General features: G+C 37.2%; 3 long non-coding RNA genes across 9 annotated transcripts; 1 reads left to right on the top strand and 2 right to left on the bottom strand.

Moving 5' to 3' along the window:
- Positions 1-14,547: 14,547 nt before the first annotated feature.
- LOC135296799 (uncharacterized) lies at positions 14,548-71,490 on the bottom strand. Of its 7 annotated transcripts, XR_010358791.1 has the most exons (4): positions 71,354-71,490; positions 60,027-60,170; positions 28,593-28,696; positions 24,819-25,398 (listed from the first exon to the last, which is right to left on the bottom strand). It is a non-coding gene; the product is annotated as an uncharacterized LOC135296799 (long non-coding RNA). The 7 variants fall into 7 exon arrangements; XR_010358793.1 differs by lacking the exons at positions 24,819-25,398; positions 28,593-28,696 and adding an exon at positions 14,548-15,927; XR_010358790.1 differs by lacking the exons at positions 24,819-25,398; positions 28,593-28,696 and adding an exon at positions 15,939-16,693.
- LOC135296800 (uncharacterized) lies at positions 29,831-32,578 on the top strand. Its single transcript, XR_010358797.1, has 3 exons — positions 29,831-30,144; positions 30,325-30,536; positions 31,950-32,578. It is a non-coding gene; the product is annotated as an uncharacterized LOC135296800 (long non-coding RNA).
- A 30,647-nt stretch (positions 71,491-102,137) lies between the features above and the next one.
- LOC135296798 (uncharacterized) lies at positions 102,138-120,757 on the bottom strand. Its single transcript, XR_010358789.1, has 3 exons — positions 120,564-120,757; positions 105,331-105,376; positions 102,138-105,134 (listed from the first exon to the last, which is right to left on the bottom strand). It is a non-coding gene; the product is annotated as an uncharacterized LOC135296798 (long non-coding RNA).
- Between the last annotated feature and the right edge of the window lie 1,139 nt (positions 120,758-121,896).

Raw genomic sequence — 121,896 nt, 5'->3', positions numbered from 1 at the left:
TCAGAGATGATGTGTTAGAGATTTCAGCCGCGCCTGTTGTTTTTGTTAGGCTCTGGAATTTGTCCAAACCTCTATTAAAACGTAGCTGAATTAAACACAGTACTGCAGTTTAGCCCTTAGAGTTGAAAAAGGTAGAATAACATCTTGATCAATCTCTTACATGATAATCATGTGTGCTTCTTACCAATGGCATTGATACTGTTGACCAAGCCTGGAGTTTCAGATCCTTTTCAACACAGCTGCCAGCTAAACATTGCCTGACTTGTATGTATTATGCTTGTTGCTCTGCATCTACATCTTGCACATGTCCTTACTGAATTGCAATCTCCTTTTTCAGATTTATTTCCTGTTTGTCAAGATCCCTTTGAATTATAGCCCTCCTGCCCGAAATGCTTGCAGTTCCTCACAGGCTGGTGTAACTGCCAGTTTAAAAAGCTTCCTCTTTACTTTACAACCCACTTCAAGAACTAATGCATCAAACAGTATCAGCCCCAGGGCAGTCTCCTGCAGATTTCATATTGCTAGTGAAATAATGACACTCCTAAAGCTACTTCTAAATAGGTTTTCTACCAGTTTTGTACCTCCAGTGTGCATATTTCCTTCAGAGTATGTAACATCTGCATGAGCAAACTAGGGATATGTCAAAAAGTGGCAAAACCTCTACAATAGATGGATATATGGCATCTGCTGCCTCTTCCTTATGCACAAAGTGTTACCCTCTCAAAGCATGTTTCTCATTTCACAGAAAGAAGCTATGATCTGACCCAATTTATTTTCAACACAACTGTGATGAGTGCTACTTCAGTCATGCAGTGGTTTGATTATTCATTCCATGATTTGTTTTTCTTTTTTAATAGGAGTTGCTGCTAAACCGGTGGTTAGGTAATTTCCAAAGAACAATTTTAATCTTTCCTCTATGCTTCTATATTTGTCCTTGCTCAGCCCTGAAGTTACTTGAGATGGTTCAAAGGAGGATCACAAAAGCAGAACAGCAGAAGAGTTACAAGGTAGGACTAAATCTCTTTTTTAGAAGGAAAGTTGTGCTGAGGTACTTGTGCTGAGGTACTTTCGAGGCTGAGATGCTTACTAGGCTCATACTTGCAGAACTGGGAAAGAGTTTTGTCTCTGGGTAGACAAGAAATTTTGCTTCCTTCAGCAGTTACTCGTATGGTTGCCTGCTGGTATCATCCATCTTGGCTTAGTTAGCATCTGTCACTACGGAGAGCCAAACCCTTGTCTATGCTTGGGATATACAGCTTAGTTATCTCAGAATGGAAACATTTTTATGAACAGATTTATGTACAAGTACCTGGGTAAAATCTAATGTAGGATCAAATTTGATGATTTAATGCTATTCTAATATCTTCCACCTATTAAATATTATTAAGTTAAAGACTAATATATCTAAGAAAATTTCTCAGATTTTCTGTTTAGTTTCATTTCCTGGCACTACCAAGTATGCCCCTTTTGGTTATTTACTCCAAGTTTATATTAATGCGCCGTTCTGAGTTTTGTGGGAGACATCCATATTTCACAGAATGAAAACAAACATTTCTGTGCAACCCCTGATATGAAGCCACATACTAGCAAATTATAGTTGTGGGTTGCTGATTTGGAAATTCTTTTCATGCACTTCAGCAACACAAGATCCATGTTAGAGGCAAATAATAATTTGGGTCAAATTCTGCTGGTTCAAGTAAACAGAGAGACTTTCTTGCTTGCTTTACAGAATTAGTATTTTACATGTTAACTTCTTAAAAAGCATGGATTTTTACATAAAGCTGAATCACAGAGTCTTAAGTTAATTGTAATATTAAATGCTAATATTTCTTTTATGCAAAAAAAGTCTGAATGCTGATATATTTTCAAGGTGGCTGAATACTATTCCAATTTTTACTAATTCACAGACAGTCTAAAAAATGCTGGGAAAAGAACTCCAAAGGCATACACTGCCTTCTTGTAACCACTGCACTGCAGTTCCACAAAGCCCTTTTTGTGGAGTAAGAGAGTTGGCCTCATCTCTTAGAGGCACCTTGAAAAGGAAAATTTTCAAGATTGGGTACATAAATTTGGAAAAATGTATTAAATTTTGCATGTTTTAGTGAATTGGTGGCTGACTCAGAATGGCTAACAATAAGATATTCCAATTTCACCATCCACTTTGCTCTTAAAAAAAAAAAGCCAACAAAAAAGCTATACTCAAAATATAACCATGTTTCTTAGATAGAGGAGTACTAAATTGTCCCCTAGTGCACACCATTGTTCCTGTGACCCACACATGCTTGTGGAACTTCATAGTCTTTTAAGTAGTTTGCAGCTGATAGCATTTGCTTGCTTCAGTCCTAAGTTTCTCTCTGTTGATAACTGATAAAAATAGTATTTTCAGATAAAAACAGACTTTTCAATAAATGCACTGTTTATTTTCTTTTTAGTAACACAGAGATATAAAATTATATTAGAAATATGGGGAGGGGGGGTATTGTTCACTGGAAAAACCTTGCTCTTTTAAACATTGCTTTCCTTGTGTCTTTACATATTTATATCTTTTCAGTTTAAAGACTTTAAAGAATTTCTGGTTTTCTGGTTTTCTGCCCTATTTTGCTCAACTGTGATGTAGGGCAACTTGAATGACAGAAATATGGATGTCTTGAGCCCTTGTGTCAGATTGGTTTTATCAGTAATACATTTAGTCAAACATTTCATCAGCTTTGTGCTCAATCATACAAACCTCATGCTGGTCCAAGACCAGAGAAGGATAAGAGTTTAACCTGCTGTTATCTGCACTGCTGACTGTCACAATGTTCTAATGAATTGCTGGGTTTCAGCCTAAACTGTGGTGCCTGCTCCAAAGTCTTCCCAAGCTGCTTGGAAGAGCGTTCTTAGCCCCAGGCCAGGCTTATCCTGGTCATATCTGTGGTGTTTACAGTGTATCAGGAGACAGGCCATGCTTACTCCTTACCTCTTTGAGACCTGGATTGGTCTCAAAGCCAGAAAGGGATAAGTAAAAGAGCCTATCTGCCTGAGGGAGTTGGGTTTTTTTCTTAACTTCTCACTGATATAATGATTTTCTTCATCTTTTTCATCCTGGTATAGAAGATGAAATGTTCTACATGGTAGCTTAGAGAAAGTAGAGGTGAGAGAGAGAAGAGTAGAATGAACTTGGGGGCAAGTTTGGTTTGGGTCCATATACTTGACAAGTACAGAATTACAAACTCTTGTTACAAAAACTAAAATTTTGTTTCTTGCTGAGGACATATTTGGAATAAGACTAGCTGTGATTAAGATACAGCTAATAAAGGTGTGCCTTACCTCCATAATTTTCTCATTCATGATCACATGTTAGAGCCAATAGAAATATTATGCAATTATACAACAGCTCAAGTAGCTTAAATAGCTCAAGTGTGTACAACTTAGAAAAATTACGTTGTGAAATGAGCTTGTCTGTGCAAATTCTAAAAAATGATCTGTCATACTCAGTTTACACAGAAAAGCCAGTATAACTATGTGTTTCTTTGTTGATAACTGAAGTATTAAACCTCTCTAGAACAATCCAGCAACAGGCTGCTCTTTAGGGAACAAACTATATTTCATTTGCAGAGAAGTTGAAATTTTTCTCTATTAAAATAACTACCAAGATTAAAGATTACAGGAAAGATACAAGGCTGTATTTACACTCAGATGGGTTTTCTTACTATTTCTTCCATTAGTAGCACTTAAGAAAGCTATGCCTGTGAGTGCAGCTCTTTCAAGAACTGGGTCACAATTTCTATCATGGCAAAAATATTCCACTGCTTTCAGGTCTTGGTTCTGCCAACTAACTAGAGAAGAGACATTCTAAACAGAGCATCCAAAGAGCACTATATGTATTTTTGTAATTTTTCTTTATGTTTTTCTCCAAATGTAGTAAGTATTCTTCATAATATAATCTTTGTAATGTATTGAAATAAATTTATTCTTACTTTTCTCACACAACTTTTCTGGTCCCTGTTTTGATTGCATTGTGAGAAATAGTAGATTTCCCAAGGGTGAAGTCCATCAGCAAGTCCTGACTCCTCTTGGAGCATCATGCCATTATATAGGTTGAGAAGTCATAAAGAGTCCGGTGGAAACAATCTCAAGTGAACTGAAATGCCTTTGTTACTACTGGCAGCTTGGGTGCCAGATTTGGAGAAAGAAGTTTTTTAATGAGTATGGGTAAATGTCTATCTCTGGGGAGACAATCTCTGGGATTGTCTTAGATTGTCCTGTTCATACCCTGCATAAGACTTACAAGTTAATGAGCAGACCTACATCTTCCAGAGAAAAGAAGCTGAGAAAAAGTGGATAATTTCTTCTACTGTCCGTAAATACTCAGACATGTTCTCTCACTTTTCCTTATGAAGGATGATATTGTGGAGACTGTAAAACATAAGCTTTCTTCAGGAAACAGAAAAGGAGTGATTTTTTTCTGAAAAGAGAAAGGTTTCTCTGAGGCTAGGAAAGGTCTAGAAGTGAGCCAGGTGGGTGTTTTAACGATGTGAAAATTGTTTATGAGAACCTCAGGACCTCCCTGAGGAGAGTAAAGATCCAGGAATGGACTAACTGGAGGAAGAGTTATTTACAGTTCATCGTGCTTTTGATGTTCACATGGCACTGGGGAGATGAAGGGAGGTCTAACCTGAACCCTCACAACATCTCCTTATTAAAAATATCCTTCAGAGCAGTGAGAGGACATTCTGGTGGTTCTAGTTCACTCTTCTCATATGAGGATCACACAAAGGCTTTTAACTCTGTCCCTTTCAGCAGTTTTGTAGTAGCCTTGCCTTTCACATTTGGCACACAATATACACATGGGGATGTAAACAGAATTCACAAAAATCCATAAAGAACCAAGTTTGCTCTGGAGCAAGGAGAATGCTAAGCCAGCATTTCTTGGGTTTCTGTTCAAAACTGCTAGAGTTTTTAACAGAAACGGAATACAATAATCTTAAATTTACTGGTTTTAGAGTGTTGTTGTCATCTTGGATTCTCTTTACATTCCTTCTCTCAAGGGAATGAAACCGGATTTTTTTTTTTAACTTTATGACAATTTTGTTCAGCTCTATCCAGTACTAAAATGGATTGTGGAAAAAAAACAACCAACTGACCAACCAACCAAAAAAAAAACCCAGCAAACAAAAAAAACCTGCACATTGCCCAAACATACCAAAAAACCAAGAAAAAACTCACTCTCCTCCCCAAAAAACAAATCCAAAAGTGAGCTAATAATTCTTTTGAAACAAATAAATTTTATCTGACTGTTACATTTTGAATGGAAGCAAAAAATCATAAAAGTAATGATCTTTTTCAAGAGAATTAGAAAATGGTCTAAGTTAAGAAAACAATATTGTTGCTCTTGTGTACCTAGAGGCTTGTATGAGCAATAATTTAAAAAGACAATGTATTTTCGTTTAAAAAAGCAATTTATTTCCAACTTTTATGTGTGGCAATCAAGCAAAAAGAATTGTCACCTTTTTACAAATTTTAAATATTGTTTCATGTGCATCCAGCTTTTGTTTAAATGCCAACCCTTCTCCTCAAGTGCTGCATTATTATTTTCTGAACAAAAGTGTGTTGATCAAGTTCCTGAATAAATTTTTGTCCTGTTTCCTTGTGATTATCATATTCATTTCCACTTACTACTTTCAAAATGCTCTAAATGAAAAAGTTGAATAAAATTTTAAGTGACACTTTGTTCTTTTATATTGTCTTATGACAGACATCTATACTGTAGTGTAGATAGAAATTAGCAGGTATTCTATAAGGTGATGAAAGCTGTCTGAATTTCCTGGTTTTTTTCTCTGGGTTTAAGTTTGTTTTTGAGTCATTCTTTTCTGGGGCAAACAAAGGAATACTAGCACCTTGGAGAAAACGTCGCAGATTTAATTCAGAGATGAAATATTTTCAGCTTAAAAATAGTCATAATAACTTTTTTCTGCAGATATTTAGTATGAAGTGGGACTAGGTCTTCACTGATACTGAAGACTGATGAGCAGTGGTGAATCAATCCAATACTAACCTGCTTGCTGCAGTTATTTGTTAAATTTTTCATAGCAGTTTTGTCACCTTAAACTTTTCAAAAAAATGGGTTCCAGGTGTAAATTAATCCATTATTTGATTTTGCAAAAGCTTTGTAAAACAGGTTTATGAAGCTTTCTTATTATCTCCTTCCTAAAGTGCAGTAGTGGTGTATTTCCTCTCATGGTCTTCATATTTAGACAACTTTGCAGCCCTACTGGGTGAAATAGAAAGACCAACTCCCAAGTGTTTTATTAAAAGGAAATGGGACAACTGCTATAGAGGCTTAAACCTTGCACAGTGAAGCAAAGCAAACTCCTACAGCTCTTCTGCCTTCCATCCTAAGCAGAGCACTCATTTTAGCTATCTACAGCCTGGTGACCACTAGCTATCAAATAATCTACCAGGAATGTTTCATTTCTGCTGCTTGCATCAGCACCAGGCTCCTTGCAATTCCCAGTATAAACACAGGTCTTCCATCCTTACAGTCATTAATTCAAAACCTGACACAATCAGACCTGAATCTTGGCCTCAGCTGCAGGCCCACAACCCATACACTGTGCCAGATGAGCTGTGAGCCAAAGCCCATTTGCCAGCTCCAGCCTCCTGCCCAGGCTCTAGCAGAAAGCCTGTCTTTTCAGTCCTCTGCTTCACTGGGAACAATGCCTCCAGCTACATCCTAAATTTGACTTTCAGAGAAAATTTCAAGTCCTGTTTGGGGTTCTTTGTCCTCGAGGAACTGTATACTGATTTTGGTGAGAAAAGTTAGACTAATTCTCCACATTTCCATAATGCAATAGAACTCTTATTTTAAATAGTGCCAGTAAAGCAGAATTATTTCCTACCACCATAGGTTAGCTGGAGTATATTTGTACTAACTGAACCCCAGTGTTGCCCATTTAAAGTAAACAGAAGCAGCAGAGGATACATGTTGCTAATATTTACCCCATATTTTATTGTCTTAAGTTAAGAAGTTGCTTCTCTGCAAAATTTCATTCTCAAATTTGACGAGCAGGTGATAAATTTTACCTATGTACATGTAGAACTAGATTTTACATCTTGAAGCTACACAGCTCATGGAAAGAATAACTGCTACAGAAGAAAAATTGAAGGCCATCCTTTATGCCCACTGGTACTTGCAAATAATTTCAGAACCGCAAGGTTAGTTATGCCTTTCAAGCTGTAATGATTATACAATTGCACGTAGGAACTGAAAAATAAGCAGGTACAGTAGTACTTGAATTGTGATTTTTAAGTATTATTACTTCTTACTTTCAATGATTTTGGGTAGGAAATTGAAAGTATCAAGTATTTTGCTTCATATTTTTCTTGTGCAGATAAGCTGTTTTGCTCCATTCTCAGGATCTCAGATAGGAAAAGTAACTTTATTTAGTAAGGGGTTTTTTTTGTTTTGTTTTGTTTTTGTTTTTTTTTTTTGAGGGGTTTTTTAGGGCATTCTAAGTAGCACTATGTGCAGTTACAGTTTCACTAGGTGAAAGGAAAAGCTGGTCATTAGTATTTTGCAATGTGCTTTAATAACCACATACAGTAGCAATATCAAATGACACTTTATAGTACTTGTTAATATTCTGACTTACTGAGAAACTTTACAGCCCACAAACTAAGAAAACATGGCAGGTTTTACTGAAGTCTCATGGTGCTGTGTTATTCAATTAATGTTGCTCTTAACATAACTTTATCAGCACAACTATGTCAATACACACATAAGTTGCTTCTTGACAAAATCATCCTAAAAGGCTCATGGTGTGATGCATTACAAGACTTCAATTTTCAAGTTCTACAGTGAATTCTTTTAGGTGTATACAAATTACAAAGGGGGCTGTGTACCATCTGACAGCTCCAGGCAGGAAGGAGGATCAGCCAGAGCCAGTCCAGATCACCGAGCAGAGCCCGAGCTGAGATGGGGCCCCTGAGCCAATGGACAGGGCTTGTGTGAGAAGTCCCCAGGTGAGGCCAATCCCAGCTGTTAGGCTGTCTCAGAGCACTTAGGGTGCTGGCAAAGGCATCATCTCCTTCTCCTGCACCAAAGCTGTGTGTTAGCATAAGTGTTTACAACAGTTCAGTTCTGTGCAGCATTGCCCCAAGAATCTCCTTAAACTCAACAAGCAGCTCAGCTTCCATAGATAAATATCTTTTACATACTCAGAGTTTGAGAAACCTCAAAGATTTTCACTTTATATGATGGTGACATTGAGGGTGTAAAATGGGCCTTCACAAAGCTTCTTCTTTCCTGCATTCTGCTGTGCAATGAACCCATAACAGGAGCGATTCCAAGCACTGCATCCCAGTGCACTTCTGAGCTCAGTACGTGCAAACAGTGTCCAGGCCTCTTGGGCTCACTCCCTGCGACTATGGAAATATTTGTTTGTTGTTGAAAGCAATAGCTGAAGTTTACTTTAGCCCTTTGTGTTCTGAAATATGTGTTCTTGTCCCTACTTACATCAAATAGTTGTATTTGCTTTTGAAATGGCTTTTGTGCTAACTAGTGCAAGCGGGCAAACCTAACTTCAGTTCCATGAAAAATGTCAAGATTTGGAAATATTTCCCACCCCACATTGGGACAAAAATGTGTAGATGGTACTCATTTGTGAAGAACTAAAACCCCACTAAATCCCCAAATATTTTGCTTTGGAGAAAGTGTGTCAGAATAGTATATTCAAAACTGCTGGATGTTTAAATTAAAGTTTTTAAATTTTTAGTGGCAAAACATAGATAGCAGGTCCTTCCTTACTGCTTCTATTGTCTGGGACAACCCCCCTGTTTTAAGAAAGTAGGTTTTTTTCTTTGTAAATTGAAGTTCCAGTTTATTCTGAATTCTGAAGAGGATGCTGTGGCAATGATTTTATCTGTCATGGTCAATTCATGACTCCAGATGTGCCTCCTGATGGTATGCAAAGAATATCAGTTCAGTCTCATTACACAGATTTTTAGTTCCATGTAAACTAGACAAGGCAATACCTACCTGTGAAGTCAGAGGGTTGAAAGTGTGGTAATGGTGAATCATTGCTCCTCATTTTTCTGGATCTTGTCTTGTTATTTATGAATTCTACTATATACAATGAACCACATTGTCTCTGATGTATGTACAAATTCTATCAATAGCAATGAGAACTGCACATTCCCCAAACACTGTTTCTCTTTCACTGTGTTTTCATAACCTTTCACATGGCATAGTTTAGTTAATTTTAGGCCTTTCTTTATTATTAAATGCTCAGTTTATTATTCCACTTCATTTTAAATGAGGCTCTTCTTGTATTTAAAGTATTTTTTTCCTCCTTATCATACGTGAGAGTGTATTTGGCATTCTGGATTAGAAATATTTTTCTTATACTATTTTCTCCATCTCATAGTAGTTTGTTACAATCTAAGAGTTTTGACATTTATTTTATTTTATGAGCAGAGCTTTGAAATGTTGAGTTTTATTTTGTTTTGACCCTTTTGCCTGGAGAATTACGTGAGCACTGTAAAAAGATACAAGAAAAATATTTGTTCACATTTTTACCCTATCACTTCTGACGATATCTGTCTTATTCTAAACAGGGTGTCAGTATTTTAAGCCAAAGTCTACCCATCATTGTGCAGACAACCTTTTCATTGCTATGGGAGAAGTATATGCATATTGAAATTACATAACATAACCTTATATATATAACTTTTCTTCTATAACATAGTTTCTTTTTTGGATGGCTGAGATAATTTTTAAGTCCAGAGAAAGGAAAAGTAACATTTTAAGAAACTTACTGTCTTTAAGAAACTTTTCTTTTGAGTAATATGATAATTATTAAAGATTAGCAATGTCTGGATCCTTGCACTCTCCACCAAAGGCATCTTAGGAATTCAAGAGTGACACACTTGGGGTGCTAACATAGGCGCTTTCAAACCAACTGCTGATGGAAAGTAGAAAATATGAATCTGTCATAAACATTAAGTGATGACTTCTACAGAAATCCTATAGGTTTTTGGATGTTGCAAGTGCAGTTGCAGCCATGAGCTAAGTGAGACCTGCTCAGAGAGTGTTCAAGAAGTTTCATGGTCTCATTAGCAGACGTTCTTGGTGTGGGACCTCGGTGTGGTGCAGAACATTTCTTCACCAAAAGGGCTATCCAGCATTGGAGCAGGCTGCCCAGGGAAGTGGTTGGTTGATTCTCCATCCCCAGAGGTATTTAAGAGACCTGTAGGTAAGGAGCTCAGGGACAGGGTTAGTGGTGGAGTTGGCAGTGTTGGGTTAACGGCTGGACCCAACAATTTTAGAGGTCCTTTCCAAACCATGGATTCTATGATTCTATGCCTGTGGTGGGTTTACAGTTACTGTGGATGTGATGTGGGTGTGTGGAGATGGCCTCCACAACTGATCAATGCTCTAGGGTTGGTTTACCAGGCTTGCTTTGCAAGAAGGGACCCAACCAATGAGGTTGTGAACAGTTTCATCCTGGAGAGACTGTTGCCTGGGCTTGGCTTCCAGCTGCTGTGAGGCCAGTGCAGAGGGGGGGATTGAGTTCATGAGCACACTGCTGTCAGGATGTCTAGCCTCATGAGGAGGTACCCCACACTGGAGCCAGGCTAATTCTGTAACAGCAAGGTTCTTTCAGGAACAGTAACAAGGAGCTGCAAAGAGGAATTGGGCATTCAGAGTGGCAATTCATAGGATTGGGAACATGCTGTGGAGCTGGGGTACTTCTTGGCCTCTTCCAGTGCTTGCAGCTTGGTGAGCTGCTTTGGACTTCACTTCTGGATCTTCTGAGGTGTTTTTTTTCTGTTGTCCTCAGTTCCAGACTCTAGTGCTGGGAAATATTGATCCTGCTTAAGGATTCAAGTGTCTATTCAGCTCATGTGCCGTCCCACAGCTCATGTCCCAGGGCACAGCTCTCAGAAGCAGCAGTTTGCTCAAAAAGGCACATGGAAGAGGTCCAGAAATCTGCAGAAGGCCATGTGGGACTCAGCAGCAGTAATGTTGCACCACAGGGCACAGGTCCCACCACCAAATAGAGTACTACCCCTGGTGATGCCTCAGAGTTTAGCTTTTATATTTTGCAGATTCTGAACTGCTTTAGTGTATAGTTCTGAGCTTCATATTAGGGGATTGTAAGCTCTCTTCACAGACTAGGGAGACAAAACAATTCCTTCTCTGGCTGGGGACCAAGGACAGCCAATCCAAATCTCAGGCCCAAGAGCATAAACAACGTGGACTGAAGAGAGAAAAATAAGAAGGATGGGATTTCATAAGCTAAAGCTATAACTGGACAAGTAACTCCGATATGCTAATGGATCAGAACTTATAAAACAACAAAAGTGAGAGACTTCAAGACATTTTGTGACCATTTTAGTTCATCTTGGGTGCAGCCCTGGCTGGGTTCTTGTACTGCCCAAGGTGTATCCATTGAGGCCTTTTAATAACTCCCTACTTTATTTTTAACTCTGTCTAGCCTCTGTTCTAGGTCAGCCTTCACAAGGCATCACTGGCACAGCAGAAGCCTCTATTTGTGTCACAGCTCCAGTGGGAGAAAAAGCTTTTCAGATGTCAGACTGCAGAGCACAGCTGGTGTGTCTCCCCAAGGCTGGAACAGGAGAAAATGCCTTTGCCTGCCCAAGGTGTGTACTAAATGGGGAAATATTTTGCCAAGACAGGGAGCTGTGGGAGCAAGGGGACAAACTGCACAGCAGCAGGGAGAATAAATGGCATCTTCATAGACATCCAGCAGATGCAAAATCCTGAACCTGTAACTTCACAGAGAGATGGTAGCCAGAAACAACGGTTGGTTGTGGGAGTCAAGTGGAAAGCCCTAGCCTGGGAAAGACAAGAGTCAGCTGGCTCCTGGTGAGGGGAGGATGCCAGACTGGTTCAGTGTGCTGGTGGCAGGCAAGGTTAGAGACAGCCATCCCTGGGGAAGAAACACATCCTACTGGTGAGGCATGCATTAGTGCCAAGGGGAAGCCACAACTGACAGTAGCATAGGATTCACCTCTAGGGGTGCAGAAGGCTCAGTATGTTTATCCAACTTGCTGTCTAAGAAGTCCAGTGCCTGCTGGAAACTCAGATCCAGCATGCTGCGAAGAAACTGCCAAGGCTTATCTGACCCTTGTGCTATTTCTCTTGCTGCTTAAGTACACTGGCAGCACTAATACCTCTGGAGCAGGAACCTTGAACATATCAGGAGTGATCAGACAGCTGTGGGAATGAGGGCCAAAGTTACGGAGACCTAGGTGATGTTATGTGAGCCCTGCCAGTGCAGAGGAAAGGCTTGGAGGGGCGAGTGGATTCCATGGGTCACTGTCTGGTTGCACAGCTGATGTCATTGACAAGAATTTGGATTTTATGAGCATAAGACCTACTTTGGACAGTAGGAACTACTAGTCAGAGATGGTCAAAGCAAAAAAGGCCATGAGAATGTGGTCAGACAGCAAGCTGCACATGAGCCAGCAGCATGCCCTGGCAGTAAGGAAAACAACTTCCTTTGCTCTGCTAACAGGATCAAGAGAACTAACCTTCTTTGCTCAGTACTCGAGATCTCTAGTCATGAAATGAAATCTGGAAGGCTATGCCCAGTTTCAGACCCCTCCATTTTAGGAAAGGCATTAATAAACTTGAGAAAATTCAGCAGAAGGCAATCCAGGTGGTCAGGACGATAAAGCACTTGTTTGCAGAGAGGCTGAAGGAGCTGGGCTTGTTCATTCTGCAAAAGAGAAAGAATTGGGGAGAAAAAAACAGCCTTGCCCTTGCCATGATCAAATTATTATGGAAAAACAGACAGATCCTTTTACAGTGCTGCATGGTGAAGGACCAAGGACAGAAGGTATAAGCTGAAGCAAGAGAGGTTCAGAATGGATATAAGAAAAAAACTTTTTGCCCAGTGGGGCTGTGTTTTCTCCATGGCCTGGATAGATAAAGCCCCGAGAAACTTTGTGTGACCTTACAGCTGATCCTGCTTTGAGCAGAAGACTGGGGTAGAAATCTCCTGAGGTCCATTCCAGCCTGGGTTATCTTGTCATTATATGAATATGCTATGAGCCAATGGAAATTAAAAATAATGAACCACTAAACTCACTGATGAACACCAGAGTGTTTACACACTGTACCTTAGCTTTCCCATAGCATCTTGTTGCAGAGTTCACAGAAAAAGAAGACAGTGGCTGCTCAGATTAAGCCTGGAGGCTTGGCTTTAACAGCAGGGAAGGGGAATTCACTCTGACTTGATGGATTATGCACAGTAATAGTTGAAAAGTGCACGTGTCTTCCAATTTACCAAGTCTGCTAGGCTTCCATCAGGGATGAGAGAGGGATGGGTAAAAGGGCCAGCATTTTAAATAGCCTGTTGTAGCTACATCAGTATTTCTCTGCTAGAAACCTTTCCTTCTGTGTACAGGAAACTAGTTTAAATGATTATTAAATTGAGAAATACAGATGGCTTGAAAAATAGTGGTGGAGAGCAGCATACTTTGCATCATTCATGAATTTTATGAGGTGCCAGAGAGACAACTGTGATAACTTACATGAATGTATTCATTAAATTACGAATTTGGGCAAAAACACGTATGTGTTTATACAGAAATATTAATATGCTTTATTAATATTATCATGCCAAATGATGCATTCAAATAAACATAAGCAAATAATGGCACTTGTACAGTTTCCAAAGCTTGATCATTTGATTTGAAAGCATTTTGCTAAGAATTAAAAATATTACTCTTTGTTTAATTTGTAGGGAAATTGCAGCACATTGAACTGATTTGTTGAAGGTGTCTTGGCACAAGATTTTCTGAGCCTCAAACCTGTGTTCTGTTAAACTGTAAGGAGAAAGCAGATTGAATCTTTGGCATGAAGTGGTCACCAAGCCAGTAGTTAGATATTGTAATACATTAAGTTGTGTTTTTATTCAGTGATACTGGCACCAGTTAAATATGGAAGTTGAGCAATAACTGCGTTACAGCATTTGACACTGCCTTAAAATGAGTTATCCATTCATCTGATGAGTGTCATACTGACCTGTTTACATATTTCTTACAAAACTATTCTCTCTGATTTGCAACAGCTTAAAACCATGAAATTTTGGACAAAATATCCCAAAGGATGCCAAGTCTTTGACAGGCTGTTTAGCAAAATGGTATTTTCCTTCATATTCTCACTCTCTCATCTACAGTTATACTGTCCCTGTACATATGGGTAGATATTTCCAGTGGGAGAATTTTTTGCTTGATATGGCATGTCCACAAGCCCTCCCCCCCCTTTCAGCTCTTTGGAATGAAGCAGGGGATACTCAATCTTTTTTACTGTCCTCCACTGTTTTTTAATCTGAACTCTTAAATCTGTGACATTCATTGTTTTGGGTGAACATTTTGTTAGTTCCTTTTGAAGCTATGAAATTCTCTTTGTAGTGTTATTCTCAGGAGTCTCTTCTGAACAATTTCAAATATTTATTTTTATGGACACTCCATGTACTGAAATGGATTTTCACCTACCATCAGAGCAGCTTTCGCTGGTGACAAGTAGTGGCTTTCTTGGGCCAAGAATGGCTTTCCCCTGCATTGCTGTAGCTGTTTCTGTCACGGCATAGTGAAGCTCCACAGTAGCTTCTCTATCACATTATGTAACTGTACTAACTCTGCCTCACCCATTCTTACCATGTCAGTTACATAAAATAAGGAGTGTGAAAAACTAAGTTATAAGACTCAAACAACATTATGTGCACTGCAATTTACACTTGTTTATTTCAATAGCAGTTACTTGTCTATTAAAAAAAGGCAGAAGATATACACCTTTTCCATACAATAATTATTTCCCAATGCTGAAATGTCTGAAGAAATAAAATGTAAGTATTACAGCCAAATTTTAATTTTCTTATGTTCTCAGCTAGAGAGGATTTTTGGACTAAAGGACTGACTTAGCTTCTTATTTTCCAACTTTGCTACATCAAAGTAAGTGACTAATAGCCAGAATTGACAATAAGCAGATAGTCAAACCTCTGAACTAAACAGAATTAGTTTAAGCTGTCAGCACAGCACCAAAAAGGACACATCCTCCTGTGTATCTTATTCAACTAGTATAGACTTAAACAAATTGGAAAAAATTATTGTAAAGCTATAAAGACACTAAAGGCTTGTGCTTTTGACATACTTTTTCAGTTGTCATTACAGGCAGGGCATGTTGATTTTCTATTTAATTGTGGGTTCAGTTAGAACCTTTGGTTTCGAATTTCCCTCTTGGTCACTTAGTTCAGTTCCTATGAAGACCAGCAGAAGGGTGTTCACATAGTAAATATTTTTGCAAAACCTCCTTTCCAAATTTCTCTGACTCTCTCAGTGGCATACTTTGAGGCCCTTCTGCTATTTTTAAGGAGGCCTGAAAGGATGGAATTTGGGAACCACAAAAGTTCTCTGGGATGGATGAATCAAAAGAGACTTGAAAACATGGGGAAGGCAAAACTCCTGACTTAGTGGTGAAGAACAGAAGGGCCCCCAAAGGAAGCAGCCCCCATGTGGATGAGGTGACAGTGCTCTTTGGTGCACAAATCCACTAGAGACCACTGCTCATCCCTTTTTTGTTCTTCTTCCCATCCTCCCTGTACTGGAGTTGGTCATCCAGGGAGTTCTGCTATCTTCAGCATTGTCTTCATACACCAAACCATGGCCAAATTACTCCTTATTGTTCCTCATTGTTCTTCTCTCTTATGCTGGAGCCAGCAGAACCAGAATTCCTTAAAGCCCAAAGTCTGTGGTACAGCCCTGAAACCACAGACCTATTCCAGCTAAATAGCTAGCTCATTCCTACTCACCAGATCCTCAGTGTGCCTCTTCCAGCTGGTGTGGCAGATTTCACCAGCTCTGTTAACACTTCCCAATGCTTCTGGAAGCTCCCAGTTCCAGAACAGAGGAGTGCTGATAAAGAGGATGATGAGGAGATATTTAGAAAAGCTGTAGAATGATGTCAAAACTCCTTTGTTTCTCTCAACTATGTTTTAACAGGGATGACTAATAGAGACTCAGTGAAAACTGTCTCTAGTATTTGCTGTTGTATTATACTTCTGAAAGAGTAAATCATAACAAGTCTGTACAGAACCTGCTGTTTGCTTCAAAATGCAGGTCAAACTCAGCAAACCAAGCTGCCATGTGATAAATTTCTCTTTGACACCATATGTTCCAGCTCCTCTTGAAAGATATATCTACCAAAAGTGATGACTGTAGGTTAATACCTTGTCAGTCAGGTTGCAGTATGATGCTTTGTGGCAACACGCAGGAGAGGGGGGAGAAAGGAGAAGTTCCTCAGGATGAGAATGGGCCTTGTTTGCTTGGACAGACAGGGAAGTCAGCTTTTTCACTTCATAGGGGCAATCCTGCACATCCCTCCAGGAAATTATGCTCACTACTAAATGAGTTATTCCTGCATTGTAAGAATATTTTGGGAAGTGTAGAGCTCCTTTAGCATCTCTTGTAATATTCACTTCCATTTTCTGTGCAGGCAGCAGCATTTCTTCTGTACTGATGAACCATACGCTTCTGAAAAATTGCTCTAGACCATACAGACTAGGAAGGTTTTTCCCTGGACTCATTGATTAAAAAATGGATTCTTGTTCTTTGCAAGTTTTTTTGCTTTGAGTGTCTTCGTGGATTCACTTGGTAGTCTCTAGAACAGCAGCTCCTCAATCTAAAATATGGTATATTATCAGTACAAACTAGGGGATAATCCTTCTGCTTCACTTAAGAATTCAAGATTTCAGAATCTGACTTCATCTCACATTGGGCAAAATTCAAGTATTTAGAAATTTTCAGAAAGAAAAAGAGAAGTAAAACATATTGGTCAAAAGATTTTAACCGTAGTATTTGTACTGGAAGTCATTTTAATACCTTAAATTTGATTAAATTTGTAATTTTTAAACAGAAAACCCATGTTTTATATAAGGAACATGCTTGTGGAATATTTTGAGGCTCTTGGAGCTGCTGTTTCTTATAGGAAGTTTTGCATAGAGCAAACATGGATTTGAAAATATTTTAATTTTTCTTATGAAATATGTCTGTTAAGTTGTATTATCTTTGTTTGTTTACTAGACCTTCTATGAACTATGAGAAAAATAGAAAGAATTGTAAGGCTTTTTTCTGGGTGCTTGAACATAAAATATGAACATAAAATGTCAGAACCTCAGCTGAAGTAAAAGCTTTACTTCAGCTGAAGTCTGCCCTCAGAATTCCAGTAGTCCCCGATTAGTGTTTTAAACTTTGTGCATCTGGAATAGCAGGAAGGCATCGTTCCTGCAGCATTAGATAGGCATTTTAATTAGGCAGTTCTGTGTGTGTGAATATATGCTAATCATGGGCAAAAAGCTTAAAGTGTAACTTTGACTTCTGTGTGGGCAGCCTATGTGGTGCAAGAAAAGAATCTAAGTTATACTGTGGTCAATATTGAAAATGGTCAGAAATTTAAGCTTAAATATTCAGAATTTACTTTTTAAAATTTCCAATGAGCCAATTAAAACCACAGCTAAAATATTATTTTACATCTCAAAATAAAAAAAATTCGCTGCACAACACCATAAGTATGCAGTGGCTCAAGGTGCCTCTACTAAAAACTTAGAGGAAATGAACCCATATGAGGTATTTTGATTCCTAGAAATACAGACCATTAAAAAACTATATGTACAAATTTTGGTAGCCCTAAAAATATGCAGTATGCACTTTCTTAAAGCTACATTTTCCTATTATCTGAATTTAAAGTTGCTTTGCAACAAACCTAGAGTTCACCTCTCCTGGCTGCCTTCAGTTACTTCTTAGTAGGGTTGTGTGTGGTGTGTGTGCTTAAGAAAACAACATTAGGCTGTGCTATCTGATCTTAACATGCTGTACTGTTGTGGTGAATTTCTTAATGCACCAGGGTGTCCATCAGGCCCCAGATACAACCACAAAGCCAAGCCAGTGACGCAAATCAGCAGCTGATATAAACAAGTTGACACAAACCAGAAACTAAGCTAGCAGTAAACCTCCGGAGATGCTTCTTTCTTCCCTTCTCTTATTTTTTTTTTTTTTTCCCTGCTGTTTTTTCTGAGGGTTTTTTTTAGTGAAGCGAAACATTTCTCAGCAATTGAAATCCTTTTGCATTTGTCTACAGCCTCACAAGTAACCTAAATTTGGCTCTGTAATGTTCAAGTTTATGAGAAAGAATGTGATGCAGCCTGCTTATAATTAGTTGATAGACAGAATGTGTGTCCTAGACTTAGTGTGTTTGGTGATTTTTAAAAGCACCCCAATGACATCTTTTCCAATTTGTATGCCACTTAGTAATTCAAAAGAATATTCACAGAAGAGACCATAGTGCTTTATTTAAGTCCTATAAACTTTTCTTCATCTCCTTACCATAAGTTATTAAGAGTGTAAAATCCCATTCTTTATAGTTAGAAATACCTCTCTCAGTTTCTTACTTTCCAAACTATATCCTTCTTTTAAGGTTATATGTTTAGTATTTTATTATTACTATTTACTTCTCACTCCTAAGCACAAGCATCATCTCATCTGGATTTACACCAGGCATGCTTTGCCACTGTATTACTGCAGCTCTGTGTCAGTAGCATTACGTGTGAATACAGCTTTGAGTAGCAGAAGTGCTTTTGTTCCTTGAGATACCTTGTCCTGCTTTCCTCCTCCATCCAGGCAAGGATGGTCTTCCAGCCCATGTTTGTCTGTGTAACTGCATCTGCAGCCAGGCTCTGCAGCTGCAGTGTGGCAAACCCCTCACCTGGCAAACACAGCCAAGTACAGGGGAACATGGTCAGAACTATCCACCTTCTCTCTTTTCCTGGAATAATTACTGCTTATTTGGCTGTGTGTTTTTATATAGTCATTCAGCCATCTGATTCTGTATCAATAAATCATTATTAGATATGATTATAACACTATTTTCCACCATTTGTGACTTGTACTAAGTAAATTCCTTCCTGGAAAGCTGCAGTTTTATTCTACACATGTTTTTCTGAACGTGCAATACTCTGAATTTATTTTATTGGTCTTCAAGTTTTAGTTTCTCTTAAAGGGTATGAGACAAACAAAACAGGAGATGCAACCTGAACATAAAGGCTGACAGTATTTAAAGTCATGGCAGCATGAGATGTATCAGAATTGCCCAATTTATTTCTGACTGACACTCTTGTTTTACATGACATCAATTTAATTGACTAGCCTTTGTTGAAAAATTAGAATAATTGTATTTACAAAGCTTAAAGACTGTACACATATTAAATAGGTAGCATTCGTTACCAAAAATTCTTTTCACAAATTATGTCTGTTGACCTATAAGTTGCAGTGGAAAATAATGGTTGTCTCCTGCTAGGGAAATGCATGTATGACCTTGCTAATGTGTCTCATCATGCTACAGATCTGTTCCTATTAAAGAGATAATAAATAGGATGTAAAAGGTCTGGTTCTCAGAGCTTCTGTATCATGTATCCAGGAGTGCTGGAAAATACAAGAAAAGTTGTCAGTCAGGCCTCCTGGAAGTAAATGTCTCCTTTTTCATAGTCCAGATAATACTGTAACAGGAAATTGCTTCCATGTGTGGCACACACATGTTAGAAAAAACGGAACATTTTTTGTATCTATTAATAGAGAGATGTCATCTACTGGATATTACAATTTATTGAAGAGTTCCCAAGGTTAGTTAGGAAATGCTGGCTGTTGTTGCAATTATGATCTTTTGCAAAATTGCTTTTAATGCTTTTCCATAAAATTTTAGGCTTCTGAGAGAAAGTGGGTTGATATACAAAAGATAAGGAAACAGCAGTTCATATGTCATTTTTCTTATGACTTGTATTCATTAAATAAATTACAGATAATAGTGCCTGCATTTTTTTTTCCTCTTCTGTCATTATTGTCCCTTGATCACAATGTAATACAGAAGATGATGATAAATAGGTATCTTTAGAGGCAAAAGTGAAGACTGATATTTTTTTTCTTTCCCATCCAACTTTTATGGGCTTATTATCAATTTTAAAAAGATCCCCAACAAAAAAAGAAAAAAAAAAGACAAAAACTAAAACTTGCAATCACTGTCATTAGCTCTGATCAGCTTTGGGAAAAGGTTGCAGGGGCTAAAATTCGGGTATTTTCAATATACAGTGTAGTACCATCTATTTATTATTAATAAAATAATATTATCCTCATTGTGCTGTTGCTTTTAGCTCTGGATTTTACATTTTATCTGTTCTAAGAAGTGCTCTTGCGATTTCGGGGGAGCTGCTTCTTGTGAATCAAGAATGTTTTGATGTGTGTGGACTCAGCTGGACGCTGTCAGGCTCCTTTGCCGGACAGAGACAGTGCAGGCTCATCGAGCTTCAGTCCCTCAGATGCAGATGGGAGGACACTGAAACTGTGGCTGGCTATAAGCAAGGTCAGACTAGAGCTGGTGTCACACTAAGAGGAGTGGCCAAATCATGTCCTTAAAGAAGGGACTGAGAGGAAGTGTCATCTTGAGCTGCAGCTGTTGCAGTTCAACTCTGTAGCCGTGTTGCTTCAGTGGGGGCAATGACAGCAGCAGGGCAGTTCTCTAGACAAGGCTCTCACCAAGCAGCCCCAGCACAACCTGCATTAATGGGTGCTGGTAGCCCTGCAATGTGGGTGCTCAGCCCCATTCTGCGTGGTCCTCATCGCCACCTCTCGCAGCTAAAGGAGAGGTCGTGGTGCAGAGGACTAACAGAGCAGTGACGGGATGGGGTATGGAGCTAAGGGCAGTCACCCTGCCTCCTCTATGTTCAGTTGTGCCTACAGTGATGAAAAAGCTTGGATTGTCCCGACTTACAACAATGAGGTAGCTACATCAGTCATGAAGTCAGTCTTCTCCAGAAACTCTGCTGGGGACAGTGGTTTCAATGTGGAAATCCCCCAGAAAGGAAGACAAAGAAACGATAGTCAGTCTAATGCAGAGTCTTGAAAAGTGAACTGCTGGCAGGCTCCAGTGGATGGGTGGAGGGGCAGCTAAAAACTTTTGTGTGGGCCGTCTTTTGGCACCTGCCCTCAGCACAGCATGTTTGGTCATTAAGGACAGCACACCTCCAAATGCAATACTCGAGTCAGCAGAGGTACAGCAGGATGCCAGCTATTCCCTGTATGAGCTGGCTCAGCCAAGAGGCCACTGCAAGCAGCTGTGCGAGTGGGTGGATGGGCTGCAGAGGGGGCTGTGCTCAGGGCCACTATTGCAGAAACCTGTCACACCCTGTGTTGACCCATCCAGGGAAGCTCTCAGGCAGGAAGCTTAGGCAGAAAAACAGAGATAATATTTTTATTATAATAGGGACTCTGTGGAGTCAGCCAGGAAAGAGGAAAGCATGCTGCATGAAAGACAGATCCCATGATACGGAGGAGAAACTCTTGGCAATATTAGGGATGGGTTTGGACTGGATTTCTTGTATCCCAAGAGTCCTATGATGTCACCTGAAAAAATGCCCAAAATCAATCTAAAAACCATCTAGAACAAGGAAGCACATGCACATAATGGCTTGGCCTCCCGTGTTCTTGCAGGATGAATCCTAACAGCAGAGTCCCCAGCGGCTGATGAAGGACATACATACTGTCAGCTATTGCCTGGAAGTCTGGCCGGGGAGACATGCAGAAAATCTAAGTACAAGAAATATTCTACAGCAGGCAGGGGGAAGCCAGACTGCAGTTCCACAGCCTGCAGGATCAGGGGAATATTGACAGTTTGCTGGCCTAATGTGACTGTGTCTAATACAGTCTGAACAGTCTGCAGCTGAAAGGACCTTATCAGCACTGCCTGACAGGATTTGTTACAGGCTGGGATGCTGTCTTGCACCAGGGACATTATTCTCATGACAAATGATGCTGTTAAAATGACAATCTGTAACACTATTATAAAAAGGTCTTTAGACTCGTATTTTTGTGCAGGACTTGTATGAAGCGACAGAAAAAAAGTTACATTGTAAAATTCTTTGTGCTTGTGGAGTAGAAACAATGTCAAATGTGAACATGAACAGGAGAAAAATTAAGGAAATTATCCAGCAGGAGAGAACAGAATAGAGAAAGGTGCTGCATAGAAGCTTAGAGAAAGTGGGACATTTCCAAAGTCTAACTTGGGAGCAATCATCCAGATTCTGTGTTTTTCTAAATCTGGTCAAAAATATCTGAAGCAGTGGACCTTTAAAACTCTGAGGCAGAAGTATTCAGAAGCTTTTTTGTAATCTCTGCTGACTCGTACTCATTAGTATTTCTGGGGAATGGGAATTGCCATAGAACATATTGTATTAATATGTCTTGTTCTAAAAACCTAGCTAAAAACTAAATGCAGTGAAATCAAAATCATTAAATAAGGATTGTTTGAAATTTAGCATATAAACTAATTGGATTTAAGACATTTTAGATAAAAGTGGTGAGATAGTTATATATTTGTATATCTTCTCTCAGAATTTAAACTCCAGGGTATACTAATGGCATTTTAAGGCAGTACATTTAAAATAAATTTAAAAATAATAGCAGATTCGAAATTTACTATGTAGAATGGATTTCCACAAGGCAGAATAGTCTAGAATTAACAAGGATTCATGATAGCATAAACTAAGAATACAAAAAACTTTCAAAATGAGATTTAGAAAGTTAAAAAGATAATCAAGTTTTGCACTTTTCTACAATCTTTTATTCTGAATCTGCAGCAGATCAGCTGAGTGCTACTGAAAATAGAACAGTAATCACAGCTCCTACTCTGATCACCTCTTCTGATTTGGTAAGTAGGTTCCTATGTTCTGTGTTTTTCCTCCAAAAGCTCTTTAGGACTGAAAATCTTTGTATCAAAGTATTTGAACATCTGTCACGATTACAAAGCTCTCAAGAATTTTCGGAGCTTCCTTTAAAAATGTATTGATCTGGTAGTGCTGTCCATCTCGAGTGGTTCTTTCAGTGGGATGAGGATGGAAGTTTTGCCTGTACTTGCTGCTTCACTGAAGCTCTCCACAGACTGTGTTATTTTCTTTTGTCAGTGACTAAGCCCAGCTTAGTCTTTTTTTCAAAGATACATAATTCTCTGAAGACCTAGTCTAGCTGCTTTTGTGAGAATTTTCATCTTCATGTCTTACAGTCACAGAAAATGGTTTTACTGAGCTATCCATACCAAATCCAGTCTCTAGTATGGGTGCCATCAAGAGGCCATGGGAAGATGCAGCTCTGTAGGAGATTAGCAAAGTTATCTATAGGATTACATAGGTAGGAAACCTGTAGGGTTGTTAGGTTTTTGGGGTTTTTTTTTGTTTGTTTGGTTGGTTTTTTAATGCCAGTCTATAATTGTATTTAAAAGAAATTATTTTTTAAAATTATGGGTAAGAGAAATCAGCTTACCAGAGCCACCTTGGAGTTTTAAAAAGCTGAGGTATTAAAACAGTGAACTAAGAACTGTGTGTAGCATGCCACTTGTAGCAGTCACCATATCTGAGGAGGTTAAGGAGGAAACCTGTATGACAGCACACTTTAAAAGTCCTTGAGTGCTCTGGCAAATTACAGACTCTGTCTTCATTACCAGCATTACCAGCCAAATCTTTATAAATCATAATAATGAATAAAACTAATACCCAACACCAAAACCCTTTTGTAGAGGGAAGCCACTCCTGCTCAGGTATTGAGTTTCTTAGAAAGAGTCAATAGCAGGTAAATGGTGGTGGTCTAATGAGTCAAGCATACTCATATTTAAAAATAAGTGTTCACAAAGTCCTACACAATGGTTTGTGAAAAGGAAAAACTTCTGCAAAATAGATCCTTTCAAGCATAGTGGTCAAAATATGAGTAAGTTTTCATGATGTTGAGAGATTTCCATTGGAGACTCACAAGAGTATGTGCTGGAAAACTGTTCAGCTAGTCATAAGGGGACCCAAAAAGCAGAGGAACAAGGATATGAAGAAATTTTCCAATAATCAAAAATCGTTCAGGATGGCCAGAACTAGGACTAGTTGCCAGAGGACTTTATGATCCTTAGCAGTGGGTAAAAAGATTACTCGTGAGTCTTAATATCTGTAATGTACGAGGGTGGGAGGAAACCTCAATTATGTTTGCAAAGCAATCAATTGTAAGTGAGCATACTTTGAAGGAAAGACATCTTGAACTCCTTGGGCAGGCCTCTGAAAACATCAGCTCACATATTAGTAGCCAAAGCCAAGAAAAGGATGAGGAAAGCAGTGGAGAATAAAATAAACAGAGTCATTACACCACTAAATAAATCCAGGACATGCTCACATCTTGAACATTACTTGCAGTCACAGTTACCGCATTTCAGAGAGTAGATATTAGGATATAAAGTACAAAAGTAAGGGGTATGAAGCATGGTAAGGAGTATGGAACACAGGGAGTTAATAGGCTAGGAGAGATCCTTCTGGTGTGGAAAAAGACCAGAGGTGAGTTGGGAGGAAAAAGCATAATAAAATCACGGGGAAGGCGCGTAAGGAATCGTTATGCACTTTGTAACACAGGAACTCTGAAAGCAAAACAAAGGAAGCACTCTTTCACACAATGCATAGTTAAGTTGTTGGATTCACCGCCACAAGATTCTGAGGCCAAAAATATGATTGTTTTCAAAATGAAATTTAAGATTTATATTGCCAGTAAACATAATGACCCAAATACGCCTTCTGTCTCAGAAGGTCCCTTACTAGATTGCCAAAATCCTTTCTAGAGAAAGGATCACTCTGTTTGTCTTTTTTATACTCTAAGCAACTGCTGTGGCTTTTGCCAGCATTACTTTTGGCACCAGTGTAGCCACTCTGCTCATGAATTCTCTTGTTAATTGAAGTTGAATACCTTTTGAGTTTTGAAACTTTTCATCAAGGATTTGAATACTGGAGTTCGCAGAGGCCAGGGTTTTGTATACTTAAGGGTAAAATTTTAAGGATTCCGCTTATCAGAAAAGGTACGAAAAGACACCTCTGAATTCAATCTAGTCCCTTAAGCTATTGGAAAGTAAAGACATAAACCCCTCTTTTAAAATGTTTATTTTTATTTATTTGTTAAAGCATATTTGCAGTATCTGTATATAGACCTGAATTTCCATTCAGTGTTAATAGTTAAGGCTTGTTGTAGCCATGTCAGAAAAATAGTATTGTTTCACTACATATTTATGAATGTCTTCAAGTTATAAAGCTACGGAATTCTGCTAAGATTTTTTGTGTCCCACAATTTCAAAAAGTTTTCAGGCTCAGCTGGGTTTGTGCAATAATCCCCATTTGAGCTGGGGATCTGCAGAGAACAGGAACTCTCATGAGACTGCTGGTATTTCCTGTTTCTCATCAGAGCAGAAATACAGTAGCAGAGGAAGAGCTCTTCTCTTAGCACTGTATTTGAGCTTCTGCCTGGATGTAGGAAGTGCCATAGTGCATAAAACTGAAAGAAAACAAACAAGCAAATTTAGTGTAACCTTTTCAAACCCCAGAAAACATTCCTATTTGGCTTTTGTTTGGACAGCAGTGGTTCAGCTCTCCCTACTGTTTTGTTCAGAATTAAGAACTAATGTTGCTGAAGTTTATGTTTCTGAAGTTAACTATGTGCTTTTTGTACATATGTTGGCTATAAAGGCTTCTAATAAAGAAGTATTTTATGTTGTAAAGACAGAGGTATTGTACAGTGGCACTCAACAAACTAAGCATAGTGTATAACTACCTTGTATGACTAAAAATATTTGTCTAAAGATATCACCAAAAAAGTTATGCATTAAATTAAAATAGGGTGCAATTGATTTTCATGATAGCTGTTTGTTGATAGCTGATAGCATGATGTTTTTGTAAGATATGCAGTTATGGATACAAATTGATATATATATATTTTAAACCCAGAAGGTCAAACATCAATTTCAGGCAGTTGGAGAGTAGACAAGTTTGAACAAGCACAGAAGGATTCTGTTGACATAAAAGATTACAGTATCACAGAATGACTAAATAACATTTGAGTTCTTCCAAAATATACACATTTTACATTGCAATGATTTTTAAAATTCCCATTAAAATAGTTGTAAAATTCTGCAGCTTTTTATAGTTGTTTCAATTGTATGTTTACGTGTATAGATTATATATTAATAATAAAATGCAATAAAATATAAGTTTTTATAGAAAAAATAATGCTGAGGAGTAGGTTACTTTGTCTTTTTATATTTCAAATGTATTCCAGCTGCATCAGGCTTCAGTTGTTATTTTCACCTTGTCGACCACGTGGTTTTGCTGTGGTGAATATGTGCGTAAGTGAGGTTTGTCTTGTGGGTTTCCTGCAGATACTGGGGAGCTACAGATTGTGCAAAGGTAGCAAGACAGTTTATTATTCCGGATGTAAAGAGATGTAGAAGGTTTCTGAATTTTTAAAAAAAAATATCCTTCTTTTGGTATATTAGAGGAAAACCTACTGTGAGACCCCAAAATACAGCACCTAATTATCCTATCTGTGGTGTGTTGCTATGCTTTAAAGCCATTTCCTGTGAATAAATCAGTAACAGAAGCAAATTTCTACTGCTACTGCTAAGCTGAGACATTTTAGAAACTCTACTCAAGATCTTTTCTTTAAAAAAACATAAATAATATATACATTGTCAGATTCTTAATTTTCTTTTTCATTTGTTTTACAAGATTGGAAAAAAAATTCTTCTTACAGTTAATACTGGGAAGACTTTTAAATTCGGGTGAAACATATTGTTCTTTATCAAAATTCAGATAGCAAAATTTGCTATTCTGTGCAGTCACTTTTGTTCACCTCAATGATAAAACTTTGCCTTGAAGAATGTGATTCAGTTCAGTAATTACAGGAAATGGCTAGTGAATCTAGAGAAGATGAAGGTTCTTTACTCTCTGGAGGTGGGCCCTCCCATGCTTTAAGCTGCTTCTCAGTTGAATTCAGAATCTGCCCTGGCCAAAGTTAGAGCCATCTGTTACTTTATCATTTTTCAGTCCATTTCTCTTGGTGAATTCAGAACACTGAAATGGCATCATGTCTCCCTCTGCAGTGTTTCTGGCAATGTAGTGCACCAAATCAAAATTCAAAACCTGCATCAGTTTAGGAATGCGATTGCCTAAAATCAAGAGGCAGGTGCCTGAAACTAGCAAAATGGTTGGAGTGCTGGAAAAAGAACTGCTGAGAGTAGACAGCTTTTTGAATGTTTCCCCTTTCTGTTTCCCCAGACATAATCTGCTTGGGACTTTCAGAAGGATCTCCTGCTCCTCTGCAGGTCCCCTCTCTGAGCAGAATGCAACTTTGCTACCACATTTGTAGAGACCCCAGTGCTCCAGGAGAGTTTCATGAATGCTTTGAGAATACCAGCCAGACTGGTCACCTCACATATTTTTGCAGAAATAGATGCCTTCTGGATCCCAAAATTGATCTAGACATCAAATTATCCAGTTCATTGTGACTCAGAAAATTCTCATCATCCTTAGAAGACTGCAGAGGATTCTAAGGGAAAGTATGAAGAGTGGAGCGTGCCTGGGTTTGAGAATCAGATTTAAATACATAATCACCATCTAAATCCTAGGTCCATGCTAGGGATCTAAGTTGTCTGTTGCATCTGAGCCACAAAGCCATTTTTACTCTCTGCTTTGCTTTCTTTTTTCTTCAGTCTGTTCTGCTATATGTCTGCTTCTTCCATTTATGATGGATTACTGCAAGGACTTAAAAAATCCTCAGATCTGCATGCATGTGCACACGTGTTAAATCATTTTATGCTCCTGCAGAACTTCTTTACACTGGATTGTATGAATTTTACTTCATCAGCTCAAATTTATTAGCTGGAATACATGTGCTGTAGCTTAAACTGCTTTATCATATCATGAGTGTATTGCTGGACAGTATTTTCACTCTTAGTGATTTTAAGATGGCTTCACTTGTTGCAGTACTACAGGGATGTGAGGCTTTTAGAGGGGTAATTCCCAGCAGGTTGGAGCCATATGAAATCATAACCAGATATTTAACCAAACTAATGTTTAAAACTCAGTAAGTTTTCTCATGTGACTCCAGGTGCTCAAAACCAGATAATACGTTGCTGCTCACCTGGCAATCCTTTGTAGGCTTTTAGCTCTAAACTCAGTAGAGTGCTGCCTTTGGTGTCTTCTTTAAAGGACACAATATAACCTCTTTTAGCAAAGTGTCTCAATTTTGGTGCAGAAGGAAGATGCAACAGGTAGGCCATATGCAAGGACAATCTGTATTAATCACTATGTGATTCATGATTTCTTTTTACTAAATTCTTAGATGGCCATTCCTTCATTCAAAGTTTGTCAATAAAAATGTTAGTTGCAAATATCTGCCTTCACAGAAAATTCTCTTTGCCCTCACTTAATCTTGATTCTTATTGTTCTCAATTACTCTCACGACATCACTACATGAAATTTTCAGCAGGAATAAAGATTTCATTTATGAATTACTAAAATTTTTATCACCCCCCACCCCCATCCCCTCAACAACTAAAATTCCCCCCCAGTATTTTTAAACCAATTCTAAGGGTTATACAGACATGAGCCTTGGAAGAGGCTGTTAGCCAGTGCAGAGTATGGCAGAAGGTCTGGTTGTTTGTTTTGCTGTGTCAGCAGAACATTGCTTACTCAGTAGAGTCCAAAAAAGGGTCTGGTCTGTAAATGGAAGTACAGCTCCCTGCGCTCTGTGTTCTTACCAGTCCCATGGTAAGCATTTGTAAATCAGTGATTTCCTGAAGTGAGAGAGAAATGAGATTCTTTTGTGGAAAAGTATGCCATAACCTATGGGAAAATTAAAACTCCTAGTTTATTTTATTCTCTCTGATCATATTTTCTGTTCCTAGATAGAACTATGAGTGTAAATAGGTGAAAAAACCCAAACAGAACAAAAGATTCCAGGAGTAAAATACTGGATTGTTGAAGGCAGAAGGAAGGAGAGCTGAAATGAGATGAGATGAGATGAGATGAGATATGAGATGAGATAATGCTCCAAGTGGAAGCGGTAGTGTTTGCTCATTTATGTGTTTATGTAGAGAGGGGATAAGGGAAAAAGACCAAAGCAGAGAGGGAAAAAAGAATACCAAGAAGGTAAAAAGCACAAAGTGATATTTTTAGTATTGGTAGGGTTTTCTCACAGATTATCAGTTTGCAGCAAAATCTTGGTAATATCAACAAGCTGTACCCACACCCAGTGCATCCACCTCTGGAGACTAGGATTGAATAGAAGGATTTCCTGGAATGAAATGTGGAGAAATGTTGACCAAAACATTAATAAATGAGTGCCATGTAGTTATCAAACATACATCAGTTGTCAAAGTCATCATGCACCCTGTAAACTAATTAAAATGGTTAGTGTACATTTTCATTCTTTTTATGGTAAGAGAAGAGACAGTAATACAATGAAAGGAAGATGTGCCAGAGTAAGGTCTAGAGTTCAAGCAAAATACTTGAGTGTAGTCTGTTAGCCTCAGCTTATCGGCAGAAGTCCTAAAGATATTTCTAAGTCAACAAGTCTGCCCTCAATGAGATGAAAAAAAACAAGAGAGAAAAACAGGGGGGACGTCTAGCATAGAGCAGAGAAATGGGAGATCTGATTTTTGTTCCTCTCTCTTCTGTTAGTTTTTGGTGGAGACCTCCATCAATAATGATGGAGAAGTAAAGAGGTTTTCCCATATTCCCACTTATGGGAGTATTATTCCCACTTATATTCTCATCACATCTCCTTGGCATTTTCTCTACCTTTCAGCTGATCTAAACCACATCCACACTGCTGTTGCAGTGGCCAGCAGGTGTGTGCTGCACTGACCCTGCTCAGCTGTGGGATGGCTGCAGCCCCACAAGCAGCCTTGCTCCAGGCTGACCAGGGGCTCTGTGTGCCTCCCACAACAGCAGCCTCATAGGAGAGACCCTGCAACAGCCTGGTGTCCCTGTGAAATCCAGAGAGGCAGCAGGGCACAGCATGGCACAGCCCCATCCACACCTAGAACTGGAGGCCAAGGTGCTCATGAAGGGATAGCATAAACCTGATTTCTCTGTTTGGATGTGATCCCTGAAATAACATCAAGTTTTCTCAGCTGTTCATGCTAAAAAAATGTGCAAGACAGGCCTGTAAATGATCATGGACCCAGAGCTTTACTTGTGGAGCAGTGTAGATGTAGCCATATGGCCTAGCAGAACAAGGGTAAGTACATAGTATGACTTTCTACCTGCTAAATATTAATATGCTACATAATAATATTTCCCTCTGCACACACATTTCTAATATTTTCTTTAAGGGGATAATGAAATGAATTCTGTTTCCTACATTGTAATATTGCTCTTTAGATATTTATTAAAAATTTTTAAACTTTTAACTTTCCAGGAAAGAGTTACTTCATTATTACGGAGTTACTAGCTGTTGCTGCACATCTTGGCCTGTTTCCACAAAAATAGGATAATAACTTTACCAGATGCTGACAAGTCTTTTGCACAGTGGGAGCAAGTGTATCTGAAATAGTGGAACAACATGAAGAATGATGCCATCAAAACTGTTTCCTTAGGAAAACACTGAGACTCTTCCTTAGGGTTCAAAATGTAAATGCATATTTTTCCACTTCAGTGCTATGAAAGGAATGCTCTGTTCAAACAAGGTGATGGTAGTGTTTAAAGGTACAGCTACCAAGTAGTTAAATATTAACTAAATAATTTTTGCTTGTGCTGACTATGACTGGAAGGTTACACCTTCCTTCTCTGCTTTCTTCCCTTTACATTCTCAATTTTTCAGAGCAAAATTATCTTCCTGTAACTTCTTTCTGGAAGAGGTCAAATGGCAACAACAGTACCACTTTTGGTACTGAAAGATTTTCAAAATGTGTACAAAGGAATATGACATTCAGAAGATTAAATCTTCGATTGTCAATCAGTGGTATTTTATAACCCCATTTAAATAAATGGATAATAATAGTTATGGAATATGGAATATAACAAAATTTGGCACACTGTGTACAATTACTATTTTATTCTGGCTATGTAATTTCTGATAATAAATTTAAATGAAAAGTGGTACATTGGGCCTTTTAAATATTGTCTCTACAAAGAAGATTTTTGTTTTTAATCTCCTCCTACCATCATTTTGAAACAGCTTTTGTTCACACATTTCCTTGCTGTCATACCAAAACTCAGTCTGGGTTTTAATGCTTATGTAAAAAAATCTTTCATGTTAGTCTCTAAAATGATGTTTGAATTATCAAAAACTGATCCACAGAATACCACAGAATTTTGTGACAGTCTGAATGGAACCATATAAGGGAATGTCAAAATTGTATTTTGTAAGATTGAAGGACTGCTAACAGAAGTAGTAATAATGAGCAAAATTGTAGGTTTCCTACAGTGGGATAACTGGGAAAAAAGAGGAACAGAAAGACAGTCATGCTGGATTTACATTGCATGGATTCGTGACTTCTCTAGGTTACCTGAAGTGGTATCTGAACATCTCTTCCAAAGCTGCCAGTCTCTAGGCAGAGTGACATTACTATTCCAAGACTGTCCTAAGCACATGTGTGAGTGGTATGCCAGTATGTCGAGCCTGGCTTCTTGAGATAATTGGAGTCAGCTTGGAAAAAAAACTGTCAGTGGAAAAGGAAGTTATTCTAAAACACATATTAAGTGCCACTAGTATTTAATACACACATAATTAGAAATACTATAAATAGACACGTTAGCCTTCTGGTTGCTTCAGCTGTAGCAGAAACATTTACAGTGAATAATTGTGTAAGTCCCTTCTTGCCCAGCCATACGATGAAGGAGAAGGGTGGACATGACCTATTCATTAGCATGCTGACATTTGTATCACGAGGTTAGAGTAATGTGAGATAGATGAAAACTTATGTAATGAGCTCCTGAAAACCTTTTTAGAAAGGTTGGCTTATTTATTATGGAGAGTCCAAGGCTGGGCTCATTGGGGAATTTAAGCAGGGATCCTGAACGTGTTCCCCAATCCTCTTGCAGAAAAGAATTCAGGAAGAGTGTTGGAAGATGAGAGCAGGATATCTTTGGAAGATTAATTACTGAATGTGGAAAAAGAGTCTTGAAGAGTATCAGTGCTTCCCTCCTCTGAAAAGTATTTCTCATGACCATCAAGATTAATCATAAGCTACAGTTCCTCTGTGTGCTGTCAGCTGAAGTCTTGGAGCTTTAATTGTAGGCTACAGTATTAGAAAATAGATTACTTTGATAATTTGACAGATTCATAGTAAAAACAGAATAAAAAGTATAATCAACAAAATTTTGGAGATAGCATGAAACAGAACCCCCTTCTGTTTCACTGTAAAAGTTTTATGGGATTTTTCTTTTTTATGTCCTTTTCAATGTATTAACCCATTTTCCTTTCAATTTTTTAATCCATGGTTTATATTGTGCATAACAGAATGTATTTCTAATTACTTTAACTGTCTCAGTGTAGTCATATACAGAGTCATAAGTGCATTAACGTCTTCAAACCTGTTTGATAAAAACTATTTGTTAATTCAAATTGTTAACAATGTAGTCATTAAAATACACTACATTGTTTCTTTTCTTCTAATGATCAATAGTTAAATATAGCACAGTTACAACATCAAACATCTGAATAATAAACTGAGATCTAAATTGGTAAAATAAATTATACAAAAACATGAAAACATCTGTCTCCCATTGTATAAAGCATACTTGCTTTGAAAAAAGAGATATCAAATCCTAAAGTTGTAGTTTGGGATACAGTGTATTATTTTTTTCACAGTATGGATCAGTTAATAAAAACAATATGCATATTTTTCTTAGTCAGAATCTTTTTTGCTTTCAATTAAATCTGATTTTTAAAGTAAATTTAAATCTGAAAATACTGTCCTGTAATTATACTTAGGGCTTTTTACCTTTGAATTACAGGATTTCCTGCAAGGAAGAAAAGAGTATTCTTGAAAAACATTTTTGGTTTTGAGCAACAAGTCCAAACTTTTCCAGCACCTATAGGTCTCAGGTTAAATAATACCACACCTGGAAAATGGTACAAAATTATTCAAGAGATGTATTAGTAGGGAAAGAAGGTAAAGAAAATTAACAGTGAACATGTACGAGATCCATTCCCCCCCATCTAATTCCCTAACTGATTAAAAAGTTGGATCTTGAACTGTTCCCACATGTTTTAAAATTCTTTAAAATCCTACTGTTCTTGTCCTTGAAAATCATCCTTTTCTCCAGTTTTTCTGAAAATTTCACAAACTTCTGAGTATTGAATAGTCAAATTGATGTCTTAAGTCAAGATTAAACTCAGGTTTACAATAGGATTTCTCTTATTCTCTTTATAACAGGATTTAAACTTTAATGAACATGGAGTAGAAATGGGTGTAGGGCAAAGTAATGTCTCTGCAATAAGTCACACAAATTCTAGGACAACGACAAGTCCTGATCTTACAGTTCCGAAACATAGGTTTCTAACCACCCAGGTAAATGTCACATCTTGGTAAAATGCTGGTTTCAAAAGGACTGTCATGTATTTGGAAGGCTGAAGACAACCACGTGAAAAAAATCCACCAGTTGTGTGCCACTAAAGTTACTTCCAAAAAGAAAACCACTTTGAATTAACAGAATCAGAATTTGAACTTCAAGGTGGAGGAGTCCTGAGCAGAAAAGCTCTGTTTAATTGTTACATATTTGCTTTACACATAATGAGCAAGTAATTGTTCAAGAAATGAAGCTTTGTGGAAAGTTTGAAAGGTTAATAACTCAGTTTCAGCATTTCAAAAGAAGTCAAGGAAAGAGAAAAGAGCAGAATCTTAATCTCTGAAACAATAAACCTTTGTGTTACCCAGGAAGTCTCAGTGCCTTCTTGCTAATAGCTTTAACATCTATACCCATGCTAATGTAAAAGCAAGCTGAACACAATCTCTTTTCTCAAAGTACTTGAACTTATACATTATAAAATAACTTTTTATGTGGAAAGAATTAAGAAGCACAGGGGGTTTTAGATGTGGTGTTTCTCCTAAACACTCATCAGAGTAACATTTAAGCAGCAAACCAGTATTTTAGTAGTCTCTCCAGAAATTTATAAATAAGTTTGGCCTTGCTTTTTTAGCTTGTAATTTTCCTTAAGTAGTTTTACAAATAAATGTTTTGATTGTATTTAGTAAGCTCAGCTTTTGGTAATTAATTGTCTTTGTTAGGAATAACACCATGTCAGAGCTTAGCATGTTGATTTGTTAATACAGACCGAGTTTTAACCCAGAATTTCATTTTTAGGATCTCTAACAAAAGAGATCACATCTGTGATACATCATCCTATATAGAGACAATTGGCTTTGTACATCAGGAGTGAAAAAAGAAAATGTCTTTTTATTTAAATATTTACGTTAGCTGGAGTAAATCCGGCTAAATCTCAACATTATGAGAGTGTGAAGGAAGGAAGATGGTATATGTATTAACTATAGAAGCCATATCTCACATAATATCTTCCCAATATTATATCAATTTCCATATTTATGATAAAAGTCAGTGTCACATGAGCACCATGTCAGTTGGTGCTCAGAGATGAAATGGACTTTATTATCTACACCCGCAGTGTGGTTTGCACCTAAGTAATCTTGGACTTTCTCTGCTTTTCATGAAACCCAGCTGCACGTAGTAATCAATAATTTAATTCATTGATTTAGTTGTTTTTTATTTTCTTCATAGGGAAGAAGTTGCCATCCATTATTTTAGGCATAGGCTTTTCCCCATCTTGCCATGATCCTCCCTTTTATTGGAACAGGATTTATATTTCATCTGAAGATGAAGCAGAAATTTTATTGATATATGATGTATGATGTGCGATGGTTGGCTTGCAGAAAATGTATTTTGTTTTATTAGTGGCAGCTGCATACAAGGACAGCATATGACTTCATCCTCTCCATAGTATAAAAGAATTTACCATAATTTAAGGATAGGTTCACTTAACAATTTTGCTTTCAGTTTGAAGGCAAAGTTTTCTCCCCCCTGTTAGCATTAACTTCTAGCATTTTTGATACACCAATATTTCAAATACTTCTGCCAAAAAAGTTTAAACAGCACAGCTTCTCTTAACTTCAGAGAACATCTTTTCCCTAGCAGAAGTTAGTAATTATGATAAATGGATGTACTTACATGTACTCTCATTTAACAGAAGGGCTTTCTAAATTCACTGCCTTCACATGAGCAATTTACTTATCACTGTCATCTTCAGGTTTATCTAACTGGGATTTAATCTATTCAATTGTAGGAATAGCTGCAAAACTTATTTCTGAATTTGTAGTGTGGGATTCAGAGATTCTTTTGATAATAAAGAGCATTTTGCCTTGCAAATTAAGGGCAAATAATCTTGGGGACATAGGCCTTAAATAGATCATTCTAAAGAGGAATGTGACTGACTTTTGTTAGCAGTTGAATTTCATCCACACTGAACATTAAGACTAGCAGTAAGACAATTTAATTCTGAGGGCTTTCAGATTTAGGAGTGTACCTCTACAGCACAGTGGAGCATAGCACAGAGATACTTCTACTTTCTTAAAAATGCCCAGATTCTGGAATACAGTTTACCACTACCAGATTGTTTCAAGACCTTAGCTCTGCCTGACTCTAGGTTATGTGGATGATTTAGATCAGGTTTACACTGGCACTGAAAGGGCTCTATCACATGGTGGAGATACACTTTTAATCCTTTTGCAATTGCTGTGTCACTGAGCAAACCTTATGTAACACACGGATTCTACTGTCTTGTCCCTTTTAACCTGGAAGGCATCTGACATGTCTCTGGAGATTGCCTGGGATATTGGCCAAAACTCCCTTGCACTGAACAATTGTATTTAAATGCTGAACTACACTGCTGTGGTTACTGGCTGATAGGATGATAGCAAACACTATTTTAACTAATAGTTTAAATTTAAAAGTTTGTGGTAAGAGTGCCTGGTCTTACATGAGAAACTTTGAGCATTAACAGTGATTATCCATCCTCATAATTAGATATCTGATACACTACAGCAATAGTTTTTAGGTTACACAATATTTCCTTGAAAAATATGGATTCCATTTATATTCTATGTGGTTGTCACTTCTACAGTTTATGCTACTGATAATTTTTATACTTTCAATAGGGAAATACGCATCATCTGAAGGTCAGCAAAATAATTAATCTGGTAGTATCAGTAATGCTTCCTTTGTTTTATATCACAATGTATTAACCACCAAATGCCCTCCCTGCTGGAGGAAAAATTGCTGAGTATTGTGTGATATCATGCCTGTGAGGCAGCAGGAAGAAAGGCAGGGTTAACAGAGCCATGCACGTGGCCAGCGGATCGTTACAAGCCCCAACAGGTGCTGGGCTGTTACCAGTGGAATAATCTGGCCAGCAGCTGATGTCCTCCTATTTTAAGTTCACTCAGTGCTATGGGCTTTTCAGCCAAGTCCTCTTAGTATGGTGTTTCTCAGGGAAGTTGATTGAAAAGTTTTATAGGCTAACAAGGGCCTGAAGGGGATTATTATTTATAGGTGACTAAGGGCAACATGATTGATCAGACCACATCTCAGTGTCTCAATTAGTTAGAGATCTCTTCAACAACTGTTCATATTTTTTGTCTGTGAATGCTTTCTTTCTTATATTCTAGAAAAACAAAGATATGTATTTGCATGAGACATAATTATGCTGATGTGGAGTTTGTTTTTCCTTGTATGCTAGGATCTGCTTGTTTTTCTTAGAACTGGAAAGAAAATATAGAAGCTTAAAACACAGTGAAGCATCTTGCCTTACCCATTGCCTCTCTGTGTCAGCTTGCTCTTCTGATCTGCAGATAAGGTTAAGTTGTGGAAATACTTTAATTTACAGGATAATTAAAGTGATTTTTAATATCGTATATGATTGCAGAAGAAATAAAAATATTGGTAGGTTCTTAGTGTACAATAACTGGTTTTCACAATCATCCAGAGGTAAAAGTACTGTTTTGATGTATGTTTTATTTCTAGATCTGTTTTTCCAACAAAACAATAGCTACTAGACCAGACTGGATAATTTTTTAGCATGCTTTTTGTGATATTTATTTGATAGTTCAGTTTGTAGCCAAAAAAGAGAAAATCCATAACATCATTCATTGAAACAAAGTGACTAAAATATTTTCCTCCTTAGCCTACAAATTCTTTAATCTTAAATAACATATCCTTAGGGCATCTTATATTCAGAATAATTTTTTCTTGTAAATCTCTGGTATACACTTTGCCACACAGTCTAGAAAACTCTCTAGGGATTGATAATAACTGTTATTCTTTTTCAAGTAGTATATCAGAGTCTCTGTAGGGGCACTCTCAGTATTGTATTAAATAGCTGCCACTATTGAGACAGGAGGCCAACATCACATCCTCCTTTCTTCCATGGGCAACTAACACAGGCGTACCAATTCTACGTCATACCTCTGAAAAGTAACAGCAGACTCTTGAAGAGGATACTCACTGCTCGTTATGCAAAAACTGCTACAGCTTCTGCTGTGTTTGAGCTTTCTTCTGGGATAATGCAGGAGACCTTTTATTACTTTTTGGACTTGATGATCTTGGAGGTCTTGTGCAACCTTAATGATTGTAATACTGTCTTTGTAAGGTGACACATTTATAGCTTTATACTGTGAACTAAATTATTACAGCAAGCAAAATAAGAATAAAAACATGTAACTGTGTGACTTGTTTTTAAAATTTTTTACATTTTCACATTTTTTGTAATGTGAATTTTTTTAGGCTCTCTGTTCTGATACTTGACAGTAATAGGAGATGTGTAATGTTAGGTTCTTGTGTCATGTTCTTTTCAGCATCTCCCTTAGCCTTTCTCACTTTTCTAACTAACTTATTAATCGTACTGGACATTTCAAACTTAAGCAGGTCAGTAGGAGAGGGTGCAGTGAAAACTGTCCATTCACTCTACTGCAATTTATTAGGAGTGCTGAATGCCTTTAATGTATTGACCTAGTAATTTTTGTTAAAACTTTTCCTAAAGTTGAATGCAATGAATTACTAGTTTGAGATGACTTTGTGGTTCTAATATCTGTCATTCCTACAACTTCCATTTCATAAGCACTGACTTCAAAAAGGCTACGTCTGTCAGTTAAGCAAGAGTCTGAAAAAAAAACAGTTGTTTATCTTCTTTAGCTTGCTGTCTTGCGTAACCTTGATTTTGTGAGATGTGTTTATCTATATTATGTCCATATCTTAGTTGTAAGGACCACAAAGTCCGGGGGAAAGAGTGGCAAAGCCATGTTTTTATCACTGTCATGGGATACTTAATCCATGTTTTCTCCACCTTTAGAGGCCAATCCCCTCCTTTTGAAATTGCAGAAAGCTCTCTGACTCTTTAAATTTTTAACTCATCCTTCTAAAGCAGCTGTTTCAATCAAAACATAGTTCTCAAACTTGTGTTTGTGTTTTGAGGGGCTCATAGGGAATACTTGACCTTGAAGGGTGTGTGAAGGAGTGAAGGGCCAAGATTTCTAAATAACTTCTCTATATCACAGTCTTCAAAATGGAAAATTTCCATGTCTTAGGAGTCCCCTAGTCTTTCACGATTCCCTACAGTTCACAGCCCCATAGATGTGATAGTTCTTTAAACTGTAAGTCTCCCTGTATTTAGTCTTCCATTAAACCTACTTCTTTGCATGCTTGCTGCTGATATTCCCTTTTCCCCTTTTTCTTAGGGCATTTTTTACAGCATCTCATGATTGTTTCCCTGGAGCATGCTTTATCATCTAGAAGCCAAAGCATGTAAATTAATTTAAACAATACTGCTTGATGCTACTCTTCTCTATAGAGAGATTCCAACACAGAGTATTGCCTGTTTCCAAATCGATTTCAGACATATTTCTGGGCATTTCTCTTTGAGAGACTAAACAAATCTGCTTATTTCATCTCTATCACCATCTGAAGGCATGTGTGCCAGCACTGTGAAGCAGTGTGTTGTAGCACATTAGTGAGTGCCAGGAAGAGCTAGAGGTAGCACAAGCAACATGAAAGACTAACCCGCCCCTCTGGAGAAGAAGACTCTGATGCTCTTCGCAAGGCCAGCTGGACACCATCTGATCATTTATAGGAGATGCATCCCATAACTGCATGGCCCTCTGAGACTCAGAGAATGGCTGGAGATTTTGGAGGGTTTTAGCAGTGGGCTCAGTTTCACTGAATTATGATTGTTCTCATCAGGCATCACAGTCTTGGCCAACATCACATATCCACTCCCAACATGCTGCTGATTGCCAGTCAGAGCTCAGTGGCTTAGTAGTTCAGAATTGTCAAGTTGATCTGAATGGCCATCTCTCCTCTCCTTTGTTTCATGGTTATCCTTATTTAATATCCCAGCCATGTGCATCACATTCCAGGGTCATGTCACACCATGCTTCCTCACCTGGGTAGCTACAATACAATTGTGATGGACAATCTGATTACATCAGATATTACTATAGGATACTGTCAGTGCCATCAAAATATGTGAAAAAAGGCAAGCTCCTCTTCTTGGGAGCTAGCTCAAATTCAGTACTTCTCACTAGAAGTTATAAAGCTTAATGATAGGTGTTTGGCTTGACACAACCAATGTTTGGGCAGTCATTAGCTTGCCTGCCAAAAGAGGCTCTGACCTTTGCCTGTCTTCCTTCCTCTGAGCTATTATCACTGCCAGTAGAATAAGGTGTACTTATAAGGCAGAATGTATACACAACAGCAATTTTTCAGAACCATTTGAAAATACTCTGACTAGCTGATGTTTCATAATAAACACTATTTAGTTATGATTGCTTCTCTTTGCAGGAATGAATCAATTCTGACTCGATTTTGATTAAGAAGAATTGAGTCAAAGCCAGATGAAATTACCTCATGCCTGAATAACTAATTTATTTGTGTTCAATATTGACTTGCTCTGTGGCAAGATAGCAAAGAGAAAATGGTCTGTCTTGTCTTGGATTCTGTCAGCTGAAATTAGATAATGTTTGTGGTTATTGAAATATTTAATTGTTTTTGCTGTAATGTGGACTGTAGCAGTATTTTATACTTTGGCTAGTGTCCACAAGTGCGGACAGTGCTCTGAAGTGAAATTGTAATCGAATCCTAGATTGGTTGAGAACCCTATCCCTAGTTTTCTGACAGGTTTTTAAATACAATTGTAGGAAGTTTTCACTCTCCTTGTAACTAGATATATGTCTGCATATATATAACAGTTGTTCATCTACTTGGACATCTCAGTTATAATTTGGGGGCATTTTATCACTCCTTGTATTCTGACTACAGGTTTCTACATCAGAGATAATCTTGTTTGCAATGCTTTGGGTGTTCAGTCTTTTTGCTTCTGGCTTCTTTATCTCATCTTTGTGATTCCAGCATTCTTGTGAGACCTGTGCAATACCTTTACTATTTTCTGATGACCTCAACAGGGACTATGCAGATGTCAATTCACCTCAGTATATAATTGCTTTGCAGGTCTTCCCAGTTCTTTTTTTAATTTAGGTTTCTACATAACTTGACTGATGCTTCAAAATGAGTTGAGAATCCTGTTAATCTGCCATGTTTTCATGCTTAAAGACTGGCTTTGCCAAAAAAAGCTGACTTTGCAACTGTGCATACTAGTGATTTGCTTAGACTGTATTTGTGTAGTTTTGGTATTAAGATCAGAGCGCCTCCGAGTTTGTGTGGCTCTCAGTAATCTCAGTGGTCATGAATCACTAATGATCTCTTTTTCCTTGAGCATAATGCTTAAACATTTAACATATGCAAACACCATTCCATATTAGTTTTTATAACTGAAAGGCTCTGGGATGTTAAAAATTCTGATAGTACCTTCATTAATTAGTACCTGTAGGCTTGTACATATACTGAAATGCCTTTGTCTTTTGCTTGCTTCTTTCTCTGAGGGGGTTGCAAGTTTCAAAACACAGATTACTTTGTTTTTGAAAGTTGAGATTCATTTCCTTGCCTCTTAATGGCACAAATAAGAACTTTGTGCTCATATACCAGAAACTGAAAGGCATAGATGAAAATGCCTTTAGAATGTGTCTGTCAGAAACAACTAGCCACACTATTTGACTGTAACATCACTAAATTAGCAGTCACAGATAACAACAGCAATAATGCTCTTGTTCCACTGCAGATTTTTAGAATCCTCTTCTATCTCCTGAAATGAGATGAGGAATGATTTTCTCATCCACTTCTATTTTCCATGATTTTGGAAAATATTATGTTCAACATATCTGTAATATTTGTCACTTGTATGCATGTAATAGGCATATCTCTTTAGTGCTTTTGCTTACACTATTTGGGCTTTGCCTTGTTTCACAGGATGACAAGTAATCTAAATTTTTGCTCTAGACAGGAAGCTTTATTTTCATGTGCTTATCTACTAAAATTATATTCATTTACTCTTTTTGCATTCATTGTATTCATTAACTGCTACTCCTATTACATATATATTCCAGAATTCATTAACTGAGAAAATAGTATTGGAGGCAGATAATGTTCTGGGTCAATCAATTTGTTCAGTTTGAGATACAGGATATCTGAAGACTGAGTTCTTCAGAAACATCTTGACAAATTTTAGGTATTTTGCTGCAACTATGTCAGGCTGAATTGCTCTCCTGGATAATTTTTGGTTTGTTTGAGTATCTATTACAGTAATAATTTGTCTCAGATTTAATTTTAAATTTATATGTTTCCTTTCTTTTTTTATATTGACTATTGTAGATTTTGCACAATTTTCCTATTCTTCATACTTGTGATTAATGTTGCTCCTATGATCTTTTAAATTTGCTTTGCCATTACTATGCATAGATATGCCATCATGTTAGAATGTCCTCTTGGGGAGATATCTGCCACAATACTGTAACTGGGATACAGATCATATGAGGTTTATTATGGCTTCAGGAAATTGAGGAGAAGGTGCTTTTTAGAACCTTATCCAGGTTGATTTTGTTTGCTTTTAAATATTGTTGATGAAATCAGCATAAATATATACATATTTAAGTATTAAATGCTTTATGTAAAACTGATAATCTGCATTTCTATGTCATGTCATACCACAGCAATTCAAAAACATTATTGATAGAGGTAAGTATTTTTTGCTCCCAAAATATAGATAAGTGCTATCAGAGTATTCCAGATGTGTGGCTGCTGGGTTACCAAAAAGTTAGTGCAGCTTCTGATTCTAGCTAGTCTTTTAGCTGGTAGTTTAAACGAACTTGTGTATCCATGATGCACAGGGGTATATAATGGATTAAGCTTGTTTCAAGTGATTGAAATAGAATAACCAAGGGACAATGTTCAAAAACATTTTGGTATCTAAAATCACAAAATATATATTCAATAGTATTTTTGGTATTTCCTTATTGGCCATAGTGTATTGCGAGAGAAAAAGTTACTGTGAATAGAAGAACACTCCTCTAGATACTGAGAATTTCTATATGGCAGCATTTAATACCAGTTATAGGGATTTTTTCTGTTTGGAATATCTAACTGTGGAGTTCATATGCATATATAGACTTTCTGTAGGAACAAACAATACTTATTTTAGGTCTGAATTTATCAAACCTTACCCTGGATAACACCTACAGATACGCTGTCTTGAAGAGGAAAACATTTAACAGGTGGTTTAGTGGTTTATTTATTTGAGAATAGTTCTGGGGAAAATCAGTCTTCAAAAGCCTTGCATGTTCTCACGGACAAGAAGTGGTTAAACTGGTTAGAGAAAACAAACAAAAAAAAGAACTACAGAATTCTTTCCCAGGCGCAAAAGTCTTTTAACTTTTGTAAAGACAGCAAGGGGTGTATTTTTACCTGTTTCAAATGCAAGAATGAAAGGGTTTACAACTATGTAGCTGGGCAACTCTATTAACAACATTACTATGCAAAAGGCATTTGTTTACTTTGCTGATGTTTAGCTCCATTCTTTTGTATTTTTTTTCTTTTCTTTCCTAGGGTGATGGGGTTGAAGCAACAGGATAAGAGATCTCAAGCATATTGCTAAATATTTTAGTCTGACAAAACTATATGTCTTCCTTTATCAAGACAGCTGTGTTTTTACATAAATAATCTTAATTTGGCCTTCTTAAGGATTATGCCTTGTACCCAAGGGCACAACCTTGAAAGGTCACCTTGACTTCCCCAAGGAGATTACTTTAAGGCATTCAGGATGCCAGTCCAGAAAACCTCACAGACTGAGGTATGTTCTTATTTCCTACTTAAAAGAATGGTACTGGAATTAAAAGGACACCTTTCAAAATAGCAAAAAAAGTTATTCACCTCTCAGAATCACTTTGAAACAAAGACTGCTGAATGTGCTGCTTCATTTTGACAGGCATACCTGGTATGGATCACAGGGAATACTTAAATGTTCTTGAATTCTTAAATTAGGCTCCCATTAAATAGATTTTTATCTCTGTTAACTGGCTTCCCATTGATGTCATTAGTATTGTTCACAGAAGCAAGATAAGGCTGGGACAATGAGTAATTCACAGTAGTTATATATGCAACACCACAATTTGCAGCAATTAAATAAATTGGTATTTTATTTTAATAACCATTTATTGTAGATAATTTGGCCAATGCTCAGAAAAACTCCTTCTTGGGAATGTCAAAGATGAGCTCAAAGATACTGCCCTGTTTATTAAAAATCAATGGCATGAATATCATTATTTTATACTTTCATACCAAGCTGTATATTCATCACATAATACAAAAAGGGAATATTTATGAGAGAAATGTATCTATGGCTATTAATGGAAATATGTGATTTTCTTTGTGCATCTGGGCCAGGCAATACCTATAGATGACCCTTCATGTCATGAAAATTTTGAAGATATTCTCTTAAGTCTAAATGCTGAAAAATTAATAAAATATTGTCCTGTGTCCTATAACTACAGACTTCCATATCCTGTGAGTTGGCTAGGTAAGATGCTCACAAATGCTTTAGTGGTAGAATTCATAGCTGATCATGAGATCAGTAGTATTGAGGTTTTTATCTGATTTGGAACCTGTCTGAGGCTGAGGCTTTAACTTCACAGTGAAGGGTGCCAAAACACGTGAAAGTTTGACATGTTTTTAATTAAGGAACCTTATGCAGGATAGAGAGGCTCACAGTAACCCATTCTAGCTTTCTCATTTTCAAGCTGAGATTGAATATGGGTTCAATGAATTAAACAAAGACAAGCCATGTCCCACTTTTGTTATTTCCAGTTGTTTGGCTTGGTTTTTGTATACTGCCCAAAATAGTATTTGGACACTAAAGCAGTAGTTTTGAAACCTTCTAGTCTGTTCTTTTCTTTTCTGTGTGCATACCAACTATAAAAGACAACCCAAGTTTTTACATTCATATGCATACTTATTATTTGGAACAAATTACTAGTACACTTGATGAAAGTCTTATTTTTCAGTGTTATTGTTTCATGTTTCCTTAAATATGATGTTTGTGTGGCAAGAAGCAGAAGGCAAGATGTTTTGCGACATAACTTGTAAAGTTTTCTGTATCTTATCCTTTTTTTGTGCACAACCAAGCACAGAAAAAAAATGCTCAGAAAGAACTTCATGAAGTCATGGTTGATATACCAGACACAAAATGCTGAAATTAAGATGTCCACAGCAACTGGTATACTATTATGCAATATTTCCAAAATTTTATGCAAAGTCAGATATAACAGTTTAGACATAGGGGGTTGTAGGAAGCTCTTGAGCACTGATTTGTTTAGTGCACCATACCTTATGCCACCTCTGCAAACCCCCCTCCTTGGGGAAGGTTTTGTTTGCCTGAATCATGCAGGGCTTTGTCTGTGACTGTTGTTCAGAGTTTTATGGTCTGCACTCAGGAACCCTGGAAGGAAGCTTTGCTGATCTTTGCTGACAAATATTGTGTAGAATCAGATACATGATCACAAAACAGAAGATTATGCAATATAAACCTATGCCTAAAAGCAGCTGTAATGTAGCATATCCACTATTATATGCTTCATTATTTTTTCTTTCAAAGACACAGAGTAGGGGTTTCTTTCTGTAACACTTGAAGACTGCCTCAAATTAAAGACAGGAGCTGAAATTCAATTATCCTGGTGGATCCCCTCCAACTCAGAATATTCTATGATTTGCAGAGACCCAGAGAAGGACTCTCCAATGAGATGTAATAAGTGTTGATTTCTAAGCAAGAGGGAGTAATTTGTGTCTCAACTAAAGCTTGTCAATAAACCTAAATAATTTAGTAAATATTATTAGTACACATACTGGAATGTGCATAGTGAGCAATCTAACCTTTTCTTCTTCAAAATGGTGTCCCAAATTTGTTAGGAGTATAGTTATTGCTGCAATATCTGTCATGAAAATTTTCAATTTTCAAAAATTTGCAGCTAGATGAAATGGAAAAAGTGTTCTCTTGAGTATTCAAAGGTACATCTCCATGCAAAATATAACTTTTCAATCTGCTACCACAGGGATTTTATTATTAAAATCAAAAGGATTGCTTTATATGTAACTAGATGCTTGTCTACAAGAAAAGAAAAAGATGAACCATTTGTTCTCAAACTTACAAGTATTTCTATTTGTCCTACAAGGAGAAATCACGTTTGCATAATCTCAACTAAAGAAATGAAATTTTAAGAGTGATCTTCAGAGAATGATTGACAGAATGAATTTTAAATGAAAACATTTATCTGCCTTAGTTATATCTGTCAGTAGTACTTTAGCTAGAGCTGGGTTCCGTGGTTCAGCTCCATGTATTTCTTCAGCACTCTCTACCACAACACTGTCCACTACCTTCATTATGCCCTAAGTATTGTGTAAATTTCTGTAATATGTTGAATGGTCACCTTTAAATTAGCACAAACTTCATCAGTGTAGAGTAACAACATAACATTTTGTTCCAAAAATATTGACTCTGTTATTCTTTCTTCATGATGCCTTCTTGCTGATGAATAAACAATCAGGAGAGACAGTAACTACATCAAGGAAAAGTAAGGATTATTTTTATGCACATATAGAGGCTAAATTAATTTTGAAGTGTAAATTGAGTTGATTTGTAGACAATTTAAAAATTATTTCACCAGGAAAGCTACTGAACTGAGAATGAGGAGCCAATAGCCAATCCTATCACTCAAGAGGCTTTATATATATATATATATATACTTGATTTTATGGTGTTTCTATAACAGACAAACAAGATGCAATTCCAGAATGCTTAATTTTGCTCTGAGTTGTTGGTAACTTAAAATAAGTAATTAAAATTGGAAACTTTTTAGACACAGTGTCACTTAAATCACAAAATCATATTATTAAATGTCATCACCAGAGAGAAGAAATAGAGATCCACTGTAACTGTTCAGCAGTTTGAAATAACTCATGGAAAATTAAATCTTCATTATAGTGAATACTGAAACACAGTTAAGTGACCTGAAGTCTATTTTTCAATCTCCTAATGTTGCATGTTCTTCCATTAGAATATAATTAAATACAAATTTTTCATAATCAACCACTGGACTGTCTTGCCAATGGAAACATAAGGGATTCTCACATAAACAAGAAAATTACAATTCCTATCTTCTCTATAGAGAAAATATAACCATAGCCCAACAATTTTTCTCTATATTTTATGTCTTCATTAGGAAGACTGGGCTATGAAGCCATAGGCTATTTAAAGTCTTGTGTGTCCCTTCCTTACCAGTATTAGTCCCTGAAAGACTTAACATTGATCTTCCTCAGCTCATCAATGACCAAATTATCTGGAAAACTTTCATTTTTTATTAAGTATAGGTATGCTGTAAATTTGGGCACCGGTCTTCACATTTGAGACAGAACTAACCTAGAGCAGTTTTCTGAAGCATCTTCACTGAAAAACTGAAGAGCTTCTTAATGTTCTGTTTCTGTAAAGCACATCTGCCTCACACATTTAAATGTTGACAGTGGATGGTGAAGTTTCAGTCTAGGTTTCATGGGAAAACCTTTTCTTCTTCAGATGTGACTGAATCTTGCAGTTCTAGAAATTAAGAATTTAGCTCAATGTAGAATTTCTAAGAGTTAGCTAGTATACCTTTTAATTTAGGTACTTGCATCAGAGATATTTGAAGGGCTCTTAGTGTTCTACTATTGTATTAGATAAAGGTAAAAATATCCTAGATACAGTCCTTATTATTTGATAAGGAATTTGATGGAATATACTTGAATGTTTTTTCTATGATTACATCAAGAAAATTCTTTCATCACGACTTGCCAGAATCTGATCCAGTCAGTATCACAGATTTTACACATGCAAACTCTTAACTCTACCTGCTGGTTTCCATCATTACCTCTCTATGATTTCTTCTAAGCAGTACTGCAGGAGACCTAATAATGGTATGCAATCAGAGCTAACGCTTTTCTTCAAGTGAATTATTGCTAGGTGTGAGACCACATTACATAAAAGCATCATAGTTAAAGCAAGAAAAACACGGCAAAACCAAAATCCTAGGACCTCTGAATTGTTATATTGCTGGGCAGTATAACAATTTTTTACCCATTCTTTGCAAATAGTCACAGAGTTAGTGTCACACACTGTTAAAACATTTCTTTGGCAACCAGCTGTATTTATGTTGTGAACAGAGAAACTGGAATATGAATAGGTAATGAATGTGTCATTATTCACTTTTCTGGTATTGGACAGCCTGAAATATTTCAGATATGTATCTTAGATTTTTAAGGAGATAATTCACATAAAACCAATAGCTACTGCTTGTCAGCACCTCAGGGCATATAATTGTTAATATGTTAACCTTGTTAATATGTTACTTTAGAACATGTGTAAACCACAGTTGCTGAGTGCTTCAATGATAGACCTGAAAGTCAGGTATAACTACTTGATTCCTTAGCAGTCATGTGCTTTAATTTTTACCAGTTGCCAAGGAATTAATTGACACTAATCACTGATCTGTTTTTGTTAAGGGCTTGGTTATCTGTTTTTGTCAATTCTGTTGGGAAGATTTCAGCAACATGAACAGGCAAAAATAACTCTGATATAGCTAAATAGAGGCTAAATTTATTTCCTGGTACTTTCATTTAAACTCTTACATGGTCAGTAAGTTGAGGGGGGGAAATGCTCTAAAGCTTTTTTTAAATTAAGGGGGGAAAGTGCTTTAAAGCTCATTTTTGTATTCTGTTATGGTTTACATTATATTGATGAGTCTCTGATGTTTAGTCTTCAGCAATTAAAAGGTGCATGCAAAGAGATAGGATCGTGGTACAGCATAGCTGATTTTAATGTTCTCAGAGCACCTTTCAGACCAAAAAATTTATCATAAAATCAATGCTGTCACTCAGCTGCATAATATAGAAGTATAAATTGGTGGTCTGGAAATAGAGCAGAAATCATGCAGAGGCACAAAGTAATCACAGTCTTCCTAAAAGACACATGGTGAGATCCAGTTAGCTTAAATCACATACAGGCTTTGGCTAACAGAATTGCTTCCAGCGATGCTGAAAAACATCTTCTTTCCTGAATGTAGAGAAAGTGAAATGCTTCATTTACAAAGACTGCTTCGATATACACCCAAAATATACCTATTCACACTGCGGGAGAATAGACAGACACTCATTTCTTAGTCTACTCAAGGCTAAGAGACCAGCTACGTAAGAGGCAAACCAGATCATGTATGACCTCACTAATAGTGATGAAGGCTGAAACTAAGGCAGAATCCATAACAAAGAAATGTAAACGAGACAATACTAATGTAAAGAAATGTTTACAGAACCAGAAGTAGAAAAATCAGTCAAGTTTTAAAACAGAATTCCATTAGGATCTGTATATAGTGCTCAGACTTCCGACCACCCTGACAGAGAACTGGACAAGGTGGATGCTCATGCAGGAGCATTTTCTCTCATTTGTAATATGCAGTGCAGAGCCTGGGAGTTTAAAAAAATCCCCAAACTAAGAACATATAATAGCAAATAAATGCATTAATAAATAGATTATATACCTAAACCAGGTGGGCTTGTGTCCATTAATATAGTGCAGAGAGGAAATTTAGAGTGCAAAATGTTTACCAATTCCCAGTTAATTCAATACACAACTATTTTTGTCTTCTGTGCTATCAAGATTAGATGTCCTTTTCAACAACATAAAATTAAGCCTGAATAAAGGAATCCCCAGATGAGGCTTATTTAGCCTGTGATTTCTAGGATCTCATGAACTCATCTAATAATTTCTTCTGTCCTAAATCTAAAAGTGTCACATCTTTAGGTATAATATATCCTGTTTTGTTTGAATCATGGTTTGTTTCTTCATGCATTTGAATCTTAACATTTAATGTATTTTTATTAGCATTATGTTTATTTATTATTGTTATTTCAGTGGTATCCAGTGAATGCACAAATGGCAGTGGGCACAAATTGAAGTGCAAGAAATTCCATTTACTCATAAGAAAAGACCTTTTTACAGTGTGTGTGGTCAAACAAAGAAGTTACCCAGAGAGACTGTTCAAACCCCGTCTGCACATGCCTCTGAGCAACCTGAGGCATGTTGTTAGGAGTATAATTATTGCTGCAACCCTGGTCTAGTTGTCCTTGCCTTGAGTAGTGGTCTTGTACTTTGTGATCTCTAGAGATGTTTTTGATGTTTAGTTGATACTATAATGGGAGATTTGTATTTGTATTTATAGATCTATGTATAATTAATGGCAAGGAAGGTGGAAAATAATGAAAATGCAATTTTGTGTTAGACCCCAGAAATACCCTTTATTGCAGTATTCACAATAGGTCATTCTGGATTTGAATGCTTTGTGGAATTATTCATTTATGAGTCCCAGTTTGGTGAGGGGGGGGGCAGATTGGGGTTTGTACCCAGGTGAGAAACATCTCCCCTGTATTGATGTAGCAAGAAAGCAAAATCAAATTTCAAATGTAACTAGGGAGGGCTACACAATGAAAATGTGGTATGGACTTGCATCAAAAAAAGCAGTAGAACAAAAGGGACAGGAAGGACGTAGTCTAGAGCAAGTATGATCTTGGCACTGTGGGTATCTGGATATTATGAGCAATTGATTTTTCTCAAGACAGATTCCCAGACTAATTAGTCCCATTTCCACCATTTGTACCTGAGGTCGACATTTCTGATCGTCAAGAATGCTGAGTTTTGGGAAGGATGGCAGAGTGTACACGCACTCCTGATGGGCCGCCAGTCGGAAGTGACTGCAGCGTCTGAGCGCCTGTCAGTTCCTGTCGTGCTCCTCCACCACAGCTCTTGGCTGTCTGTTCATGGCTGTCAAAGAGTCAAACATTTCCTGCTTGGCAGCCGTGTGGAAAGGAAGTCCCATCTGCTTCCTGGTGCTGGAGGTGGCATGGAGAGCCAATAAAAGCAAATGTACAAAGTGAGACAGGATTTGGTGACCTCTCAGAGTGAAGCTTTGTGTCTTCCTACTGGAAGGCAATCGTTGTTCCTGTCTATAATTAATTGCATGACTAAAACCATATCCACGGTCCCAAAACAAAGAGGATTAGAGGGTTTAAATATTTAGATATTCCTGATTCTTGCTTCCGTTTTCTTTCGTAAATGTATCTTATGATGCATTACTGGACTTGGATCAGTCAGGGTTTTAGCACTCACATATCACCTCAGGGAAAAAAAAGGATTTTACTGATTGTTTAAGGTAATTTAATGCTTATGAAAAGTGCCAGACAAGTTGATTACCTTAAAGCCTTCCTCATCTGGAATGATTATCCTCTGAATTATGCGCAGTGCCTTCAGACACTGCTTGAAACCAGTTTCCTGCATCTTAAATCTGTCTCTTTTGCTTTATTTTTTGACTGGTCTTGGACTGTATATTGGTTGGTGTAAGTCATCCTAACAATGCATCTTGACTTACTTACTTTTAAAGAGCAGTAGAAGTAGTTTGATTTTTGGCAGTCTTAAGGTAGATAATTTTTTTGCTCTGCATTTCCTGTTAGCTTCAGCTCATTCTTTTTAAAAACTAGGGATTTGAGCTTGGGATTTTTTGCTTGGTTTGGGGGTTTTTGTTTGTTTTGGTTTGGGATTTTTTGTTTGGTTGGTTTGTTTTGTTTGGGTTTTTTGTTTTTCTCTTTTTTCAGTAGACTTGTGGTTTGTATTTGAAGATAATTTTTACCAATATCTTTGACTTCATCAGTTATTCTCCTCATCAGTACAGTCAACAAAGCATACAGGAAATGCTACCAGTGTTGTTACCTTATGCTTACATTAGGGAGCTCTTTTTAGCTTTTTCTAGGGAAAAAAGGAAACAGATAAGTTGGTACTATGAATAGTTTTTAAATTAGAGATTTTAGTGTTTAACTTTTTTGCTCTTTTACATAAAAAACAGGTCACAGACAAAACCATGATAGTTTGCCTTTTAAAATCTAGATCACACAAACACTTTCATACCCATTCTGTTACAAGCGCTTTATCTGTGTGTAGTGTCTCTTTTATTTGGTTGCATTTTATCTGACACAGATGTTTTGCTCTGCAGTATTTAGCAATATAAGACTTAAGCAGTGGGGAAGAAATATGGATTCTAGTTGCAGCATTCTGTATTTCTGCAAATACGGGCAACAGGCTGAGGAGAAAAGAAAACCTAGAAGCATCTACCAGTAAGGCATAGGTGATCATGAGCAGTATTCTAAAGGCATAAGACACCAGAAAATTGCTACACCTTAGGGAGGTCTTGAAATGGAAAACATAGTGCAATACTACTTAACTCTTCAGTTCGCATCATATGATCTTCAAGAAAATATTCTCCATGAGATATTTGGCGATCAAAGATGCTAATAAAAGAAGAACAGCATCTATGTTTTCTGGAATTTCAGCAGCCACTTTATTAACAACAATTAATAATATCAAAATAATCAGTGGTATCATGTTTTTTTGGAAACAGTCTTATGAAAGGTTGAAATGACACTGCCCATCATTTGATGAAGCACACACCAAACATGCCCAACAGCAGTTTCTGAATCTATGTGTGGAGAGGTATGATCATAGCCAAATTGCTGTCAGATCTCCCTCAGATTTCAAAAACTGATCTTCCTGAGATCAAGATCAGAAGAGAGCACCTATTTAGAAAGATAGTATTTAAAGATATCTCCGGGAGAAGAAGTGGTGATTGACACTGGGTTGACTTATAGGTAACTTTATCCTCATGCTGGTGCCAGTTAGAACACTTGAACCAGTTTTGGCATAGACTTCTATGTGGTGAATAAACGAGGGCCAAACAGAAATGGAGATTTTAAATCAGGGCCATGCAGTTTCCCTTTTTTGAGCTACGGGGTATCTCTTGGTCAAGTCACTGTCTGAACTTGAATCCACTCAAACTGTGCTGTCCTGAATTTCTTGTTCTGAAATTGCTTGCAAACATTGAAGTGTTTCTGTTCTTTAAACCTGAAGTACGTTGGTTTAAAAGTTATTTATATAATTCACAGTACTTGCCCATTTTTAATGATTGAAATAACTAATTTACAATGACTCAGAGTGTTTGAACATTTGTTTGTAAAATAACATTTCTTGTCATTGCTGAGAGACAGAAGTTTCTCTTAGATATTACCTGAAAGCTATTCATGTTTTCTTATCTAAACTTGCTTCAGCAGATACATAAATTGAGGCTTAGGTTGAAGGGGAGTGAAACAGATCTATATGAAATATTGTCTCATCTCTACAAGCAATTACATACAACAAAGATATATTAAAAATTAAAACTATGACATGAAGTTATGAAATGTTAAAATTTAAGATGGTATTATTATCTTAAATTTCTTAACCCTCTTGTCCAAGACTGTCTTTAATGCATCAGTTAAACTATACTGACAATCCTTATCCTTGCCCTCTGAACCCTGTTTTCATAGCCTATCTCATCTCTTATTTCCACTCTACTCAGTAGTGCCCCATGAATTACTTCTATCACAATTTACTCCCCTCTCTTCACTAACTCTTTTTTCCCTCTATTTTTAACTCCCTAAATCAAAAGGTATTACTGGGAGACCTAAAGAAGCGTTTGCTGACCTCAGCTGAAGTGGTCAGACTTTGTACTTGGAGCACAAGTCATGATAACATCATGTGCAGTCCCTTACGGATGGCACCTCTGAGGAATTAAACTGTTAAAATCTTAATCTGTTGAACAGGTGTGAACTTCCTTCTCCACACACACACACATACAAACACACACCCCACCCCCCAACAGTATGAAATTTAATCAACTAGGGTCAGATTTCAGAGGGATGCCAAAAGGCACATCCTTGATATGAAGTGTGCTTACTCCTCCCTCTGTCCCAGGTTTTAATCTGAAATGTGAAACACTCAGTTTAAGGTCACTGGAATCAGTTCACATGGACAAAACTTCTTTTTCCATAACCTTGTCCTTGAAAGCAGTCAAGGTATTTTTGCTGTAATATACCCAAAATAAACAAACAAAAAATTTAAAACTCATCCAGTGAAGATGGCTAAGATGGAAAATTTTATCTGAAATGATTGAAACTTGGTAATTATACAAGTACCTGGAAAGAAGAGACATTAAATGGGAGGTGTCAGGGAATCTAAGTAGGTTTGACTATTATCTTTGGCTTTGAAGTATGTATTAAAACCACTACTTTACAGTTCCCAAGGTGTTAATCAAATGCATTCATTGTCCTTCACAACTGACTGCAGACACAGTAACTTAAGCAGCAGCTCTATCACAGGTAATGGTGACTACATGTAGGTGCTAAAACAATGCCTGTGCTTTGGTCTTCTGGTTCTCTGTAAGAAGCCCAACACTATTTCTATGATGACCCCTGGGACACATAAGTCTTGAAAGTATGTGGTGAACTGAATTTTTACTGCTCAAATGTTTAGTTAGCACGTGAAGGGGGCCAGATGACGGAGAAGTAGAGGGCATAGGCAGAGCAATCAAAATTATCTGCTGCTGTTGTCACTGAAGGTCACTAATAAGAAGAGATCCTACACACTACTGATATTTATCTTGAAAAGATTCATGTCTATGGAGGTGGGGTTTTCAGACATCCTTTGGCCTAAGGTACGGCATGAAGGGTTGAATGCCAGTAAGATCAATGGAACTGCCCAGTGCTGTTTAAACCACTAAGTTTTAACTATTGCCCATACTAAAAGTCACAGTTGTGCAGCTACTGCTGCCTAAGTTCAGATTTCTCAGGCTTTGAGCTCCTTTTGAATGGTTCTTTCTAAAAACTCTGAAAGAATAATTTTAATTCTAAATTTTTTTAAAAAAATAATGTTATCCCACCTCCACCCCTATTATCTACAAGAAAAAGAAAATCAGTTCTAGTCTAAGTTACTTTTAAAATTTGCTTTATTTGAGAAACTCATGGATATGGAAAATTATAATTTGCCCAGAGCATGTGCTAATACAATTAAATCAGAGCATCCAAATGTAAATACATTGCTCCTTCAGAGTTCACAGGATATTCACATTAGCTCCATTTCCTTAAGACAAGGCCTATACAGGTTTTGTTTTGCCTTAACACAGTTGATATCTCAAAAGTACTGAACAAGATTAATTTTTGTTTCTTTTTGGGTTTTTTTTTCCTTGTGGCATGGTCATCTGTAGATATGGTGGTTACATTACTTTTTGGAGAAACAAAACAAAGATACTGAATTTTAAATACCAGTCTGTTTCCTTTTTTTAACAAAACAAACAGCCCAAGAAAAAGATTTTCTAAACTCTATAGGAACACTTTCTGTCTCCGTGAAAAATGGCTGAAAAACCAGCTGCTGTAACTCAGTATTGACATTTCCTGTGTCACCTCCCTCCATGAACTGCTGGGCAGAAACAATCCCTGAAGTGTGTAAATAGTGGCTAAGATTTCTGACAGCTGTAGAGAATTTATTTTCATCCCAGGATAATTTGTTGGAACAGTAGAAAAGTGACCATACTACCCAAATTATGCCATTCTTAAACCATTTAAACCCTTTTAAATTATCCGCTAAATTAGTTTTAGTAAAAACAATTTGGTATACTTTTTATACCAAAGCTGTAGGCCCTGAAGATGTCAGGAGGTAGGGAAGGTCCAGTTTGCTCAATGCTTGTGGTTTTGCTCTCCACCAATGTTCTATCATGGGGATCCCAAAAGCATTTGAGTAGACTGCATTCAGCTCCAATGCAGACAGTGTCTCATGATCTCACTCACCACATGATCGCTGAGGCCCTTTCACATACCCTGTCATCATATAACATTCCTCTGGAAGGAATGATTTGTTTACATGGGAAAGATTTCATGCATTTTAAGATTTTTTTTTCTATGTGATATAACAGAGGAAAACAAAGGTAACAGCCAATTTTCAAAGAGAAATACAAACAGGCAACAAGTAGCCCTTTAGAAATACTTTTCCTAGCTTTAATACCATCAGAAATATTTACTTTGGATTTTGGGACATTTGAGAACAGATCTCCCCTTTGCAGCAAGAAATCTGAGAGTGGCATATACAGTCGTGCCAATAGCTGGTAGTTCAGCATGCTGTTTCTGACAGGGACCTCTATCAGCTGCCTCAGAAAATGATACAGAATCAACTGGCCACAGCAATGTTCTTCTTAACCCATGTTTGTTAGATGTTGATCTGCATTGAAGCCTAACTCCCCCCACAAACTCCTTTGGGCTTTTAGAAATGCTTATTTTGGATGTTCTTCCTACCCACACATGTCCAAGATTTTTTTTGAGTTCTTCTGGACTCTTGACCTAAATCATACTTCATGGCATGAATCCCAGACTGATTGCATGTTCTTGCTAATTGTTTCATTCATAGTCCATTCCCCACACCACAACTGGGAAGCAAAGTTTAACCTAAACAGTTAGCTATGTACGCCAGAGCTGCACTGTTGGCTTTTTTTAATGTAAAAGATTGTTGCCTGTTTTGCACTAGCAGTGCAAGTATCTAATACTTAATATTTGGTTTATGTCACTTGATTTAAAAAAAACGTTGATTTTTTTTTATTATTATTTATCATCATTGCAGAAATCCCCTCTATTTTGGTAGCTTTGAATATTCTGGAGAGAGCTCAAAATTTTGCACCCACTCTGAATCTCTTAAGTCTAAGGAACTGAAATAATGTTCTAAGCTACAAATTCAATAACTACTGGTAAATATCTACAATGTAGTTAATCAATATAAATATAAGATTTTATTGTGCCTTTGGCCTGAAGATTTTTACAGATGTTACTTACGAATCTTTCTGTGTACCAAGTGTTGAATAAAATTAAATTGGTATGATAGTAATTTACACTACATCTGCATTCTATAATGTAATAGAAATATGATGCAGAGCACAGGAGAGCTGTGATTACTGTAGTCACCTGTATCCATATATTTATTTCCTACTTGATCTGGAGACTGATGCTGCCTCTATATCCACAGAAGGTTAACTGCTTATAATGTCACTGCTGTACTAGAATAGGTCATGGGGATATTTTCAGTAGAGACACCAAGACCTGTGTGGCTTTTCCTCAGTGATGCACAAACAGGTAGATTTTCAGGGGCTAAAAATGCAGTTGGAACCTATCAGTGACTCAGTGTGGCCAAGCAGCTGCAGAAAATACTCATTTCTGGATTACTCATCTGACAGGGTCTGTCTTCTGCAGTTCCTGACTACTTCTTCCAGCTGCCACCTTCCCTGGCTCACCCAATTTTCAAACTTATCCCCCTCTAAAAAAAGCCCATTTAAACATTTTGTAAAGCCAGAGATGGCTGAATGTTTCAAGAAATTTGTCATCATCTCTTATACCTGGTTCTGTTTGTTTTTCATTTTCATTTTTAAAAAAGGCTTCAGGATGAAGACTCTACTATCTTAATGCTTGCAAATTATCTAGCACAACATATTAGACTCCATATTTTTGTCAGAATTAAGAAGCAAGATATTTTTCAGACACTACAATTCACCACCATTTTCTGTGGCTACTGAAACATGGGATAATACACAATTTAAAAATTGTCTCAGGATAGCAGTATTTTTTGTTGATTATTCATCTGGATAGTGATTCCATTCAAAACTGTATATGAAAAATGCCATCATAGCTTTGCTAATTAGGCTTAGCCTGAGTAGAGCTTCAGTGTTAGGAATACTCTCCTATTCAGTTGGCCGTATGTTGTAACATACACCTGTTCATGGCACGGCAGGGTGCCCTGTCCTGGCTGTACAACCCAGGGTCTGCACTCTGCAAGTGTGAATTCTCACCTCGTACCCCTGAGGGAGTTCAGAGAGACAAGGAATGGACCAGGAGACAATGCTGGCTGCATAACGTTGACCAATGCATCCCAGATAAATGGTCCTCAGAGAGGGCACCCTCAAAGCAAAAGGGAAGAATGAATGTCCTGACAGAGGCAAGGCCACTGTGCTCACACCAGTACAAAGCCCCATCCTTTTCACGAAACAAGGCTCTGACACCAGCCTGTGAATCACAGTGAATGTTGCCCATAGCCAGATCCAGAGCTCACCTGGAGTCTGCATTCACTGGGGCTTGGCTGTGGAAAGCATTAACCTGGAAGTGGTTATCCTCTCCCAAGACTACTCAACTTCTTGGTTGCTTCCTTTTATTCTACACAGTCTTAGTTTGTGTGATCTTTTCTTCACTAAGCTTGTGTCATCTTTCATGCAGAGAGAGAAGGAAAGGGGGTTGCGGGCACGACTAGATAGCTAAGGTTGCAGACACACACCCCCCTGCAGGACTAAGGACTGACAGCTGTGCTGCCAGTGTATCTGGAGAACCACAGCTCCATGTGGACTGAGAAAAAGGAGTTAGCATCAGCATTTCAGTGCAAGAGGTAGAAGGAAGCTCTTCCTCACTAATTTGGGACAGGAACCTGAGGTCCATGTGGGAAGGAAGGTGGTAATGTGACTATGAAGTTTAACGGGAATGTTGTCCCATAAGAAAAAAGGAAAGACTCTTGCTGAGGTGTGATTATTTTCATCTATGTTGGGGGTTGCAATAAAGTATTTAAAGTATTGGATGTGATCTTTAAAGTAGTGGCCAAAAGGCCTAAAAAAGTATTAATGCAGCCTGAGTTTCTGCCCTTCAGTTTTGCATTACTCACTGCTGAAATGCAGAAAATTACATCAAAAGAGCTACAAGAAAGGCTCTTGGAAAGAACCAAGCTTGGAAAAAAGGGATGCTTCATGTCAAACAGTCTCAGATAATACACCTTCAAAGCAAACCAGAACTGTGCTAATAGTGGGCAGCTCCCTCCAAACTACAATAATAGTGTACAGGTTTGGACAATAGAAGGAGGAGAGTGAATTAAGGGTGAGGCAAATGCTAAGCTAAATATATAGTAAGAGAATGGAAGACTGATTCAAACCACTGTATATTTTTTCCAGTTATATCAATAGTACCAAGATTTAATAGAATTTGTTTTGTTTCAATTATTTATTTTTCCTCAAAAAATGTTTCTATTAGTACAGCATTCAGGAAATATGCCTGTTTGATCTCCAGAGCACTAAAGAGGTTTACTCCCAGCACAAATGCGTCAAGGGCAGCAAGAGATCAAAATGTTTTATAATGACAAACTTATGGTCTACTTAGGATCTGTTGTCCTCTTTTTGACAAACACTCTGTTTTTCATGTAATCCTTTTGAAGTCGTGGGGCTATCCATTGTTTCAGGGATTCAAAATCTGACAACAGAAGAGTTCCTTCTAAGGGGAAAATGCTGATTATTTGTTCCACCCTTGATATTTTGGATAGAATACCTCATAGCCATGCTAACTGTGATGACTCTTGTTTTCATGATGTTGAAACTGTTGGCTAAAGCCTTCACCTGCGTAATTCAGTATTTGATTTTTCATCTGGAGGAAGGAGAGGAAGGAAGAAAGGGCAGTCTGACTTTCTTTGGCTAAAGTTTTTTTAGGTTTTTTTTTCACAAATAATAACAAGCATATTAGCTAAAGAACTAAAAAAAAAAAATAAAAAAATAGAGATTTATGTTACTTCCAGAATTCTTTTATGGTGTGTGTTGTTAAAAACAATGAAGGCTTGATATGGCCAGTGCACAAAATTAGTCTACGCTTGATGTAAACATATGTGGTATCAGTAGGAATTCTTTTTATATACAGAAGGATAAGCAGATCTCTCCGTTTATATATTCTAGGAAAACATTTATTTGCTGAGTACATGCTGAGCATCTTTCTTGCCTTTTCTCAGAATAAGCTCTTGTCTCCCTGTGGTTAGCCAAACTGAATACATAGTTCATGTAGTTTAAGGATTACTTAATTTAACAAGCCTCTTTCCTTTGTACATTTCATTTATGTTGCTGGCACATCACACCAATGGCCGGATGTACATTACTAATACAGTGTTTTTCATTTTGATTTTACCAGCTGCATCTGAATCATATGTGCAGCACTGGATGGTTACTGAGCCTGTACATATAGAAGGAATTTTTTTTTTCTTCCTTTCTTATTAATAAAGAGAGTACTGATGGGAATAGTGCCAAAATAGTTTAGTAGAAGAAGAGATAGGGTAGAATCTGGTCAACAACCCCAAATTCTGTCTTTTCAATTTAGCTCCAGAGACTGGAACTGGCTGGCTGACAGGAACTGCAAAACTTTACCAACAAGTTCATATCTCCTGAGAGAAATGGCAAGGCAAGATCTACACGGTTAAGAGTGGCAGCAGCAGCAAGTGGGTGAAGGGTTTTTTTCACCATTTCCATGATGAAGTTTATGAATTGACACCAAAACAATTTGTGTATCAGTAGCTACAGATTGCTACATTAACAAATCACAGAATCATCAGGTTTGGAAGAGACATGTAAGATGGTCATGCTCAGCTGCCAACCCAGCACTGGCACTATAATGCCCAAACCACTGAACTACATTACTCAGTGCCACATCCAGACTCCTCTTAAATGCCTCCAAGAATGGTGAAGGAACAAGCAATCTGGGACACTAACAGCACAAAACCTCTTCAGCCTAAAAAGCTTAATTATCAGAAAAACAATGTACCTGGAACCCAAGTCTAAACTTCAAAGGTTCATCTTCCTTTATCTTACTCCTTACCTTTAGCTCCTCTGCCCCAAAACAACTAAGTTCTGCATATATCAGGACTTTACACCAGAAAAATGTTTATGACACAACTGTTTAAGTTACCTCTTTTGTAGATGTGCCGCATACACTTCAAGTACACTTTCTTGGGTCTATCCATGTTTCAGTTATTCTTAGCTGGTAAATTCATAATCCACAGCCTGGACACCTGAGGAGCCATTCTTCATAGTTTGCAGTTCCATTTCAGTCCTGGTCACAAAATTGGAAGTGAGATTTATTTAGGAATGAGAACAAAAGCTCATCCATCAATTTAAAAGCCACAGGGCTTCAATTTATTCAAGCCTTAACTTCCTTAGTGAGGTAGGAAATGATCCAAGAGACAAACAGAGTAGCAAAATTATTTACTCAGAGCAACTGAAATTAGATTAGCTGTTAGGATATGTTGACCTGGAACAACAGCAGGTTTAATGACAGTGCTATGGGAACATAACTACATTCATAGGAGCATTTGGGAGAAGTTAGAAAATACATTTAAAAGGCTGTGAAAGGGGTTAGATGAGCAGGAAGACTGTAGCAGGTGATCAGAGAGTCCCTTGTTCTGTAAATAGGGTTTGACTGTTGCCGTGTCTTCATACCCTGCTCTTTGGAAAGGTAGATACAGGAAAAAATCTGACAAGTCCAGGAGATGGATGTGTTCTACCCATGAGCTGGCTTTATACATTAAATTTTTAAGGCCTTTCTAAGCAATATTTCTTTCATAAAGGGACTTATCACATAATATTTGGTCAAGGTCTACTTTGAGTGTGTTGTGCTGGTGCTCATATCCTGTGATCAACTCTCTGAATTCAGGGCAGTTTCAGAATGAGTCTGATGCCAGTCCTCACCCTCCAGAAACTTGAGGAAGTTGCTGGGGACGTGATGCTTATCCATCTCCCTGGTTATCAAGTTGCTCAAGGACACAAGGGTTCAGAGAAGGACTATACATGGACTAGCATTCCTTGGGCACAAGGGAGCAAGAAGAGAATATTAATATCAAGAAACCCAATACTGGTTTACAGATCATCAGCTGCCATGTACCTATGCATGAACTCACTTGATGGCATCTGTTATGCTAATCCTAAAAGTTACAGATATCTGACCTAATTTCATCAGACTGGTCTTCATTACCAATGCCTGACTAAATCTCTGGAGAATGCTATAACCTTCAGGAAAGATAAACCACAAGGATAGGAAAGGGAATGGAAAATGGAGAGCTGCCTGCAGTGGAAGATGAAAGGAAAGATTACAAGACCTTCTTCAGTAAAGAGGCAGAATACATTAGAGACCAGCCATGGTCTGTCTAAGGAAACAAATCCAGGAATACACTGCACAAGAGACATTATGGTTGAATAGGAGGATCTATGTGATGGTTGCCTGCTATACAAGTAGATGTGAATAACTTTTCAAGAGAGAGTAAGAAATAGCTTTCAGGTGAATAAAAGAATAACAAAGTAGTGAGTGTTTAAAAAAGACACCCCAATTATAAAATTCAGATGAAGACTAAGATTTAATAAGAATAATGCAGCTGACCTAAAACTATTTCAGAGGAAGCCCTGTTAATCAAACTGAACTTTAGTACTCGCTGCTTTTGCTACCTTCAGCTCTTAACAATTTACTTTGAAATTACTCACACCCATCCCACCAGATTTCTGTGTTAGAACTCAAGTGGCAAAGTTAAAGTTCTTTATTATTAGACTCAAAAATGTCATGCCTCCAGCATGGCAGAGGCCATGAAGGTGCAGTGATATGTGAGAGGCCAAGCTAATACAGAGAGACACGAAGTTTCCTTGGATAGCTGAGAAAAACAGACAAGCTTTACAGTTCACATGCCTTTCCCAGTCAGTGCTCCAGCCTAGCTGGGTGAGGGTGGTTCAAGCATTCAGTTCATATTGATGCCTGAAATTGCTAAGCAGAATTCTAGAGCCTGGTTGCTTGCAGCACTGGCTTCCCCCACCTGCTGTTTGCTTTGTCTCCTGCAATGACAAGATAAGCCACTAATGAAGTACTTTTGCACATGAGCAGGGGGGAAATGTGGCAGCCAGTGCTTGTCTTTCATTGCAAAATCCATGAAAGAAGATCACTATAAAAGATGTTGGTATTTATTTTATGGTATTAGTCGTACAGCAGCTGCTAGGCAGTATATGACATCATTTGAAATGTTCTCAGTCAAAGTTGCTATTTGCTCTGAGCACTGATTGTTTGGATAAACCTTGTGAGAAGTTTGCGTGGGTAGTATGTGTGCTGTATGATCTAGGCAAAAATACTTGTTTCATCAAAAATGCTATTAGTTTTATTAGATCTATAAAGTATGCTAAATGTATTTCCTTGGAGGTTTCAGGTCAAATAAGCTGGCTAGGCTGTTAGTCTTGAATTTAAACCTAAGTGAATAAATAATACATTTTGAATAATTTGAATGTTACTTCTTTTTCTCCTTACAGGATAATCAAAACATATCCCGTCTTCCTCAATTGCTTTTTGGAAGTATTCAAACAGTCTGTGATAAAATTGAATTCTAAATTTTATGTGAGCATTTGGCATTTATTTCAGTATGTTATTTCATTGTTAATGTCAGATGTCATATGGATTCATTATCACTTTCAAACAGGTTAAGTATAAAAATGATTTATTGCAAAGGGTATTGTGCTCTGTGATTGCAAACCCAACAGCTATCAGCACTAGCACATTTAATACAATATTTTGTTTTCAATTAAAGTTTAAACCACTTCATCCTCACTTCGATGTTCACGGATCACATCAAAAACAAGGGACACAAGTATAACTTTAGCTTGTAATGGAAATTACTGCAGAACCAGTGCCAGTGAATTATTACAGACTTTTTTGTAGTATTCGATCTTCCCTTCTGGATTGTTTGGTTCAATATTTTGTCCATCTTTTAAAATAAAACAATACTATACGTGTGTTCTGTGTGAAAATATCCTTGATAGTTGGAATTTAGATATTGTACACTTCCAGCTCTAGGCGCTCTTCTCCCAGATGCTTCTACAATGGTGAAAAAATAGAAAAGCAGGTCCTAAACTGAAAAGCAGATTTACCCAGTCAGAGTCTCCTACATACTTTCAGATAGTAATCTGTTATTCCTTTAAAAAGTTATTGCCTTTGAGTCCTTTGGGGTATTTTTTTTCAGACTTCATTAATTTGCAAGTCTGTAAAATTCCTCTTGTCTTTGGATCAGGTGAGGAATTTTATTTTTCCAGCGCCTAATGAGGGTGATGTGTACACAAACTATCAGAATCTGCCACCATTTACTTTGCCATTTACCACAGGCTGCGTTAGAGCAGTGATTACAAACCCCATTCACGATGAATTGCAACACTAAGTTCTGTGCAGTGTCACGCCTGCGGGGGCAAGATCTGCCCTGGCCCATACACTCCACTGGGAGCAAAACTGTGTGTATGTTTTAATTCTTCCAGATTTCCCTGAAATGGGATCAGCTGCAGGAGAGGACTGGCCATTGACACTCAAACAGTGCAGAGTTGAGCAACCAGCACAAAGACAGTAGATAAGTGAAGTTTTCAGACTTCTCATAAGATTGGATGGGTCAGTTTTGCCATAACACACTCAATGAGAACATTGCAGTTCATTGTGGAACAGTAGTGCATAAATGGTACACTCCATAGATTGAGCTGGAAAAAGGTGAAATTATGACGTCTCTAAGTTATTCTCTCTGTTTAGTACCCATTAAAATTCCCTTTTGAAAAGTGTTTTTCAGAAACCAGGGCCTGAAAAAAACATGCTTATTGTATAACTGCATTTTGTAAATTGATTTTATAAATCTACTGCAGGAACAGATTTATATAAGGACCACCAGCAGGCTCTCTTCTTTTCCTGGTTATAGGTGTATGATTGCTTTCCGAGCTCCCAAGCTCGGCACAGGCAGGGCCTTGGTACCTACTGTAGGTCACACTGCTGTCAACTCAGAAATGCAAATGGGGGATAGTCTCTTAATTTTTTTTAAAAAAATATGTGAATGTTTGGGGAATGATACTGACATTTAATCAAAATCTATTATTTCTGTCTAATAAAATATCTGGTTTTGGGCAGGACCATCTACTGTGGAGTTTAAATGATCCCCTGTGTTTTACAGCTGGTCTTCAAGCAGCTGAGCTGAGATGTGCAGAGGTTAAAAAAAGTAAAGCATAAAAGGAAGAAGATGTGGGACAGCTGGTTGAGAGAACAAGGGTGTTAGGGCTCTGGGTGACATCAGAAAGTGGCCTTCAGAAGAGAAGTGAAATGCAGTTATTGAATACACCATGCTGATTTATTCCTGCTCCATGAAAAGGTAAGATGGCCTTAGAGTCAGCACTGCCTTACCACAACGTAAGCCCCAAATTAAAATGTCTGAATTTCTATAAAAATGAAATATTTGGAAGCTAAAAATGGTAGTAGAGGTTGATTGTTCATCAGACAAATTTTAGAAATCTTTCTCATAGTGTGAGAGATCTTAAACCTTTCAAAAAAATGCTGATGAAGTTCTGCTTGTCTATGCTAGCAGATGCAGCTCTTTAGTCCCTACAGGAGCCAGGACTGGTGGTTGCTTTCCTCCAGAGGAAGTTAATCCCAAATAGGCTCTCCAGGGACATTACAAGGCAGCATTCATAGAATGACAGAATCCTTAAGGTTGGAAAAGACCTCTTAGATCATCAAGTCCCACCTTTAACTTGGTTCACCACTAAACCATGTCCCAAGGTGCAACATCCACATATTTTTTGAAGGCTTCCAGAGCTTCTGATCTCATAATTTCCCTGGGCAGCCTGTTCCAACGTGTGACCACCCTTTCAGTGAAGAAACTTTTCTTAATGTCCAAAGTCAACCTCCCCTGGCACACCTTGAGGCCTGTCACTTGTTGCCGGGGAGAAGAAGCTGACCCCCACCTGGCTACACTCTCTTTTCAGGGAGTTGTAGGGAGTTATAAGGTGACCCTTGGCCTTCCTTTTTTTCCAGGCTAAACTACCCCAGTTCCCTCAGCTGCTCCTCACAGAATTTGTGCTCCAGACCCTTCCCCAGCTGTATTGCCCTTCTCTTAGACTTGCTCCAGCACCTCTCTTGTCTGTTCTGAAGGGCCCAGAACTGGACACGGGATTTAAAATGTGGCCACACCAGTGCTAATTACAGGGGCTGTTATGGGTATGTCTCGTAGTTCTGTCCACTGTGAATCCAGCAAAATAATGAACTGAGATTTAAGGTTTTTAATGAGGGTCCAAGGGCTTTTTTGGAGGATGCAGTTTCCATTTGTTGTGAGCTGTATAGCGAGGGAAGCTTTGCCTTTGTAAACCCTGCTGAAAGCATGACAGAAACTCTACAAGCGCAAAGGATGTGACCCTGAATTCCTCTCCCTAGGTGCCAGTGGGAGGGCTTGCTGCACTGGACTCTGGCCATCACCATCAGTTTGTGGGTGTCATCAGTAATTGCTAACCTTAATAAAACTGAAAATACATTTGCACTTTACTTTTCTTAGAAACCCAGATACAAGAGGCACTGACTTTCATAAAGTGCTTTGGCAATATGCATTCCATAGTTTATCCCATCAGATTGGACTACAGCTGTGTGGGACATGCTGTACTTCCTCAAGGGCACTCTTTTACACAAGCCAACAATATCAAAACCTCGTGAGCAGCATAAGCCAGGGCTGCACATGCTTTCAGACTGAACAACCATTTAATCAGCAAGCGCTGCGGTATCTCTGATTAAAATTAGTACATATAAAGCATTTTCTGATTTTTTTTTTAGGCATTATGGGGTCCCCTTATGAAATGCAGGCTGTCTTCCAGGAGCATACATCACAGGGAGGAGTGGGTATCAGCAGTGGCTCTGACCTAATCAATATCCAAAGTGGCATAGCTGTGATGACATAAACCACCCTAACAGGTTAATTTATTTTGCTTCTGCCAAGTTTTATGTTTGTGCTCCAAAGTCTGGAGGCAATAGAATTCATCAGTGAAACATTCACAAGCATTGAGTAAAAGAAGAAAGTTTACATTTCTTCTAAAAGCTAAACCTTTTTCTTTTTCTTTTTTTTTTTCAAATGGAATAAAAGGTCAAATATAAAGCAATGAGGAAAAGAAAATAAATTTGAATAAGATCATTAAGGTTATAAATTCTGGCTAAATTTATAAGAAACTTGATCTACTCCATTTTGACAATTATTTAGTTTTTTGTTAGTGTCAGTCCATATATTAAAAAGAAAATCCTCAGTGCACTTAATGGGACACTGCTCTTAAGGCAACAAGGCAACTCCAGGCAATTGCAGCAGATCTGTTTATCAGCAGTAGTAACCTCTGTGTAATTTCACATACAAGATCTTGGTTTGCTTAATTACCATCAGATGCTGCTGTCTGGATAGAACACCTTCCCTGTTTAGGCAGCAGTCCTGTAACCTCAGCAGCCTGAGGAAAATCAAGATTACTGGTTAATCTGCTAATCTTCCTCCTTGAAGATTCTAGACAAATTCAGGGAGCACTGGTATTTCCAAACAAAGATGGTAAATATTAAACAAACATTGAGATTATTGCAAGGAATTTATTCTTTGTGATAGACAAACTTAAGAGGTGTTTCAGACTTGCAGCTCTTGAGCACTCTTGATCAAACAGTTCCTGACCTCAGAATGAGAATAACCCTTTGGGCTCCTGAATTTTTCATATTTACAAGTAGTCTTGTCTCACTGTCTCAGTCCTCTATTTTTGTTTGGTTATTATAACATTAAAAGAAAGTAGTCTTGGCACTAGAATGACATTAATAAATTGTTTCTTTAAAAAAATAGATATTTTTAATTCAGACTTCACAGCTGTTCAAAAAACGTACAATGACTTGTTAATCAAAAACCTATTAAGTTCCTTTTTATATGGAAAGATGATAAAATGCCCTCACAGCAGAGAAAGAAAGTGGCAGGCTACTGATTAACTTGCTGGGAATGCGTAACACATTGCAAGTTATACAAGCAGTAAGTGTGACAATGCTGAGCTTTTATATGACATGTTCCAAGAAAAATACAGCTCACAAAGAAAGAGATGAAACATATAATTGAGTTGACACAGTACTCTGAATAAATTTACCAAATTTGTCATATTCATTAGAATAAAGAAAATGTAATATAATGGGAGCCAACCATATTGAACTGGGTAAAAGTCTTAATGAAACTGATATGGAATTCACTGCACCAATCCACACTAATGAGTCAATAAACAAAGCAACAGAATAACACTTGTAACAAGCATGTGCAAGATACTGAATGAAAAGGCACTGAGGAACTGAGGAACTGTGGAGCAAAAGATTTTGCTTTGCAAACTCTACAGGTGTGTTGTTTTTGAACTGTGTGTTTCATGAACTGTTCAGTACACTGGTACCCACTATATTGCATTTTCTTTATTCATGTTACTCTGCTGTGGTAATATATATCTGTCTTTTGATACTGTTCTAAATGAGGGTTCTCACAATCTCAGATGGTGAGGAGCATTTGTGCCCCATGTAGTTTTGCTTGAGAATGGTCTGAAGGGGTGTGGATGCAGTGCTCATAGAACTTAGGAGTAATTCAGTAATTCACTTTATTTATATTTTTACTCCTTGAAGGCTACTTGTCATTTCAACATTTTAATAAAAATATCTGAAAGAAAAGTTGTTGGTCGGTGTTGGTATTAATGGTTTTCATTCCTTTGAAGACAGTCAAAAGATGTGCCTGTGTTAGACTAGAAATTTTTTCCCCCATTAATTTTAGTTCTACTGTTACAATAGTAACTTTGTATATCTAGATCTTCTAAACAGTGTTGGAAAAACCTTATGACCATGCAGCTTTTGGCAGCAAGGCAGAGTCCTGGAGCACAGAACTTGTATCTCCACCTTCAGCACTGACTTTGGTGAGCATGGGGAGAAGGTTTAATTGTTCTGTGTCTCTGTTCTACCACCTTTAACATGGAAAAAAATCAAGCTATCAACAGTTTTCTTAACATCTAAAATACATGGATAAAAAATTCTAGCTAGAGACATGTTCAATTCTAATAAAACTGTATAATTCCAGTGTGTTGGGTAGATTGGTTTTTTAAAACATTCTTTAAAAATCTAAGTAGTTTTCCAGAAGGAGGGTCTGTGACTTCTGTGGAAACTGACTATTCAAACTAATTTTGTTTTTTTTCTTTTCTTGTTTATAATTTCTGTACTTTCATTCTGTGTTGACATAATTAATTGTATTTGGTGTGAAGACAACTTCATTGTCAGTACCGTACAGTATAATCTATAATGTTCCAGTGTATAATCATTTTTGGGAATCATCTAGAGGAAACTTTGTTAAATGAATTCTTTGCTTTATACCTTGGCGTGCATTTTAGTAAGATTCAGTCATAAATGGTTTCTGAAACTTAAAAAAAAAAAAATCCCAAGGGCAATACACTTCCACGGAGATTCCTGGAAACAGCTCATAATTAATGTAGCCCTTAAATCATTATGGCAAGGGCTGCTATCAAAACAAGAACACTTTGATATCACTGTTACATGACTGTTACCTGGTTTACTGCAGAAGAAGCTTAGAGTGAGAAGGGTGGCTGAATGAGTGAGGATTATTTTGCCACAGTTACACAATTACATTTCAGATCACAGCAGAACCAGATCTAGAGTTTCTGGCGCAGTGTCTTACAGGCTAGAAAGCTGCTATAAGCTTAAGACCTCCTACCATGAACTGATTTCAGACAGCTGTGTTACTTTAACACTTCATTATTTTTTGTTGTGGAATGTGATAAAATAGAGGTAGTGTATTGAATTTTCTCCTTACAAGAACTTTATAACACAGAAAAATGACTCAAATTTAAGTATTTTCAGATAAAACCAATGTTTTACAGATGAAAAGACAGTTACATATTTAAGCCATTGCCTCTTGATTTTTGTCTAGTCTATTCACACATAATATTTGCACTACAATATTTAAACCTTACAGAATATTCATCTTTGCTATGATACATATTTGAATAAACATATGAATGTTCATAACAGAAAGAACTCTCTCTAAATAAAAAGAATTTCTTTTCTCTCATGATTAAATCCAGGAAATAATTTCATAGGACAGAGAAATTTAACAAAAGAAAATTTACTTTAAAAAGAAAATTCTCTTCTCCCATGAAGAGCCTGAGGCTGAAGTGTTTGTCAAGTTTAAAACTCAGGGTCTGGAGCAGGTCAGATCTGGAGTAGATTAGGAAGAGTGTCAAAGAATGAAACAAAGCACAATTGCTTCTTGTTTAAAGAGTGGTAGCCCTTTGGCTGAAGCCTCTGTATAGTTCCTGACAACTTGTATACAAGAAGACATTTTCTGAATAAACAAATTACACAACAAAATTACTTATGATTGCTCATAAGTGATTTCTGCTCTGAATGCAAAATGGGTGTGTTGCTTTTCCAAAACATTCATGCTATTATTGTAAGCCTTATTGCTTCCTTATTCATTACTGCTTGCTTTCTCTCCTCATTGGAGTCACATATTTGGAAATGTTCAATGGCCAACAGTGAATCAGAAGATGAATATGTTAACAGCCTAAACAACCCAAAATCATTAACTTTAAACTTGGCATTGGGATATGAGCCAACGTCGTATATGAAACAATGGTTTATCAAGGAAACTAAAACAGCCTCTAGAAGTTAAACGGTTCAAATGGAAGGCCCACAGATACAGCAGTTCTCCATTAAGGAATTATTTTAACTAAATATTCAGATAAATAATAAACAACAGTAGGCTCAGTAGATCAAGGAAATATTACAGATTTTATCATGTTAAAATGTCTTATTTACATGAAGACTTTACTGACTCAAATTCATGCCCCTGGAAAATTACGGTTGTGAAGGACAAAACAGTGGAAATGCTGAACTTTTTATGACCAAAAATTAAGTTTATTAAAATTAAAAAATATTATAAAATATTTCCTCCATGTAGAAAAAGATGAATTTTTATACAGCTAGGTAAGTATTCTACAATTTATCTTAATGAATAAGGAATGTGCCTTAAAAAGCATTAAACAAAATGCACATTTATGTACAAATAAAAACATTATATGGATATAATATTTCATCTTACTACTAATAATGAGGATAACCACTGCCATATGGATAGTCAGTATCCTGTTACAAGAAAGTAGAGGGAAAAAAATCAACATAGGTTAGTTAATTGGATTGCAAGTCCTGTACTTGTGGCTATGAAGAAAAACCAAGATATATCCAGAGAGGTATCTTCTGGAAAAGACAGCCTATGGAAACTTAATCTAGAAAACTGGGTGCAGTTCTACTCCCTTATGTTTTTAGGTACACTTTTCCAAGTCAAATGATTTAAAGGAGGCCTGCAGTGGCAGTCAAGGACATAGAGAAACTGTTAGACAAAATGAGAAAAAAAGTCTTGGCCTGTATACTCTAGCAAAGTGAAGACTGAGAAGAAATAGCAGGTTTTCTCTATAAATGCACATGTGGGGCAGAAAGAGAATACCTATTAAACTTGTCATAAAAAGCTTAGGCGGGAGATTAGAATAGAATTTCTAACCAGCAGAGGTACAAGACTCTAAAAGAGGATCCCAGTAGGAGTGGTGTAGGTAGGCATTGTAACCACTTTTTGATTCCTTCATGAAAAGGATGACATGACATGCAACAGCAAGAGATTGATATGCTTTTATGCTGTCAGATATGTAAAACTAACCGTATAATTCCACCTAAATTCCACAAAAAATTACTTTTTAGTGAGAGACAAGAATATTACCTGTTTGAATAATGGAGGAAAATTCCAGAATGCTCATGGTTTCAAGGGGAAAAAAAGTGAGAAGAACTTCATACAACTTTCTAGGTGAATGTTTTCATGGACTGCTTGATATTTACTAGAAAATACACCTCTGGATACATCTTGGGATTGTGTATGCAATAGAATATTCATTAGTTTCATAGAAACTGATGGTTTGGGTTTAAAGAGACCTTAAAGATCATTTAATTTTAACCCCCCTGCCATGGGCAGGGTCACCTTCTACTAGTTCAGGCTGATCAAGGCCTCATGCAGCCTGGCCTTGAGCACTTCAAGGGATGGGACACAGGGACTCTGGGCAATCTATGGCAGTGTCTCACCACCAGTACAACGAAGAATTTCTTCATAATATTTAACCAAAATTTCTCCTTTTTGAAATTCAACCCTCTCCTCTGTTGATTTAAAACCATTCCCCTTGTTCCTATCCCCTTGTAAAAAGTCCCTCCCCAGTCTCTTGCAGGCCCCGGTGAGGTACTGAAAGGCTGCTGTAAGATCTGCCCAGGCCCTTCCCTTCTCCAAAGTGAACAACCCGGCCTCTCTCGGTCTGTCTCCATAGGAGAGGTGCTCCAGCCCTCCGGGTACCTCTGAGGCCTCCTCTGGACATGTTCCAACAGGCCCTCACCTTTCTGGAGCTGAGGGCCCCAGAGCTGGACGCAGTGCTCTGGGTGTGTTCTCACCAGGGCGGAGCAGAGGGACAGAGCCCCTTCCCTCACCCTGCTGGCCACACTGCTGGGGATGCAGCCCAGGACATGCTTCTCCTTCTGGGCTGCAAGATCACACCGCCAATTCAAGCCCAGCTTACTGTGCTCCAGAAGCCCCAAGTCCTTCTCTGCAGGGCTCTTCTCAGTGAATTCTTCTCCCAGTCTGCGCTTATGTCTGGATTTGTCCCTAATCAGGTGCATGACCTTGCACATGCAGGGCACTTCAAGGTTCTCATGTGTGAAGTTAGAAGTTCTCATGCCCACTCCTCAAGTATGTCCAGCTTTTTTGTCCTTCACAGTCACAAACAGTACACAAAATAGTTTCCAATTAGCTAACCTAGGTTGGGGTTTCTTCTTTCATGATTTTTTTTTTTTATTGCCCAATGCAATTTGTTGGTTTTTATGCTTTCCATGAGAAAGACATTGTGATGCAATGAACTGTCTGAAGATTATGATTATTATAATATGTGGAGAATATTTCAGAACTTCACATTATTGGCTCCATTCATATAAGCCAAAATTGTTTTATTTAGAATTTTTCTGGAACTGAATATAAAATAACAATAATTTAGTTCAATACCAATGTTTGTTTGTAGTGTTTGAGAGTGATCATATCCATCCTTGTGTATGGATGTTAGCTAAATGGCAGGCATTCAGTTCAGTCAGCCTGAGGTAATCTCAGTGAGCTGTAGGAAGCAATTGTATATATGTACTGACTCTACTTGTTCTTCTTATTCAATATTTCTGTATTTCATAACTTATGTTTACCAAATATTCTAGTGTTGAGGCCAGGGTGCTGTAAAATGAGCACATTCCAGTATTTCTGGGGAAAGCTATTTCCATCTTTGGCTTACAAATGGCTTTGGTCTACTTTGAACACAGACAGGGCTTTTTCCCTTTCAAGATAGATTGTTTGCACATATTTGTGCCTTTGAATTTAAATCAATCCAGAACTCATAGCTGGTACAGAATGTCACACCTGACACTTAACCACTGCATTTTGGCAGCACACAGGCCAAAATGAATTCTCACAAATGTCCATGTGAGATGCAGTTAAAGATATGGATTATTTTGCAAGAATTAATTGGAACCTACACATTTCAGTTTTATGCCCTCTATCATCCTGACACAGCTGCCCAGTGGAACCATTCGAGATGGATCAAGAAAATAGAAAAAAAGAATAAGTGAAAAAAGAAAGAGAAACAACAAGTAAAGATAAGTTGTTGATTTTTGTTTTTTTTTTTTTTTTTTCCTTTCAGGAGCTTTCGGCTTTGAATTTGGTTTTTCTGTCTATTTTTTGGTCCTATAGTATCAAAATTTAATTTTCTTGTGTGTTCATGAGAACATTAACTTCTTTACACAGACTGAGAAAAAAACAAAACATAAGAAAATGGCATTGGTGAAAAATGAAAATGTTCTTGGATTTTATTTTATTGCAGAGTTATTTTGTTGGTATGAGACTATAGAAGCAACATTTACACCAGGTTAAAGATTGGGATACATACTCTGCTTTTACATGTCAGATTTTACAAGAGAAAAATATGAGGCTGCTTGCATTTTAGTAGGTAATGTGTGACTGATTCCCTGGAGAACCAAACTATCACTTCTGTTTTCCAGAATACAAGGTTTCAGTCATAACTTATTTTCCCCTAGATCCCACCACTGGTACTAAAAACTCCTATTTATTACACTCAGGATATGAACGATATGTATAAAAATCTAATGTCAAGGTTTCTTCTGTTTGTTTTTAATTCCAAAGAAAGGCTCTCATTCTTTCTTGCGTGGGGATTTTGAGGAAGATGACAAATAAATTACAAAGCTTGAGAAAATTGCTTCCAGACAACACTAGGAAAGAACAAAAAGCCACTGAAACCATTTGACTCAGCCTTGGTTTCTTCCAATGTTAAAAAAAAAATCCATCTGGTCTCAGAAACAGAGGATTAACTTTAGAATGAACTGAGATTGTGATGAATAAAATACAGGTTAAAAAAAAAAGCTTTGTTTGTGTTCATATGGGTAAAAAATATAGACACCTAATTGCAACCTTCCAATACCTGGAGGGGGCCTACAAGAAAGCTGGAGAGGGACTTTTTACTGTCCTCTGTCATGTGGTGACAGGAAAAGGGGGGATGTCTCCAAACTGAAGAAGGCTAAGTATGGGTTAGATACTAGGCAGAAGTCCTTTACTTTGAGGGGGGTGAGGCACTGGGAGAGATTGCCCACAGAAGCTGTAGATGCCCCATCCCTGGAAGTGTTCAAGGCCAGGCTGAATGGGGCTTTGAGCAGCCTGGTCTAGTGAAAGGTTATCCCAGCCTGTGGCTGGGGAGTTAGAACTAGATGATTTTTAAGGTCTCTTCCAACACAAGCTGTTCTATGGAACTGTGATTCTAATCAAGTGTTGAGTATTTTGGGTGTTTTAAAAGTGTTTATAATCAGTTCTTGTAGGAAAAAATATATAGAGAAAAATCCAACATTATGGTACACTTTTCTGTATGTGGAGAACTTTGTTAATTGCTCCCATAATTGTCTCTTCATATGTTTTGTGTTGGCAGCTCTGCATTGCAAAACTTACGAATTACATCAGAGCATCATTAGACTATGTAAAGAAACTAACAAAAGCACTAACAGGAGAAGGGTTGCACATCTCCTTGCTGCATTAATGTCCCTTGGCTTCCCCGTGTCACCACCTAAAATTCTAAATGCATCTAGTTAACAGGTTGCCAACAGTGTCTAGCAGATGGCTGTTAGAATATGCCAGAGGTGCTTCAGAACTGCACAGCATAATGGTAACAGGCAGGTCTGGCTGGGAGAGTAATCATGGGAGACAATGAGAGTTTCATACTCCATGCATGAGACCTGACATCTGGCTTTCAGGTGAGAGACTTCTTCATGAGAGGGTGATCATGTCAATAAAGATATTAGTATGTTCAATATTTCAGTGATAGCCTCTTCAGAGAAACTGTATTAACATTTAGTACAAAAACATTGACATGTTTTAACTAACCACACTGAACATGGTGCAAAATATATATGTATGAGAAAGTGCCCACACTGCCCAATTTGCAATAAGCTTCCAACAGAAAGGCATCACTCATGGAAGCTGGATACAGTGAAGTAAAAGGAATTCCCCAAGTAGCTGGTCAGGGATACCACTAGGAATACCACTGCCTAGTGCTACTCTCCAATGCAACTGAATTATGGGACCAGAAGTTTTCTAAAACCTGGTCTTGCTTATAAATGTAATTGTAAGAAGCTGTCTTACTCTAAACATGTTCCAATTTATGAAAGCATCAATTTGTCTGGGGGGATTTGATTGTGATTTTCAAGCATAAACTTCAAACTCTTGCCATATTTAAAATAAATGAATTTTCAAATGAAAAATATATGTTGTCTCCTTACTAAGCTACAAAGGCAAATGAAAAATGGAAGGTTTTCCTTTTAGCCAATTCTTCTCAAGCCAGAAATAAGCCCCAAAGAGAAACAGCAGGGTTGGCTCTTTCAAAAGCAAGGGCCTGAGGCAAAGCTAGAGCCTGGTAGCGCTGCTTTCATCTGGCTCAGCTCAGGCAAACAGACGCACTTCTCAGCTGAGGAATGCAAGGCCCTTGCCACCGGGTCAAGTCCTGGGAGGGGAGCGTGGGCAGTGCCCTTTCACTCCACTTTAACAATGCAGTGGAAAAAAAGACATCCAGCCAGGGACTTGCACGCACGTGCCCGTCACACACGTGCACCACAGTATGAGCACGCACACGTTCTTCTCAGCGTTTGCCGAGCTACCCAACCTGCTTCACTTTCCCCTTGGGTTTTTTTATGTAATCCAGCCAAGGCAGACTCCTCTGAGCCGGAAAGGAAGTATCAATAATGAGAGTTTCTGTCTCACTGGAACAACACCTGACAGCTTTGTATGAATTGCCTCTGCTGCTGAGTAGCCACTCCTACTTCACAAGCACATTCTTCTGGCATTATTTCTATTGTTATGAATTTTTAACCATCTTTCATCACCATCTGAAGTGAACTGACATTAATTTTGGCAGAAAAACAGCAAGGCAGAAAAAACACAGTTCAAGTAAACCTATTTGAACCTTCAAATCGATTTGATGAATTATCAAAACACAAATTAAAAACCCCCACATTTTTCAGAAGAGGTCCAGATTAGATATTTGAAAAAGAAAATTACTGAAGCAGTGGTTAGGCATTAGAATTAGATGTCTGGGGAGATATTGTCTTTGTAAGTATCCAGGAGGTGCCTGGATGTGGCTTTTGGGGATATGGTTTAGGGGTGATCATGGTTGTTCTGGGTTGATGGTTGGACTAGATTTGAAGGCCTCTTCCAGCGCTGATGCTTGTGTGATTCTGCGATATGTAAGAAAGTGTTTTACAGTTTACTGTGTGATCATAGAGACACACAGTAATCTGTACACATGTGTACACACACACGTCCTATAAAACACTGAGGCTGCAATGGGGATATGACAAGGGCAGTGCCAAATGACACTGGGATGCAGTTAATCATGATTCTCATCTAAGTCTATGGTTATTTTTGAACTGTGTGATTTGCCCTGAAAGAATCCTTAGATCAGGTTATTTCTGTGGAGTGATCTACTGCAGTGGGACACTTAGAAACTTGGGCCTACATTTTGTTGAAAAGTCTCATTGCTTTCTGGCCAAGAATTCTTAGGAGAAAACCCTGAAATTGAAGATGAGGACTCTGTTTCTGGTTATCAGTATCAGTGGCAATAAATCAGCAAATGCAAGGTCAGAAATGAGGCATTTGGATTGAGCGAGTTTGATAGCTGATTGTGTGAAATCTTGTTTCCCAAAAGAAATATGCACACTTATTTCCTTAGGCAGAAGATTTGTATCCTCTCAGCCCCATCTCCTTTATTTCACCAGCTGTTCTCCCTGCTTGTGTGGTCCTAGCATACTATATTGTTCATTATTTTCATTCTCCCTAAAGCACAAAAAATTCTCCTTATTTTGGTTTAATTTTCATTCAGGACTTTATTAACTCCTGGAAAGTGGCAGAGTACAAAACGGATGCCTTGACTGCTTTGTCACTCTGCTATGGGCTCCGTATATTCCCACCGCAGCTCACTAGAGCTGGAAGCAAACTGTTGGTCATGCTTTCCTTTGCCCTCCCTTTGCCACTCAGTGTGTGGTTTGGTATCAGCACAGAGACCGTTTCGAAAAAAGGAAGGATGGAGTCAAGATCATCAGCATTCTCAAGAAGATTTTTTTGTGGACTTGCAGGATCTTCTAGTATCTGATATTAACTCATGTTTCTGAAGCACTTACTTTATTTTTCACTGTTTTTCATCAGCTATTACTGATTCAAAGTGAAAGGATAATCACACCTAAATAGCAGTGTTAAGTCAAGGACAGGGCATATACATTCCAAAAAAACCCCATAACCAGTCATTAATTTTGTAAGGATGATGGAGAGATGTACACATTTTTAGAAGTAGTGGGTATTTAGGTTTTGCCTATAATCACTGGCTTATCTCACAAGAGATAAGAGCAAAAAACAAAGCTGGTTTTCATGTGATCACATTAGAGCAGCCAGCACAGCAGTTACTAACCTTCTGATAAAATGTAGCATAGTCATTATTTCACTTCTGACCTGCATTTGACAAATTTTTTAAACTAGACAGTGCCACTAAGTTGTCTTGTCTGACTTCCCCCATAAGACATACTATTTCATTTTCCAGTAACAAGATGGTTCTATGGTAAAGCATATGTTCTTAAAGAGACACTCAGATATCATTTGAGGACGTCAAGAGAGCAATTCAGTTACTTTCTGTTGTACGTGGATGTAAAATGATTCAGTAAAATTAAATATTTATTCTTTGCAATACCTATGAAATTCTGGCCTGGCTCAGACCTCATTATGACAAGTTTCACATGCATGTAGTACTAAAAGACTGAATGGATTGCCAGACGGTGCAATTATTCAAAGAAGAAGTGCTAGTCCCTTTCTTTTGGCTAGACTCCTATACAAATAAACTCTGAATTCTCTTTCAGGCTGTCTTGCTGGGCTTATTTATTTCTGATGATTTAGCCCACAAATTCAAGTTTTAGTAATTCATTATTTTGTTGCCAAATTCCACAGTGTTATAACATGTTTTGTCCAGAGTTACAGATTACATTTTGGGTAAACCAAACTGTAATATGGAAATAATGTTCTGTAGCTGTACTTACCCAGCTGGGTCTGCAGAACCTGATATTTGAAAGAATTCAGTAGCATAGATACAGATGATTGTGTTTCTGGTAAATAAAAGCTAATGAATTGAGTGTACAGTTCAACCAGACAGTGCCAATCATAACACTTAAAACACTTCCAAGCTGCTCAGGATAGAATGTGCTTGTGTTTGGATGGGGCATAAGTGGAAAAAAAAAGAAGGAATCAAACAAAACAGAAATGTATATTACCTTTGTTTACTTTTAAACACCCACAGATTGTACTCTACAAGCATTTTTGCCTCTTCTTCACAAGTCACTGTATTTTGCATAGATAGTCAATCACAAATCCCTCGTCTGTGTTCATGTTTCTCAGGTCTGAGTTCATTGCTTCATTGTATGTGAGTTATTTCATGACTGTTACATTTTTTGCAAAGGGAGATAAGACCACAGTGAAAAAGAGAAGGTTGTAGCAATGGCAAGTTTTATGAATTTCTTAACAAATTTAAGAAATACTGTGAAGATTTTCTTAGACAAAAAAAAATATATATATAGTGAATGACAATTGCAATGGGAAAAAAAGTAGTTTTGACCTTTTATCTGGAACTTGAAGGTCTTCCAGCTTTGCCTTTCAGCATTTGTCATATTAATTATTGTCCCAAAATGATTGAACAAACCTGTTTCAAGACCTCTTTTTAGTTTTGAAAAACATAGATTTGGAACCTCTGAATGTTTGCTTCAGAAACAAAATCAAGTTTCTGTGTGGTTTATTGTGAAAGAAAATTTTTGCCAAATGCCTCCTATGTTTCTTTCAGTTACTTAATTTGTGGGTTTTGATCTGTGCCACGGGCTGCCCTCCTTGCTTTGAATATTTAAAAGGAGAATGGATTTAGTTGTGTCATAATGCCTGCTGAGTCAGAAGTATTTACTGATGGAAATCTGACCTAGCAAAGCTTTAAATCCCATTGGAGCAAGAATATAGCCAACAACATATGCATACAAAAATAACTTTTTAAAATGCAAGTATCATTTTTAGTACAGACTAGCACTTAAAAGTCTAACTTGTGCTGAAAGTTAGGCTTAGATGGACACATTTTGGAAGCTGTGTTGGAAACGTTCCACAAGTCTCCTCAGCTGACTAGCACTTAAAAGTCTAACTTGTGCTAAAAGTTAGGCTTAGATGGACACATTTTGGAAGCTGTGTTGGAAACGTTCCACAAGTCTCCTCAGCTGAAACATGCAAAGGAAGATAATTCTCTGTTGAATGTTTTCTATGTGTGTATTCATGTTTTGATGTGTTTTTATTTTGCAGGTGGTTAAGTCAGACCCTGTTTTGCTTTAGATATGCCTGGAAGGTGCTGTTCTTTGTGCACATGCCTGAGTCACTTGCATCATCTAAGTTGCTCAGCTGAATCAGAACACTTAGACAGTGGAGAGAAACATTTTTGACAAAAAAACCACCTCTTTCTATAACGTCTTTTTGCCAAAACAAAAGACTTTTCATGTTATTTTGTTCATGGATTTTGGGGTGGAGTTCTTTTGTTTTGTTCTGTTTCCTACTAAGTTTTCCAGCTCTGTAAAACAATATGAAGGTTGCATTCAGCTCTTACCCGCAGTAACTTTTGTGCCTTTTTTGTTTACGGTAAGCTGAAATACCCATTCATCTTAATTAATATTTTACCTCTCATGATTTCTCATCATGACTTTGCCAGTTTCTGCAGCTAGTTTCATCTTTCATCATCACCATCTTTTAGAAAGATGACATGAGACATAAGATGATACAGACACAATTTAGGTTTTGAATAGTAGTCGCTGTTCTTGTAATTCTTGGGTACAAACAGTGTGATCTGTACATGCATAAGAATTTCTTGGCTAGACACCATTTTCTTTTGAATCCGGATAGTCAATAGACTTTCAAATTGTCAAGGGGCTTTGGTACTCTAGTTGACTACTAATCCACCTTTGTTGTCAGAACTGGAGAAGACTGATGACCTCAGCTCTGAGAATGTCAGGTCTTCTAAAGGTCTTCTAAACTGACTTAGAAAAATACTCTTGTGCCGTCATTTTCTTTCTGTTTTCCAGGGCACTTCCCTTCAACCACAGAAGCACCTGCAGAAGAAGCTTAGACAGAGCTCTGAAGAAAAATGCAGAGGAACCACAGTCACTGAAAGTAAGTTTTCTTTCTCCTTCAATACTCATCCATATGCATTAACACTGTGGGTGATCCCATGCACTTCAGATACTTGCTAATTAGCTAAAGGTAAAACTCGTGTTATAGCTTCTTCTGAAAGACAGGGTGGGGGGACAGGAGTCAAAACAGTCATTATTCTGGAGATCCAGAAACTATTCCTACACGATAACAAAGCAAAAGAGATGAGAAAGGAGGGATAAGGTTCTGTTCTGAGTAAAGGGAGAAAATAACTCACAAAAGAATTTTATGAACTCTAGCAGTGTGGGAACTTCTCAGGTCTTCAAACTAGTTCTAATCCATACCAAGAGCAGCAGTAAGGATGAGCTTGAACTGATATGAGCTGAAGTTGTTCCTTGAATAAGAATGTTTTACATAATCCCTCAAGGCTCATTGTGTAATAGTGTTAGGTACAACCTATAATTGTTTCTTTTTTTTTTGTTCCCTTAATTTCTGTAAGTTTCCAGTCTTGAAACCAAGAACTTCAGCTTTTGCTTTCCTTGATTAAACATTAGTTTTTCCTTCTAATCTTTGTGGTGAGAAGCCTGACTCTGGACAAAAATTCAAAGAAAACCAGTTCTCTAGAGAGTAACTAATCCAATAAAACTGTTTGTGCAGGCAACAGCCTTCCTCCTGTGATAATCTGAAATATGACTTTCAGCAGGGTATAAGGACAAGTTTGAAAGTGCAATGAGCAAATATTCATGTTTAGTAGCAGAAAGGTGATGTCTAGCTGCAGGCGCATCTCAGATTGTCAATGTGCTACTATTTAAAATTAAAGTAACATGTTGAAAATTTCACCCTGAATCTTCATGATTTTTTGAAAACAACCTATTAAACCATTGGAAAACAGAAGATAACTTTGGAATTAGGCAATGGTAATGAATTAACAGAAAGATTATGTAATCAGTCTTATGAAAAATGCCGTGGTAACAAGCTATGGTTTTTCAATTGTTGAGTATTTTTTTTTCCAAAGGTCCAGTATTATCTCATTACCACTATTACTAAAATCATCTGCCATCAGGAATGCAAAATAGGTTAATTCTAATTTTTCTTAGGTCCCATGGTCCTTCAAGACAGAATCTAGTACATAGCTGGGAATGCATTACTACTCTGATTAGGATTTGCTACTATACTCTTATTAGGATGAAAGACTATGCTAGACTGAGGCCACAGGTGACCTGATTCCAGTGACCACCAAATTAAAGGTCAGTTTGAAGAGCAGGAATCAAAATTCTTTCCTTATAATCTACTTCAGAAATCTATGAAAACATTGTGCATGTTTGTTAACATCATTGCACAGGATTTTTAATCTGCTTGATAATGTAGATCAAATGTCATACTTTGTTCTCTTGCTTGACACAAGCAGATTAATTTAAACTCAGCAAATCATACTGAAAATCCTTAATTTATTAGTCTTGTCTACGGTCTGATTGAAATAAAAATAATTGAGTAGTTGGTGAAAGTTAAAAAGAGCTAATAGAAAACAATCAACATTTTATAATTTCACCTTTTTCTGCACAGAAATAAATGTTCGGCATTTTTAAATTTAGGCAGAAGAGGATGCTTGTAAACCTAATTTCTTGATCATGCACAGATAATAAATATTGGGCAACTGAGAAATTCTGGTGGAAAATATTTGGTTTTCAAGAATGTATCCAAGATCTACTCAGCTACAACAACATTGCTATTTGTGACACTGAATATGGTTTTGAGCTCTGTACAGATGAGCTAGTTGTAAGAATTTCAGATTTCAAGCCTTTTGATGGTAGCCAGTTGTCCACAGAGTCTGATACCTGTTTGATGCAGCTGCCTGTTGAACTGCTTTTCATTATTTCCTATTCCTCTAAACATAATCCTAGGAGCAGCTAATGACAAATGCGTTAGCAGAACACTGTGGATATCTGTGTCCTGATATTCCAGCCTGGGATTACTTGGTACTTATGCCTCTCTCCTGTGTCACCACTGAATTTGCTAAAATCTAGAAACAGAACCACACTGCTGTCTTCCTTTCTTTAATGTAATCTACACAATCTCCAAATTCTAATATTACTTTTGCCACTAGCAGAAAAGCAAATACAGATGGAGAATATGGCTCAGGAAGTAGGGAACATCAGGATACTGGATAAAAGCATGAAAAAATCAACCCCAACCGATGTTTTTTTGCAAGATGAGAGTCCTTTTTCCGAATTCTACCAAAATCATCAGCTACCAGTGACTTTGTGGGTTGAAATAAAGACTGAAGCCTTCTCCCCATTCCTAGGAATTGTTCTCTGGTCTGTTTCCTCCAGAGCTCAGCTTTGAATCTGCAGGCAATGCCATAGGCTAGTTGCTGTGTCCTCTCAGGAATATCCCTGTCTGTAATCATGCTGCTCACCATTTCTCATCCTGTCTTTTCCATATGCACTTAAAAAGTTCTGCAGAGCTGAGTTTGCTCTTGAGAAAATAAGCAATTCCCCCCTTCCTTCTCCTTTCCAGAAGTTTCAAATTTACTCAGAGTACAGCAGGCAATGTGAGGTGAACAGAGCCTTCTTCTTGGTTACTGCCAATGCAACCTCTTTAAGATAACAGAAAATATAACATTAGAGTCATCCAACAAGCTGGAAAAAATCTATCATTTGTAGCCACAGAATTAGAGGAGCAAAGAGTTCCAAAGTTAGACAATTTTTAGCAACAACTTGGATTTAGGAAGACATTATTGTACTATATAGAAGTTGAGCTTTGTCCACTATTATTTAACCAGTTCCAGGAAATACTGGTTTGTGCCTTTCGGCATATAGGGCAACTATTCTCATATCTAAATATATTTTTCTTTGGATTCACAGTGGAAAGAGCTTACTATTAAATAAAAGCCATTCAGTTTAGGTTTCTTACAACACCATTTGTCCACCACAAGATGTTATTAGTTGTATGAGTTTATTTTACGCAGGTTGTGACCAACATTGTTTTCTGTTGTGGACAACTCCTTTAACACAGAATTAGCAATATGCATCTAAACAATTTCTAACTATTTAAAATCACCTGAGGATTATAAAGCCCAAGGATTTCCTATTCCTGCCATTGGACAAATGACATTCTAGGGAAATTGTTCTTCCGGTGTTTGTCCATGATACTCTCTGCTAGTCTGTAAATTTTTAATATAATTGAAGGGTCTTATTCTGCAAATGCACAACTTGATAAAAGGACTCTGATTTCTTTTGTTTGCCAATCTAAATTTTAGGGTGCAGAAAGCAGTGTCAGGTTTTTTTCAAATATGGGAAGCAGGCAAGTGTGGACATATGTTGTTACTTATTTTAACTTGAGTAGCCAATTTTAAGAAAATTTGTGTTTCCTATTGTTAGACAGACTCTTGTGTACCTCTATAAAGAATTGAATAAATTGAGCTGATCCCATTTATTTCTATAGTGACTATATTAATACGACAGCTAGTACATTCTGGTATGAAATAAGTACTCACAAAAGCTTTTAGATCAGCAGTTTTGTAGTCCAATAATGCCAGTAATTTTTGTAACTAAATGCAAAACTAATATCTCTGTATTAACTACTTCTCAGTAAATATTTCAGCAAAGGACTCAATTTAACTAGAAAAACTGATTGGTGGTAAAAGTGAGAACTTTTAAATATACGTTTCTGTTTGAAGTGTCAAACAAATTAGAAAAATCTGTTTCAAAGTCATTGTCTTACTACTTTGTGTTGAAATTATTAAATGAAATACAAGTTATCACTGCACTAGGAATTTTTTAAAAATTTATTTATTAGGAAATTAGTGAATATAATCTAAAAAATTCTACAACTCCTTTCAACCAAAAGGGAGAAGTGGAGCTTTCTCAATACACTGTCCAAATGGGCAGCTGAAGTGAAAAAAAACAAGTGAAAACTGAACCAGAGCCAGGGTGAATGCTTTAGAAGAAAAATGGTTTCTCTGTTTGTAAAATGCACCTGCATATTGAGAATAGGCAAGAAAACAGTTCAGCTTGTCAACATTGGGTTCAACTATTCTGTCCCAGCCAGCCCCACCTCAGTTTTGCTGCGTGAAGGAGGAGGGGTCTTTACGGCTCAGAAACCTCAGTGGACAGATGGCTGCTGCCTCTTGGCTCTTGGCTGGCCACATAAATGGGTCTGGGGCAGTGTACAACCTTCAGGAACTGTTTTGTCTGGGCCCAGCTGAGATTAAGTCAGTTCTTGTCTTCAGAACCTTTTGACTCATCCAGTGCTACAGATTACCCAAGTAAGAGCAAAAAATAAATAAATATGAACTTGAAAATAAATTCCTTAACAGTGTCTCAAGTATTTCTTCACTTATTCTCCTGTATATGTTTTTGTTTGTTTGTTTTTTGTTTGGTTTTGTGTTTGGGTTTTTTGTTGTTGTTGGTTTGGGGTTGTTTTTTTGGGTTTTTTTTGGTTTTTTTTGTTTTGTTTTGTTTTGTTTGGGGGTTTTTTTGTTTTTTTTTTTGTGGAAAAAAATGGCCATCTCAAACATATCCAATATCTATTACTGCAGAAGTCTGTACACTTGCAGCACTGAAACCTGCAACTCCTTGTTATATAAATGTACTAAACATCGCTTTCCAAAACCAGTTCCTCGTCTCCTTAGCAACACAGGCTGCAAAGAGCTCACCAGCCTGCTGTTCTTCTTCATGTATGAGCTTCCAAGTCAACTGGAAGAGTTGTTTATCATTGGAATATATAATCAATCAACCAAGAGGAGCTTTAGAGAAAAGAAAATTTTCATGGCAGAAGACTGAGCAATTTATTCTGTTCCCCGCCACCATGACCATAGAACAAAATATTTTTATACTGAAAGTAATTTTTTTTAGTATGGCTTCCCTTAATAACTTATAAGGATACAAAAATGTATGCAAAATCAATACTACATCTTTCCCAAAACTTCTAGAAACTAATAATTTTTATTCTATTACAAGGCAGAAACATGAGAAATCTTACTACAGACAAACCTGTCTGTGTCACTGTTGTGAGGTGATGTTATAAGACTAACAGTTAATATTATTGTGCCTGTATTTAACCAGTGAACAATTGAATTGGTTCTGGAAAGGAGAATCTCCTTTTAAATCATTCCTCCCCCAGTGCCTTCTAGTTAGCCTGAGGTTTTGTTCATTTTCATGCTAGTTCTGTACACACACAAGGTAGCAGTAACTTTGTTTAGAGTTAATATTGAGTGTCATTTCAGAAGTTGTCACTGGACTCCACTGCATTCCATGATGTCAAAAAATTTTTGAGGAAATCGCTGACAAAGGCAGCATCACATGCACTTACTTTCAAATATTATATTAGGCACAACATTCATGGTCCTCTTGATTTTTACCCTGTGTTGAGAACCATGAGAGGAAGCCCAAGATCCCATCAGTCTTGTAGATCAGGTGGCTTTGAGCTGCATACACCAGGATCCTGTCTTTGCCTCCAAAATAGACTGGTCGGAGAAATGTTACAAGCATGAGGTCATTCTGTACTTCTAAAGAAATTTCTTTTTCCAATATATTTAAATACACAGGGAATAATCTCTCTATTAAAGTGAGGCCTGCTACATGAAGATGGGCAAAGGTTCAGCTGAAAGGAAAGAAAAATATATTCTTGCACCAGGAGATGTTCCTGCCTGAACCAGTGGGGAACAGCTTGGTGGCTCATTTGCTGGAAAGCCTTGGGACCTGAAAGAATGGGTGAGCATCTGTCAAACAGATCACGAATTTCCCTCAGCAGCACAAGTCAGGATAGTTTTTGTTTTTCTTCAAGGATTTCAATTATAGGGAAAAGACTTAAAGGTCTGTGAATGAAGCATTCAAGTGGAGAATTTACACTGCCTGACTGTGCTGGTGATGCCAATTTACACATCCCGCCTCCAAGGTCTGGGAGCCTATTGTGTTTGTACTCTCTGTACCCTGATTTTTCAGCAGCAAAACATGGCTGGGTCTAACACAGCTTTTTTAGCTCCAGAGCAGTGCAAAATCATCATCCCCAGAAAAAAAAAAAATCAATTTAATTGGATTTTCCCACTGCATCCATTTGGATCCAAGGGACTTGCTGAACATTGTGCTGCCTGCAGGTAGTACAAGAGAAGGACTTCTCCAGTCTCTAACAAACTCTTGCCAAGAGGAGTTTACTTCTGTTACTGTAATATACCGCTCTGTAAAATAAAGCTTAGTCTGACAAAAAGCAGCTGCAAGAGAACAACAATACCAGTTTTTGATGAAAATTTGAATGAATGGATTGTATGCTGGGTATTATTTTAAGCAAAAATATTTCTTGTGTATAGTTTGTGACTAAATTTGGCTGTGTTACAGCACAAGTTCAGCTGAAATAAAAGCAAATGATTTTACAAATGGATTTTATAGCCTCATCACTTACAGGATATGTAACACCTTAAACCTAGAAGTGCGCATATAGTTTTTCATTCTGTATCTGTAAGTAAATCTGAATTAGTGAGAATAGCTCAAATTGAAAAAAGCAAGATCTTTGAGTCTCATTTTCCCTCTGTTCTTCAGATGAATTCAGAATAGGAAAAGTGGTTTGCAGATCTGTCCTTGCAAACTAAACAGAAATCAGAAGAAAGAATATAAGTCTTTCTGTGTGCTGTTTTTTTTCCAGTCTCTTTTACCAGTTTTTGACATTAAGTAGTTTCCAGTGAGAAGCTGTACCAGTGAAAAACATGGAGAAATTTTGTAATGCAGCAAGATAAATGTTAAATCAGCATTGATAAATGGTAAATCATCACACTGATTATTTTTTGCCAGTGATAGCGCATTAAAGAGATCTGCTCATTTTCATTTAATGTTTTGTTTGAATGAGTGATTGCTGTATAACCACCTAGCTGCCTGAAGTGAGGCAGGTCCTGATTCAATTGTCTTTTGCTTATGCAAAATACTAGTTTAGAATAGCTATTTGACTCAGTAGTAAGTGGTATGCTAATGTATCATTCTGCAAAGTAATTTATTAAAGATTTTTCAAACAATCCAGATTGAATTTGTGTGTTCAGCCTATTTATCAATTAATTTGGTTTACACCTTTTGTTTATAGATCGGCTAGTTTCAATAACAAAACGCACCTGACATTATTTTGGGAAGGTTCAGACAAACCCTTACTTATAACCAACCACACTGAAAAAAACTACCTAAATTTGAGAGCACCCCTAAACCATACAGAAAACCAATTAGGTTTTCCTCCATGAAAACAAAATCTGCTCTGTAAATGCACATGCACATGGAGTTAGAGACACATTTCCACGTGAAACTTCTGGTGCATCCTAATTTTTGGGTACTTAATTGTGCTGTCCTCATGTTTTCTTACCTTGGTGGTTTTACTTTTTTGAATGGAATGTTTATTTGTGCTGGAGACAGATAATGATCAAATATCTGCCTTTGGATGTACCGGCCAACTGCTTGCAGGCTTCACCAAGAGAGAAACACCCCTTTTTTGGGTCCAGAAACATCAGCCCCTAGTCAATCACAGTTTTCCATAAATTGGCTATAGGATACATTCTCTCCAGCAGAGGGCAGTGGAATGGTAGGTGTATGTATATAAGACAGAATTTTAACTTAATTTAGGAGAGGAAATTCAAATATTCAGTAAAAAAATTGAAATGAGATAGGCAATAAGGAAGAGGGATCGTTTGCATTCCCCTTCAGGCATAATGTGATTTTTGCTTTGGCTTTATTCCAAGAGATATAGGGGAGACCTTTTGATTAACGAGGGTATGCCATTATGAAAAAGAGTCTAGTCTTAAGAATTAATAAAATGTGAATTTCTGAACTAGAAAAAAATGTGTTCTGAATTCCTTCATTACAGAAAGTCTCATTGAAAGTATATTTTTGACAAACATTTTTTTCTCTGAGGAAAAGATGAGGTGAGTATTTCCATCAAAAGAATAAAACCCATTGATATATACACAACACTATTGGTTTTAATAAAAAAAAATGCAGACATACAAAGGGCCCGTGTCTTTAACTATTTATTGTGAGATAAGGTGTTGTTTCAGAATTCTGACCTTTGCAAAGCTGAAAATGCTCCCAAAATATCAAGACTCTGTGGCAGGTTGGAAATGGCACGGCTTGAGCCTGCAATTGCATGGTTAGGAATAAGACTCAAAGCCTTTATTGATAGCTATGAATCACCTTTTTATCCTGCATTTTCATGTGTGGTATCTACTCTGAGGGTTTGATGCTCAACATCTGAACCTTAGCAGCTTTGGTGGCATATGGCAAGAGCTAAATGAACCTGATTCTTACTGTGTAGGCTGAGCTTATTTTCTCTTGGATCTTCCTCTAGAAATCTGGTTAATGAAATTGCTCCTTCTTAAAGGAGCATTTAAAGCAAAAGAACAGCAAAATTTTCAGAATTTTCAGTTCAATTGACAGCAGGATTCAAGTAAAGTAGTGCCACAACTAACAGCAGTTTTTGACAAGAATGCCTGGAAAGAAAAGAAATGTAGTTGTCTGAATCTTCATTTTCTGGTCTCTTTTTGCAGGTGCCTGATTTAATGTCCATTTTTACTGTAAATGTAGAGTGTTTTTCTTAAACTCTTTTTGTTGACTAAATTTAATGTTGGCAGTTTGAACAGTAAAAGTCTGTAAATAATTGTTATCCTGAAACAAAAGAAACTGAAGAAGGAAGAGAGTAATAAAAAGTGAGAACCTTCAATCTGAAGTGAAAGGAAATATTGGCATGATATTGAGCTGCCTGTTTTTTCCCTTAGGTCATTATCTTGCAGAATAACTGCATTCCACATCCTCATGAGCTGAACCAGTGATACATAGTATTGGTCTATTTCTGAAGTTGAATAACTCTGAAGACTAATTGTTGAATATCCCAAAAATTGCCTTCTAAATATGTTATGATGTGATCTCATATCTTCTTGAATTCACCCTCATGATACTCCTTTTTATGGACTTACATGGTAGCCTTTTGCACTTTTAAAAAATTATCTGAAGGCATTTTACATTTTCATAATATTTTCTAACCCTTTTCTATTTCATTTGCATTTGTGTGAAAGAGATTGGTGGCAATAAATAATCAGGGTTAGGAGAAAGATAGTGAGTTCTAGATATGAATGTAAAATGCTAGCTGTGTATAAGTTAGGTTCTGAGCTAAACTCCTGAAATGCACTTTAGGTTTGAGATATTACTGGTAAGCAAAGAATCAAATTTTCGATTCCAGCTATTTACTTCATATAAACATCCTGGTTGCAATTGAACCACGAAAATGTTGGATGAAATCATGTCCTTCATCTAAACCTACAGTGAACCTACAGCCAAAAGAAGTATGTTCTTTACAGATACATCTCAAAACTCCTGATGAGCTTCCCGTCTGTTTGGTTTTTCATGCCTTACAGTTTCAGCCACCCATAGGCATTGCCCTTTGATGTATATCAGTACTTTCTACTAAAGTAGCTCTGAAGCAATAGATCAGGCCTCCTGTTAAATAAATAAATCTGCTTTTAACTTCCAGAATTATAAATAACATGAGGAATGTCAAGGCAACCTTGGGGGTCAGCCAAGTCTTGAAACAGCTGCTATGACCTTGCATATCAGCATCTTAGCTTTTATTAGTGATTGGTTTGTGCACAACATGGAATTTCTTAGATTTTACATTAATTTAATTTTATTTTCCTTCCTGCTACATATTAGGAGAATTTTTAAAAATAGCAAATATTTATATACTGCATAAGATTTCCTAGGAGGTTTGTGTGGTAGGTCTCTAACTCTTTGTTATCCATAATAAAGAAAATGTCACCAATTTGCCCTGGTACAAGGTAATCACTGTGACTGTATTGTAAGATTCTGTGAGCTAAAACCACTGTCCTCTGTGACCGACCACACAGGACAAAGGGCCAGAAGAGAAGCTTTGCTTATACTGAGAGCTGTGAATAGTGGAAGTTGTGTAGGAACAAATTCACTTCCCATTGCAGAAGGACATTAAAGTGTTCTTTAATTAATGTCTAATTTTAAACCTGCAATTAGTCAGAGTGAGAACAATAGACCTACCTGTGTTAATTTCCTTAATGTGTCAAAGCTGTACTGACTTCAACAGATGTATAATCAAGTTTCTACAGTTCAGTAGTTGCTGGATAAAAGCTAGTATGTGTGCTCAATGAAAGTCTGAATTAAACTTTTCTTTTACAGTTCACTATGGTTCTCTAAACACCTCTTACTAGGCATCCAGTAACTCCCATTGCCACTAGACTTTTCTAAAATCTGAAGCATCATCAAGGTGCTTCTCCAGTATCTCCACTGGGTTCAATTATTCCAAGCAGTACTTATTCCGAGCACACTGCCTTATTTTTATAGTTCTTGAGTTTTTTCTGAACTAGAGCAGAAATTTTTGAGGCAAGTATATTAGTAGTATTTTAAAAACTGACAGATAAGGACTATATAACATCATTTTGTCTCTGATTTTTGACATTGTTGATCAAATTTCTATCACTTCTGTACTATATAAACTTCTTTGCCTGCTGTGTCCACTTTATGGCTACAGCAAAGGTACTTGTGCTGGGAATAAATATCTAGATATTACATAAGGAGTAGAAACACTGTCGGATCAGCAAATTCTTGTGTGTCAGCAGCAATATGGATTCAAGGTGACATCCAGAGAAATTCAAGAAGGTACTCAAGACAACGATTTGGTTTCCATGTCAAAACTCTCTCTTGTGAAGAATTTTTTTCCTCCACTTATTTTTGATATCAATATTTATTTCATACACATTCAGTCTAGACTTCTGCTTGTACCATACTTGACAATTCACAAAATTAACAATCTGAGTCAAAAGATCAGATTTCCAAATCCTAACAAGGATACTTTAATAGTTAAACAAGAATTTATGAACACATAGAAACCTGGTTTTTAGTAAACTTCCCTCTTATTACTGCTGAAGGACTCATCAAAGAAAAGCCATAATCAAACATGTCTGACATGCCTATAACAGGATCTATAAAACAAATTTCTATGGACTGTTGTTTAAGGATACATTACCTTTGAAAATGCAAAATGCAATGATTCTGCTGCTGTTTCCTGGGAGGGCAGGGATGTTATTTACCAAAGTATTCCCTGGCACTTTGTGCGTAAGTTAAAGAATTTGCTCATGTTTTGAATTATACACATGTGGCTTAACTTTACCTTTGGTTTTTCTGATTGTCATAGGTCCAATTAATGGATGGGAAAATGCTGCTTACATTCTTTTGGATACATTATGCTTTCATTTTACCTCAGATGGAACAAGAGGAAATCTTTTAACTTTAAATTTTATGCAAATATGCTGAAGTTTAAATTGTAGGAGACTTCATTACAGTGCAGTTTTCCAGTACTTTCACAGCATTTTCTCTTCCCAGACTCTGCCTGAAGGCGAATTTGTCTTAAATCCACTCAGCTATATATGGAGGTATCACAATGCAAAAGGCATGTTTCCTTCAGTGAGGGAATTTTTCCTTTGATTTTCTTTCTGTCACTCCTTATTTCTTCGACACACATGTTCAGGGAGTAGCTTGAAATGTTTGTGTGTCCTATATACAATATTTTCTGAAAAATATGTTTTCAGCTGTGCAAAAGGGGAAAGGTGGAAAACCTTGGAATTTACCAAATGTAAGAATGTATCTAATGATGCTTACATCAGTGTGGGCAAGCAACCAAAATAAGTTGTATTTTCTTTGAGTATTTATACTAGTAAAACTTAAATGCACAAATGTTTGCCTAAAGGTATGCTTTAAAAATGCATTACTATGAATGAAGTAAATGTACTTAACATTCCAAGCAGTTCTTTTAGGCTGTTCCCCAAAGAATATGTAACCCTCTCTTAGTCTGCACTTGGCTTCCAGCAACAGTACTTCTCAAGGAAGGTGCCAAGATAGACATAAGACTGGGTGGCAAATATTTTTACAGGTTGTCCTAGGGTCTTGGCCTCATTCAAATCCAGACGCCTGAGTTTTCCTCCTGTAGAAAACAATATTCCTAAAGACACTTGCTTGTTCACCTCTCTGGGGACTAGGATATGACTGGGGCATACACAAACATCTGAGACCTTCTCAGCTGTGCAGCCCAGGCTACACTCACTAAATTCAAGCTTCCAATTATATCTCATCATACTTGGCTTTCCAAAGCTGTGAAAGGCTCTCCTAGTCCCCAGTAAGGCATGCATTGCTTTTTATTGTAGGTGGCTGTTCAGGCGTAAGTAAGGAAAGAGTGAGATTTGATCAGATCAAAATATAGCATTTTAGGCTGGTATTACACTTATTTGTGTGAGATGGTCATGTCAGGCAGCAGTTTATTCATTTAATCTAGCTACTTTTTTTCACAACATGTTTTGATATTGCCACCTAGCTCAGCTACATGGAGTAGCCCATGCAAAGAAGAAAAATGACAAAGAGGAAAAAAAGGAAAGCAGGCCAGCAAAGTGTTACTTTTCCACATGCCTTTTCTCTGGTAATATGAGAAGCTGCATTTCAGCCACTGTTTTCTGCATGAAAGTACAGACAGGGTGCAGAGGTTCAGTGCAAGCACATAGGCAAATGGAGCAAAACACATGGAACAGTAGGTGTCAAGCCCCAGAAGTGCAATTAATCATGTGTGCTGTTGCTGCACACTCTGGAGAGGTGATGAGGTTCATTCTTTTTCAGCTGGGCACTTTCAACAGCACAGCTAATTCAGCACGAGCAGAGCAGCTGGACACGAAGCCACATTAGTGCAGCATCGTGGCCCACTAGAGTAATTGAACAGCAAACTAGGTTATTTGCCCTCCTACTTTTCCTGCATATTAAATGGAGGATAATGAGCAATTGCTTATGGTCTGTTTGGAAAAAATGACTGTTTGTTCAGCACTTTGAAATCGTAAATCAATACATGCTGCAAATGTGATGTGTCACCTAACAGCCTCATTCAACATCCGCGCTGGAGAGGGAGAAAGGTGCCCCTCCCTGGAGAAAGGTTTTACATGCTGCCTTCTGCAGAAAATGGTGATGGGCATGATTCTTTCATCTTAGTTTGAGAACAAATATGTCCAAGAAGGCTTATTCACCACCTTGGCCTAAGTGAGCAAAGCCTAAATGAGGCAAGAGGAAGACAGACATTATAGTTTGCCTGGAACACTTTGACCTCCATAGACATGACTCTTCAGTTAGCAATCAGGCGGTGCAAATATTTTTTTTTTGGCACTCCTAAAGGCTTTCCAGGCACATCAAGCTGATTTTTTCAGACAAGACTCTAAAAAGAAAAGTGATATCTTCATGGAGCTGTATCTGACGACTTCTTCCAATGCTGGCTTTTGGATCCAAGACTGAGGACTCCTGGTGAGATTAATTTCTCTAGCTCACGTTGATGGACCAAATAAGCTGGTGCATTCCCTGAAATGGCTTACATAAGCTTCCAGGGCTCCCTGATTCAGTGGTTTTCTTGAGCTTTTTCAGAGGTACAGCATTTCTGACCTCTTTTCAGCACCACGCTGTTCCCTGTTTGTAGCAGTTTCCTTTTTCTGCACCCCAGGGATCTTCCTTGGGATGCTCTGGAAACAGGGAAGATTGTAGGATTGCAGGTGCTTCCAAGCAGCTGCAAAGAAAAGAGCTGAATTAGGTTCCATGAATTTACAACATTCCATAACTGTTTAACTGTTCATACCACTGTACAACATTCTGTCAAATAACTGGCAAATCCTAATGACTTAATGCATCAGTATTTTTTTAATATGTTCACATAAAGCTGTATTTGGATTTTAATTTTCAAGATTAACTCTGCCCTTTTGTTTTCTGCCTATGCCATAACCATAACTCTCCAACTCAAGGAGTTAAACTAGCCTTTACAGTGAATGTACAGCATATATTGATCTATGTGATTTTATAATTATAATTATGATCTATGGGGTTTTTTTCTCTTCAGCTTGCAATAATATAGCTGCATGAAGAGATGGTGACTGAGATGCAAATTCACTTGCCATCACACCTTGTCCAAAATACATGGATGACTGTTACAATACTGCAGTTATCCATGACAGAGACAGAAAGAGGGAGGAAAAAGAGTGGTTTTTAAAACTTGTAATTAATAGGTATTTTGCTTCAGAAAATTCCTTGTGAGTTCAGCAGACAGTTTTATTCATAGTTTATTTTAGCTTTATCTTCTTTACTGTGTGACCTACACTAAGGGGGAACCAGCAGTCCTCGCAGCAAAATGGAAGGAATAAGGAGAGACTGGTTATGCAGGAACAGCTGCTTGTTTTCAGCAGCATCAGTTGAGAGTTTTCACATTCTCCTTCTCCGCCTCTACCCAAATGTTCAGCCTGCTGTGTGCAAGCTGGGTGTTTACAGTTCAGGACTATGGAGGAGGAGGAAATATTTTGCCTATTGTTCAGTGACGTCAATGGCTTCGCTCCCAGTCACTTGAGGGACGCTGGTGCTTAGCAAATGTCAGTGCACTGCTGCTACTGCATGTGCCTTACAGTCTGCTTGCAGGGATTTAAGGTCTCTCCTTCAAGATAAATCCAGCTGGCAGACGAGGCGGGTGTGAAAGGCAAGGAGCAGTAGCCATGGAAAGCTGGTCTGCTGCTTTTTGCATGCGAAAACCTCCGTGCGAGTTTCTTGTTGAGGCATTAATATGGAGCATTTATTAGCATTAAATCCAGAATTCAGCTTAAAAATGTCTTTTATTCTGCACCAAGGTCTTTCTTTTCACATTCTTTCCCTTTGTATTAAGAGGAATTTTCAAACCTTGTATATCAAGGACCTAAAAATCCCCCAAAGAATACATCAACAATTTTGCAATTAATCAGGGTAAATAGTTAGTTAACTCAAAAGCTGACTCAATTCAGTGTTTTTCTGAGACATTCTCACACCTATTTTGTTATCAGATATTGAAAACTGAATGGCAACTGGCAATTTTGCTGAAGATGTTTTAAGCTCAAGGCTGAATTCTTTTTTTTTTTTGACTGCATGTTTTATGAAAGTGTCCTACAGTTGATGTTCCTAACTTCTTCAACCACTTTATCTTCACTAAAACATATTTGAAATAATTTTTTTTAAAACTTTGCTGTGAATATTTGTGATTTTAAAAAATTATATCTGCACACTTTGTGCATGTGTGCAGGAAAATGGGGTTTTAGAAAACACAGAAATTGTTCCTTGGTGTCAGTGTTTTTATGTTAAGTTTTTGTAGCTAAAATTTAAAAGCTTGGTTTTGAAGAAATAATTTCTTATATATATAAACAGAGAGATGTGATTATGGATGAGACAAGAAGATCAGCTTACAAATTATCTTGATGTGAGACCCTGGATTTATTTCATATTAATATAATAATCACCATGAAAATGTCAAGTATTCTGAGGGTTCATCAAAGCTTATAGTATAGTGTAGCACTATACTGATACTTTAAGATAAAGGGAGAACATAAATAGATGCTGCCATTTTGTAGGAAAAAATGGAAAAGCTAAAAGCAAACCCATTGAACACAGAGTCTAGCATCAGGGTTGCAGTGGAAAATAAAAAGGTGAAACAAACTATTGTCTGTGCCTTTCAGGTCTTAACTTAGCCAGGGATCATCCTCCATTGCTGACAGGTACATACAGTCACAAAAAAGATTCCATAGGTAGCCTGGCTTTCCGTGCTGACAAATAACTTCAGATGTTTTGAGATAATATGTATTTAAATCTGCACACTTTACTTTTTAACTTGCTCATGTACATGAACCATTCTGATTAACAGGTAAAGGCCTTACTCCATAATTATTCTACACAGAATTTTTCTTGTAGATGGCTGAGGAATGCATGAATGGCTTTTTTAAAAATACACATTAAATTATAAGAGCAAATATTTTCTGGGAAAAAGAAATATACCTGCTTTATTTGTTTGCTTGCAAAACCTTAATCATCACTCTTTAGATTTTCCCAGATCCCAGGTTGGGTTTTTTTGCTTCATTTCTATATACTGTGATTTTAAAACATCAAAGAACTACAGAATGTGACCCTAGAGATAACTGTTGTCCTTCTGGTTAGTCAAGCCACCCAGATCAGAATTCTACTTCAAGAAAAGGATAATGAAAAAATCAAATATAAATTTTTTTTCTGATATACTGTGCTGGGTTTGGTCAAGATGATAAATACCTGGCAAGATTTCCAAGTAGTCTAAGAAATCTGTTTTAAATCACTGTTGAATGTTGGCTTCAACATCCAAATAGAGAGAAAGGAAAGCCTATTGTAGTTTCACTGCTTTTATTCCAACCATTCTATAATCTTTCAAAATGAAAACAACTGTTAAAGGCAGATTTGTTACCACACCTCTCTTTCAAAGAGAAAGATACTTTCTGTTAATTTCAGAATGCCCTGCCACTTCACTTAAGAAGCCTTTTTTATAATATTAACTCAAAACAAATAATTCTTTTGTAGAGCAAAGGCACACCATTCTTATTTTCTATATAGTCATTTTACCTCATTGATAGAAATAGGGGACTAAAAAGTCTTCTGAATTTGAATCATAACTGAATTACTGTTACCACAGTCCCTCAGTAATGCTTCCCTGACTTTTCAAGAAGTGTCAGGAGCAGATTATAATCACGAATACAAAGGAATGTAAAAATTATAAGACATAATATACTGCAGAAAATGTAACACTTTGTTTTCTTGAGAGACTTTTGCATAGGTGCACACATATATTAAATATCAAGTTAAAATGATGTATCAAACTAACATAAAATAGTGATATATATAGTTATAATTATCTTATCCTTACAGGCAGGGACTATAAGTCTCAAAAGATCAAACTCCAAACTATGCTCTGCACTTAGATATCTTTTCATAACAGACATTTTCAAAGACACATCCAAAATTATTTGTATAAATAAGAAAGAGGTTGAAATACTCCTCACTCAGCTTTGTTTTCTGATACTCCATTAACCTGTAAACAAACATCTTTTTACCTTTCAAATTCTAGAAGAGTTTCCAAAACAGGCTTACATTTTCTCTATTTGTCTTATAGGGTTTTTCCTAACACCATCAAATAGCTGTTTGCCAGCTTTCAGCTATAACAGGGGGGAGATCTGTCATCACCCATGGGAAAACAATGAATTGTGTCTAGCCAGAAAATAAAGTGAGCACTTTCTTCACATAATAAACCAGTTCTTGACAGAGCCAGTTTTTCAAATAGACAATACAGAAGGAAGAATATGTCATGAATTCTGTTGCTATAACATTCTCTTGCATACCAGGTATAAGAGTTTTGGAAGCAAAATCGACCGCAAATTTTCTGGAAAAAAAAAGAAAAAAAAAGAAAAAAAAAGGAAAAAAAAAAAAACCAACCAACCAACCAAACAAAAAAAAACCAAAGGAAAAAACCAGTAAGCTATTACATCACTTTCTGCTTCAGTGGGGATGAGTAGGGACAGAAATTAAAAGGGAGGGTTTTTTTCTCCCTTCTTCTCTCCCTCTCTCTGCCTCCTTCATCTCCTTCCCTTTCTTTCTGCCTTCCCTCCCCTTCCAGCCTGACACACGCCTAAAGCTGTTCCTCTTTTTACTGTGGCTCCTTCATTTTAACCTCCTGCAAAACAGTTAAGAAAATCTTCTTTAAATTAGTGTATAATGGCTAGGTCCATCAGTTTTTAGGATTATATTCTTATTGTTAGAAAAATCATTTTGGAGTACATGAAAAGTATGAAATGTGAAAATTTCATCTGCTGACAACATGATCAAGTGACGTGGTTGCTTTTTTTCCTGTGATTGTAGTCTATATTTTGGAGAAAATCTGAGCTGGTGAATTTATGTCCTTTACAGTATTTTATCCACCTCTTGACCTTTTGTAGTGGCTTGGGCTTTACTCTTCAGAACTGCTTTACCCTTTGAGAACTGCTTCAGGGTAGCTGTTTCTGAGATTTTTTGTGAGGTCCACTATACTACATGTAGGGATGACTCACAAGCCAGACTTACCAAGAAAGCAGAGGACCATTCTAAAGTGGGCATTTCTCCCACTTGGGCTCAGAGTGAAGACAAGCTTTGCCTTTTGGGCATAAATCATATTTTTACACAAAATTTTTTTCAGAAAGAGAGCAGTCACTAAGAAATAAGCAGCTAGCTGTTTTCATAAAAATCAAACTGAAATGAAATAAAAACATAGTGAACCTCTTCAAATAAAGGAGTAAAGTACAGTCCTTGTGGTGAGAAATAATGCCACTATTTAACACCATATATGATTCCTAAATAAACATTATTATAGGATATTAACATTAAATATATTTATAATGGTGTCTCAGATCTTCTGGGAATCCCATATATTTTGCAGACTATTTCTCAGTCACAACTGCAATGCAGTGGGTGGAACATTACAGCTTTCTGCATCCAAAAAATACACAGAATCTTTCAGGAGCGTGCTGTGTGCAAGAGGGATAAAAAGCCAAGCTAGCAATCAAATCGGAAACTGGCAAGGAAATTCAGAGCAGGGAGGGAAGAATTTATGCTTTTTAATTTCTAAACAATAAGATGTTGTTTCATTTCTCCTCTACAAGATTACAGCATGTCAGCATATTAGCCAGGGCATCTTCAAGCATATTTGAAAAGAAAAGGGAAACAGATAGAAGGAGACTGGAAGAGGGGAAATTTAGCATGTTGTTAATTCATATAAAAGTTTGGGAGGATGGTGTGTGTTGGAAAGTACCTCCTCCCCTTTCCAGGATAGATAGCATGGGGAACGGGATAAACACCAGATGCAACACAGAGTTGAGAAACTAATGCCTAGAGGGAATGGTGTCACTTGATGTTTGGAGGGGTAACTGGTCTGGAAGGGAGAGAGCAGGGAGGAATAAGACACAATAATTCAAGAGAGGAGCTGTTAAGAGTCTGGGTCTAGTGCTTGGCAACAAGAGCTGCTTAGAGTTTAGGAGGCAGGGATCTCACTCCTCAGGTAGGGAAGTTTACCACAAGAAAGGAGCTGACTCCAGACTTGACTTCAGGAATATCTACTAATACAGAAAGGGATATTTGTGTCCAGGCTCAGTCTGGTTTGAATGATGAGCCCACTGTCAGCATGATGAAAATTCAGCTTTGGAGAGGCAAAACATTATCACAGTTTTGTGACTGGTTGTGGCTCTGCTCTATCATTTGCAGCAGTCAATGTCAGGCTGCATTGCTGAGCTGCCTGGAGATGCTGAAGACCCAAGAATCAGCATGAAGCCATGCTGAAGAGCAGAGATCCATGCAATCCCAAAGCTGAGGCACCTTTTCCACTCACACTCCCAAGGCTGTGCTCAAGACTGAAGGGGTGGCTGTCAGGATTGCTCTGGGAATTGTGAGATAGCTGTGCATCTGTGCCAGACACAGCTTGTTAACCTGGGCTGAACAGATCACTATTGATCACAATTTAACCTCTTTCCATAATAAAATAAATTATATAGCTCTCATGAAAATAGGATCAACATTTTATGTCAGCCCTCTTACCTGCCATTCTAAGTTTAATTCAGCAATTATCCATAGGAGAGAGGAAACTTAAACTGCCAAGTGCTGTAATCTCAAGATATTCCATGCAATTTACAGCCATTTTTAATTTCTTTCTTTTACAGAAGACTTTTATCAGTTTTCTGTTTCCTATAAATAGCATTTACTACCACAGGAATAGAACTAGAAGCAATAATATTTGTGTTGTATTAGTCTCCATAAATTCCAGTGGTGGTTGTGATATATGTAAATACAAAAAAAAAACCCATCATGATCTTTGCCTTGAGCAATTTACATACTGAATCTTGTTGCAGCTATATTGTGTTTCATCTGTTCTCCTCCAAATCAGAATGCTTAATAGTAAAGTAAAGGAGTAATCCTGTACACACAACAAGATTCCTGTAGTGCATGACTCTTTTTCAGCTCTTTTTGTCCAGGTCATTTATTGTCTGCAGTTGAATTACTTTGCTTTTTCACTTTGTGCCAGGAACAGGTAGGATTCTCTTGCCACATATAAGCAGATCAACGCAGAAAAGCTTTTTTTTTCCTTTCCCCTCATGTAAAAGCTCTTTTCCCTGAATGATGAATGAACAAAATTCTTACACTTAAAAACACTTTTAATTTCTTTCCTATACAGAAGACATGCTGTTTTATCTTGATAGGCTAACATGGGAATTGCCACTTTGTTCTGTTTTCTTTGGCAAGTAACTATCTTTGAATATTGCCTTATTTTCCTGTGGAAGGATGGTTAGGCCCAAAACAGCAGTGCTATAACAAAACACTATTTCATGCAGGTTTTTGATGCAGGTGTTTTACACGGGAAGCCAGGCTGGGGTGAATAACCCTATCAGGCTTGCACAGAGGATTAGCATGATTGTCACAGAGTAGAAAAGATTGTTGAACTATGTCAACATGAACAGTACATCAGTTCGTCTGCCTTCTAAATTGCCACATAATCAATATTCTTTCTCCCAGACCTCTCTTCCTTTTCTAAAGGCCATTTAAGGCACCACTGCTTGCTCAGTTTGATGTCTGCTGCTTCCCTTTGGTGCCTTTAACAAGGAGCATCAGGATCATTTTCTCTGGATAATTGAACTCTTTATCTTTCTGTATCTGCTTGTGGTGCATGTGTGAATGGCACAATTTTTCTGTGCCTCCCATCAGTATTTGTGATTGAAGAAAGGAAAGGAGTGAGGCAGGGTGAAGATTAAATTTTCTAGACCTGTAATGACTGCCAGACACTGTTGCCGTTTCACCTCATTTCTCTTGTTGCTCAAAGGAAGCACAGGTGAAAGATGCTGGTGGGTAATTGTCCATCCAAGTGCATCTGCACACAGGAATTTCTTGCAATAGAATATGTTCTTTGAAACAGTGACTAAATATATTCAAAATGAAGGCAGGATGGGCATTATCTGAACAATATGAAAAGATGGAAGGAACAGATATTGAAGATGGAGGGCAACAAAGCAAAGCAAGTAGCTGCTCTGAGTTGAGGCTCAGCAAAGCAGCAAAATAGACTGGGCTTATGAGACACATATTTTGCAAATTAATTCATTTAGTTCAACTTAAAAACAAGGAAGGAAGAGGTACTGAAGTCCGGTCACACCTTAGCAAACATTTGAGTGCCATTAATGGCAAAGATATAACTGCTGGGCTGCAAAGGTCAGGCTCAGTGTCCTCATGAACCTGATGAACAGGTTTGGACAAACAGAGGCAAAACCTGAGAATGAACCAGGGCTGAGGAACTTTGGCTGCATGAATATGAGCTCTCTCACTGAGTAAATGCTCAGAGACATCTAACAAATAAACTTAAGCAGGGTGTTTGCAGATGGAATAAAACCAGCATTCTATTAGTTTATTGTCTTCCTGTACATGCTTTGGTTTTAATTTTAGATGTTAACCATGTTCAAGAAATCTGAACAATAAAACTGTCAAATTTCCATGTTCACCTCTTTCATACTTCCCAAAACCAGAGGGAAAGAGCACAACCCAGCTGACTTGGTGGTTGAGTGCAGTGGACAGGTGCTGTGGGCTAACCTTAAGCTGAATAGTAACTACAAATTCCAGCTCTGGTAGAGGCATAAGACTGAAGAGAAGAGAGGTTCTTGCAGCAACACTGGCCAAAGTAGGCAGGAAAAGCTGTCAGATGTTTCAGATTAACTAAATTAGTGAGTTCTGTTGCTGTTACATTTTAAAGAGGATAGCATACTTAAAAATTATTTAAATGCCCATCCAAAAGCCAGCATTCTCTTGGTGGTACGCTGCAGCAGAACTTGTTTCTGAGAACACCCATAGTGCCTAGGGAGCTTGATTTGACTCTGAGTTCAATGTAAATTGTCTTATAAAAAATACTTAAGGATGCTGAATCAAACTAGGATTCCCTGCACTGCTTCAGCTGGATAGGTTTTTCTGTCTTTTTGATTTTGCTGGTGTGCAGGTGGTATGTAGTCTTTCTGACACCATTAATTTAATGATTTTCTCCAATCTTATAGGCATACAGATTACATTTCCAACAGTATTTCCCAAATTATTTCTACATGTATGCACTGAGTGATTTTTAAAATTTCCTTTCTCTGTGCATAAACTACAGCTATAGCTTTATTATTTATAGTCTTTATTACAAATCTTTTTTTGACAGCAAGAGTCTGAAGGAATTATGACTGGACAACACTTTGCCTTGTTAGGCATGCACCAGTTTGTTTGATTGCTATGACAAATGCTCCAAAGCCACAGGTGATGCTGAGCTCTCATAGGACAAATGATACAGGGCAACATTGAATAAAATAAAACGTTCATTGGTCTTCAGTGTCTTTTCAAAGCAGCCTATCCTTACTTTGCCTGTTTTCTCCATTCTCTAAGGTTTCTTCATCTGGCATCCGTGGAACAAAACTGGAAAATTTCTGGTGTGTAATGAATGAGCCAATATAAATTTAAGTTAATGCATAAAACCAGGCATACTATTCTTTCCTTCCTCACAACCTGCTGCTTTTTCTTTCCAGTACTGCTGGAGGAAGAATACTATTTTTTTTTTGGGGGGGGGACACTTTTTTGGCCATTCTCATTTCAATGTACTGAGTGTATCTTTTAATATAGTTAATTGAGTCAACTTATACAGAGGGTTAATGAGTTTTTTAAGCGCTAAGAAATTTTAGGAAGAGACTGAAGACCAAATTATATATTCATAGTCTCAGTAAACACAAGTTTATTATATTAATAGAAGGTGGAGAAAAAAATCCAGTACCTTCACATAGAAAGGAGGATTTTAATGATTTTAAATGACAGTAAGTTGAGCAAAATTGACTTTCCAGGAGGCAAAGTATGCAAAAGAAATCCTTCACAGCAAGCAGACATTCATAGTGTGTAAAGAGCAGGGTGCTAAGGAAAACAAACCAAAGAATCCAACCAGTCATCAGGCCTACAGGGTTTGAATATTCCAAAATTCGCAGGCAGAGTTGGCAGTCGCTGCTCGTAAGGTAATTCAAGAGTGGAACATCATATGGTGTTAACTGTCAGGACTGAAGTGCTCTGGTGGCAATGTGTGTGGGAAGCCTGCAGAGTCTGCCTGCAATGTGCCTAACAACCAGAATTGTTTTGCATTACATTCACCCACAAATTGAAAATATATGCAATATTTATTCTAGTATAGTTTTTGGCATAGGTTGCACCTCTAACACTTTGAACAATTTAAGCAAGCCTGGGGATCTTATCGAGGGCAGTAAATTAGAACATTTTGTTTGTAAAAAAAAGGATTTGCTGTACTCCACTGAAAAAGCCAAGCCAAAGCTGAACTATATCCTTTAAAAAACAAAATAAAACATTTTTATAGATAAACTGTCTCCATCTAGAAAACAGTTAAATAATGACCTTATTGACAGCAGCTGAACAAACTTGCCATAGAAAAATGTGTCATTTTCAACACATTTGGATTAAGGGGTTTTTGTCCCTGTTTTGCTTTATATAAATATATTTCTATAATGTATACAGACCCTCACTGGCATTTGAAAAGCAAACACAAGTCTGGGAAAGATTTTATAATTATTTCAAGTTTTTCAAAAGTTTGCTTTTACAAAATCCTGAAGTACATATGAACTTTTCTGTCCCTTTACAATAATATATGTATGGAGGTACAGACTATGTTTTAGACTGTGAAAATAAGAATTTAAAAAAAATATATGTCCATGACTGAAATCTTCTTGTAATTTGGGTGGACATGGCCACTTGAAACTACTGACAACAAGCACTGCAAGCTACATAAATCCTTAGTGAGATTTTAAAAACAAACAAGGAAATTAGGTTCAGCCTACTTCTGAATAAATTTACTGAGGCCCTTTGGCACTACCCCAGAAACAGCTTTTTTCTCCTCTATTTTTTGTGCAAGTAGTTGTCTATCTTCTCTCTACTGTAATTTACATTAACCCCATTCTTTGGAGCGCTGAGTTTGATGAAGCTCCTGTGAGATAAATACTTTTATAATCTCATTATAAGAGAACAGAAACATTGTAGATCCAGAGTACTTGTTGGGTTTTCACAAAAAGTTTTGTAGTAGATCAGCAAGTTTCACTCAGTATCAACCAAATCCCAAATGGAGTAAGTCAAACATTGCATCACTGAGAGTAATTTAATGAAAAAGCCTTGTTTTTTTCAGGAATGTAGAAATTATTTTAATTCAAAACCTTGTTTGGTAGAAAGTACAACGATTTTGTAGCAGAAAAAAAAACCAAATTTTTTTTAAAAAGAGAGAGAAAAACACAATCTGAAACTATAACTCAAAACTAAATCACCATTTTAGTAGTATAAACTGGTCAGCCATAATGTTAAAATTCAGAGTAAATCTGGCAAGCAGAGTCTTGAGTGGATCTCAAAGTGGATCAGATTATCAGCATTTGTTCCTGGCAAGGAGGCCTTCTCAAGTGGAAGCAGACACCCAACAGAAGATGTAGTCTTTCATATTTTTATCCTGACCTAAGGCTGTGTCAAGCTTATGAGCCATAAAGCAAAAAGTTAAGTAATGTAAGATGAGCTTTGTGTTCCATTTAAGGAACCACCATCCACAGAATTTCATTTCTATCTCTACTTCATTATGCTCTAGATGTTAATACAAATATTTCTATTTTCTGCATTTGCTTTCTTTAAATGTCTGGTGATAACCTGTGGCAGAAATTGGGGTATGGGGTGTGGGAGGAGGTACTCTATATAGAACCCAGCTAGATCTCTCATTTTCTGCAGATTTTTCTTCCTCTTTTAAATTAATTTCAGTCAGAAGAAAAAAAAGACAATGTTTTTCTCCAATAATGTGCAAATCAGGCTGAGTATTTAAAATGCATTTGGATTTATAGCACTGTATTTGATTTATTTGGTTAAATGGCAACTTCACATAGGAAACCCAGCACGAAACCACATAGCACAAAACTGTGGTAGTTCCTCCTAAATCTAGTTTATTCTACTGCCATCCAGCCATAGGGAAACCTAGGCAGAATGAGAAAACTGGAGAAATTGCTAGCAGCAAATTAATTCCTTGTCTTACTTTGCGTGTTTCAAACAAGAGTGCCACAGAAAAAAAGTAAATCACACGTGTCAATTTAGTTGTTATTGTTCTATGATTTCAAACATTTGTAAAACATTTGTTTGCCTCTATGTTGTTACTACAATTAAACATGTGAATTAAAAATATTTCTAAAGTGCATAGTAAGGAGTGACAGACAGTTGGAAACTGGTGGAGTTAGTGTGTATTATTAAACTGATGTGTTCTGAGATTTTGAATTGTTTGAATAATTTATTGTAAGTGGTTTATTTAGACAAGACACCAGCAACTTGTAGCAACTTGAAGTACTCAAGCCATCTTGATGTGATGCAGCTTGAAGACCAGTAGCAGCTCAGCTGTGGCACTACAGAACTCTGCACGGGACACTTTGTCTTGTTCTTGGCTGTTTTTCTCATTGCCGTCTTCTGCAAAGGTCCAGATTTTGTTTTAATGTTCTTGTTAGTCATAATTATTCAGCAAATAATTTATGCAATTTATGAAATTTTTAATTTTTTAATTTAAAATTTAATTTAATTTAATTTTAATTTACAAAGTTTTAATTAATTTCAGTTTTAGATAGCTTTTTCTGTGCTCACTGACATGAAATATGGTGTCACTCACTGAGTCACATTATTGTCTTTGTCCTCTGAGTCGATGCATGACATTGCTACAAAAAAAAAGAAAAGAAAAAGAATAATAAGACAAAATGCTAACAATGCTCATTTGTGTAAACTTTTGAATTAGTTTTGGGGCTTACAACTCTTCTATGAATAAAATATTGAGCCTCTGAATAGTAGCACGGTATAAATAAAAGATAAATACTGAAAAGCAAGAAAATATTCTGTTCATTGGAACCTTGTCATGTTGAATGGTAAAATTCCCACTGATTTCACTGCATTCAGGCTTTTAATGTTATTCATTATGTATTCCCTAGGGCTTTTTGTACTGTTCTGCCAATTTATTGACATCACGATTCGCTGGATTTTTAACATTTGACTCTACAACACTATCGTGGTTCCAGCCAGGACAGGAGAAATTTTTTGCAGCAACCAGGAGGGGGCCAGGCCAGGACACAGTGGTTATTCTATAACACCTACTTCATTGCTGGGGGCAGGGAAAAGGGAGACTTTTCCAGCAAGAAGAGATTCCTGCTTGTTGAGGAATCATGGCAGAGGGAGCCGTAGCCATCTAATATTTTCTATTATCAGGCTGGCTTTTTTCTGTATGGATCCTTTCTTCTCTTCTACCCTCTCCATTAGTATTGTTGCTGCTACTGTTCTTATCTCACTGCTGCTTCCAGTAAATTGTTCTTATCTCAGCCTGTGATCTTTGTATTTTCTCCTCTCCAGCCACCCTCAGGAGGGAAGGGAGAGCAAGCAGCAAGCAGCAAGGAAGCACTAAATTGGAGAATACAATCCTAAACCGGGACAAGCACAATCACTTCAGCTGTAATATTTTAACTTGAAATGAAAATTAAGAATATGCTAAGAGTCCTTATTTTTCTAAAAATTACAGTTGTTAACAGTAAATAGGACTGGATCCTCTAAAAAGCAATCTGGAGTTCTAGCTTTGGGGGTTTGTTTGCTTGCTTAATTGTCTTTTATTTACTACAGTGACAAAATCTCAATGTAAAGAAAGATCTGACCTGAGACTGTTTCAAAACCCCAGCAGAGTCCTGTGAGGAATACTCAGCTGCTTCCTTACACATTATTGCAAACATGGGATTAACACAGCTCAACATTAAATATCAGAGCTAGAAAAAACTCTCTTCTATTTGTATCCCATTTGCGTTGTAAAATCATAGGCCAAAGTGAGAACTCTTTTTTTTAGCAATGGAAGAGAAATAACTAAAGCACTAGGCCTTAACGAGAATTTAGGCTAAATCAAAATCCTAGGGCATTCCTATTGTCATTGAAAGGTCAAGGATGAAAACCTGTCTCCTCAACATAAAAGCTGTTTTTCCCAATTTCTTTGAGATGATGTCATGTGGTTTAGTTTTACGTTGTCCTGCATGAAACAGGGACTTGTACTCAATGATCCTTAGGGGTTCCTTCCAACTCAAGATATATTCTATGACTTCAGATGCCTAAACTGCCAATTTAGCTCCTCAGCTCACTGTCAGATCTGCCCCTAATGTCTCATTTATTGCACAGCCACAGGTTCTCAACCTAAGATTCAATATGCTTAACAGGCTGGCTTGACAACAGGTTAGGAAGACACAACATCTGTAAGAAGCTAGAGAAAAGAGAAGGTAACTGAAAAAGTCTGTAGGCAATTTGGTTTCAGCATGACTTTTTGATTATAGTCAAATAAGCAAGAAGTTGAGTCATTATTAGTGTAATATGGTAACAAATAAGCAAGGAAGTTACAAAGGGCAAGAAATATTCTTAAATGAAGAGTGTTTGGAAACTGGAAAGACTCTGGTGTTACAAATTAATTAGTCATTGCTTATTAATGTAATTAATTAATCAAAATTAAGTGTTAAAATAATTATTTTAAATCACATTAGGAACAAAAAGAGAAACTACAGACAATATTCCATTTGCAAAGCTCCCCCAATGGTTGAAAAATACTGAAGCAAGGCTTACTCACTGTCTAAAATGCAGTTTGAGAGAAATAGACTGACAAGTACATGAAAGTAAAATCATCTTAAGTCAGTTTGAGGCAGATCTATCAGCTCAGTCTAGACCAAAGCAAGTCCTCTCCTCTCCAGCTCTGTAGACATCACTGAAGTGAGTCTGGCTCCTGCCAGGTCTGTGGTACAGAAATGGCACTTGCAGCTTGAGGACTGCAAGTGCCAAACTGTTAGCAATCGTGATGGAATAAATACTTTTCGTTGGGGAAAATATCTAGCAAGAGGTCATTTTAAAGAGGGAGCTTGGAAAGAGTATTACTGCTTTTGGGGGATGTGATCTAATCCTCTTACTAGGCTGCTAATAGACTAAGGAGAGGACAAATGAAGTAGAAGGGTTGTGATTGATTAAATATGATAAATGCTTCTTGCTCTAAATTGTGAACCCATGTAATTTAAACATATGGTGTTTTATGAGTTAGCCTAGTTTATTCCCATTTGCACTGCAAAATTCCTTAATACTTATATCTTTTAGTGCTTTGTCCAGTTCACTTTCCTTTACTGTACAATGATATACTGTGAACTGGATATGGAGAGTGCTCCAGTGTAAAACAAATTAGGTTTATCATGATGCTCAACAGACACCTCCTTTCTTTAAATGTAAACTTCATTTTCTTCTTTTATCTCTGAACAAGTCCTCTTGTTGGTGGGCTTTATGTCCTTCTATTGCCTTTATCAAATAATGTTTCCAAAGAGTTTGCAGTCAGCCTTATTTTCTGCCCTAAATCCTGTATCTTTACTGTCTTTGTCTATAGCTTCTAATTTTTTGTCGTAGCAGACTTCACAGTGTTCTCAACATCTAGAAAGCTTTGGACTTCCGCAATACAAATCCAGGATAACTTCACTAACAGTATGAGTAGTGTAAATTCTCACCCATGAACAGGCTAGCCTGATGCACACAACAGTCTGGAAGACTGATGTGGGTGAAGAGATGCACCAGCTACTTACAGCTTCCTCTCTCATCCTGTTACATGTGCTGTGAAATTTTGCAGGGGATCTGCATCAGCATTCATCCTTTGCATGTAAAAACTATATGATTTCTTTCCAAACGGTGAAAATGGGCTGTAGACACAACTACACATGTTTTCTTGTTTGGCAATTTGCTGGCTGGATATGTAATTTGACTGGTGTTTTTGTATTACAGCAAACTTGGAAGAAGAGAAAAGTATTTGCTTGTTTTTAGAGCAAAACCATTCACTGACTTTGTCCAGTTATATCCTGTGTTAGCCTAAGTCTTCTTTTAGCTTTTTGTATTGAAACACATGCTTTTCTTTCTGTCTCACCCCAGAGCCCCATGACATCAGTAGAATTGTTCTGGATTTACAGCAGTATAACTGAGAACAGAACTTGGATCTGTGTCTAGCTCATTAGGACTTTCATTGTAACAAGCTTCTAAGTTCATAAATAATCACTCTTCTGCAAATCCTCACCACTCTGCTTACTAAAGTATTCAGAACAATACTTAAGGAAAAATTAATAGAGTATTACTAACTTTAAATACAGCTTAATTAATTAAACTGTGTGGAGTTATACAGACACTTAAAATGAAGCACTGTTTAAGTAGCCCAGACATATTAGATCTCTTGACTTTGCATGTGTGTTTATTTTAAAGGAATTTTGAGTATTAATACTGATAAACGTATTGCAAAATAAGATCCTCAACACTTCTATCTGTTGGAGCACTGGATTCCGAGACTTCATTGTATCTCTGACCCCAGTACCTAGCACATGAAGTCTTACTGGAGATTTTTGATTAAGATCAGTTTCACTTCATCTGTTCATGATTCCAGATAATTTGTTCACCTATGATTAATAGTGGCACATAAATCTGAAGTCATATTGCTCTTATTCATTTCTACATTAATTTCTGGTTATGATTGTTAGTTGTTTGGTATGATTTTTAACAGTTGTATTTCACATTTCTCTCCTATTTGTGGCAGTTTGCTTTTCCTTCTCTAAATGTTATTGTATTTTCTTCTTTGCATCTGTGTATTTCTAATTGTTCTTTCCCTATGTATTATTTATCTGACCTGGTAATATTCACTGTGGTTGAGTGTCCACTGTAAGAATTGTTTATCTTCTTTGTTACCAAACTTACTTTTGTCTTATTTTTGTCCTAATCTTATTTTAATGACTCTTATCCATTTCAATCATCCTTATTTGAACATAAAACTTGTCCTACTGAGTCAGATTGGTGATCCCTCTATCCTGATGCTCTAATGGCAGCTGGAGATGCAGTTGTCAGGGAGAACACCCAACCTGGGGGCTTTCAGTCACACACTTGCCTTCTACTTCACCATTACTCCAGTTGGTGTATTAGAGACATCAGAACTTTGCCTCTTCCTGATACTGTTTATAGACTTGTTTTCCATGAAATTGTCTAATTCTTTCTTTTATCTGCTGAAAGCCTCTGCAGCCCGATTATGTGGCCTCTTGTAATAAACCTTATTTACTACTTGATCTTGTAAGAAAAGCAGAAAGCAGAATACATCTTTGATTTACTGTTGGTCTCAATCTTGCTGATTTGATTAAAGTCCTTATTCCTCTTTAAGCAAGATCTCAAAGAGGGACAAGTAATATTTAGTCCTTATACATAAAAATTAACCTGACAACTGAAATGAGCGATGATATCAAAATTTTTTGATTTCACAAAAGCAGAAAAATAGTGAGTCTGAAGAATAATTATGTGAGCATGAGATTCTAAATAATGCCAGCATCACTAGCCAAAATACATTATTATTAATAATTATTTTGCTTTGTTTCAAGACCTGCTCCAGTGTGAAGCCCTCAATCTTACTAGACCTTTAACCAGTCATTTTTTAAAATAAGTGGCATATGTTTATTCCTTCTCCCCTAAAAATGATCCAGCCTTTAAATTCATGTAAAGGATTCAAATAGCAAAGGGAATCTAAATTTCACAGTGCACAGATCAGGAACAGGAAAAACCATTGTGTACGCTTCCGACATTCAGCTTCACTTCTGCAGTCCTCCCAGCACAGATCTTGCCATTATGTGCTCATTTGATCTCGTATTGTGTCAAAACTAATCAGAATTTCATGGCAATACAATGTCCTCTCTTGATACTTCATCAATGTCACTTTATTTGCAAAGCCCAGCATTTAAACTTCATAAACCAGTTTTACAGGCATTCTGTAATTTCACATGCGCTCCTAATCATTACTGTTGCACTTTGTTCGGTGCATTTTTTAAACATAGTAGTGCATCAAGCCCTTGGTAATTGTGTAGCCCCTCACTTTTTCATTTTCACTGCAAACCGACACTTGAAGATTTTTGCCATACTGCTTTTTTAATAGGCTTGGAAATGTATCCTTATTATTTTCTAGTGTAATGAAATCTTTGCTCCATGCTCTTTGGCCACTGTTATGAAGGTAGAATTGCATTAATTTAATAACTAATTCTATTCAAGGTAGAGTGTTAACGTCAAAGAAGATAAATTCAACAAAAAGAAAAACAAGTCATAGACAGAGGGGAGTAGCCTGAATTCAAATATTGCAGAAATTTCTGTAGGAGAATTTGTACTTCCTGACTCACAATAAACAACAGCTTTATGAAAATGAACTGTAGACTCTTCTTCCAATATTTGAAGTAATTTATTTTTATTATTTGTTTTTACATGATTCACACATATTCTGGCAGTCAGTTCTCAGAGCTAATAGGATGTTCCAGGATCTGAGCCCATTCAAAAAGGGACAGTTTGGTAGATGTTGCTCAAGGGTCTGTCTAAGATGAGCAGTTCATAGGAGTGGATCATTAGATTAATCTCTTCTTTGTCTTTGAAGTACCGTTATCATTAATGACGCTGTGAGAGAGGTCTGAAGACAGATAATAAATAACAAAGTGATCTGGTACATGCATTTTTTGTCCAGTTTTACATCAGAGATAAATGTTTCAATGTTACACTGACAAAATACCACTTTCATAGTTCTTTCTGACTTCCAAGAAAAGCAGCTTCTGTCTTTTCTTCTCTGAAGTGTTTACTAAGTGTTCAGAATGTGTGGACCAATTCCCACTTCCTAGAATAGCCAGGGCATCTTATGTTTTCAGTTTTAGAATGAAGAGGTAGGGACAGGAGCAGTGACTCATTCCTGTGCTATAGGAGCTGCTATTGATGGCCGAAGAGTAAAAAGACAAGAGGTTTTTAAGGAAGATGGCATTATTTTCACCAGTGAGGGAGGGAGTCTTAACCTTTTGCATCACAGCTCATTGCTGATGGAATGGAAATGTTCAACTTTTTCATTACTGCTGTTGAGGGCAATTTTCAGCTGTCTCTGTTGGTGTCACAGCAGAGAAGAGAATAATTGAAAAGGCTGGTCACACAGGCTGCAAGAGGCTCTTGCAGACACCAGCAAAGAGGCTCTAGAACCTCTTTGGTTTGGTGGGAAGAAAAATGAAGCCAGCATCTAACAGAGTGAAAAAACTAATTCTGCAATAATAGGTCTTGCAGATTAACATCAATCCTGGAGAAAAGTGAAAATGCTGATAAAAAAATCAATTTAAAGAGTCTTACATAAATGATACTAATTTATAGAAAATTGTATAACATTTATAAAAACAGAATCTGGACAACAGGACATGTCAAATTACGTCTTTTAATTAGCTTTTAAGTTTTGCTCATAATGTTAAGGCCGTTAACACAGTACCCATAGCTTTTTGTGGAACATTAAGACTTGAATAGAACTTTCTGCTAACAATTTAGAATGATACAAAATGAATGTTTTACATATTAAAGGTATTAAAGCTGACTAATAGGTGTGTGTTAAAGTGGAGTCAGAAAACCCATGTTCTTAATACACCAAGTAAAAAAATCTGATTCAAAGACCACACATGAATCTGAAGAGCAAAAGGACCTCATGTCAAAATCACCAGAGATATGTGGCCTGGATATTCTGCTTCTGATTTTTTGTCTATAACAGTACAACAGGCACTCTTCCAGTCAGAGGTATTGTCAGATATATCCAAAACATAAGTCTAAAACTATGCAGCTCTTCATAGTGGGGGAAAAAGTAATATTTTAGTCAACGTACATAACACATGCTGCAAAATTGTTTGCTACAGTCCTAATGTTGCTCATCCCTGGGCTTTTCTATTTCAGAGAAAGGACACACTACAGTTACTGCTTAAGATGGCAGCTAAGTACATCCAATGACAATATATGAAAATGGCTTTGTCTGTTAGACCTCTTGAACTTCACTGCAATAGTATTACAGGCCAGTGGATATATTGTATGTTTTTAAGGAGATATGATTAATTAAGGAAAGGGGACTGAAGCAAAAAATTTCCTCATAATGGTCCTTTACTGTCAGTGAGTTCAATCTGCTGAAATGACACATTTTTCCCAAACCACAGCCTAAACAGAAGATACTCCAGAAGTCATTTCTAAGAAGTACAAGTTAGATAAGAACAAAATGTGGTCTTGAAATATTTGCACATCATCCTTTTTCAGTAGAAGGAAAATTCTGCGACTGCCTTTTAGAAGTAACAGAAATCCCAATAGATAGTAAGAAATATAAAAGTAACATGAGTATTAACATATCTGTGTGCAATGGCAACAGTGCAGCTGGTTCAGTGTTCCACCATGAGATTGATTTACATAGCATAATATCCAAAAAGATTCATGCATTACACACAGCACACAGTGCAGCAAATGCAGTTATTTAGCCAGTGATGGTGATGAAGCCAGAGGCAAATCATATCAGCTCTAAACAAGGCTTTGCATGGTGCCTGGCTTTGCAGTAAGTCTGTGTTTGAAAAGCAATGAGATTGTTCTGGTATTAATGCTTGGCAGTTGCAGTAACTTTATGTATCACATTATGCATTTCCTTTTTCCTATATGTGCAGCTGATTCCAGTGGTCTGTCTCCCTTACCATTTAGCTAAACCAGACTCTCGATTTAACAAAATTTTTGACAAGAGCACATTTTGAAAGAGTTGACTCTGTCTTCTTTAGAGGAACTTTAAAAAAAGGAGTAAAAAAAAAAAAAATTATTTTACTGAGCAGTTCTCAGAGCAAATTGCATGAATCTTCCTATTGTACTTCCCATCTGTTTTTGCATGCTTTCTGTAACAAAATAGTTAAGGGTGCTGATATTTTAAAATACTATTTACATGAGGTAAGCCTTGCAATGAATGGGGCTGTTCATGCCTCAAACTATGGTTTCTTTTTAATCTCTCTGTGAATTCAAAACCTAGTTATGCTGCATACACTTGGATCACACTGGAAGTATTTAATTTGAAAGCCCAAGAGGTACAAACCAGACCCTTACCTTTCCTCCAGGAAGCAAAGCAGAGCCAACACAGGGCTCTGATGGCCAGTCTAGTTTCTTATACTGAGACTCCATCTGGCAATGGAGGAATGCTCAGATGTAATCACACACATTTACTAAAGTTATAAGCTTACATTAGTGTTGCTTGTTCTGCTCTTAAATAAGCAAGGGTAATTTTCAGAAATTCAGAAATTGGTTTGTTTCTCCATCAGAAAGACTTAACACTACTGACAACATTTATAATGTACTTGCCTGGCTGAACAGAAATGCAAAACAGCTACTGGGATACACTTGCTGTTTATATTGGAAAACCTGGTGAGACTGAACCATAAAAAGGTAAAAAACTTCCTGTTGAAGATGTGAGGTTCTAAAGTAACTAGAGTTATTCTGAAATATTTGTGAGAATACATTTGAAACTAATTCAAAGCAGATGAAAAATGCTTAAAAAATAGAGTAGCACTGTACTTTTACTGACAGTTTATTGTCTAAAGTATGCATGATTAGGCCATCAGTTTGCAATAAATAACTAATTCTTCAGTGAAAATATTTTTTTTAAAAATAAAGGTAGAGCAACTAAATTTTATTTAAATCCGAATCTGTGTCTGAAGTGGTGTACATGGCGTGGAACATCATATTAGATCTACCAGAATATCTTTCAAAACAACAATTAACAAAATATGTATTGCCACAATATTATACCCTTTTTCATTAGCAATTTGTTTACAGTACTAAATAATGGGGGAATAGTATTTTGACTGAACAAGGGTATAAGAAGAATAAGGCAGGCTTTTTTGATTGATAAGGGGTTATCAAGTACTTGATGACCAGAAATTTCTGGAACTTATCCAGTCATTAAAAGAAGAAATAATGGTAGAATCTGGTTTTCCTCAGAGAAATAACTGTGTCTAACATTATAATATAATGGCAGTACAGGGAAAATGTTTAAGGGGAGAAACAGTATTATGCAGTCAGAACGTAGCCTTATTATTTCTCCTATGAGATCACATGTCTGGAGTGTTGATGTCTGAATAGAAAGATTCAAACCAAGGAATTAAGTAAGATAAGTAATGACTTCATGATACACAAGTCGCAAATTATGCTACACAAAAGCACAATATAAAAATCAGCCTATGGAAATTTTGTTTTAAATTTTTTGTGGCAGATTTGTAGATTAATATAATTTAAACATGCATTAAGCCAAATAAAGCAGTCCAACAATTTCTTGTATTTACATTTCCATATAGAGTATTTTGACTAGACCCCAGGTTTCTCAGTCTCTGTCCTAAGTAATATATATATGTTCAATTTAGTTAATTAACACACAAATCACTTAGATTAAAGTCAGAATTAAGAGTACTGCCCCCACTTACACTGTGATTTCCCAGATATGTGACAAAATACTAAAATTCATGAGCAAGAAAATCAGGTTTAATTGATTATATATTTTGTCTCATTTAAAAGATAAATAGCAAGTATATGGAAAACTTTTTTGATCAGAAGCAGCTGTTCTAGATTAGGCCAAAGGGCCATCCATCTAAAACAGCATTTTGAAATTAGGACACACAAAATTCTCCGTCACTTGAGCAATAGTATACATTTTGCCCAGTTAAAACCATTTTGTTAAAAAACCAAACCCCAATACCTAGTAGCACATGTATCACATTCCTTCTAGTATCAAGTTGCTCATAACTTTAAACTGATATCTACTAATGTGCCCAAACCTCAAATTTACAAGCTTGTAAACCCTTCACCCCAAACCAACCCTGAAATCAATTCATTAAATAAATGAAGTTGCCTTGCTGGTTACCTTCCACTCTTCAGTCACCAAGCAGCTCTAAGCAGGAGGTTACACTTACCACCTGGATCTTGTGATTTGACAAAATAAACATTAAGTTTTTTCCTGAAATCTCCTTTAATGAGTTTTCAGTTTGCATCAGATAATCTGGTGTGTTTGCTGTATAAAAGCTGTGCAGCATGAGAGGTCACTCAAGTTTCTCTATAATGGAAAAAGCAAACATTTATTGAAGTTGTTTTGTTTCAATGCCTTTATTTTCTTTGAGCACTTTAGGAAGCTTTATAAAAAGGGGTTTTTTTTAGTACATGTCTTTCACAGGCTGGTTTTCAAACTGATTTTTGACTTGATTATCTCTCAGCTGACTATGATATAGTTGCTCCCAAAATTATACAGGTAGGTGGTCTCTTCAACAAATAATATGCTTCTAAAGCTGCTTAGAAATTTATTAACATACAGAATTTAAACATCACTTTTATACCTCCTAACATTTTCTTGCATTATGAACAAGACAAAATTTTTCCAGGTCATGTGGCCATTATAAAACATTGGAAAAATTTTAGAAATTAATTGTGATCGTACAAAAAGTAATTATATAACTCTTGATATTTCAGTCTCTTCAGAAAATAATGTCTGGTGGAAAAAACCCCTTAATTTAAAAGGTGGAGCACTTGAGTTTCAATCGAATTTTTGGCTGCCTGAGGTTACTTATTCTGTGCAGGCAGAATATTACTCAGAAATACTCTCCCAACCAGTGGCCAGGCAGGATGCATCATGTCTGACCTTGTGTCACAGCATAGCTGGATACAAGTACGAGGCCACTAACAACTCTCATTATCAAAAACCTGTCAGAAGGACTTCTTCCTCTTCTTGGTTGTTCCTTTGTTTTGGTTTTTGGTTTTTAAGGACAAAGCTGAGCTAGTGCCTCTTCCCTAGAATGTTTCCATTGATACCTTCCCCAAGAATAAGGATGGACCATCCATGTTTGAGGTCATCAGCATTACCAAATAAGTTGTACTTTAATCATTCTTGTGTATGAGAAAAACCACCAATTTTTCTCTGTGCACAATTGTAATCTGTGCCACAGAGAGTATGTGTCTATCCAGATAATGAGCCAGCATATCTGTAGGTCTTTGGGGCATTTGAAGTTTGGGAAAAGGAGCATCACTAATGTTCTCCCAATTTAAAGTCCCACATAAAGACTTTTTAAATAATGCAGGGGAAGGAAATATTAACCTTGCAATAGTGAAGACCAATGCTATGTCACTTCAAAAGAGGCATAAAACTTAAATGCAGTTTCTTATGTTTTGGTCTTCTCCATAGATAGAGAGCCTCCTCTTTTTTTCAGAACAGCACCTCACTAGAGATGTTTAATTTCTAACTGCAAAGAAGGAAATAAATCTTTTCTTCCTGAAATTATATTCTGGGTATTTAACAGAGCAAGGCAGGAGGAAGAGCACTGCTATCAGCAGATGCTGTGATGGCTGCCCTCAGCAGAGTTGACTGTGTTGGCCTTGCTCCAAGTGCAAGCATACTGCTAGCCTGTGGCCTCAGTCTCAAACCTTTGCATGTAGAGTGTCAAGGTGGTTTGTCAATCACAGACTTATATTTTAGCACTGTGCTCATCACTTACTAAGAGCAGCTGCACATCAGGACATCATAACTTTAAGTAGCACTTGTCCATCACTTCCCTCTGGCCTATGGTATTTCATTGAGAAAACTCATCTAATACCTATTTGAAGAGTCCAGATGATAGACAATCTTATATGTATAACTATCTATTCCATATCTAAAGTGGAAAATTATTACAGATAACCACTAAATTTAATTTTCTGTCAAAACTGAATAGTAATCCGTGTAGTTTATATAGATAATACAGGGATTTTGAGCCATAACTTTGAGACCTGTAATAATTGTTTTAGATTTAGTCTGAATTATTTTCTACTTATGAGAGTAGAATTAACTTTCATTTCAGTTAAAGGCTGAAACTTGTGGGTAATGCAACATAAAAAGAACAATCATAGAGTGGTTTGGGTTAGAAGGGACCTTAAAGACCATCTATTTCAAGTCCCAGTTTGCTGAAAGCCCCTCAAAGATTTGTGCTTACTCAGTTTCATTAGGTGGTCTGGAATGGGCTCTTAACTCCAGTTCAAGAGATGAAACGTGATCTCAGAATATTTGAGTGAATGAGAGTGCTTTGAACAATATATGATACTTCAATCACTAAAAGGAATTTGAATTCCTATTCATCTACTGGTGCTATTGATGAAATTATTGATAAATTTTCTTTTATTTCACTTGAAGTAGTTTTTCCCCAGTCTCTCCACAGATTCCAACTTACACAGTATTTATACTGTATTTTGGAATAAGCCTTGTGCTCAGATATTTTGTGGGGGCGGTAGTTTTAATTTTCACTTGTTTTGGTTTTGTTGCAGTATTTCATAGACTGATGGATTTCTGACTTCAGTAATTGTTTGTGGAATGTCTCACTTTGTGCCTGTGTGTGGCTATCAACATGATTTCCTGAACAGATCACACGTCTGTATGTCTCACCTTGGCCACTGTCTCAGAGTAACCACTGGAGTGCTGTGCCTCTTTCTTACTCTGTAAATCACAAGGGCAGTAAGAGAGATAGGGGTCATATACAAGCACCTCTGAATGTCTCTGAATAAAAGCAGCATATAAAAGCTAGATAAAATGTATGTCAGGGAAAAGAGCATAGACACATATAAAAACAGGGATCTGAAACAGGGCTATGGCAGTCAAAACACTGCAGAGCATCTTAAATTTTGGTATTATCTATAAACTATCAGTGGAGTTCCTAGTTGAAATGACTTTATTTCTATAACAAAGTTGCAACTGGTGCTTTTGACTTAGGAATCCATCCTTGTGTAGCTCTCTCTCAAATATTCTAGTTGTTTTTCACTAGAAGCTTTGCTGATTTAATCAAAATGGATTAAGTAGTTCTCATTGTAAAGATCAGCTTGGTTCAGCATCTGATAAATCTAATTTCTACATAAGAGCATCTCATCATTGTGAGCCATAACCTGATGAATTGCAGGCTTACTAGGAGGCTTAGGCTGTGAGATAAAGAAAGGAAATTTTTCCTCATTATTTTCCTTAGAGACAGGATAAAATCACAAGGTTTGCAGCTGTATTCTACAAGCTATGTTCAGAGTTGCTAATTACAAGGCATGATTCTTCTGGTGCTGTGGGGATATTCACAACTGCAACTTTAAATTAAAAACACTTGTATAAAAACTCTAGCGGTGATCGCTGTATGTTGGGGCAGGCAGCTGGTGCATTAGATATAAGTGGAAGGATTTATTCACTTTGCCTAGAGGTAGCTGGCATTTTTGCACTCCAGAGATTTTTTAAAGTTTACTGAGAGTTTGGCTTAGTTATGCATTTTAAGTATTGGCCAGAACTTGAACAATGTCCGTCTGCCCTGCCGGGTGAGTGATGTGTATGGTGTTGTGTTCAGAGAGAGTGTTATAGCAAAGGCAGCAAACTTTCTGCTGCAACATTAGGAAAAAAAATTTAAATTCTCAGCTGTGGCCTTCCTACTTCACTGCAAATGACTAGTTGGGATGTTCACAGAAGGCAGGTTTCTGTCTCTGATAGATCAACAACTGCCATGATGGCTGTATAAGGATTATGAGAAGACCAGCCTGGGCTCTCTGCTTTGCTCACCTGTCCAAAGGAAGAATTGGTTTTGCACAGGTGCAGTTATTAAATAAAATCAGATACATCAAAAGTCAGCAACAGAAAGAAAATTTGTTGTTATCTGCTTTGTTAATTGATCTACTTGAAGCTGTACTCCTGATGCACGGTATATACTTTGTTAATAAAGGTACCTAGCTCAGCTACAAATCACAGTGAAAAAAAATCTGTTTCCAGTTAGATTGAAAATCTTACCTTTAGTGTAGTATATAGGGAAAAAAATGCCGTTTAGGATATATATTGATTTGAAAGTCCATCTCAGAAATTTGATTGCATTTCTTAGACAAAAACAGCTGATCTATTTAGATAGTGTGAGAAAAAAAGAAAAACAAAACCAAACAAAAAAATCAGCAGGTAGGAAGGTTGGTTGTCTGTACACCTCTTCTTCCTTGGTTATGGTCTGCCAAGTGTGAATCATGGTACCCATGAATTTGAGTGCATTGCAGTTCAAAATTAAGGTGCTGTTGGGCAAGCCAAGTACTTGCTTGGTACTAAGAAACTTCTGCTAAGCATTCATTTAGGACAATTTGAAACTGGAAAGTCTTTCAACACATAACAGTACAGAAGGTGTAATGTGAGCATTTGATATGAGCTCTGCAGTCACACACAGAAAAGGGAGCAAGAAAGGACACCATTCCACTATCAGTGTTTCTTCCCTTACAAAACATGTTTGGCATCTGCATCTTGCAGTTTCCCCTGGCAACTCTCTACTATCACAGAATAGAATGTCCCAAGGCTACACTCCATTACACTGCACCATCTTTTCTTTTTTTTTTCTTGCTCCACAAGCTTTAATGAATCCCATCAAATTTGCACAAGTGCCCTATTTACTGTACAGAGATTACGTCAAAAGAAATGATGTTGGCTTCCTATTAATGCTTGAAGATTGGCAAACAATCACAAAAGTCGATTGCTGTTCAGTTTGCTGAGTGATGGCATGTATTGCTGCCTTGCCTAATTACAGCAAATCAGATGTTTCCTGTGGTGGAAAACAATACTAACAAATTACAAACTCCGTGTGTTGTGAAGGGAATAGTATATCTCAAGACTCAATTGACGCAGAGCATTGGGACATGAAATTCTGTAGGTGTTTTATCAGTTTATTTTAATGTGTATTTATGGTTAGGTAAACCAGAATTCAGGAGAAATATTATATCTTTAAAATATATGTGACTGATTAACTGCACAGTAATAGCTTTTTTCAACTGATTCAGAGCTGAATTGTATTCACAACCAAATTTTTACTGTTTGGTTTTTTCATAAGCTTTTCCCCACAAATCTTCTGTTGAGTTAGAAGAATAAAGGATATGATAAGCAGTGAGGAAAGCATTACTACACCGAATAATCTACAAATAATTTTCAGGGTGCACAGAGATTAAAGGAATTTGCATTACCACAGGAAAAACAACAGGAATTTACCTTACCTCTATCTGAGATTTTTAGTTCTCACATCGAAGGCAGTAACGATACAGCTGGCTTTGTGCATATTCCCTCTATTTTTCAGTCAGCAGTTCCCCAAGATGTGTTTTTACACTGAGGGATTATTAGAACATCATGATAACTCCTACACACAGTCTTAGCCTAACTTCAGCATGTAATTTCAATGCCTGTAGCTTTACTTCGAACAAAAGTAGTTGGTGTGACAGCCTTTGCTCTTTGTAAAGGATGACACTGATTTCCTTCACTTTTCACTTAACTAAGAGAAAGGCTGGATCGATCAATCAAATTTTGCAGTGTAATATTAAAGAAAACAATTGTTATTTAAGCCTTACTTACAGTATAGAAGTCAGCCTGAAGAAATATTTGCTGAAAAAAATTTAACTAGAAAAATTAATGCTTTTTATTTTCTTGAGGCTGAGTTGAGTAAGTGAAATAAAAATTATGTTTGGGAATTCTTGCTTGAGAAATTGCCTATTAAGTCATGACATTGCCCACACACCTCTGATTTCGCTCTTGCAGTTCAGTGAAGGAGAAAGAATTCCATGAAGAAAGCTTCAAGGAATTTCTTTAAGACATATGCCAGCAGCAAATAATTTCTACATATGAATGTAGTGAATACTGTTTTCAGGATTCATCAAAACATGTATCTACTCCTGTTGGAGGTTTCTAGGCAGATGCTTCCCCTGACCTCTCTGGAAATTTCCAGTTGGATGCAGTAGTGCATGGGATGAGGAGAATCTCAGTACACTGGGTTCAGCACTGCACTGAGTTTCTGTTGTGCTCTGTGATCAGAAACTATTGAGGAGCTGCAGGAGGAGGGGGACCTTCAGGCTTGATTGGAAGAAGTGGAAAATAATTTTTTTGAGCCTAGGCGAAAGATCAAGTAATGTTTTGTTGGAGCATGTAAAGAAAGATCCCTCTAACTGCTCAGCACCTTCATTTATGGCCAGACTGATGCAAAGTCCCTTGAAGGACTGAGAGTTATAATGTTCATATCTATTCAGAGGAATTTGTAGTAACAAAATCAGATCTCTTCAATTTATTTCGTTCCCATCAGTTTCCCTTTTTGCCATCTTGCTCATGATCAAGTTCTATGTGTTTGAATTCAAACATCTGTGCTTTACTCCAAAATGAAATTACTATGGTTCTCTACAATTTTCATACATAAATAATTTCAGTGCTACTGAAATGGAAAAATTCTGAAGCATCTTCCTGGCTGCTCTTGTTTAAGGCAGTTGTGACGTAAATGACACAGACTTGCTGTCTTTTCACTCTGTCTCACATTTCCTTCCTTTGCACTCCCCTTTAACATTTTCT

The sequence above is a fragment of the Passer domesticus genome, chromosome 3 (assembly GCF_036417665.1).
Source record: "Passer domesticus isolate bPasDom1 chromosome 3, bPasDom1.hap1, whole genome shotgun sequence".
Lineage (NCBI taxonomy): Eukaryota > Metazoa > Chordata > Aves > Passeriformes > Passeridae > Passer > Passer domesticus.
The sequence above is the reverse complement of the archived record's forward strand: the minus strand, read 5'-3'. Positions and strand labels throughout refer to the sequence as shown.